The sequence below is a fragment of the Malus sylvestris genome, chromosome 17, assembly GCF_916048215.2.
Source record: "Malus sylvestris chromosome 17, drMalSylv7.2, whole genome shotgun sequence".
Classification (NCBI taxonomy): domain Eukaryota; kingdom Viridiplantae; phylum Streptophyta; class Magnoliopsida; order Rosales; family Rosaceae; genus Malus; species Malus sylvestris.
The window spans coordinates 17,110,349-17,254,527 of NC_062276.1; the positions used below are offsets into that span (position 1 = coordinate 17,110,349).

General features: G+C 37.2%; 2 protein-coding genes, 1 long non-coding RNA gene and 3 pseudogenes across 6 annotated transcripts; 1 reads left to right on the forward strand and 5 right to left on the reverse strand.

Annotated features, from left to right (window-relative positions):
- Positions 1-7,908: 7,908 nt before the first annotated feature.
- On the reverse strand, positions 7,909-13,973 carry LOC126610848 (DEAD-box ATP-dependent RNA helicase 20-like). Of its 2 annotated transcripts, none has more exons than XM_050278994.1 (14): positions 13,800-13,973; positions 13,263-13,630; positions 12,950-13,129; positions 12,668-12,826; positions 12,286-12,440; positions 11,962-12,054; positions 11,694-11,779; positions 11,380-11,615; positions 10,836-11,063; positions 9,195-9,241; positions 8,907-8,999; positions 8,544-8,784; positions 8,338-8,449; positions 7,909-8,230 (listed from the first exon to the last, which is right to left on the reverse strand). In XM_050278994.1, the coding sequence occupies exons 1-13, from the start codon at positions 13,850-13,852 to the stop codon at positions 8,367-8,369; spliced, it is 2,022 nt and encodes a 673-aa protein (XP_050134951.1). In that variant the 5' UTR covers positions 13,853-13,973; the 3' UTR covers positions 7,909-8,230; positions 8,338-8,366. The 2 variants fall into 2 exon arrangements, with proteins under 2 accessions (XP_050134951.1, XP_050134950.1); XM_050278993.1 differs by having other exon boundaries at positions 13,263-13,633.
- Positions 13,974-15,147: 1,174 nt separating this feature from the next.
- Positions 15,148-17,641, reverse strand: LOC126611857 (ervatamin-B-like). The gene is made up of 5 exons (XM_050280188.1): positions 17,589-17,641; positions 16,472-16,527; positions 15,734-16,029; positions 15,499-15,636; positions 15,148-15,384 (listed from the first exon to the last, which is right to left on the reverse strand). The coding sequence occupies exons 1-5, from the start codon at positions 17,639-17,641 to the stop codon at positions 15,148-15,150; spliced, it is 780 nt and encodes a 259-aa protein (XP_050136145.1).
- A 23,280-nt stretch (positions 17,642-40,921) lies between these two features.
- LOC126610849 (protein transport protein SFT2-like) lies at positions 40,922-43,734 on the forward strand (annotated as a pseudogene).
- An 11,314-nt stretch (positions 43,735-55,048) lies between these two features.
- On the reverse strand, positions 55,049-78,028 carry LOC126610852 (DEAD-box ATP-dependent RNA helicase 20-like; annotated as a pseudogene).
- Positions 64,538-69,167, reverse strand: LOC126611858 (DEAD-box ATP-dependent RNA helicase 20-like; annotated as a pseudogene).
- Positions 78,029-87,792: 9,764 nt separating the features above from the next.
- LOC126609758 (uncharacterized) lies at positions 87,793-91,384 on the reverse strand. Of its 3 annotated transcripts, none has more exons than XR_007618266.1 (4): positions 91,078-91,384; positions 88,403-89,277; positions 88,211-88,322; positions 87,793-88,106 (listed from the first exon to the last, which is right to left on the reverse strand). It is a non-coding gene; the product is annotated as an uncharacterized LOC126609758 (long non-coding RNA). The 3 variants fall into 3 exon arrangements; XR_007618265.1 differs by having other exon boundaries at positions 88,403-88,513; positions 91,078-91,330; XR_007618264.1 differs by having other exon boundaries at positions 88,403-91,308.
- Positions 91,385-144,179: the final 52,795 nt, after the last annotated feature.

Below are 144,179 nucleotides of genomic sequence, written 5' to 3' on the forward strand. Positions count from 1 at the left end.
AACACATTGGAGATGCAATTTCGGCTTTCTACAAAGGATCTTCTACAAATTCAAAGGCTTTTATTGTTTTCTGCCAATCAGGTACGCTTAAAAGAAAGTAAGATATTTGAAACGACCTTGAAGCATGAAAACATTCCCCATGATGCATGAACCCCTCGATGTTTATATTTTCCTTACGATATATATGTTGTATATGTTCATATATTTGTCAATATATATATATTTGTTTCATGCATCACACAATTAAATTGTTATGTGGAATTTGTGAGTCAAATTATATAAAATAAATTAGAAGCATATTTAGGGTTTCCTAAACCCTAAGGGATTTGAAAAAAAAAAAAAGGGAATTGGGCATGGTGCGGCACACCCATCACACCATCACTGTGCACGCCACCATCAGGCTTCAGCCTGAGGTCAATGTAATGGGCCTGAAGCCCTAAGTCTGTTTGCAATTTGACCCATGGCTTGCTGTTCCATCTTGGACTACACCAAGCTTCGGCTTAGGCTCCACGCAGCCAAGGCCCGTAGCCTTCATCCACCAACCCAGTCGGTTGGGCCCCTCCCCTTCGCACGCATCAGCCAGCACACATTGTTGGGCTTGGTCCAAGCGGCCTGCTCATGCACCCAACCTTTGTTGGGCTCCCCGCGACAAACCCACAGCACATTTGCGGCTGGACCCCCGTGCACCCCCTTCGACCCAAATTTGAAACCTAGCTGCCGCTGGGGGATTTTTTTTCCCACCCGTGGCTTGCAGCCATCATTCGAAGACCTTTTGGCCTTGCCTTATACTTAAGGCACCCAAAATCGTGCCCCCTTAACCCACGACACTAAGCCCAAGTTATTTTGGGGCTATATTTTCGATCCAATAATATTATTTTAATATTATTTTGCTTCTACAATCGACCTCGTATGGCCCGATTTATTGAATTAATTAAAAGTGACCTGCAGTCCATTAATCTGATAATGAATCCAAAATTATTGACCTGAAGATCACTTTTAGACATTAACGATTCAATAATTTATTTTTATTCTTTGAACCGTTGACATCCTTTCGTAGTCCCGAAGCGCTCACACTTGAGTTCCTGAAGAAACTCAAATCCACTACGCTTAAATCAGCATATTGCATTATGTGTTCTTGTAGGAACCTCTCTTTTATGAACTAAACGTTCATAAACTAAATTGAACATGTAGTTTCAAATTTAGTGCATTTGAAACCCAAAGATTTCATAAAACAATACACCCATGAAAACCTAACGTTTTTCATGAAACCATGTCTTAGAACTCGAATGTTCTAACTTTGATGCTTATGGATGATTCATTCCCATAGCACCAATCACAAATCTTGTTCCCTCCAAATTCAGTAGATTGTCGAACCGTTACAAGTTTCATTTTCCTGATTTGGACGTTTTGTAAGAGAACCCACTTTATGTGGGGTACAAGACGTGAATCTCCACTTGACTATCAAGAAGCTGAGAAACCATTGAAGCCAACAGTGGCATGGAATAACTGAAAAAGCCTCCACCATGATCTTCATTTGAAGACTTATGCTCGAAGCATAACAAACAGAAATACCTCCGAAATAAGGATTCCATGGCTCTTTGGCTCGCTTCTACGGACTGTTTAATCATGAAAAACATTGCATGAAGCACACCATGATTACGTCCATAAATGAGTACAATTCTGAAGTTTTTAAATCTGATCAAATTTGACTAGAGAATACTTCTCTCATCCTTCCATGTTTCTAACTCGTTCCTGAAGCAGCAGTGTAGAAAGCAGAAGTTTACCAAATTCTCGAATTTGATTACTACCACAAACGTGAGAGAACAGTATAGACTCAGTTCGGCTGGAGTCTACTGAATGGCTTGAACCTAGTTTGGTCAAAGCCTAACCTAATGGTGATGCACTACTTCGGCAGGAATACACTGAATTGCATTTTCTCTCATAATCCAATTTCGAGTTTGTTTTTACAACATATGGTAGAATCAGGACTTGCCAAGGTATGGCCTCATGCCCGAAGCGTGATCCTTGGCACCTAAGACTTAAAACTTCAAGAATAAGGGATAATATTCCCGAACCTCAACCCTGTAGAATCTACTTCCGTATTTATGGAATAAATCATTGGTTATGCACCTGTTCGTGCCCCTACCAATGTTGTTGAGGAGTACCATTCTAGTAGTCAATATGTGAGACTAATTTTGCTCCACCAAACATCGTTGGAAGAGCAGAATTTTAACATGGATGGCCATGTTGACCGAATCCCCTTAGTAAACCATTTACTTTGTGAACATTTTTCCATGTTCTTGGATTCAAGTTTGGTATATGTTTTACTTATGGATAATCTTATTGATATTGTCCTCGAATAATTGAATCATGTTTCTTAATACATGTGACCAATTCAATTAAACATGTGATTAGGTAAGAATGTGGGAAAGTTAGTTATCTGGATGAATGCGTACTACGCACACTAACTTTACACCTAAATCACATCTCTAACAACGACTTTAGGTCTATCCAACCTGATTAAGAGCATTAGCACGCTTCTCGTTGTCTGAATGATACTGAATTACCATTTAAGGGACCTTAAATTCTCCCTATCTTTGAGTTTTTAAGGAAATTCGAGATAACAATGATCATAAATGAACTACTGAAGAAAATAGAGTGAAATATCTTTGCACCACCTTCAAAAATGAGCCTGAAGCTTTGATTTGGAGCCAATGAGTTGTCTCCCACTTGGAAACACATCACATATGGCTGGCCTGGAGCCGGGTGATTCGAGCAGTTTACTTGCTTTGGCACGACCTTTTGGGACACTTAGGTCGAACAATGATGCTACGACGCATCTCCTTACCCGAAGTAAGGATCTTGTGCCTACAAGCACACTTTGCCAAAGTTCGCTGATTAGGGAAATTGATTTTCTAAATCATCTCTCGTAAAGATACAAAACGACTCTCTTTTCATAGTGGATTCAAGGGAATATATGTGGACTAATCCAACCAAAATGCGGACCATATAAATACTTATGGTTTTGGTTGATGAATCGACAAACTTGTCACATGTTTGTCCACACACATTGCTGCTAAACCTGCTGGCCGATTAAGGGTTCACCACCCTACTTATCCCTTAAAGTCTGGGAGACTAGATAATGCCAGAGAGTTTACATCGATGGTTTTCGATAAAGTATTGCATGTCTTTTGGGTTTATAATTGAACATCGAATTCTCATGCTCACCCTAAATAGCGTCGCCTAGCGATCATAAAGCACAATTTAAATGATTGCCCAAATTTTGGTGAAACGTACCAAGTTTTCGGTTGCTGCCTAGGGCTATGCAATCCTTGTATGCAGTTATGTTGGTCCGCCTTGAGGCCCATTTCCACCCAACCTATATGACGTTACAGTTGGTTACTGGGTATGAACCTAACGATTTTCGTATTTACGCATTTGGGTGTGCATTTCATGTGCCAAGTTGCGCCGCCACAACGTACCACCATGGGTCCTCAACGTTCATATCTGATCAAAGTTTTTTGCTTAGTTAACTCAATATTTTAGTTACTGTATAGTTATTTGTTGGAGATGTTGGTAGTGAGTTTTTTAATTGAGTATTTATCAAATATAGCTAAAAATTAACTCTTAATCTCAAAAAAAAAGTCACTTTTTATAAAAACTTTCAAATATATTCAAAATTTCACTTAAATTGACACAAATACCCTCAAATTTAACAATTAAATAAATTAACTATTTTTAGCCATTGTTGCCTCAAGCTCCGGTCCTACTTCACCTTTGCTTCTATACTCCACCACCATAACCCTATCCCCTTCAACCCCCTCATCACCGACATTGAGCGCCATCGCGGTTACCGCAAGTGGAAGCAGTAAAATCTCAATCATGCCTTCAACGCTTTTTTTCTTAACAATATCATTTTTAGTTTTAAATATAAAAATAGTTTTTAAAGTTAATCTACATGTCGTTATATGATTGTATTTGTGAGACCCACGTGGCACCACTTTATCACACTAAAAAAACAATTGACAGATTTTTCATGAAAACACTAAAATGATCACGATGGACAAATTCAAAGAAAGACTAAAATGATTCACAATAGACAAATTCAAGAACACCACTATTGATTATCATTAATTGTTAAGGACCACATTGAAGAGTTATGTCAATGTCATGAATCATGTTGGCTAAAAATGCCTTTAAAGACTTTAGGTAAGTGAAATATACTTAAAAGAAAATTGCGTTTTTATGTTTTGGATGTGACAATATGGTATGTATATACTTATTTAGTATTATGTTTTTCATTTGATTATTTATTGGTTTAACGGGTAACGGGTCGGGTCATATTACCTATTAATATTATCGGGTCGATTTCGGGTCGGGTCATTTTACCCATTTATTTTAACGGGTGTTACATGATAAGACCTGTTAAGATATCTGGTATAACACGAAAACGACACAAACACGGAAAATACAACACGAATGCCAGGTCTACTCTCGAGTAGTCATCTACAACATTTGACATACTTCTAGAGAAGATGCCGCTTCTGCCTAGAGAACATATAAGGCAAGTGAAAATGATACATTGAAGCATATGGATACAAGCACAACAAAACACTTGTCGGTTCATCCGCTACTTCTTCAAAAGCAAAAGTATCTCATACCATCAGGGTTGCAAGTACTCTAGATTTGGCAAACTTGTTTTAACCCTCAAATTCTTGAGTCAACTCGCTAAGGCGTTGTGAACTGCACGTGCCGATTTATCCTTGACGGGACCAAAGATCACTTGCCACGTGGAGCTGCTTGTGGTCCCATGTCATCAAGAACAAGCCTCGACGGCCCTTGAAGAAACCACAAGTCCGATTCAAGATTAAGTGTCCACCACCCTTGAATCAAATTTAGCTCCAAATAAAATGAGTAAATTCAGACCTTTGGAGGAAGTCTGGCAGAAAAAACCCTCCAGTGCAGTTCAAGATTAAACATGTGGAAAGCAACTTCTTCAAAAGCAAAATTATCTCATATCATCAGGGTTGCAAGTACTCTAGATTTGGCGGACTTGTTTTGACCCTCAAATTCTTTAGTCGACTTGCTAAGGCGTTGTGAACTGCACGTGTCGATTCACCACCCTTGAATCAAATCCTTAAAGATCAAGCCACCAACAGCCCTTGAAGAAATCACAAGTCCGATTCAAGATCAAGTGTCCACCACCCTTAAGTTAAATCCTTCGAGATCAAGCCTCAACGGCGTTTGAAGAATCAAAAGCTTGATTCAAGATCAAGTGTCCACCACCGTTGAATCAAATCCAATTCAAGATTAAGTCTGTGGAAAGTCCTTTGGAGGAAACCAAAAAAAAAAAAAAACACCCTCCAGCCCAATTCAAGATCAAGCATGTGGAAAGTCAACAAGCATAACAAATACATGTGTCGATTCGTCTCCAGCAAAGCTGAAGAAACTTTCAATTTTATTCAAGATCAAGCCCCAACGGCCCTTGAAGAAACTGTCAGCTTTATTCAAGATCAAGCATCGACGACCCTTGAAGAAACTTCCAACCCAATCAAAGATCAAGCCTTAACGGCCCTTTGATCGACGTCTACATTAAAGGACTTCAAAACACATCTTCTACACGTGACAAGCACATGTATACGACGCGCCTTGAAGTGGGGGCATTTGTAGACATTGAAATTTCGGTGAAATAAATGTTGACCAATAATTAAAATTTCAACGCTCACATGTCACATAAATTTTACACATAGCATATGACTCAACGAAAAATAAAAAAAAGTCGGAAAAGTCATCAAACATGACACGTGTCAACACCTTATTTCATCTGAATATTATATTCAAAATTAGGCCTTGAAAAAATCTATAAATAGAAACCAATTTCATTCATTTCCATTCACCAATTCACATATACATTTCTCTACTCCCAAATTGGAAGAGAATTCCCCAAATCCTTGAAGCTTTGAAACTCTAAAGCTTTGAAACATCCAACCTCCCAAATTCCCAAGAATCCCGAAGGATCGAGAAAGCTCTCTTCGTTCTTTGTCAAATCTTTGGAGAAATGTCCATCAAGATCAAGCCCAAAGGCCCTTGAAGATCCGTTCATCGTTCATCAAGATCAAGCCCCAAAGGCCATTTGAAGATCCGTTCATCTGTTCATCAAGATCAAGCCCAAAGGCCCTTGAAGATCCGTTAATCCTCGTTCATCCTAAGATCAAGCCCCAACGACCCTTTGGATCAACAATATCAACAAATATGCACCACTGTTCATCCTAAGATCAAGCCCCGACGGCCCTTTGGATCAATAGCCCATCCACAACTCTACACCATTAAGAATATAGAATCAGATGATCAAATTGTAAAGGAAATTGTAACCCCAAAATTAATACAAAATATATTTTGTACATGTGTTCTTGTTTCATTCATCCTAGGAAAATTCGTGTTTACAAATGAAATGATCCTACGGGATGCACAGGTAAGCTTATTATTAAGGGGATGCCTTAATTATATTTATGGTCATGAATAGTATGATATTTGACTAGAATTGTTGATTAGAATTATTGAATTGTTATGGCATGATTATATTTATGTAGTCTGCTCATCATTGCTGCACCCGGTGTTAGTGCTCACCCAGGTCCATGGCCATTCTTTCATATGTTGTTCACATCTGCACCACACGCTCGCCTTGGATCTAAGTAGGTGCCAGTTATGTCGTACAAGTTGCAATAGGCAACTCCGACATATTGTCGTACAGGTTGTAATAGGCAACTCTAACTCGTATGTGATCGCGAATAGCGCCAGTCTTCACGTGATTGTAGCATTAGAGCATATATTATGATTACACCTATGTTGTACAGGTTGCAATAGGCAACTTAAACAGTTTGTCGTACAGGTTGCATTAGGCAACTTCGACTAGTGTGTGCTAGCATAGATTGATGAGCACATGATTTGATTATGCTAAAGTCGTACAGGTTGCATTAGGCAACTCCAACTCATGTGTCTGCATAGATTGATTAGCATCTGATTTTATTATGCTACTATTGAGATATTATGATTTGGGATATTTCTAGATTTACTGTTGATTACTTATACGTAGTATGATTTTCTGGAAACTATACTGGTTTTACGAAGAGAGATTACAATGTTTTCAAAAAGGTTTTATAAAACTTTATTTTTAGGCCCACTCACCCTTGTTTTTTTTGCCCCTCCAAGTTTTAGTGGCTGAGCTATCGTGTCGATGAGGATTTCTGGCAAACTGTTGTAATGGAAATACTACCGATGGTGTAATTCCTCTATTACCCTTGATGTTCTTTACTTATGCTCTACATCACGTGTGATATGGGTTCAATCCCGCTCACCAGCTCATTCTTGTATTTAGGCACTTTTAGGTTTAAATTTATTCACATTTTCCACATCACTACACTTTATGGCTTCGTCACCTTTCAGGTGTCAGCTAGCTCAGCTCGATTCAAAGTCCTAGTAGACATTCTGGATCGAGGTATGTCAATAACAATACGAAGAACAATATTATTATATTATTGATTTTTAAGTAATTATTATATTATAAAAATATTATTTGATTTTGTTTAAATTTCATAATGGGATATTAAATGTATAAATGCGGGAGTTAATTTTCTTAAATGATTTTAGGACTTCAATCAAACTATTTAAACAAACAATGTTTCATTTTAACAATTAAGTCAACTAGAAACCGGAACTAAAATGATCCCTTTAGAAATAAGAGAAGGGTATAATAGGAAACAAAAAATCCATTCCGATTCTCCAAAAAACCAAGAATTTAAGTACCAGCTAAACATAAGAACTCCAATTCCTCCAAATTATGGAGACGAATTCTAAAATTCAAGTGAGTCCCGTCAACTTTTTGATTCTCAATGTTCGTTAGACATGGCGTATTCCAAATCAGAACTAATTCTGCATTTTGATTCGGATTACCTTTGTGCAAACGCGACATAGCAAATGAAGCAACCATTGACACCCAGTTTTGATATCAACGTCGAAATTAGTTAGTTTAGGTCTACTGAAGTATAATACATAGTCATTGGGTTTTCCAACTCTCATATCCAAACACAACCACATATTACGTAATTTACGGTCTCCAAAACAAGCCTAATCAACATCCAGAGTCATTTTAGATTGCCTTAGCCTGCAGTAGCCCCGCCCTGGCCGGCTTCTTCCATTCTCTTAAATTCTTAATCATTGCAATAACAGTTGCCTGCAAATCATTATATTTATGATATAGATCAGTGCAGATAAGTATTCTCTTCTTTATTATAAAGTTTCAAAAATAAAATCGCAAACATAATAAAACATCAAATTTACCGCTTATTGTCAATGAGACTCGTGCCCCATCATTCATCATTGTCTTCATCGTCATCTTCCTCTACTTCATCATCCTCATCGTCTTCATCGTCTTCTCGCCAGATACCATAGACTGACAAATGAAATGCATGATAATTAAGAACCCCAAATATTCACTAATTTGAAAGTTCTCTGAATTTTAAGTGCTTCAGACAGCTGATACTTACTTGGATATTCGACTCCTTCTCTGATATCATGCATTTTTGACAAAAGGCCATCAGAATTGACCATACCAAACAACATCAAATCCTTTTTGCCACTCGCCTTAACAACTATTGCTCGGTAAATCTTCTTTTCGTAAGTTGCGGGGTCAGCGGCCTCAAAAGTTAGATAAGTCATACTAACAAAAAAACACAAGGTAGAGAATTCGTATGCCTCAACCACTCTCACAAAATGCGCTTGGAGCCCCTAAAAAAGAAAGCCATGCAGAATATTATATTAAAACAAGTGCACTATTAAAGATTACTCGTAAAACAGAACATGCTAACGTAAGAAATAGAGCAGCAGCTATTACAAATTCAGATCAGAACCTTTATTTTCCTGATTTCCTCCAGGGCGTAACGTGCATGTTTTTTAGTATTGGGGTAAGGCAGATACATAGGAGAGAAATGACCATATCCAGTCTGTTTAAATAAAGGCAAGCGGAACAAAGTTAGCAACATATAAACCTTACTTTATGGTCCTATATGCAAATGCAAATGTGTAGTACACTATGTATTAGCACAGATGGTGCATGCCATTATTTAATGTTCTTATATGCAAATGCACAGTAAAGTAAGCTGCAACCAAGCAGCGCGTGCACACATATTCACATATACCATTTTGTTGTTAGCCTCCCAGCGCCACGTACGAGGTATGTAGGTTCCTGGAAGACATCAATTCATACCCATATCATAAATCCAAAAAAGAAATGAATTTCAAAAGTACTAAATCTTGATAATATGTTTCGCCATCAATCATACCCAAATAAATAAATAATCGGAAGTCGAAGATTAACAATATGTTTGCATACCCGAATCATAAACCATAAAAAAAAAAGGTGCGATATCCACACAACCCTTTTTACTTCTCCCACACCTTTTTGGTTTTCAGCCGTTGGATCGGATGAATCGAAGAAGATCAATGGATAAAAATTAACAAGGGGTGTGTGAGAAGTAAAAACGGATGTGTGGATAGCACACCCCAAAAAAAAGTACCAACCATCAATATTGGAGTACAGCAGCTAAACAAGTTTTAGGCTTAAATGAAGAATGGCGACGAGATGTGAGATCAAAGCAACAAAATTTATATAATACCCTAAGAAATCATATGAAAGCATCTAGTATACAGGGTGTTCGGAGGACAGGAGGGCAATGGGGCGGATCGGGTTTTGATGACACACATCCCCATACCCAAAACCGTTTATTTTCTCCGAACACAAAACCGTAGAATCCCTTAATGGGTTTTCATGTAACCCAACCCATCAGATAACAGATTTTTCATTGGGTAACAGTTTTCCCCATTATGGTATTTTTATATTTATTAGATACTAATTAGATAGTGGATTTTAAATAAAAATGAGATTAAATAGACTACTAATACTAATAAAATTGATATATATGCATATAACAAATATTTTTAAATATTTATTACCATGAAAATAATTATACTACTGATAATTGATAAGCATATTATTTATACTAGTAATGATATAATGCATATAATTACCAGCATGAACTTCCAAATTTTTTAGTACATGATTATTTATAACCAGTTCTCCATATAATAAATGTTTTTATTCTTTCATTAAAAAATGAAAACGGTTTCGTTTTGGGTAAGGGTTCTAGGTGGATAACACAGTAACCATAACTGAACCTGAAACTAAATAATTTACCCATCGCCTATAGAGGATGGATATGGTTACGGCGATACGACACGACAATACAGAAAATCTCTAAAAATTAAGATACAATACGCTATGGATACAGCAAATAAAAATGTATATAGCAACAAAAATATAATTTTACAACATAATTCATCATTCAAATTCAAGTACATTTAAGTTGTGTGTTAGAGAAGAAAAGTTCGAAATCTAATCATCTTTATACTGTATAAGAAGTGTGAGAGTCGTATTCATGGTTTTAAACTTTTAATTAGAGGGAAACTCTTTGTATTCAGCAACTTTCAATTATAAATGTCTCTTATTAATTTTCTCCTCCTCATTACCTTTTTTGAAAGTGTAAATGTATCCTAAATGTAGGATACGTGTATCCATCATGTCAAATTCGTGTCCATCAACCAGGGTACGTGTTGGATGAGTATCGGGCAAGTATAATATCCAATCAAGTATCAAATACAGGATAAGGGATCAAATACGGGATAAGGGACCAAACAGAAGTATCCGTGCATCATAGCCCATCGCGTGTGTATATGACAATGTGTGTACAACATTATTTACCCTAGTGTTTGTAGTTACTGACCTGGATATGTTACATCACGCCCCAGTTGTTCCAATTCAGAACTAACATACTGTCCAGCTTTCTTGAGTAAGATGGTAAGTTCCTTTGCGCATCCAGCATCAGCAGTTGTAAAGAATGTGTATGCTGTTCCTCCTGCTGCAGCACTTCCAAAACGGTCAATGTGGTAAACATAATCATCAAGGGATCCTGGAAAGTCGTAATTGATAACATATTTCACATCCTTCAGATCTGCAAATTAAGCATAAAACAGATGATTAGAAACAAGGCTTCTGGCCATTTCACAGGATAAACGCATTCAACAAAAATTTGCCAGGTTGACACACCTCAACCGACAAACCCTAGGTTACTAACAGGACATGATTTTGGAAAGGGGGATGTCGACTAGTAAATCAAATAAAGCCTTCAAATGTGATGAGATTGAAGAACGTAAATTTCTTTCTAAATAAAATTATAATAGTAATAATAGATGCAACTGTTGATGATGCACAACCAAAAAAGAGTTCATTTCAAGTCTTTCACAAACCAAGAGAAATTCTATTAATACCTAGAACACGAGCAGCTACATCTGTTGCAATCATTATAGGGATCTTGCCAGCTTGAAACTTAGAGGTAATACCGATCCTTTCAGCTTGACTTTTGTTTTCATGAAACGAGGCTGCGGGCAGGCCGGCCGTGCAAAGCTGCAGGGCGATCTGATCGTGTGATTCACGTCCTTTCTTTGTATCCATGAATATCACTACTCTGCTGCCATCCGATATACCATATAGCAGCGCGACCAACCTGAAAATTTGAAATAAATCAGAGATATATATAACCTCAAACAAACTGCACGGAGTCAACCATTAGAATGTCCCCTACTTGTTATATTTCTGATCTTCAGTAAGGACGTAAACAATTTGGTCAACCGGAGGTGTCACTTTCAGATCTGGACAAACTATTTGAACCTGTTGAACATCCAAAGATTAATATCAAACATGTATTGGGTATTGCACATGAGAAAATACGCCAAGAGTACTATTGCAATCACAAGATAGAATTAAAAGGACATTATGTGACTACCAATTTCATCCACTAACAATAATTAAAAACGAATATGTGATGGAAAAAAAATTGTAAGATATATTACTTTGCAAGAGTTGTGAAGGAATAGCTTTGCCCGTTTATCAACCTCTTCTGACCAGCCAGTACTCCAGAATGATTTTTGACAGTCTGAGCGAATCTGTATTCAACAAACCCACAGATAGCAAATGACAATTTCAACTGAACATAAACTTTGATATATAAACACGCACGCACACTCACACACGTGTGTAAGGGAATTTAAACATGCTACAGAGTTCATATGACCCCTTTAATGGAATCCAATAATGTTTTCCAGCTTTTCAAGAGATTGACATTGAAAACATAGCACTGCAGGTATGAAGAACCAATTAAGGGTAACATGTCAAACCTCAGATAATATATTTCGTATTTGAGACTCATGCGTGTCTGATAGCATCCAATCAGCACCATCCAACACAAGGTATGTGACACTTTTCAAGTTCGTACTTTTGCTCTTTAACAAAACAAGCAAGCTACTAAGTGTGTCGATTAAAATCCCACCTCCTGAGCCAAAATATTAAATGCAATCAATAAGAAGAATAACTGTGTACTCAAACAAGAAATCCCCTTAAAATCACCACCTACACAAAATTGCATGTTACCATAACCAAAGCCTATAACAGAAAAACAAGTAGCAAACGTCCGACACATGAAAATTCAGCCACAGTAGCAAAACAATAGCAATAGATAGTAAAATGTAGTTCTCCGCCACCGCCACCGCCACCGCCTACCACAAGTCTGACCAGAATTTTCATGCTTTAGCAGGTGCAAGCCCGATAAGACTTTAATGTTGTAAGCTGCAGCAAATTTAGCACCCTCCTGTTGGATTTGTTCAGCACGTTGAATTGTGGGAGTCAAAATCAATACTATTGGGCCATCTCCACCACGAGCTGAAGGAAAATTATAAAATGGAAAACTTTATTCCTGATTCATATATATATATACACCAAATATATGATTCAAAGAGCTTGGATTTGATTATCTTAAGGATAACTAACATACATAATACTCACATCGTTTTGGCTGGGAGTTTACATGGAGAATTGCAGGGATCAGATACGCTAGCATCTTCCCGGATCCTGGTTGAGCAATACCAATGAGGTCATGGTCCTCCAAATCCATTGGCCATACTTGAGCTTGAATTGGTGTAGGTCTAACAAATCCAGCTTTTGAAAATTCTTGTATAACATTTTCTGCGATGGTCACGAGAATTGAAGAATTCAATACATATATATATATATATACACATTCAGATGGAAATGTATGTTTGTTATATTGTATGACAAGGTAATTTGTTTAATACAAGAAAAAAATAAACATAGGTACGCGGAAACCCAGTGTCATCGAAGGTCCTGATGGGGTTTGGAATATCATCCCAGCCTACAACACGGATTCCCCTCCGTAGCCGATACTCCTCGACGTCTTCGGGCGTATAAGAGGTGCCATCAGTAGTAATCTCCATCTTGTGGTGGTCCTGCGTATCAGGCGTGCCGCCTTGAGCAGCAATTTTCCTCCACTGCCTCCTGGACTGCTTGACCTCGGCGGCGGTGCCTTGAGCAGTAATTTTCCTCCGCTGCCTCCTGGACTCATTGACCCCGGCGGCGGTGCCTTGAGCAGCATCGGCATCATAATGCTGTGCTAAACGTGCCGAGCGACGACAGCCTCCCGTAGCACCACCACCAACAGCATCCAACCTACTGAAACAAACAACACAAACTTAAGAAGTTTTTCAATCACCTCTCGGCCGGGTAACTGCTAAGTACTAACAAAAGTTAGCAACTTTAAATTCGTACCCACAATTCCCCATGAGAGAGAGAGAGAGAGAGAGAGAGAGAGACAGAGAGAGAGAAAGAGAGGAGTTACCTTCTTTTTGTCCCACAACGGTAAGAATTGGGGTCATCGGAGCGCTTCGCCATATTCGAGATAGCAAGTTAGGGTTACAGATTTTGGTACCAGTTACGATCCCGTTGGAAATTTTAACCAGGTAAGATTATTTTGTTGCTTTTATTTAGGTTTCTGATCGCGGCTGATCTAGTTCGATTTGGATCAAGCCCATCATTATATAGGCTTATTCCTACTTTTTGAAGGTCAGATATCATGTGGACTGGGGCCATGACCAATCCCGTAATTTTTATTTTATTTATTTATTTATTTGATTGAGTTTTTGCTAACGTATTAATTTTGATTTTGATTTCTATTTTTATTAAATCACAAATAACTAACAGGATAGACGACGTACTTGTTTGAAGGAGACAACGTGGCTTTAATTTTTGGGTTTTTTTTATTTTTTAAATGGTTGTAAATTTACATATTAAATTGGATGTGTGATTGTAATTTGGTAAGTAAATTACGAGTTTAAAGAGATATTGATAATTTAATAAAAGAATAATATAGGTACAGAGAGTAAGTTACATGCAGAGTGAAATTATATTGATGACTGATTCCATAGTATGGAAATCCGAATCATACATGAAATGATGAAAATGATGAATTCAAAATAATTAGGAGTATTGTTCAATAAGATTTTGTGTTTTAAAACGATTTGAAAACTTAGGCGATCATAATCTTCAAAGGCCGTGGAGAATATGTCAGACGTTTTATATCTGGATAAGTAAAGAAGTTGAATGTTATCTCATACGTACAACTATAGAACACTTTTATGTTTTCTTCAGTAACTACTAACATTTGTTTTCAATTTGATCCAAATTAATATGTTTTCTTCAGTAACTACTAACATTTGTTTACACACTTTGTGTGTGTAAGAACACTTTTATTAAATAATAATAATAATAATAATAAAAGGGGGAAGGAAAGTGGGAGAGAGAACATGGGTAGGAGTGCGAGGTTTTTGTTTTGTTTTTTTTTTTTTAATATTAAAGATATCTTAACATCATCTGTAGATGAGGGTTCAATAAAAAACAGTAAAATTTAAATATGTGAAATTACATTATTACTCATCATTTTGTTTTGTGATAAAAGATTAAATAGTCATTTTACCAGCTTTTGGTAGTTTAGATTATTAACGAGAAGTCGCAAAACAATTCATTAATATATATATATATATATGAAATAATAAAACTCTTGCACGTACGACTTGAGAATTAGAAGCAAACGTACGGTTCGATTCGAGCCAAGTAACATATAATTTATATCCAGCTACAGATATTCTGATTGTAAAGTTAATTTTTGAACCAAAAGAAATATATAGTGATCAAAGGTCGATAGGTGGTGGCATAGTCTTCAAGGGCAGGATCATCGGATAATACACTGCGTCAATTAACTCCTTCTCTAAATAGCCATAGCCTTCGTCCCCCCATTCTCTTCCCCAGTTGCTCATCACGATATAATACTCCTTGCCCTCAACGTCACAGCCCCAACCAACCAATACCATGGCATGTAGCTCAATCTTCCTTCTACGTCGATTATCTTCTCTGGTATAAATGGTGTCCTGTAAAACAAAAAAACACATGTCTAACTAATCAATCAATTTAAATTATTGCAGCCATAAAATATTTATCTAAAAAGTTTAAACTTTAAACTGAAGTTACGAAAATAAACTTACAGCTTTGTATTCGTGGACTGCATCTGACAAATAAGCCTCACATAGCAACGGGAATTGTTTTAACATGTGTTTTATGGATACTTCATCAGCACCCTCAAGTTCCCTGTAATCATGAACCATGAACTTGTGCAATTTATCCTTCACAAAAAAAAAAATTAAAATATTAATTTAATTTGTTGTAGTTAGAACAAAAATATAATTATAACAAAATAAAGAGATTTAAATAGAAACTCACCAACGGTCTTACTGGTGCTGGTTGGCCAAATGGCCAGTCCTCCTCAAGAGGAAGTCCGAACCTGCATGCATAGCGAAGCGCGTCCACTACGCTAATGTCGCAATCCGGATGCATCTTCCCCACGAGCACATCTTCCCTATCTTTTTTAATAACATCCATCCGGGCCTTTATAGCACGCTCATCAAAAACACCCCTCGCTATACTCTCTAACGAGAGTATAGCTGGTGCAGATCCTCCAGCACGCATAAAGTAGTGCGCTGATACGCAGCTACAAACACTGGTAGAGACACATACCGCTGAAAATAAACATAATTGCAACAATTAAACAGAGAGAAACCCAGACCTAAAACAAATACTCAATTTTTTACGCCTACTTTTGAACTTCTCATCCGAAAATTCTTCTACACAAGTATATTCCAATACAATAAAAAATATAATTACTTAGAACCCTGTGCAATTTCACTTCAAAGGGGACTCTATCATGGCCATGGCTGTCATGCAAAAAGAGGAGGAAGACACCTCTCCTATGGGGCCTATAATCAATGACATTTGTGCTTTTTTACAAGAATTTTCTACTCCAAAATTCAACCATATAGAAAGAAAAAAATGCACAAGAAAAAAAAACGAAAAAAAAAAAAAACTTATGTCTTGTATGCTTCTGAACTGGAGGAAGAATCCCCTCTTTTCTCCAGTCTATGATTTTTGCTTTTCCGTTCCTTCTCCACACTGCATCCATACAGTCTTGCCACTCTTTTGTTAGTTGAAAACGTTCCATTTTCTCCAAATACATTTTCCTGCATAAAAGAAATTAAAAATATTAATGGGTAAATGAATTTTAATCCTTGTATTAGATTAATTTTTCATTAAAACCTGGTGTAGGATTAGATATCTCATCTTAGTCGTCCATGTCATCATGATTATTATAACTCATATTTTGTTATTTTTAAACTCTTTAATGGCTCTTTTTGTTCCCATTGTGCCCTGTAATTAATTATTCTACCTTGTTGGTATGTTCGAAATTATTAGGAACTAATTTTGACTTTGATTAATTTACGCTTGATTTCTTCCATGATTATGGTGCCTGAAAAGATTTTTCATATCATCATGCCTAAATTACAAGATGAAAAAAAGTTAAGGTATCACATGTATAATACACCAAAGAAGTGTCTGTATCTAAATATTAGTACCTAGCTAAACACACATAATCATAGTATATAGTTGAACGCACCTAAATCATAGTATCTAGTTGAACACACCTAAATCATACTACCTAGTTGAACGCACCTAAATCATAGCACCTAACCGAATGCGTCTATATTATAGTACATAATCGAATGCATCTACATTATAGTGCCTAATCAAATGTGTCTAACTTATCGTACCTAATCGAGTATAGATGCAATAGATCAAACCCAACTAAAAAATCAGCAATTCATAAGCTGACAAAATGATCAAAACCCGATAATAAAATCAACCAACACAAAATAACAACAAAAACTAATAAAATAAGAAATATCACAAGCACAATGCCACAGAAAAAATTACTGAACCCATTCTCTTCGTTGCAAATCGTTGGAATCCACATACATACACAAGCCATATACCATTAAAAACCAACAGAAAGAAAATAGAGAGAGACCTACTACAAATGATGAGAAAGAGGAGAAATCGTAATTAGAAGATGTGTGTGAAGAAATCAGTCAATACATGGGTGGTTTACCAAATCCCGTTTTCAATTGCAAAAGCCTAATCTTTTTTTCTAAGAAGCCTAATCTCTAATTCCTTTGATGTTGCATCTTTAAATGCCGGATTGCTCATTTTGAATTAAAATTAATTCAGTAGAAGAGCTAGTTACCTCATTTGTATTTCGGTTTTCTTGGGCTGAGCTTTCGTTTTTCTGGGCGGCATTTTCCCTCTCTCTCTCTCCCTCTTCACTGAGAGCGCTGGTTTTAGAAAATGGGAGCTCTGGCAATAGAGTGAGAGCTGGCTTTAGAAAATGGGGAGCTCTGTCAAAAGAGAGTGGAGAGCGCTGGTTTTAGAAAATGGGAGTTCTGGCAAAAGAGTGAGAGCTGGCTTTAGAAAATGGGGAGCTCTGTCAACAGAGAGTGGGTTTAGGGTTTTATCGTTCAGACCACCTACCCTTTTGTTTCCTTTTCATATTAAAAAAATTTGAAAAAGGAAAACAAAACCATTAATGTGGGTCCTCGTCCGTACATCAACGTGAACCAATGAGGGCAGAGGCACATCCACGAAGAACAGGTCTACCTATTTGCTCGTGTCAGATTGAGATATCGATCGTCCAATTTTTTTTGGTGCAAAACATGAAGAAGCATTACAAATTTACAGTCTCTTGGACGAAGAAGTAAAAGATTAGGAATTAAATTGCGAGATTAATTTCTCAAACTAGACATTATCATGATTGATATTAAGCAATTAAAATTTGCCCAATGACACTATTGCAAGCATGAAAAAAATACAAGACCGAGTTTCATTCTGTAATCGCATAGTTCTCATACCAATATTAAAAAATATTATGCCACAAATGTTAGATGACGGAGAGTTTATAAAAAAGTCCTATTTTTTAAGGAGTTTCCTTGACAATTCTCATCGCCAAAGCAATCCTCATACTTTACATCCACCAATGGTAAATAACTAACTCATAGGCGGTAACATTAATATGTTTCATGGAAATTATTACTTGATCAATGAATTGGTTACAGAAACAAAAGAATTAACGTACATCCATGGAGTAATTCTTGTAAACATTATCCGGTCATAACTGATAATTCGCTATCGCTTCTTGTTGAAATAAATGAAGAGTAAGGCTACATACTCCATGATTTTACACAAGAGTAATACAAGATAGATCAAATTTATAAACTATATAATACGTTATCAATAGAAATAAGTACTTTAATCAAATAATAAACCAAGTATAACACCCACGATATATGATTTATAAATTAAATTTATAAATTTAATCCCCTAACATTACCCTTTGTTGTACTGGTGTGGAGATATTTAGTGAAATGCATGGATAATGACTAACAAAATATACATATTTATAGGTACGAACACAATTGTGGGAAAAAAGCTGAAAAGCATTGGCCAATGGCAAAAGGAGACACCTGCCATGGCGCCAACCCAACGACAAAAAAATTGATCAGCTTTACAGAATTTGCAGGTGGCCTGGCTAGCCTACGTGTTTCCTTGAAACTACAATTATTGTGGAAACATTTTCTTCCTCTTTGCATTTCTTTTGCTATATCTATTGGCCTTGCTTTATTTTGTTAAATTCTATAGCTAAAAAGAATATATGTAGAGAAGAAGAAAATTAGAGTGCATTGACAAAGACTCATGAGATCATTTATCCATCCTTGTCATTTATCCATTCTTACTTTCAAGTTTTTGTTAGATTATTGTTTGCATTTCGTTTTTTATACCAAAATCTTTAAGGTTTTGATCCTTCAGTTTCATTGAAAAGTATGATACTGTGATTCTTTGACACGTATTCTTATAGATTTAACTCATAAATGAATCTACCATATTGTACCTTTTTCTATCTATTGTCCAAATAAATGCATGCATGCTTCACCAATTGATCAAATAACAAATAAAAAATAAATTAAAACACCAGTTTTTTTTTTTGGAGTTTTAACGAAAAGTCCACGGTACTGTTCACTTTAAAGAAAAACCATATTTTTATACTAAAAAATCAATCCTGGTACCATTCACTTTACTCTTTATTTTGTCCTTATCGTTAAAACTCAAAATTTTCAAGATATTTTCATTAGTTTTTTTTTTTTGTAATGGATTACAAATGTACAACCAATAAATAATGGATAGTATTATTTTCGTGTTCTTTACACAAGTTTGTTAATTTTTTCATCATTATTTTTTTAATTCATTCGACTCGATAGTTAAAATTTAAGAACAATTATACCAAATAAAATAAACACGTGAGTAATACTATCCCAAATAACAAGCACTTTTACTAAAAACCCAGTTGGCCTCCCCATTGGGAAGATGCCCATGAGACGGACGCTTGGGGTCCCCTTAAATAAACGATCAATGAAGTCTGATTTTATCCATTTCCGCGTAAAGGTTTTGATTAATCTGATTCGGTGGGGTCCAAGGAAAGAATAATAAAGATACGAGGCCTCCTCGTTTCAGCGCGACGAGTCTCCCCGTTTTCAAACATCCAGCTTGCTGCAGGTAAAATACCATCAACTTTTTTCAGAATGGAAATAGCTTTTTTTTTTCTTTTTTTTTTCTGAATAACTTTTATATGACTCATAAAAGGATAAATGTTCATTTTGCAATAAAAGATATTTATGGAACTTTGCGAATAGCATTTTCTTCCATATAATATTTTTATGGAGCATTAATGAAAAAGATTTGAGCTAACTTTATTTTAAATAAAATTACTTTAAATTATTATTTAATGAAGATGACTTAAATTTTAATAAAAAAAATTAAACAATATAATAAAAAGTAATTAGTGGAAGGCTCTCTAGGACGAAACCCTAGGAGAGCACTGGCACCAGTTTGTTGGCTGTTTTCTGGCCGACGAACTCAAGCCGCTCTAACTTTAGAGGCGGTGAAGCAGAAGACAAATGGTGTGGCGGATAGTATCGCAACTAGTCGAGAAAGTGTTCAAGGGCTGTTTGTGAACTTGGACGTGGGTAACAAGGGGACTAAGCACTATGGAAGGCATGATCTCCAAATTTTCCAGGCAATTTGCTATCACGCAAGGGTGAAGCTATGGAGGCTTGGGACGGGGATGGGAATCATCGGGAAGAGAGGTGGGAGGTGGTTATGGGATTTTTCCTTTTGTCAAAGTTTTATTTTCTTTTAAATTTTATTTTTCATATTAAAATAAACTTTTAAGTCTAGCTGTATAATAATGGAATATGTGTCGAATTTCAACTAGAAGTACCATGGGTTGATGTGCTCTATATAATAATTTCTCAAAAATTTGCCTAATGTTTTTTTTTATTTAAATGACAACTGGTGGCTAGCCACAGTTATCCACCCATTCCGGGAGTTAAAAACCAACAGCGGGTTTCGAATCTAAGACCTCTAGTTTTTAATTTTAAGGAAGTCTCGTAATCTATCATTTATCATTGAACTATCAGCTCGTGGTTAATTTGCCTAATGTTATGGAGTTATGCAAATAAAAGCATGCATGCATGCTTTTGTAATGGATTGAAACTGTACAACCAATAAATAATTAGCACTTTTTCTGAAGACCCTATGTCTCACCATCGGGAAGGTACCCAAGAGATCTGTACGGACGCCTGCGGTCCCTTTTTATAAAAAAATCCATGGTCAGAATTTTATCCAATTCCGCGCAAGGTTGATTAATCTGATTCGGTTGGGACAGAGGAAAAGAAAGCTAAAAATACGAGGCCTCCTCGTTTCAGCGTTTCAGTGTTTCAGCGCGACTGCAGCATTGCAACACAGGCCTAGTCTCCCTGTTTTCAAACATCCAGCTTGCTGCATGTTAAACCATCAACTTTTTCAGAATGGAAGTAACTTTTTTTTCTTTTGTATGACTCACAAAGAATTTGGATCCTCTCGGAACTTAAGTGTTAGAAACCTAATGATTATGAAATTCGGGTTTTTAGTTTGTGTGAGGTGAGCAGGGCTAGTCTAGAAATTTTTGAGGTTCGGGACGACGCCAAAAAATGTGCTCTCACTTTATATAAGAAAATTATTTATTTTCATGCGTAAAACATTGATAAAATTATACTTAGAAAAACACTTCAAACTTAATAATTTAGAAGCACGGAAAAACTAATTTATTTTGTATCGTGAGAAGAAAAAATACAAGTAGATAGACATGAGTTTTGTTTTCCATCTGAACTTTTAAAGTGTTTTTGTATAAATCGTGAGGTGTTTTTCTTATTCACTAACCTTGTCAATATGCAACTAAAAAAATAATTATGTTTTTGAGTCTTTAATTGATATGTATAAATAATAAACGAGTACTAAATTAAACTTTTTTATGACACATCATATGTTTTGCAAATTTGGTCTAAAAATTTGGTCAACGCATTACTCTTTGTTGAATATTAGACTTGAATTGGAACAAATGTTTAAAAATAACAACCCACATAGCTACTAGCTACGAATTAAAAATAAATTAACAACCAAACAAAAATTCTTAAAAATTGAAAAAAAAAACATGCACTTAGCATTTCGAACTTAGGACGTCTCATTAATTTTAAACAACAAAAACCATTGATTCTAATTAAACTCCTTGAATATTTAGCCAGATTTTATATATTTATACTCTTCTGATGAAAATAAATTTGTAAAAATTGAAAAGTAAATAAGCACAAATGGTGTTTTGAACCCAAGACCTCCTCTTTAATTTCAAACAACAAAACCACCAATTCTAGTTCAACTTCTTTGTCATTGAACCAAATTTTATAAATTTAATTATACTCTTATGAAAACATATATAAATATACCGCCCTAATAATTTTGGTACCTCCAATTATTTTGAGCCCCAGACAATCGCCCTGCCAACACTGGGCCTGGGCCGGCCCTAGAGGTGAGTCAACGAAATGAATTAAGGGGGACAATCATATTCAATCTGAGTGGTCCAGATTGCCTAATCTTTGAGCTTTGGAAAGTAAAATCCATAAGGGATCTCTGTTCACTCATAAAAGGATTAATGTTTGTTTTGCAAGTAAATGATATTTATGAAACTTTATGATTACCATTTTCTGCCATGTTTTTTTTTTTACTATTTGAGGCCAAAATTAAAAAACAAAACTTGTTAAAATTACATTTGGATTGAGTTGAATAAAGGTGGTATACATACGTGGTAATAGTAGCATTTTTTATAGATTTTTGTTCATTTCATCCTTCTAATAAATATTGTACCCCTTCCCATAAATGAAATGAAAAAAGTGATATAGGATAAGATTACACAAACAACGTAAGTTAAACTTGGAGTCTCATGCTCCTAGCCATTAATTAAATGACGCAAATGGTAACTCCACTTTGAATTTAATATCAAATGATTCGATTAAAACGTTAAAGCACATCCGTTTAAATTTCACATGGCGACCAAAGAACATTTCTAATTAACCTTGCCTTGGATATGCATAAACAATCTCTCAATGGAATTTGAAGATTTACTGTTGTATGAAAATTGAGGGTACTCCTTATCACATTCCAGATCAGTACAGAAGTATAGTAGGTTTCCTGCATTATTTGACATTTACTAGCCTGATATTGCCTTATTAGTCAATCGGTGTTGTCAGTTCATGCATAACCTTATGGATTCTCATGTTGTAGCTGTCAAGAGAATCCTAAGATATCTCAGTTGTACTTTGGTTTATGGACTTCATTTTCAAACTGGCAAACTACAATTGCAGGCATATAGTGATGCAAACGAGGCTAGTGATCCCGATGATAGGAGATCTACCTCAGGGCACATTGTTTATTTTGGTTCTAGTCTTATTTTTTAAGCTTCCAAGAAGCAACATACAGTTTCTAAGTCCTCTACAGAGGCAGAGTACAAGGCATTTGCCATTGCTACAACATAATTAGCATGGATTAGATAGCTGCTATGTGATCTTCAGTTCCTATTTTTGTTGCCTAGTGATCTATTGTGATAACATTTCATCCATAGATCTTTCCTCCAATCCTGTCTTTCATTCCAGGGTGAAAAATGTCGAAATAGATTATCATTTTGTCCAAGAAGGAGTAGTTATCATAGGCGATCTCAATGTTCAACAAGTTTCTTCCAAGGAGTAATTTGCAAATATATTGACCAAAGATCTATCTATTTCATTTTTTAGTCAGCATTGTTCCAATCTTATGCTTGGATCCTCCAAGCATGATTGAGACGGAATGTAAGGATGTAAAGGTCCTAGATGATGACAAGTGTCAAGAGATTGGACAATAGTTTGTTAAGGCTGTTAGTAGTGTTTGGATCAAAACTTGAACTTTGGGCTCAAGGAAGGAGCTGGCCCGAAAGGAGGCCCAAAAGGAAAAATAGCCAGAACCCAGTCAAAACCCAGAAGGCAGGAAAAGGCCTTTTCTGACTTGGTGCAGCTCATGAAGACCATTTGTGTTGGAAATGTGCCCTAAAGCCAATCATATGATGATACTTTACGGACATTTCACATGTTAAACTAATCTAAGTTTAATATCAAGGGCAAAGATTATTGTTTGAGCCGTCTCATATAAATGTTATATGCTTAAACGATAAAGTCCAAGGAATATGTGATTGGGAGAATGCGATATAAAGAAGTTAGATTCATGAGACCATTCTTTCGTAGACACATCCTAAACGTTCCTGATCATAGGATTGCCAATTGGGCATTGACAGTCCGTTAAGATCAGTACGTGCTGTATCTTCTCTCAGGGAGAGTGACTAGTCTCGAGTCATTGGTGTGTGTGAAATCAAGACAAGTACGTAGGTGCTCAATAGAGAATGAGTTCACTGAACACGATCAACGAAGAGTTCTCATATTCATGTCACATGAGAACTCATGGTTGGGATAATGCAAAGTAGTCCTTTGACCTGAGGCATCGTCGTTGTCTTGTGGTTAAGTCCTTGATCTTTGATTATGTCAAATGTCATTCCATTGGAGTGTCCACGGCATCGTTGGGGTTAAGCCACTTAGCCATAGAGGCAAGTGAATGCGCAACAAGGGATCTCTAACCTTCAAACTGTTTGAGGGAGAATACTCTATGATATGATTTAGAATCTCTGGCCAGAGTATGAATGAGATTTGGGAATGCGTTCCAAATCACATTCAAGGTAATCATATAAGCACACGAATCACATTGGATAGTAGACATGAATAAATAAACTATCAAACCAAACAATGTGGTCAAGAGTATTGTATTAGAGAAAGACCGTATTGCATTTGTAATCCTAAACTGAATAGGTTCTCCACCTCTTCTGATTAGCTTGGGTAACCATGATATGCTGCTAGGTGTCACTCTTGGTTTGTGGAAGCCCTAAACGTGTATAATCACTAAAGGGAGAATTGAAAGTAAGTTTCAATTCACAATCGATTTGAAAGAGTTTGAATCGCCCACTGCCTCGCTAAAAGGAACCTAATGGATCGTACACCGTGTAAGGTGGAGATTGAAGAAACAATGGAGATGAGTAAGAATAATTAAATGGTTTAATTATTTATGGCAAGGATTAATTAATATGTTAATTAATCAAACGAATAAGTTCGTTAAAGACCTCGGGATAGTTTTGGACGTTTAGGCCCAATGGGCTTCGAACGTCAAGCCCATTGACTTAAGTTGTATGACAACTTAATTCACAAAAGCCCAAAAGCCCAAACAACACCCTAAGGCCGGCCATATGGTTAAGGGTAGTGAACTTGGACTTATTTACAAGTTTGCCACTCAAATGAATAAAGGTATAAATATGACTTTATAGCCAAAATTCTTTAAGGGTTTTGTTTTGGAGAAAATTGGAGAGAACATGTCTCTCCATTTCTCTCTAAAGAGGCCGGCCCCTTGGAGGGTGCATCTAGCAATCCCACTACTCCAAGGTCACTCATTTCTTCTCCAATCTCTCCTTAGTGAAGAGACTTAGAGGTTCTCAATTTTGGGAACTTGGAGAAACCTATTCTTCCATCCAAATCCATAGATTTAAGATGCAAGGAATGAAGGCCCTCTCTTTGGGTGATTAGCCTTTGCTTATGCAAAGAGGAATCTACAAAGGTATAAATTTCAACTCACTATGTTTTGAGTTGATTCTTGGTTCACCAATCTACTAGGCTTTGAATTTCATAGTTAATGTTTTGTTTTTAAGTGCATGCAAGCATGATTCCGCCTTTAATTGTTAATTGCATGCTTATTGATGTTGCTTAAAACAACATGTTTTCACAAAATAATCCTTCAATTTGCTTACCCACCCAAAGGCCAAGTGGTGTAGACTGATCAGTTACACAGCCCATTAGGCACTTTATGGTGGCATTACATGTAATAAAGCTGATGAGTCATCACCCGCAAGCCACATTCGGGCAAAGCTGCTGCTACAGAAGACCAAGCCGAGTTGTCTATATAAGAAGAAGGAGAAACCAGGAATAAAGACACTCAATCAAACAAACAAATGCAAGCACAAACTCTGCTCAAAGCCAGATTTGCCTTCAAAACAAAGCTGTAGTCAGCCTTCATCCCTTTCGGGACAAACCTTCATCCCTCTCGGGATAACCCTCTCTTCAACCCTTTGTAATAGCTCTGCTACCTTGTTCAACCTTGCTGTAGTATCGATTCATTTTTTGTAATCTCTCTCTCTCCCTCTAAGCTTTCAGACCTTTGACAAAACTACAAAGATAGGAACCTGCAAGACTAGCAACCTTACCCGATAAGGTTTAACCTTGCCCGACCTTCTTTGCTTTGATTTTGTCTTTTCAATATGTTGTATACTTCCAGTTATATGCAAGTTATTTCTAGCAATATGACTATTAAAAGGCTTTCTCAGTACTTGAATCCGATTTGAATATATCGTCAGTGTTCAAACCAGATCCAAGTCCTAAGCCCTCGGGCATGTAAATCTGATCAGTTAAAAGTCCTTGGCCTCAAGGCATAAAAAAGAACCTTATGTGGACTTAACTCATCCACGACAGTCCTTGATAAACGAGAAGTCCGAAGTTACTTGGGGCGCAAGTAATCAACCTACTCTCTAGTTTTCCTTCTATTATATCATGATTACCATAGAACGCTTGAGCATGGAATGGATTCTAATGGAAAGCCTCAAGGCCTACACCTAAGGCCCCACAAAGTCATCTATTTGGATTCATTCCGTTCAGCGATCTAAAGAGTCTAAGTATAAGAATAAACTCTGATGGGACGCCTCAAGGCCTACACCTAAGGCCCCACAAAGGCACCTATTTGGGTTCATTCTACTTCTTGGACTCGGGTAATCAGAAGTATAATAGTTAGAAAACTCCGGCAATCACGAGAACAAATATGATGTGTTCAAGCATCGGTTTAGTTATTGATGGGAAGCCTCAAGGCCTACACCTAAGGCCCCACAAAGCCACCTGTTATAACTAACACGGTTTCTTGGATACATACATATATGCAACTAAAGCGATATCCATTTTACATCTGCCATGCTAAAGATGGTAGTGGCACGCCTGAGCACCTAAATGTTAACCTTGATTGTGAGCCTCAAGGCCTACACCTAAGACCCCACAAAGGCACCTCTCAAAGTTAACGCTGTCTTTCTCTTTCAGCCTTGCCCGAAGAGCCTTGCCCGACGAGACTTGCCCGACAACGCCCGACAGCGAAGCAGAAGCCCGACAACAGCCCTCAACCGGCGCCAACCTCCAGAGGAGCTATGTGCTCGTCGGCCAGGAGACATCCCCGACGGAAATTCCTGACGCGAACATAGTTTTGGCATGCCCGGTGGGATCCAAACTTCTTGATCTTGCATGTCCGAAAAGAAAAGCCAGAAAACTTGGCAAAAACAATCCGAAGGAAAGTCTTCACAAATGGCAGATCAATCAGAAAACCCTTCCTCCCCATCAGGACAAGTGGTCCTAGAGAGCCCAACTGCATCTGAGAGATCCGAAGGAAAGGGAACTAATGAAGAACTACAGGCTACGATGATCCAAGTGTTGAAGAGCATGGAAAGAATCTCCTTGGAAACCAAGGGAGAAGTAAGTAGGCTCTGTACACTAACGGGGAATCTACAGAGAAGACTGGATTTGGAGTTCTCTACTCCAAAAGGGGCTCAGGGGAGTGGGATGAGCCAAGTAGTTATGAGAAATGAACCAATCATTCCTTTATTCCCACTATTAGAAGAAGAAAAAGATAGGGGAAAGAAAAAGGTAGCTCCTGAAGGGAGTCAACCGGTGATAGAGCCAGTTCTGGAGAAGGAGCTTCACAGCTTCCCAGTATTATCATTCAATAATAGGAAGCCAAGCGAGCAAGAGAGAACGAGGTACGGAATGCCAGCTACGATGGGCGAAACTAGCGGAAAGGAAAGCTCCAGTACTGCAGATAAACCCCCACCTTATCGGCCACCCCCGTTGGTGAATAAAGGTGGAGAAACTAGTTGGAGGAAGACCGAACCAAGGAGGGAAGCAAGTGCGGGCAATGACCGGAGCCCAAAAATCAAACCTGCTCTCTTCGGTCATAATGATATTCTAGCCACTCAGCAGCTGAGGGAGGAATTAGCTGAGTTGAGAAGGACAGTGGCTCAAAATGCTCAACCACGAGCTCGCCCAGTATTTAGGATTACTTATCAAAAGCCTTATCCTGAATATGTTGACGAGTTAAATCCATTTCCTCTCAACTTCAAGATGCCCGCATTCCCAATATTCACAGGTGAAGATAGCAGCGTGTCCTCCAGAGACCACATTTTCAAATTCTCCAATCATTGCGTGGCATATGAGGACAACCCAAACTACAAGTTGAGGTTGTTTGGGAATTCATTGGCAGGGTTAGCATCTCAGTGGTACTCTCTATTGCCCCCTAACTCTATCGCCAACTGGGGGCAAATGAAGATGGCTTTCCATGAACAGTTCTACATAATAGAACCAGAATTAACTATCAATGACCTAGTTGAAGTCAAACAATACGATCATGAGTCTACTGAGGACTTCATGATGAGGTTCAGGAAAACAAGGATGAGATGCCAATTTCCCGTCAACCAAGCGCAACTCATATCGATTGCTCAAAGGGCTTTGAAATTACCTTTGAGGAAAAGATTTTATGATGCACAGTTTAATGAGCTGCAAGAATTGGTAATTGCTGCCACGAAGTATGAGAGGCTGTTGCAAGAAGAGCAACAGGTGAAGCACATTTCCAAAGTTCCTCATTTTTACAAAAATAAGGATGTAATTCATCGGGTGGAAGTGGGAGAAACCAGGCCAGAGCATGAGGGTGGCCATGAGGAAGAGGACGTGGACGTGTGTGCCGCTGCGATGACCACACCTTTCAAGCCATTAACGGTAAAAGGGCTAGTCCAACCTGTCAAGGATCAGAAGGTCGTAATGAACGATGGTGGTTTTGTCCCCATGAAACCACCCAAGTACCAGAGTTATTCATTCGATATATCCAAGGCACCTGAGATCTACGAAGAACTGGTACGGGCAAGAGTAATCTTGCCCGACAATGCTAAAAAAATGCCCAAGTCGGAAGAACTCAGGGGGAAAAAGTATTGTAAGGTGCACTATACCTTCAACCATTCCATAGTTAATTGTGTCCAGTTTAGAGATTGGATACAAGATCTTATAGTGAAGGGGAAGCTGTTACTCGACTCGCCCCAAGCCAGTATGATGGTAGATACTAACCCTTTCCCTGAGGCTCCTATCAATATGATCAACCTCATGTTACCAGAGCCAGGGTCACCATTTGGTACTGCAGGGAAAGGAAAGGGCCCAGGGTGTCCCAGCACCTCTGCAAAAATAAAGTGCCATGAAGGGGATCAATGGACCAAGATCAGGTCCTAAGATTGGTATTATCAGGGGAAGGAGAAGAAAGCAAATAAGGGGGGGCAAAGAGCTGCCCAAAGTCAATTCAAAATAGTACCAAAGAGCAGAGCAAGAAGCAAATTACATAGTCATTCCAATAAGAAAAGAGTTACAAATCATCCTATTTTAAAAAATTTACATCTTCACATAGGGTGATTATTCGAGAATGATATGTTTTCATAATGGCAAATATCCTACTGGGTTCGGCCAAAACAGTATGGTTATTTACAAGTTGAGACCGGGCACGCTCTAGCTCCGAATTTGACTTCTCCACTCCCTCAATTTGATTTTCAAGGGTATCCAGAAGAGTCGCTTGTTCCGCTTTAAGAGCAACCAATTGCTCCTCCAGTTGTTGGATTTTAGAAGTAACAACTCTGACCCTTTCTTTTGTCTGCAAGCTTTCTTCCATCAACCGATCAACTTGGGCAGAGGTGCTTGATTCTTTCTCCATGAAGCATTTTGCCCGATTAGCCTGTCTGTCCGCTCTCTGGTATTGTTCCCTAAGGGCTCTCAGGTTCTTAAAGAAAGATAGAAAAGAATCATGTTGAGGTTTTGATAGCCGACCGGCTTTGAAAGACTCAGTTATGATCTTTTCAAAATCACAAAGAGCCTTGAGGCTGAATGAAGCGGTGAAATCTTTCTTTGCCCATTCCTGAAGGACTCGCTGTTGCTCTGAAGAAATGGGGGTAGCTGAAGATTGTTTTGAAGATTTCAACCGTGTCTCAAGCCGTCCAAGTGCTTCGAACAGTCTAGGCAACTTAGCGGGGCTTGGAGATGCAAAAGAAGGAGGATCCTGCACTGCAGCTTCCTCTGATGAAGGAATGCCCATTGAGGGGGCAATCTCTGCCTGCCCGATCTGCTCAATTCCAGACAAGGGAATCGCAGTACCTCCAGAAGATGAGTGAGGATGAGAGCGCTTTGATTTACGGACCAGATGGGGGGAGGGAGTTTCTCTTGGAGCTTGCTGCAGAAAGCCAAAAGACCAGGTCAAGACAATTTGAATAGTTTGAGGCAAAAGAAGATTTGGAGAAATGAAATGTACCTGACTCAGCCCTGGGGTTTCACCAGGAAGATGACTAATTCCTGGTTGGCGGGAAGATTCCTTACCACCAGCAGGAGAGTGATGAGCTGCACCTGAACCTATACCAGTGCCCTAGAGGTACCCAGAGATAGCAATAATTGTCAGTAAATAGAGCATAAGAGAGAGAACAAGAAGAGAATACTCCCATACCTGAGTTTGGTCTTGAGGAGGAGAAAGAGGTTTATCAACTGTCGGGCAAGCAAATACCCGCGAAATTGATACCTCTGAAGCTACAGGGATCTCAGGAACTATGGGTTCATTATCTGAAATCACTATTGAAGGGGGTGGTTCATATACTGTAGAAGGCTGTGGAGAACGTGAGTAAAAGTTAGTTGGGAAGCAATGTGCAGAAGTGCAATATGGAATATGTGACTCACCAAGTTACTGTCCTCGTCCACGAAGTGCAGCATAACTCCTGTGGATGGATCGAATTGAGAATAAGGGGTTGCGTCCAGAGCAGTAGAAGAGGTCATAGACCTCAGAAGAGGGCCATGACAAGGCAAGGAAGCAGATGCTCCAGCCTAAAAATATTCAGACATTAGGTCCAGAAATTGGAAAGTTATTTAAGAATTAGAAGAAAAGAAAAATCACCTCTGAAGGGTCGACCTGGAAAGGAGGTAGGCTTGTCTCTCGGGCAAATTGTGGAGAGGCTTCGGGCGAAGAAAGCTTTTCTTTTCTTGCGGCCTGAGTCAAATAATCAGATTTAGAGTTATATGAGAGCAAGAAGAGGCCTAAAGAAAAATATATAAATCATACCTCAAGTTCTCTGAGGGCAATAATTTGCAGTTCTTCGGCCTTTTTTAGCATTGCAGCTCTTAATGGTTCCTCCTTAGAAGCAAGGATTGATCTTTTAGATGCTTAGGGTCCTGTTTGCCGGTAAAGGAGACAATTAGATAAAGGGGAAAGGTAATAGTTTGATGAAGAAAAACAGAAACTCACTTGAGGATTGTTGCTTCTTTCTGCCTGCCTCAGGAACTGGAGCAGATGGGGCTGATGACTTAGGAGGAGCAGTAGTTCTTGCTCTCTTACTTTTTCTAGCAAGAGTTGGTCGGGTGGTTTTGGGTAGAGGTACTGGATCAGGATCTGAAGTCTTAGTCACAGCCGCTTTCTTTCGCTTAGACGCTTTAATAAGTACCTCGGGTGTTTCTTCAGCTCCTGAATCCCCAAAGGATTCTGAAGCATCTGCACCCTCCCCAGCTTCTCGTCTCCCAGCCTCTGCGGCAGCTCCATGAAGAATTGCCGCATTAGCAGAGTCATTCTCAGATTCAATGACCTCCGATTCAACATCCACTGGAGCTGCATAATTCAGCAAAAGTAAGGATAGAAGGATTCCAGAAAGGAAGCAAAACCAGATTAAAAGAGAAGTACCTATCAGAAGTGATCGATTCTTCTCTTGGATCATCTCCTTCCAATTCTCAAGTTCGCCCGAGCTAGGGTATGACTTAAGTGAAAGTTAGCTGAAAAGGCGATCGTGAGTTTCTTTCAAATCTCCTCCATACTTCTTAGTCCATTTGTCTTCCCACCAAGAAAAGAAGAGCGAGGTGCACTCAAAATTGAGAATGATGGACTTTCGGGCCGCTTGACTCATTACGTCAAGACTACGTCGGGCAGCTCGGAATGTCACTTTAGATGGAGTTAGTAACCGGAATGAAGTGCCACAATGGACAGAGTCGAAGAACGGGACAGGAATGGCCTATCTAAATCCTAACTGCCTGCTGCAAAAATTAGGATGGTACACTTCCAAGCCTCGGTCATATCTATTGCCTCGAACTCCCCAGGCCATGTCTCTCGATTGAATGCAACTAATAAATTTCTCCCTGCAAAAGAGGGTAGCATCCTCGCCGGGGGCATCTTGAAAGACTTGGTCAGAAAACCAAGGATATCTTCTCAAGACCGACGCACCCCATTCTAAATCTCCCATTCTAAATCTGATCGAGTCCTACAAACTCTGAAGAAATAGAAGCAGGCAAAAGTGGAATGATCTATAGGGGCAGCTTCAGCCAGGATTCGGGCAGGGGCCACTCCCTCAGGGAACTCCAGATTAGCAGCCCGAAATTCTGGAAAGTACCATTGAAGCCAAGTTTGTATGATCCATATAGGTCCATTCAAGTTGGTCTCAAATGGCTCACCTTGAGTCATCTCGAAAAGAAGATGATAAAGATGGGAAAGAAGGAATGAACCTGTAGTTATATCATCAAAGTTGTGGAGAGCTTCTACTAAGGGGATCCATTCAACCCTCACCCCTTTAGATTTGTTGGGGAAGATATGCTTGTTGAGCCAGTATAAGAGGAAATACATGTGCTCTTGATCTTTATTAACCCGAGGTGAGCCCACTCTAAAATTCTCTTTTACGAAGGGGATGAATCCTTTAAAGGAGGTCCCATAACTCTTGAAAGTTGCAGAGTTATAGTTCAAAGAGAGGAATGCAGCAGATGAACTGAAGCTTCCAGTGGAAAATGACTGAACCCAATCTTGAGTGACGTCCACTATCCTGCCCGAGGGCCTTAAACCGAAAACTTGAGCCATGTCAAGAATGGTGGGAGACATGGGGCCCATACGAAAGTCAAAGGTATTCGTGCCCGAATTCCAGAAGAGGAGGGCAGAAACAAGTAGTTCGGGCTTGGGAATAATAGAGGTCTTCGAAAGCATGATTAACTCATAAATACCATTATTGATCCATTTCCTCTTAAAAGTAGGCTCTAAATCATCAATCCATTGAGCCCAGGCAGGATCATTCATCAGAGGAAAGCCTCGACGATATGATGACCATTTGGAGGAAGAGATGCCCGACTTAGCTGAGTAGGGATTTGGGGAAAACCAGTTATCTCTAGGCATGTTGCTCTCCACCACTGATGGGACCCGAGAAATCCAGGCGGGACCCAATGATTGTACCCCATGCGCCTCAAAGAAAAGCTCGGAATGCAGACCTGCTCGAGGGCGATGCAGCCCATTGAGTAGACGACGCAGAGTGGCGATTCCTTCGCCAGATTTGTAAGAGGGTTGGGTTTGGCTAGATTCCGCAATCATTTGAGGAAGTTCGAGAAAGGAATACCAGGGAAGATGACGAGGGCGAAACCTTAGAGAAGGATTTCTTGCTGTGAATACAAGGGATCGAGGAGTTCAACCGCAAGGGGTTCGTGGGTTTTATAAAGAGCTTTTTCAATCAATATTGGCGCCTGGAATTCCAGGCTAAATATTGATTGAAGGGGGCACTGTTTGGATCAAAACTTGAACTTTGGGCTCAAGGAAGGAGCTGGCCCGAAAGGAGGCCCAAAAGGAAAAATAGCCAGAACCCAGTCAAAACCCAGAAGGCAGGAAAAGGCCTTTTCTGACTTGGTGCAGCTCATGAAGACCATTTGCTTACCTACCCAAAGGCCAAGTGGTGTAGACTGATCAGTTACACAGCCCATAAAGCACTTTATGGTGGCATTACATGTAATAAAGCTGATAAGTCATCACCCGCAAGCCACATTCGGGCAAAGCTGCTGCTACAGAAGACCAAGCCGAGTTGTCTATATAAGAAGAAGGAGAAACCAAGAATAAAGACACTCAATCAAACAAACAAATGCAAGCACAAACTCTGCCCAAAGTCAGATTTGCCTTCAAAACAAAGCTGTAGTCAGCCTTCATCCCTTTCGGGACAAACCTTCATCCCTCTCGGGATAACCCTCTCTTCAACCCTTTGTAATAGCTCTGCTACCTTGTTCAACCTTGCTGTAGTATTGATTCATTTTTTGTAATCTCTCTCTCTCCCTCTAAGCTTTCAGACCTTTGACAAAACTACAAAGATAGGAACCTGCAAGACGAGCAACCTTACCCGATAAGGTTTAACCTTGCCCGACCTTCTTTGCTTTGATTTTGTCTTTTCAATATGTTGTATACTTCCAGTTATATGCAAGTTATTTCTAGCAATATGACTATTAAAAGGCTTTCTCAGTACTTGAATCCGATTTGAATATATCGTCAGTGTTCAAACCAGATCCAAGTCCTAAGCCCTCGGGCATGTAAATCTGATCAGTTAAAAGTCCTTGGCCTCAAGGCATAAAAAAGAACCTTATGTGGACTTAACCCATCCACGACAGTCCTTGATAAACGAGAAGTCCGAAGTTACTTGGGGCGCAAGTAATCAACCTACTCTCTAGTTTTCCTTCTATTATATCATGATTACCATAGAACGCTTGAGCACGGAATTGATCCTAATGGAAAGCCTCAAGGCCTACACCTAAGGCCCCACAAAGGCATCTATTTGGATTCATTCCGTTCAGCAATCTAAAGAGTCTAAGTATAAGAATGAACTCTGATGGGAAGCCTCAAGGAGACCTAAGGCCCCACAAAGGCACCTATTTGGGTTCATTCTACTTCTTGGACTCGGGTAATCAGAAGTATAATAGTTAGAAAACTCCGGCAATCACGAGAACAAATATGATGTGTTCAAGCATCGGTTTAGTTATAGATGGGAAGCCTCAAGGCCTACACCTAAGGCCCCACAAAGCCACCTGTTATAACTAACACGGTTTCTTGGATACATACATATATGCAACTAAAGCGATATCCATTTTACATCTGCCATGCTAAAGATGGTAGTGGCACGCCTGAGCACCTAAATGTTAACCTTGATTGTGAGCCTCAAGGCCTACACCTAAGGCCCCACAAAGGCACCTCTCAAAGTTAACGCTGTCCTTTTCTTTCAGCCTTGCCAGAAGAGCCTTGCCCGACGAGACTTGCCCGACAACGCCCGACAGTGAAGTAGAAGCCCGACAGCAGCCCTCAACCGGCGCCAACCTCCAGGGGAGCTGTGTGCTCGTCGGCCAGGAGACATCCCCAACGGAAATTCCTGACGCGAACAAGTAGAGATTACTAAGTTTGATAGATAATATTTTGCTTAATATTATCAACTCGAATTGTCATAGCTGTGTATGGAATATGCGAAAAATTAAGACAGTGGAGAGGGGGGGGGGAGAGAGAGAGAGAGAGAGAGAGAAAGTGCTTAATATGGTATATAGATGTTGTATACCAAAACTGTCACATCTGAATTGGTCTTATAGGAGGAGGATTGTCTGCCCTCCAAGTTCCCGTGCCCTCCCATGCCCTCCTGATTGTGTGGTCGCGGTTAAACCACGTTAATATTTTATATTATTATTCATTTTTGTCTTATTATTTCTATAAAAAAATAATATAAAATATTAACATGGCTTAACCGTGACCACACAAAACAGGAGGGCATGGAAGGGCACCGAAACTTGGAGGGCAGACAATCCTCCTCCGGTCTTATATCCGTTTTGTCAGTTGCTGCAAGCGCCTTGGAGACACAAGACAAAATGTACAAATAAGTGACCACCATACCAAATTATCAATGCATGGATCACCAATTACCACCACGTCAATGCATGGAGTACAATGCTATTTCAAGGTCACACTTCCAATTTATTTTTTTTTCGATTTTATGTTCCCAAACATGAAATTGCCAAATTGGAGTCCACGTGATGATGGGTAAGTGGCCACCTGTCTTCCTAGACAAAGGACATTTTCGAAACTCTAGATTTGCTTCCACGTGAAGGTTCCATCTGGGCGTGTTTATGTAGAAGGAATTTACTTATTGAACAATTGAGAAACTCTGATTTCCCGCTTAAATTTTCACTTAGCTTTCGATTTCTCCTTTAAATCATTTAATTAGAAAATTAGGAACTAAAACTAATTTTTTTTGGCGATTACCCCCTTCATGTTAGTTTTTCATTCATTTCATCCAAATTTATGTTAAATGGAAACATGTACACAACATGTGAGGGTAGTTCGGTCTATTAGTTCTTTAAAATAATTAAAAATCCTAAATTTCTACAAAGTCGACCTATGCAAACCTGTGTGATTCTATAACTTTTGTATCTAAAGGTCTAGCGAAATGATGTTTTTGTCCTCAAAGAAGAGTCACGTGGTGAGCACTTGATAAGAGTTAACGTTAATTTGAGGGAAACCTATGGAAAACTAACGGTAGGGGAAAATTGGCCAAAAAAATTTGTCTAAGTACTTGAATTTCCAAATGTTGGGCTCGATTGGCCTATGCATAGGGCGCCAGGCTCGACCATCTGTCTAGTGAACGAGCTAAGCTTTGTTCATAACCACTAATTAACTTACTTACCATAGTACATTTTCTTTGAGTTTTAAGACTAACAACAATGCTTTTGTATCGTAACTAATTACTTTTTTTTACTACCTCTCTCGTTAATGTTTGTTCTCATTCGTGTGGACCGTTGGATCCTATGTACGTGAGATGAGATCCACTTTCATTACAGAGAGATGTAGGTGGTGCATGCGAATATAGTTAAACGTTAACTGAAGCACTCAATCTTTAGTGTAAATTGTGACAAACTATTGCGATCAATGTGATTAGTCTTATAATTGACAGATAATACATAAAGTGTTACATATTTCAATGGATGTATTTTTTTTTTCTTTTTATAAATATGGTAGCATTATCTTCTACACAACGAGAGAAAAAAAAACACAAAATTCATGACTCACCGGCCGGTGTTCTACTAAGGGCTGGTTTGGTATTGTTGTGCTTTGAAAAAAAACTGCTTCTGCTGTGCTGTGAGAATAAGCAGCTGTGAAATAAAGTTGTAGAGTGTTTGGTAAACTTTTTTGTAAAAATGCTTTTGAAAAAAAAAAGCAGTATTACAGTGTTTGGTAAACTTTTATGTAAAATAGATGTAAAAAAAAACCGGTTTTTCAAAGCTGGGTTTTGCAGCTTCTTGTTTTTGGCTTTTTTTCACCCAAAACTGTAAAAAAAGCTGAAGCTGAATGTTTACCAAACACAAAAAAGCTCCCAGCTTTTTTTGATACCATCTTTTTTCAGAATCACCTTAGTACCAAACCAGACATAAATCAAGTGCTTTTTTTCTTTCTTTCATTCGCTTAATTTTGACCCTCAAGAGGATGTGCTATGCTCTTAGATGCGCCTACGAGTACTTGGAGACTATATATTTATTTATTTATGAATAATATTTGGCTACTCAAAAGATGAGTAGAGTTCTTATTCAAAAAATCGTTCGTTGTCAAATCATAGAACTTCATGTTTATGATTCAAACCGTTCATATTCTAAATCACTCTATTAGGATCACCTCTACAAAAATTCAATTAAAACTAAGATCATTTAGTCATCAAACGATATAAAAAATAGATGAACAAATTTAGTAAAAATATTACGAACTGTCTATGTATTTACTACAATAGATTGACTAAACTATCTCAGTTCTAATTCAAATTTTTGCAAGATGATATGCATAAAGTGATTCATTATCTTACCGTAAGTAAAAAATTCTGCAATTCAAACACGAAATATTTTGAGTAAATGTTTTTATTCATTCTTATATCGTCAAGTATTGTTTTTTATTTATTCGCATTTGGAAAAGAGTTGGCCTGCATGCTTTCATGAAAAGGACGGTCGTGGTACTATTTCATGAGAGAAGGCTGAGGAGACTTGGGGCCAGGGCAACACCAGAGCGAAACAAAAAAAGAATGAAAAGGACGGTCATGGTGGTACTATTTCTGCGACTCTGACCCTTTTTCAGACCTGCAATTTGTCCTGTCAAAATTTGTTTTACTCCTATTGCATTTTGTTCTGGTTATTCATTGGTTGGAGAAGACGAGGCTGGGGAACAAGTGTCAGGTAGGAGTGGAGGAGACTGGGAAATACGAATAAGTTTCTAATTTTAAAGACTATAATGGACATTTAGACCATTTTTAATTTTTGGGTTAAAATTTAAATAACTTCTTTTTTCACTTATTTTTTCTAAATAAAATTTATGCAGATTATCATAATTGATTTTTATAAACATTTTAATCTAAAAATATTTAGATTCCAATACAAGTTGAAAATTCACTAAATCGACCCATTGACCAAAAGTCAATCGTCGGTCAAAGATTGACAGTAGGGTCCACAACCCTACGTAACTCAATCCAAAAGATCCGTATCTCAGATTTCCGATCCGTAACTTCAAAGATCCACATTGTGCTTCTAAAACATCATACTAAAGTTTCATTACGATCCAACGGTTGGATCTCCTCCAATTGCCAATTCAAATGGTGGTCAACGTTTTATTTTACGAAATTACAATTCCAATTTGGGAAGATCCGTACGTCAGATTCCCGATCTGTAAGTTTCTAATATCCTCAAATATTACGTACTATAATGTATTAAAATTTAATGATGATCCAACGGTCGGATCGTCGGTTGATGAAATAATCAAGTGGCGAACCATAATGGGACTAAGTTCAAACGACAGAATTTCGTCAATCGGACTTCACAAATGGAACCAAGGTATTCAAATTTAGCCTAGGAAGGTCAGGGGACCCCTCGGCCCATGTGCCGCCGCAGGTGGCGATTGGCTGCCCCGACTTGCCGGAAAATTCAACTATTTCTAAAAATTACCAAAATTCACAAAAATGAAGATTTCAAAGAGAGGAACAACTTCCATACCTACCACGAAGTCCAAAAGTGGACAGAAGATAGTCAATTTTTCCCACAAAGCCGGCGGGTGCCTAAAGCTTCCTGGCATCAATTCGTCGTCTACGGTGGTCCAATAGGGTCAAGGTTGGTTGGGATTTTCTCCTGGGATGATGGGCTACAAAGCCTAAGTGGTGGCATCAACCATTGCTTTGGCGATTGGCCAGAAAATTGAAAATGGTGGCCGGAGCATCGCGAGAACCGTCCACTTTTGTGGTCTCAAACCGCCTCATACAGTGGTTAATCAAGGTGCTTCTTAGTTGGGTTTTGTAGAGGGGAATGAGAGCTTCAAGATGGTGGTGGTGGTGTCGAAAAACTCCACCGGAGTTGGGCGGAATCGGCCTTGGAAGATGGGTGGTTGCAATGAGTATGGGTGCGTGTGAAAGGCTACGGGAAGGCTGGGAGCTTTCCCCCTTCTTTTTTTCTTTCTTTTTCCTCATTGGCTCTCATTCTCTCTCCCTCAAATCTGATTGGTCCCCTTAACCCATATGTTGATTGGTTCTCAATCCTACAAGGTGGGAGTTCAAATAATTTAACTACCTTTACATAACCAACTTCAAACGTCCATAACTATACCGTTATAATCCGAACTCGTAAACGGCTTTTGCTTATGCGTTCGTAGTGACGAGTATTACTTGAATCCACTTTAGGCCCCGACCACACCTTCACGGTTTGATTTCTGGGAACTTACACGAGAACTTCCTAGTGGGTCACCCAACATGAGATTGCTCTCGCACGAACTCGCTTAACTTCAGAGTTCCAATGGAACCCGAAGCCAGTGAGCTCCCAAAAGACCTCGTGCTAGGTAGAGATGAGAATATACATATACGGCTTACATGATCCACTCCCCTGGGCGATGTGGGATCTTACAAAGAAGCTATGAGAAAAAAGACGTGAGAAAAAGAGATGGTTTGTAAATTGTATCATATAATTAAACCGAGAGAATTCGAATCAGTGACTAAATACATAGTGGGCTACATTAAAAAATCAATAAAAATTACATGTAAAATTTTATTTTCTACCAAAAGCTACCTGGGTTATAGACCAGGGTAGCCCTTAATATGGCTCCAGGGGTGTTGATGAAGTTGATGTTGAAGTCACAGGTGCACCAGACAAACCTCATAGAGCTCCAACCACGTAGTTTGGTCTTAATAGTGCAAATGTGACTTCTACAATAATCTTCACACGTCCAAAACTGAACTCTACACCAATCACATCATCGATTTATAAATTGAGAGAAAACATATGTTCATAAGATTTGAAATTTTTTTTCGGTCAGATATACAATTTCAAAGCTTCTAATGCGCGATGGATAAGGCGCTTTCTATAGAACTAAAGATTTAAGCTACTTCGTATTACGGCGTGGTGGTATTTCTTTTCACTTGTAAGTGAGAGATTTTAGGTTTGACTTTCAGTGAAGGTAAATTTGAATCACATTATCATCACCCTCACCCTTTTAGTATAGATAATATCATTTGTTAAAAAAAAAAAAAATCTATTGCAAGCAAATTGATACAATTTCGTAATTGAGCCCGTGGTCGCCCATTTTGAAAACATCTCACTAGGCCCAAGGACGAGGAGAAGCCAAATAATTTCTTTCTCACCCAAAAAATTAAAAAATTGAAATTTAAACTAGTACCAGCGGCCAGCCTTATGTAGGGCTGGGCATTTAAAAAATTGTTTTGGTTTGGTTTTTTTATTTTATTTTATTTATGATGGTTAAATTGCATCACACCGATCATAATCGGTTTGGTAATTGGTTTTTAAAATTTCTAGAGTGTATTTAATTGAACCGATCCATATATATTTAATTTAATTTTTTAATTATAATTTATATGTGTAATAATATAAATGATTAGTTATTTGCAAGTTACCATGTTTCATCACCTGAAAACAAAACGTGATTAGTTTAAAAGTCTCTATGTAGTAATATAAATCAGTTCTCAAAACTTTTGGGCTGCTTAGCAATCACTCATATTAGTTCTACATTGGGTAGCTTTTGAGAGAAAAATTTGTTACGTATTTTCGTCTTCACACAAATCGAGAACTGACCCAAATCAACCCATCACTCTCGACTCGATTACCCGACGTGATCGATCTTAAACCTAATTTAGTTGATTTTGATTTGCAATTTTGACCCAACCAACTTAAGTTGGTTTGGTTTCCATTTTGGCTCCAAGCAGACACAAACCAACCCACGCCCACCGCTAGCCTTATGCTTCATTCCTAAGCCTCCACGGCGACAATTATCCCGGGAAACCACCAAACCGCCGTTTTTCTATCCACCGAAAACAAGTTTCGACAAGGAAACTCGAAAAAAAGAAACGTGCTTTTCCATTCCATTCTCCAATTCTAAATTCCCCGAAAGCTCAAAGTCGGTGATTTTCCAATTCCCCGGCGAAGCTTCTTCACAATGCAGAATATGGCGCAGGAATGGTTTTCGCAGACAGGCAGCGGCGTCGATGACTCGCAGAAGCCGTCGTCGTCGTCCTTGTTAGCGGATTGGAACTCCTAGGCCGCTTCACAGTCTACGGACGAGAGCTCCTCTTGGGGACTTGGATTCGATCTCGAATCTGCGGTCCGTTCTGCTAACGACACCGTTTCCGGAACTTTCAGCGTGTACGTTCGTATCTGATCATAGTTTTTTGCTTAGTTAACTCAGCATTTTAGTTACCGTGCAGTTATTTGTTGGAGATTTGGGTAGTGAGTTTTTTAATTTCTGTGTTTTTAAGTGATCTGATAATTGGGTTCTCGATTTAGTGCATATTTAGGTGAACTTGATCATGGGTTTTGGATATTTTTTGTATAAATAAGTGAATCTGATTTTGGATTAATGATTTTTGTGTATATTTTTGGTGAATTTTGTATGGGGCTGTTTATGTTTATGTTTGTGTAAATGACAAAATGTTGAGGTGAATCTGATATGGAGATTTTGGTTTTTAGGGGTTTAGGAGCTGTTGAGTCTGTAGAATAAGCTAATTTCTTGACCTGTTTCGTAAAATTTGCAATAGGGATTAGGTATGTAATGTGATGATGGGCATCTGATTTCTGTGCTTGGATCTGTGATTAGTATTTGATTGAGTGCATCATACTGGTTATGATGTTTCATATGCTGATTGAGGGTCTATGAATTTCCTTCTGCGTCCTGACTGTATGATTGGACTATAGTTAAACGAAGAGCTTCCAAGCTATATGAGTTATAGGATTAGTGGAGGGTCCTGGCCGAGGTATTTACGAAATGAGAATTAGCTCATAGCAGAGTGTATTTAAGTTAGTAGAATGCGTAAACTGAATATGTGTGTCTCAGCTTCATATGATTAGAAAAAAGCTGCGAAATGCACAATGGTTTTTTAGTAGTAGATCTGAAGTTCTTAAATTTCACAATTCACAAATAACTCTAAGCAAGACTAAAATCCAACAGTTGTTTCAATAGTTGTGTTGTTCCTTCATGATGGGCAGAAAGGTTATCCTAGTAATGTGGCATATCGACATAAATCAGAAGTTAGGGAAAGAAGAGGAGGAGTGGGGGGCGCAGGGAACGCATATTGCTTTTTCTTGTCGTTCTGTTGTTCTATGGAATGATTTTTCTGATTGCAAATATCGAAAGTGGTTATTCAGTTTTAAATAGAAATTCACTCCCTTTCTTTGCCTGAAACATATCATTCACCCAGTACCCTAGTTTTGTATAGTTTGCCTACACCCGCTGAGTGGACCAAGTTTGAGATGAAAGTTAATATTGATTTGTTTTCTGGGTTTTTATTTTATCTAAGAATTGCTGCAGTCTTTGTTTGATTTTTTCGGTTCCTGTACAGGGTTTCCAAAGCAGTGAGAGATATACCTGGGAGCCTCCAGTCTGCTACTAGTAATGTCCCTTCAGGAAAAGCTCTCATGTATTTTGGCTTGTTTCTAGCAACTGGGGTGTTCTTTGTTTTTATCGCATTTACCACGTTCCTTCCTGTCATGGTGTTGATGCCTCAGAAGTTTGCTATCTGCTTTACGCTTGGGTGTGCCTTTATTATGGCATCCTTCTTTGCACTCAAAGGTCCAAAGAATCAGCTTGCTCACATGTCTTCAAAAGAGGTAACTCGATCGCATATGTACCTATTCAGTTGTCTTTGTAACCTGTCCCACACCTAATTTACTTGTCTGATGATGTACTTTTTTTTCCCACGATATATGCAGAGACTTCCGTTTACTGTTGGATTTTTAGGCAGTATGGTGGGTACCATATATGTATCCATGGTGCTCCACAATTACATTCTCTCTGTTTTCTTCTCTGTGTTACAGGTATCTAATTCTTTTCCATCGTTACGATTTACTATTTGATTCTTTTTCCACCTGGCTGATGATTCTGCTTTTTAAATCTGTTTCGACATGTCTTACTTGCCTGGATATTTGTTTTCAAATATGATAATTAACAAAGAGTGTTAATTGTCCTATCAGACACTGAACTTGTGTGCAAATGAAAACTTTCAGGTTCTGGCACTTGCTTACTATGCTGTTTCGTACTTTCCTGGTGGATCTGCGGGTTTGAGTTCCTATCTTAAGTCTTCCGTAATGAGATGCTTTGGGTGGTGACTCTGACCTCTTTGTTGCCTTGTATATTTCTTACTTACGATTTTTGGTCAGTCTAGTATGGCCTGCGGCATATTCTTGAGTGGAAGCTATCATGTAAAAATTTCAGAGTTTAATTCTTTGTTAAACATCGATTTTAGATCAATTCGAAGAGAAAACTGCAATGCGTGTCCCGCAAGGTATAAATGAAAACCGAAACAATGTCTTGCGTGATGAAGCCTCGGAGGGAAGATTTTGTTGTATGCTGAATGGTGAAATTCTAACTGAGAAAACAGGCTCTGCTATTTATTATTTGTTTTCATGTGAGCTTCGATGTATCATAAGCGGAGTTAAGTCTGTGTCCGATTGAAGATCTTCAATTTGCTATTGTTTTGTTCGAGTGTCTTGCACATATAACTGCAGCCTGATGTTTGACATCTGAAATTTTTTAGCAAGAAATACTCTTGGCATATTCCTTTTTAGAACCTTGAAATTTTCTCAGATGTCGGTGCTAGAAAACTGGAAATGCGGCTTGTGATTGTTTAAGTGATAATGGGGCTTTTTTCCTTTGACAAGCGATATTCTAAACTACTCTAGACGGGATGCCATCATGGTGCAAATGGAACATTGCCTTGGCCAACTAATTTAACCCACATGGGCCACATCCATCAAAGGGAATGTAGAGAAGGGTTGGACTAGGCTGTGCTAGAAAACTAGGTTTGGCAATTTCTTGCAAGACCTATTAAACCGATAGGAAACTACACGAAAATAACTGGCTTCATGTTAAACTTGACGAGTCGGGTCATTATTAGGTCATCCGTTAACATGTCAAACATTATCAGGTCATCATTTAAGAACCCGATAAGATATCGTTTGTCAGATTTAGGCATTAAACACGACAATTTTTTGCATAACCTTTTAACCCGACATAAAATGACACGACCCGTAATATATTATGTGGTTATCAAGTTATCTATTAAGAACCCGTTAAAATAACGGATTTGACATGACACAAACTGTTTAGTTAACGAGTACGACACGCCAGAGTTCTTATAAAGCTACGTATCTATGACGGAGTAAGTTGTTTAGATATGTCGCGTCATCAACAAATAAAAAACACTTTCAAAACTCCTGTATATGCTTGAAAAAGATGCAAGCGTCTTGGAAACCACATTTGAGATTTGTTGAGAGGCTCCCCCTCCCGTGGACAACATGACATCGCCGTTTTTCTTTGGGTTTCAAGGTCTGTTTTTTAGGCCCGAACATAGATTAGACGAAATTTACAAACCATATAATGAGTCATTAGTCGAAAATAAGCAAGTAGTTAACACTTAAGTGATCGTCTGATCATCAACAACTACGTTATATGGTTTATAAAATAAGGTTTAAATAGATGGTCTTCCTAGCATTAACTGTACAACTATAAATCCTCGAAAGGTCATTTTCTCATCCATTTGAGTAATATCATGTGATCAAATTGCTTACGCATCTCTTATAAATTGAAATTAATAATACATAGTTTTTCTTCCAAGTCTATTCATCAGACAATGTTTTTGTACACATTAGGTTTGAAGAAATAACATAGTTACACATCATTTGGTGAACAAAATTTGATTAAAAAATCAATTTTTATAGCAGTACTTGTAATGATATGGAATTACGTGCTTACAAAAGCTAAATCATACGTGAGATTTGTCATCGTAAGAAATTTGATCCATAAATATTGTATACATAGTTTCATTGGACCATCAAATTCTAAAGATATAAAAGCTGAACGCATTCGGGCCCTCGCCACACAAATTTTGACCGTTAAGGGGTGGTTTAGGATTGCTACAAGTGGTGCTTTAGGTACAGAAACAAGTTTTATAAGCAATAATCATCTGCCTAACACCCATCGTCCCTCTTTTAATGTAATTAAAAGTTATGGTTAAAAAATGGTTTTAAAAAAAGTGTTCAAACACCCAAATCCAGGAATCAAGGAAAGATGGTGACAGAAAAATGTAACTTGGGACAAGGATTTGACCTTTGATATGGAGATTATGCAAGAAGATGCATTGTATATGTTAAAGCCTTTGTTTTTTGTATTGAAAAAAATTATTGAGAAACGAGAAGGGCCATCTTCTCCACCAAGTAAACACAAAGCTAAAAACAAAGAGGCAAAGTGTGATGGGTTTAAAGATAAAATGGTATCATCACAAATATATCAAGGCAAACACAAAAGGCTAATTAGGCCAAGTTAGTGTTCCAATGATGGGTTAATTAATTTGAGAATGTGAGGACAAAGTCCAACATGGGCGAGAGACAAACTATGCAAGGACTTATAAGAGGTTGATGCACGCTTCATAGTGCCAATTAGTTTTATATTGGAACCTCAACTTTCTTCATGGTATCAGAGCAGGTTGTCCTGTATGTGAAGCTCAACGACCACATGTGCTCGACTCACCCTAGAATTGAAAATTCACCACACATAAGAGGACGTGTGAGAACGTGAGCACAAAGTTCCACATCGGTGAGGGACCAAACTACCAATTAATTTTATGATGACACCTCAACTTTCTTCAATTAATCCGTTTCAATATTTCTTAGGAAAACTAATGAAAAGGGCTTGAAAACTTTGAGTTTTAACGATAATGAAAAAATAAAGGGTAAAGTGAATAGTACCAGGATTGACTTTTTAGTGTAAAAATATGATTTTTCGTTAAAGTGAACAGTTCGTTAAAGTTCCCATATTTCTTGGGTACCTAATCTGAGTAGGTAAAGAGGATAAATGAGGAGACAATTGGTCCATCATAAGCCGATTACTAAAGCTAGCAATGATCATAGTTGAGGTTGGATGGTAGATTAGATCGCAATTAAAAGTGACCAAACACGGTTAGATGCTTGGATTGAGTCAATTTTATCAGTGTATAAGTGCAACCTCAATTATGCACTCCAAATTCCAATTGTTTGACTGTTGAAAGCCAAAGTTTGTGAAAAACAAAGTAATTAAGGGTCTGTTTGATATTTCACTTGAATTCAATTTTTTTTATCTCAAAAATAATTTTTGAGTCTCAAGTCTAAAATTCTTATTTGGTAGGATTATTTGAAAAATATGAACTCAAAAACAACTTGAAATATAACTTATTTCATGAAAACATAAAAAGTTTGCTTTAAAAATTTTTAAAAAATAAACTTGCTCTTAGCTCCTCTTTTTTGGGAGAGATTTTTCCGTGTGACCGAAACATGAGGTGATACGGCACGTGTTACTATACAAATGATGATATATGTGTGTTAAAAGTTAATAACTTAAAAGATAAAATTTTCCACAACTTATATAAAAACACGTGGTGTACCATCCGTATTCTGGTCACAATGAACATTTTCTCCTTTTTTGGATCTGTTTTTTGATAGATTTTTCAGTGTGACCAACCGGTACATAAGTGGTACACCACGTGTCATTATACAAATGATGAGATATGTGTGTTAAAAAGTTAATAACTTAAAAAATAAAATTTCCTACCACTTATATAAAAACACGTGGTGTACCACCTATATCCCGTCACAATAAAAAATTTCTCCCTCTCATCTCTCTACATTGTCTTCTCTCACCCCTCTCTTTCGCTTTTCTCTGTTTTATCTCTTTATCTTTCTTTCTCTCTCTCCCCGATCTCTTCTCTCTCTCGAACCCCTCTCTTTGCCTCTCGCCGTTCTCTGTTTCTCCCTCTCGTTCAACCTTCTGTACTCTCTCTCTCTCTCTCTATGTTCTCTGCCTTGGGCCACTAGTAGAAATGAGGAAATTGGGTAGTTGCTGGCGGATTTTTTAAAAAATTGTTAGCACTTAAAACAATTTTGTCTCATCTCAAACAAGTTTTTGTAAGAAATATTTTTAAAATTATGAATATTATTTTGTAAGATACCAAACAAACCTTAGGATTATTTTTTTTCTTTTTGTTATTCAATGAAACTAATTTCATTACATAAACTCTAACATTATATTGGAATTGTCAAACATATAATAAAAACTACACAAACTACACTGAACAAATGTCACACAACTAAAAATCTTATATCACCAAAATTTAATTTCATCTCAAACTGAGCCCAAATACCCCAGAAAACAAAACCCCTAAAACAACCCAATCCTAAATCGTGAGAACTATCGCCACCACTTGAAGCAATGACACCAGCGCTCTCTCTACATTTGCTCAATAAAACATTACGGAGGAGGAGATATTTATAAAGAAAACATGGTCTCTGGTGATCAAATTGAGCATAATAGTGATTCCTCCAAGAACGTGGTAGCACTATTTTTAGAAAAATAAACAAGTTTAGAGAGGGTTCTTAAGGGAGAATTTAATTTGAGAAAAATAAAGACAAGCTTAGCGAGGGTTCTTAGGGAAGAATTGGATTAGACATATTACAAAAATTTCTCATCATTGAGAAGTACAAATTAAATTACTTTTTCTTTTTCCAAATGATTAGACTTATTAAGTCAGCATGATAACATATTGTATTCTAATCTTATCAATATTTTTCTCCTTTTAGACGGCTGTAGACAGTATAGATTTAATAGATGAGATCTATGGAAAATCTTTTTGATCAATCGTAGACATTATTTAATAAAAGTTAAGAACTGTACATCTATATATCTATATATAATAGCGTGCATGGTGTAATAATTTTATAAAGAAAATTCCTATTGTTTTAGACGGTCTTTAGAAATTATAGTTTGTAGAGATAGAGATTATCGAGATTGAATCTCGCATTGATAGAAGGAATGTCTTACATTGACTTACATGAAAACTACTTCACATATTGATAATTAGTTTTGTGGTGCAATTTTAACTTTCTTAAGAGATCACCTATGACAGATCTCGTTGGATCAATAATAGACTTTATTGTTATTCTGAGACTGAAAAAAATAGGGTTCTTACAAATTTTCCAAACCTGAAGACGCGTGCCAAGAGCCGATGACAAAAGGTCTAGGCCCTCTAGGGTCCACTTGTGCAATTTCAAAGAAAATTTCTCTCACTATCAATCATATGCACTGATATTCTCGATCAGCAATTCAGCACAAGGATGAAGGATGGGAAGCCAATTTATATGCATGTTCATTTTCTTGGTTTGCTAAAGGTTTGGAAAATATAGAGTGATGTTAGGTAGATTAAATTTGGAGATTAAAATTGTAAACTAAATGATGTGTCACAAATACAGATGAGCACGTCTATCAATGCTTAAATAGTAAGCCAATCATCGACTTATATTTCCTTTAGTTTACAAAATTTAGTCTCTCTAGCATTACTCGAATATAAAACTATGAGCCAATTTTTAAGAGGGATTCCGCTCCACTATTTGTAGGGCGAGATCCATAACATTTTCTTATTGTCCGAAATATGATTGTGTATTACCTACATAGCACTGTACACAGTGGAGCATAATTTTCGATATAAAGCTGATTATATATAAATGATGAGCTTATTTTTAAGAGGGATCCCGCTCCATTATTTATAGAGCGAGATCGATGTCGATAACATTTTCCTATTGTCCGAAATGTGATTGTGTATTACCCACACGTCACCGTACACAGTAGACGTAATTCACTATAAGAAGCTGGTTCTATACATGTGTGTGTACAATGCCATATGGAAAGCTTCATATATAAACAAACAATCACCTCTCTCTCCCATGTGCAGCTCTCATGCCAAACCCAGAAATGACAAAACAAATAAATAAATTGCACTCAGGGAGGTTGTAACCTACTAACATGGCACTAAAAAAACCAGAAAGCACGATGTCCATAAACTAGACGAAAAGTATAGAACACAAATATAAACTTTCATTTTTCTTCTTCTACATGTTTGCACCATGCATGCAGCAGCCAGTAGCACTATATTCCTAGATAGTGCATTATCTTAAACCAGCAGGTCAAGTCATGTGCACTTTTATATTTTTTGCCATTAACCCCGGATCCTCTTTATGAGCATCTTGACAATTCTCAAATTCTGTGCACTTTATAAAATTTTTATATCCTACAAAATAATCCTTTATTTCAACCCTAGATAGGAAGCCTTTATGATCTGCTTTTCACAAAGAAAATTTCACAATTAAAAGTGGGGTCGATGGAGGGACCATTTAGTTATTGGCTTTCTTGCCTAAAAACATTCGACGATGTCCTCCTCTCCCTTCTTTTGATGTTACTTGTTAGTGTCCCTTTTCGCCGACTTTGGCTCATATACAAATATATCTCTTTCCCTTTTTAGACGTTTTTACTACCAAATGTTTCTTTCCTAACTTTTCCTTTTCCTTTTTATCGGTAACTTGTATTCACGTCATAAATTATGTAAGTTCACACATATAGTTACTTGGTGGAGGAGAAACTATTGTGCTACAGTGGAAAGACTCACAAAAACATTTTGATTTTCTCATAGTCACTATCATGTGATTCACTAGTGTTAAGAATCGAACCCATAATGTGCCGTGTAGAATACGAGTTTAAAATTCGTCCCCAACCACTAGACCACTTTGTAGTGATTACTATTAATACATAAACGTGATATAACTAGTTTGCTTGTTATAAATATTTACTGATACTATACATTACGAGAGGTAATTAAAGCCTATGTATGATAACATATGGATTGTTTATACGATATGACAGTATCTCAGTAATGTGAGGCTTTACTTCCGGACATGAGTTTCATACCCTCAACATATATACTAATTCTATGCATGTACAAGTACCCATCAGACATGGCCTTAATGTGCACAAGATGTTCATATATGTTGCTTTTGATGAGTTAAACATAAAAGGAGAGAAACTGGAAGTTTCTCATCTTCCTACAAGTGAAGCACACATGGGGACCATAATATTATATCATGGATGATTTTCGTTTCATGTAACGTAAGGTGTACAATAACTTATAGAAAGTGAATGACAATTTACAGTTGAAATGTGGTAAGGAGATCTCTAATCAAATGAAGAGGTATTTGTTCTAAAAGTTGTCCAACCTTTGAAGGGTCTATATCAGTAAATATTTATATGGCCCATGTATGATTGGCTACAAACCATTAATATTAGTTACTGGCTGGTTTGGAATTGTTTTTAAAATGAATGAAAACACTCTTGGTGAAAATATTTTTGAAACCAATCCTTAGTATACGCAAGTGAACTTCTTACAGGAAGCACTTTGAGTGTTTTGAAACGCAAAAACATTTTTTTTTAAAAGCGCTTACAGTCATTTTAAAAGCACTTCCAAACGAGTTATGCATTCTTAAACTATAGCATTATATATTCTCATGTTTCTGTCATTTTAAAGAGAGAATTTAGTGATAAAAGTAATTTATGAAAGTCCTAACATAAGAGTTCAGCTTAACAATTTGTTGTTATGGAATTTAAATCCGAATTTACAGTTGAAAAGACTGACCCCGTTGATCAATATTCTTTAACAAGTTCAATTCTTCATCATTTTTTTTGTTAAACATGAAAATATTGCAATAAAACTTTTTGTAGCATAAATATACTGAAATCACATCTACACACAAATATTAATCTTTTTCTACGACTGGGTGGCCACTATCATAAAAAAAAAAAAAAAAAATGCACAATAACTTAGTTATATATATATGAAAAGAGAGACAAAGGAAGCATGTTACCACCACCCCATTCATCCCAAGAAATTAAACAAGGCACTAATTATAAACTCCAATGGGTGCCGTAAGCAATAATGCAACATTAGCTTTGCTTTGTGTGGGTAATTTGGGTTTGATTTGTGAATAAATACTAATTAATTACTTTAAAACTCTGAATTGATGCGACTTTGTTACTTCCAAATGAGGCCAGCATTCCTTTCTTTGTTTTCTTATAATATACTTCACATCAAAGACCCCGACAACATGACCAGATCTGCAGCTTATTAAAATAGTTAAAAAGAACTATTTTAATTTTCACATATTCCTCAATATTCCATGTGCACTTCACCATTCAACGTGCTTTTACAAAGTTACTATACATTCCCATGCTGTTTCTGCTGAATGATCTGTCCAGATCCCTGAAATTCAAGTAAATTTGCATTAACTAAATAAAAATTTGCTTTCTTTTTGTTTTATTTCTTATTTATCCAAAACCCAATTGACCTTTTCTAATCATGTTCAATATTTCCACCAAAACCCAGTTGCAGTCATTTACCACAAGTCTGCTGCAATATATGCAGGCCATGCATCTTCTATCAAAGATATGAGTTTACATATTTGATGAAGTCATTAGTTTAACAAAAAACATGGGGCTAAATTATAACTAAATAAATGAAATTTTAACAAAAATTGAGTCAATGTTTAAAATATCTACGAAATTATCGATATTTCCGTCGAAATATCCAAAAAATCAAGGATCGATATGAAAAGGGGGGGTGAAATGCAAACTTCACTCTATATCGGCAAGATAAAAAAAATCAATGAATATCGATGATTCACTATAGAAATTTTTCCTAAACCCATTGAACATTTCAAACTTTTTAATTTTTTTTTTATAGAAAATTTCGTTGAATTTGAATGGTTATATATATCCACCCGATTGCAAATTTTTATAATTTTCGTCGAAAACAACCGATATCGATATATTCATTGATATTTCCATAAATTTGCATATTTTAAACATTGAACTCACTTGACCTTCCCTAATCTTGTTTAATATTCCCTTCTTTTCTTTTGATATAACCGATATTAAGAGAGTAAAATCGAAAACAAGTGACAAGACCTCAAATACATTAGTACATGTTTTTAACCACTTGAGACTTTGTTGAAGTCTGTTGCTACTTGATGAAGTTATTAATTCCAACCAGAACGTGTTTCCTCAATTGACTAGGAACATTGTACTTATCAGCTCCTTCAATCACCACAAAATTGCTGTTTGAGCAAGCTAGCAAATTAGATATGGCTGGCTCAGCAATTGTTGCTGACCACTAAAATTAAAATTTCTGGACCACAAATTTTGGGACCTGGCTTATTTAAGAAAGATGTTGTCCTCTTGATTAACAATTCCAAATCTAAATACATCAAGTTGGTTTTGGTCACTAAGCTATCATAGTCTGAAGACTCTGAACAGTGTCATTGAATAACGGGAGATTCGTAAATATAACCAGAATACGCGCTCTTTTCATCTCACTTAAGTGTGATGAGCGAGATAAAAAGAGCGGAATACATCATTGGCTACGCTCAAGTTTTTATCTTTTAATAAGAGTCATGTGCATATTTTACTCTTTAACTGTATCAGTCCCACTAAAAGCATGTCTGTTTTTATCGAACTAATTAATACCTGAATATATGGATGAAAACAAATACCTCAAAAGAGGAAACAAAATAATATAACTGTCAGTTTGAGGGAAAGAAATGTTGGTGAACTATATGAGATTTTTTTGGCAAAAAAAAAAAAAAAACTATATGAGATTTAAATCATACATTTTTGGTAAGTACTTATGGGTTTTGAGTAGTGAAAGTTTTTGAGGATGATTTAGAAATCTAAAAACACATTTGTGATGAATGGATAGTTAATTTAATAAGAGTTTAACTTGGGCCTATCACAAATATGATTAACTCCCGATAATAAATATTTCGGGGCGGGGCATGACACATTACGCTCGGCGGGGTTGAGCACCGTCAGCCTCCGTCGCTTGATCATTTAGGTACCGTTTGCTACGCTGACGGGACGAAACGGAATGGGAAGGGACAGGACGGGACGGGATGAAACGGAACGGAATGAAGGTTCCGTGTTATGTTTGGTACGCACAGGACAGAACGAGACGATTGTTCCGTTTTGCGTTTGGTAAGCGCATGATGGAACAGAACCAAAAGATTAAATGATTAACTTAGCCTTATTCCGTCAGTTGTTTCATACATTGTTTATGCATGGGACGGGACGGGATGGGATATATTCAAACAAAGAAAATGAAAGGATTGTACAGTGTTTATGCGTGGGTAAGTACGAGTAGCTAGCTGATACCAACATATAAAAGAGAAAGGTAGATAGTTAAAAATGTAAATGGAATTGCTCTACATTACCATGCTACGGTAAATTGTTGTGTTTTGGAGAATAAAAAAAATTGTACAATTGCTGAGTGCGAGTATGAACTTAATGGCTGCAGTTCTCAACTTGATGGAGCTTACATCGACTATTCGGTGTAGACAGAAGAGAAGACTAGCAACATTGCAGTTCTGCCCGGACGCAGTCATCAAGTAAACATTGTTATGCTGTATAAACAAGTAGTTCACGCCATTAACATGAACAACTGGATCATGAGACTCCGGATCAACCTGAATCGCATCTCAACAAGCATGGAAAGAAAAACAAAATGCCACTATCAATTTCTACTCTCACAAAACAAATCAAATCCAAATTTGCAGGGGAATAATTCATCAACAAAAGACAATTTAGTTTCGTTTTCCTTCGTTTTCTCAGCAACCAATCATTTCCCCAAACAATTACAAGATAAAAAACGCAGAAATTTTGGAAATAGAGGTGTTAGGGTTCCAGATTCTTTCTCTTCAAATCAAACACAGAAAAATCCCAAATCATTTTTAAAAAAAAAAATTTACAGAGGTTTCGTCGGATCTGCAAATTCATTTTAATTAATTTCTGCAGCTTCGTCATCGCCCTCCCTGCAGCGTCGTCATCATCCTCCGTGCAGCGTTGTCATCGTCGTTGTCGGCTTGGCTATGGTGACGGCGCCGAAGAAGAAGGTGCAGCCATGGTTGGGTTCAGATGGGTTTGCTGGGATTGGGTTAGCAGTTGGGTTGCTGGGTTTGTGGTGGAGAAAGATGAGGCTTCAGGAGAGATGAGGTAGAAGAGAGGGAGGTTATGGGAGAGAAAGGGAGGTAGACAATGTAATTAATGAAAAAGAAGAGGGGTAATGTTGTCCAAAAAAATATAATTTTGTGTTTCACGGGAGAGGAACGAGTCGTTCAAGGGGAAAAGGTGGAACGAAAAAGTGACCAAAATCTGTTCCATGGGACAGCGCGTTTCACGATTTTTGGGCGCACCAAACGTAGGATGGAAAGCCTCGTCCCACTGCGTTCCGTCCCATTCCATGTAGCAAACGGTACCTTATAGAACTCACTGCTGCACGTCTTCTTGTCACCTGGGAATCGCCAACATAATCCATCTCTCTCTCCAATCCTTTACCCAGCTCAGGTGGAACAAACTAGGTACGACTTACCCTCCTACTTCCTGAAAAACGTCTCGGCCTCCTTTTAAAGTTTTTTCCAGGCATATCCCCCGTACCAAAGATGAATGGATCGAGACTAAATGGATCAGATCCCAATGACAATGTCGGCTCAACCTGTTGCACACCGTGTATCCCCTCCTCCCGAGATGAGATCACCCTGATCGTGTGAACTGCCACCAAGCCCAGTCATTGCAATTTGCGTGTTCCTTTCCTGGCAATCCCCAAGGTTATTACACTGTGTCATAAGCTCAGAACCAAACAACAGTAAAGCCTGAGATGTACTGACGACCTCCATGTCCCTCACTTGGTTGCTTTCAAACTCGATACCCCTTGGGAAACCGTCTGTGAACGGCCTTACAAATGGTAAAATTGCCCTCGACTCACCCTCCGTGTGAGCATTCATTGCAACTTCCGGCAGTGCAACTTCATTAAGGTCAGGTACCGCTACATACGAAGGTCTCGCCAACTTTTTGGAGTTGAATACCAAAATTCAGAGTCCCGCCAACTTTTTGATTCCCAACGTTCGTTAAATATTGGAGTATCAAAGCTCTGCTGTCCAAACAACGTCGAAATTAGTTAGTTTAGATCTACTGAAGTCTTAATACATAGGCATTGGGTTTTCCAACTCTCATATCCAAACACAACCACATATTACATAATATACGGTCTCCCAAACAAACCTAACTCAATCTCCACATTCATGTTAGGGTTGCCCTAGCCTGCAGTAGCCATGCCCCGGCCGGCTCCTTCCATTCTCTTAACCATTGCAATAACAGTTGCCTGCAAACCATTCAATTTATGATATATGTACATCAGTGCAGATAAGTTTTTGTTAGAATATATAGAATGAATGGTTGAGATGTCGACAAGTGTAATAAGATTACATTTTCTGTTGTATAGTTTGTTAAGATTGTGAAAGGGACTATAAATACTCCTACATGTAATATCTTTCTCATTAAGTAATATACAAAGATTCAATACAATTCTTCCCTCTCTTTTCTGTATCTTCTTCTCCAAGATATAATCTTAGTGAGATCTTCTCAGTTTATCATGATTAACATGGTATCCTTCGCCGTCTTTGCTAGCGCAACAATCGATCCGCAACAAGCTTCCGCTCATTAACTTCGTCTGCTCTTTGATCGATCTTCTTCTCTCCTTTGGGTTGTTATTTCTTCTGCGATCTTCAAGAATCAGGGTTTCTGTGGTTCTCCGACTGATCACTCTTCATTTTCTTCATCCGTTTCGTTGCTGCACACCAGGTGTTTGTTTGATTGCTCCAACCACGAATTCTCTTTTTTCTGCAAAATGGTAACTGCATCGCAACTTCAGATTTTACAGTCGCCGATTACTGCTTTAATCTCTTCTGTTTCTTCATCTGTGAATGTGAAATTGGATGAAGCAAATTACTTGAATTGGCATTTTCAAATGGAATTACTGTTAGAAGGATATGGAATTATGGGTTTTGTTAATGGTTCAAATCCCTGTCCTGTTCGGTTTTCACCGTCTGTTTCTGCAAACACTGATATAGAATCTGGTAGTTCTTCGTGTAATCTTGAAACTGATGAGTATAAAGTGTGGAAAATGCATGATAGGACTATTATGCAATTGATTACTGCTACCTTGTCTCCTATTGCTGTTTCGTGTGCCATTGGTAGTTCTTGTTCTAAAGATTTGTGGACAAGATTGAAGGAACATTTCTCGACTGTATCCAAGACTAGTGTGTTTCAGTTGAAGTCTGATTTACAGAATATCAAGAAAGGTACCAGCACTGTCTCTCAGTATCTTCAGAAAATTAAAGAATCCAGAGACTACTTATCTGCTGCAGGAGTGCATTTTGAGGATGAAGATATTGTTATTTTAGCACTCAATGGCTTACCATATGAGTATAACACTTTCAGATGTGTAATTCGAGGCCGCGAGAGTGTTATTTCACTCAAAGAGTTTAGGGCACAATTGCCTGCTGAAGAGGCTATTCTTGAGACTAATTCTACTCCACCATTCTTGTCTGCTATGTTGGTTGATGCCAGTAATAAAGGTCCATCTTTTCAGGCAAGTTCCTCTCAGGGCACCAACTATCAAGGCAACAATAATCAGGGCACTTATTATCATGGTAACATCTATTAAGGGAATACTCCTGGCAGCTATCAAGAGACTAATTCTGGGAATTATCAAGGCAATAATTCTGGTCAATCCAGTTTTGTCTTCAAGCCTTATAATCATAACAAAAACAAAGGAAAGGGCAAGATTTATCAGGGTAATAAGTATGCCTACTCTAAATCAAATTTTCCTACTCAAACTCATGTTTTGCCAGTTCCAACTCCTGGTTTTCTTGGTCAGTTTCCTATGCCTGCATATGGTGGATATCCTGGTTTTTATATTTCATGTCAGTTATGCAATCAAGATGGCCATACTGCTCCATATTGTAACAATGTACCTCGAGATAAACCCAAGTGTTTCATTTGTGGTAGATCCAATCACACTGCTCAGTATTGCTTTCAAAGAGATAAAGTCCCTCAGTTTCAATCACAGTTTCAGCAGCAATTCCCAATGCCTGTTGGTCAATCAACCTCTCAGAATCCTATACAAGCAATGAATACAGTACTTTCTTAGTCCTCACCAAGTGTTCCTGGCATGTCATCTCATCCATCTAATCCTCAAGTGTGGTTGACTGACTCGGGTGCCACTAATCATATGACATCTGAGTTTGGTAATCTTTCTTTGGCCACTCCTTATCCATCAACTGAGATGGTACACACTGCAAATGGTGAAGGTCTGAACATTTCTCACATTGGTAACACTGTAATCAGAACTCCATTGCAACCACTTAAACTCAATTCAGTTTTATATGTTCCCAAGTTATCTCAGAATCTATTATCTGTTCATAGAATCTGCTTAGATAACAATTGTTGGCTGATCTTTGATGCTTTCAATTTCTGGATTCAGGACAAGGCCACATGGAGGATGCTATACAAAGGAGTGTGCAGTAATGGTCTCTACCCAATTTCATCCTTGTCTAATGTCAATTCCTTTCAACTTCAACCCTCAGCTTTGCTTGGTTAGCTAGTTAACTCTACTATTTGGCATAGCCGACTAGGGCATCCCTCCAACCTTATTGTTTCCTTAATACTCAGAAAAGCTAATATTCCCTGTATTCATGACAATTTCCCTGTACTGTGTCAAAGCTGCTTAGAAGGCAAGTTTTGTAAACTGCCATTTCAGTCAAGTGTCAATAAAGCTCCAAATCTTTTTGATGTATTGCATAGTGATATATGGGGACCAACACCTTGTGTTTCCTTAGATGGTTTTAAATACTATGTCACTTTCATTGATGATTGTACAAGATATTGTTGGATCTTTCCATTAATGAATAAATCAGATCTGTTTGATATCTTCTGTGTCTTTCACTCTTTCATACTTACTCAGTTTTCTGCATCACTTAAAACATTGCAAAGTGATGGGGGTGGGGAATATATGAGCAATAGGTTTCAATCTTTTCTCAAAACAAAGGGTATTACACATCAAATTTCATGTTCCTACACCCCTGAACAGAATGGCTTAGCAGAATGAAAACATAGGCATCTTGTTGAAACTACAGTGACCTTGCTACAATCATCCCAATTACCATCTCAATTCTGGTCATTTGCTGTTCAAACTGCAAACTATTTGATTAATAGGATGCCATCTCCTGTGTTACAGAATCAATCTCCTTTAGAAATTCTGTTTGGTGTAGTTCCTTTGATATCTCACTTAAACATTTTTGGATGTGCATGTTTTCCTTTGCTTAAACCCTACAATAGTTCCAAATTGCAACCTAAAGCCATGAAATGTGTCTTCTTAGGTTATGCCTCCAAGTATAAGGGTTATATATGCTATGCAGTCACAAATCACAAGTTTTATATATCCAGACATGTGATGTTCAATGAGCAAGAATTTCCATATAGATCTTTATTGACAGCAGCTAAACCAAATGCTATGACCCATACACAATCTTCCATTTCTTTACCTTTGCCAGTTGTGAATTTTGACAATGAAATTGTTTCTTCAATACCAAGTATCCCTGTCTCTACAAATCCAAAGTCTCCCATACTTTCACCAATCCCTGAGTCCAATCCTCCAAATATCTCCAATGTTGCACACTCATCTTCTCACATCCCTGTGGACCTTGATTTTTGACCTGACAGTCTTTAAGTCATTTCTTCAGTACCATCCTTGAATCTACATCCAATGCAAACAAGGAGTAAGAGTGGCATTGTTAAGAAGAAGGTCATCCTCACTACTGTGGAAGATTTTGGAGGTATTGATTTGAATCTTATTGAACCATCCACTTATAAATCTGCCCTTAAGATTCCTGTTTGGATGAGTGCTATGAAGGAAGAATTAAGTGCTTTGTCTAAACAAGGCACATGGAGTTTAGTGCCTTTACCAACACATAAGAACTTGGTTGGTTGCAAATGGATTTTTAAGATAAAGAAACATGTAGATGGCTCTATAGCTAGACATAAAGCTAGACTTGTGGCACAAGGTTTTAGTCAAGAACCTGGCTTGGATTATGGAGAAACTTTCAGTCCCGTGGTGAAACCAACAACAGTGAGGCTCATTTTATCCTTAGCTGCTCAGTTTGATTGGCCTTTAAGGCAATTAGATGTAAAAAATGCTTTTTTGCATGACATTCTTCAAGAGGAAGTGTATATGGCCCAACCTCTAGGTTTTCTTGATCCACATCATCCTGAATTGGTTTGTAAACTACACAAATCATTGCATGGTCTTAAACAAGCTCCTCGAGCTTGGAATGAGCGATTTACTGCTTTCTTGCCATCTATAGGGTTCAAAGACACATACTCAGACTCCTCACTATTTGTCAAGACAGCAGGTTCTTTTATTGTGATATTGCTGTTGGAAATATGTCCTGAAAGTCAATCTTTGGAAGAAACCTTTCAGGACAAATAAATCGATGTATAGATGAATCTTATACATCAAATGGCAAAGATACTAATTAAGACTATCTCAATAAACGATATATGTCCCAAATAGTGTATCCATGGACAATGGATCGATTGAAGAAGTAATCTAATGATGTTAGACTACAGAGACCTTCTTCACATAACCAAATGTCCAAAAAGGTTCCTGGTCATTGGATTGTCGGAGGGATACTGACAATACTTAGACCGGTACATACTGTGTTTGCTTCAAATGGAATAATGGAAAGTCTCATCCCATTCGTGTTATGACACTAAGACAAGTATGTAGGTGCTCATTAAGGGAATGAGTTCACTGAACACAATCGAATGAGAGTACTTGCATGAAGGTCTACTCACATGTCAAGCAAGTAACTCTAATGGTTGGAATAATGTAAGTAGTCCTTTGACCTGAGGCATCGTCGTTGTCTTGTGGTTAAGTACTTAATCTTTGATTATGTCAAAGTCTCCCCATTCGCGGGTGTCCACGGCATAATTGGGGTTAAGCCACTTATTCATGAAGGCAAGTGTATGCGCAACAAAGAATCTCTAATCCTCGATAAGAGAGGAAGAATACTCTAAGATATGATTCGGGAATCTTCGGCCGAAGTATTGAGCGTAATAAAGGAAAGCGTTCCTATACGACTCAAAAGAATCATATAAGAAGGAATAATCACATTAGGGGTTTGACATAATATTTCCATACCCTAGTAATGTGATTGAGAGTATTGTTTTAGAGAAGGATCGAATTACATTGTAATTCCAACTGAATAGGTTCTCCGAACAAACTTCTACATTAGCTTGGGTAGCCATGATATATGGTTAGATGTCACTCATGGCTTGTGAGTTCTTCTACATGATTAAATGTAGTCGTCAAAGAAGAAGGTGAATTAAAAGTATGTTTTAATTCACTAAGTGATTGGATTAAATATAATCAATTGGATTGGTGCCAATCACCTCACTGCCTTGCTAATTAGAACCTAAAAGATTGTTCACCAATACACTATTGTAGTGAGTAACTAATGGATGATGGAAATAATTAATTGGATTAATTAAGTGTTGTGATTAATTTAGAAAGTCTAAAGAAATCATAAAAGCGATAAAGATCGTTTTGGGCTTAAAGAAACGTTCGGGTTTAATTGGGCCCATTGGGCCTAAACCCATTGGGCTTTTATTCAAGCATTGGATGACTTGAAATATATAAAAGCCCAAAGCCCAAATCCAACACAAGAGGCCGGCCACTTTAAGTGGAAAGGGAGAGATATTTAGTCAAGTGGTTGACTAGGTTTCTTTTTGTCTATATAAGGAACTTTATAGAGATATTGTTCATTAGGGTTTTTGAAGTGTTAAAAACAACAAAGAGGCAAAAGAAAAATAGCTCTCTAACACTACAAAGGCCGGCCACCTTAGGGGTGTTTTTACTAACACATCTTTCACCCTTTTGGTTATTCCTTCATCATTCTCACTACACTAGTGGGTGAGGATCTTTAGAGGTTTCCTACTTTGGAAACTTGAAGAGAACCTAGGAGCACTCATTCTAACAAAGTGGAGGAGGCAAGGAGGGAAGCTAGGCTTAAGGAGTTCAAGGAACAAAGGGCTTGGAGGTGGTCCATCCTTGGTCTCAAGTCTAGATCAAGAGGTATTAAACTAAACCTTCACTTTGTTCTTCTCTAAAATTGTTTTGATGCATTATATATAAACCTATGAACCTTGAAGGGGATTTGCATGACTATAGCTTTGATAATTTTGTTATAAATGCTTTCGCTGCTTTCGTATATTAAATTTGATTTGTATATGCATGATAGTCATTTTGAAATCCCTATATGTGAAAACTCATAATTTTCCCTTCAATTGCTCCTGTATGTAGATGATATTATCATCACAGGTAGCAGTACTGAGGTTATTCAACAAGTTATTGACTCCCTCACTTTTGAATTTGATCTCAAGGATCTTGGTGATTTGCATTACTTTCTGGGAATTCAGATTACAAAGACTTCTCAGGGATTGTTTTTATCTCAAACAAAGTACATATAGGAATTGCTGCAGAAAACTGAGATGTTTGACTCAAAGTCCTGTGATACTCCATGTCTTCCCTATAACAAGCTGCTTAAGGATGATGGACATTTATACAATAATCCAACTCTGTACAGAAGTGTGGTGGGTGCTCTTCAGTATCTCACCTTTACACGACTGATAGGAGCATATTTATGCGACTTAGTGGGCTTGTTCTTGTGCATTTATGTTGTTTTTCTTTAGTTATTTCAGTGTTTAAAGTCATTTTCGTGCCATTTCAGGTTTTAGAGACAAAGTATGCAAAGAAGTGCGAAATGGATCATTTTAGAGCAAAATGGAGCTTAGATTGGAAAGTACATGCTTGGAGCACAAGGAATGGACGAGTTTGAAGGTCAAAAGAGCTTAAGAAATGAAGAAATGAAAGTGAAGAACAAAGAATTCAGAATTGGAAACCAAAGTTTCTAAAGTTGGAAGTTTCTATTCTTAGAGGTTTCCATTTTCGAGAGTTTCTATTCGTGGCTTTGGGCTTTTCAGATGACCTATCCTTTTCCCCTAACCCTAGCCGCACCTAGGCCTCTAGAATATCTAATTTCCTTGCCTTGCAAGGCATTCTAGAAGGCCCATCTCTAACCCTAACCCTAGCCGCACCTTAGGCCTTATTCCCATTAAAAATCTGATTGTTTTAACCTAATTTCTGATGGATTTGGGCTTCTAGAAACCCTAATCTGATTTGCTAGGGTTTTTAAGTGCCTATATATACTCATTAAACCCTTTTGGCCGAGATATCACCTCCCATATACATCATTCACGTCAGAAACAAAGAGGCTCTCTTTGCCGCACCTTTCCACCACCATATTCCATATTTTCTGCCCAAAATCATCCCTAGCCGCACCACCCATCAACCCTACACCTTTCCATACCATTCCCCATCCATTCTACACCATAAATACCACCCAAAACCTGTTCTAAAGTTCTCTGCCGTAGCAAGGAGGAAGGAGAATTCTTGGATGCGCTTGCTGCCAAGTTGGAGCGTTCTAGGTGTTTTCTTTCTTTGGATTTTAATTTCTAAATTTATGTATCTTTGCTTTGCGAGTATGAGGACTAAACCCCCCCCTTGGCTAGGGGGGATTCGAAACCATGTTTATGCTTGCTATATGATTTGATTACTTCTAATTGCGTTTCATAAGTTGTGAATTCAATTTACTTATCTACAAGAATTAAAACTTATTTGTGTATGTTGGTTGAGGGTCGACACTTAATTTGCATGCATGAATTTGATGCTAGGATATAAGGAAATTTCACCTAATCGTTATGGACTTATATTCACAAGTAGTAAAGGTTGATGATCTCAATCGCGTTAAGTAAATTCTTGGCATAAGTTTCATGCAATCATAGTAACAAGTGCTTCGTCAATGCTTATGGTTTTCATAGAACTTAATGATTCTTGCTTGTATCTCTATTATGCAATCATGTAGGGGACTTGTGGGGAATGCTTTGGGTTGTCGTATGCAATCATCCAATTCAATAACGTTAGGAAAATCTGAAGGTTAATTTAAGCGGACCTAATTAACTTGGGGCGTTGAGAATTCATGGGTTATTGAAAAGCAATTGGAAATCGTTTTGAATGCAAGTATAACATGTGTGGAGATGAACCCCTTAGCTAGCTTTCTATCCATTCAATTCAATCAAATTCGTTTTAAAATCTGTTTTGATTTACAAGTTTATGTTTTGTCTTCAATTTCGTAAAAACCAAATCCCCCTTTGTTTTCAAGTGTCAAATTAGTTAGAGAGTGTGTTAGTTTGTGTTTTTAAGTGTTTTGAGTCAAGTTAAAACCTATTTTCGTCAAAATCTTGTTTAGAGTTCAAAACTGCCCAGAAAGTGGTTTTAAGGCAGTTTTGAGTGTTTTTGTGTTATTTTGAGCCTTTTGGTTTGTTTTGGTGTTTTAAGTTATAGTTTTACATTATTTGAGTCTAGTTTAGTGTTTTAAACTTTGTTTTTACATTTTTGAGTCAGTTTTCAAGTGATTTAGCAATCCCTCTTAATCCCCGGCCTAGAACGATCCCTACTTACATACTTACTACAATTGATAAAAAGAGGGTTAATTTGAGTGCTAGTTAATATCATATCAACGACTTGATATTGCATTTTCCGTGCATCAGGTGTGTCAATTCATGCAAACACCTATGGTTTCTCATTTTACTGCAGTTAAGCGTATCTTACGTTACTTAAAAGGGACAATGAAGGTTGGAATATCTTACTCTAAGGGTGATTTGAGCCTTACTGCATACAGTGATGCCGATTGGGCTGGGGTCAAATCCAATCTCCTGGAGTTCAAAGAAACAACAAACTGTCTCCAAATCATCTACAGAGGTTGAGTACAGGGCACTGTCCACAACTGCTGCAGAATTGGATTGGATTCAACAACTACTCGCATTTCTGCAGGTTCCCATATCTGTTCCTCCCAGATTGTTTTGTGACAATCTTTCAGCCATTGCCTTATCTCTCAATCCAGTGCAACATCAGCGAACAAAGCACATATAAGTGGATGTTCACTTTGTTCGAGAGAGAATTGCTAAGAAGCAGCTCCTGGTGCAGTTTGTGAATTCAAGGGAACAATATGCTGATATACTAACAAAGGGCTTAAGTGCTCCTTTGTTTCTTACACATTGTTTCAATCTCATGTTAGGTTTATCCAAACATGACATTGCGGGGGGATGTTAGAATATATAGAATGAATGGTTGAGATGTCGACAAGTGTAATAAGATTACATTTTCTGTTGTATAGTTTGTTAAGATTGTGAAAGGGACTATAAATACTCCTACATGTAATATCTTTCTCATTAAGTAATATACAAAGATTCAATACAATTCTTCCCTCTCTTTTCTGTATCTTCTTCTACAAGATATAATCTTAGTGAGATCTTCTCAGTTTATCATGATTAACAGTTTTCTCCTCCTTTATTATATAGTTTCAAAAATAAAATCGCAAACATAATAAAACATCAAATTTACCTCTTATTGTCAATGAGACTAGTGCCCCATCATTCTTTGTCGTCTTCATCGGCTTCATTGTCCTCATCGTCCTCGTCGTCCTCATCGTCTTCATCGCCTTCTCGCTAGATACTATAGACTGACAAATGAAATGCACGATAGTTAAGAACCCCAAACATCACTAATTTGAAAGTTCTCTGAATTTTAAGTGCTTCAGACAGCTAATACTTACTTGGATATTCGAATCCCTCTCTAGTGTCATGCATTTTTGACAAATGGCCATTAGAATTGACCAGACCAAACAACATCGTTTCCTTTTTGTCACTCGCCTCAACAACTATTGCTTGGTAAAGCTTCTTTTCATAAGTCGTGGGGTCAGCTGCCTCAAAAGTTAGATAAGCCATTCTAGCAAAAAAACACAAGGTAGTGAATTGGTATGCCTCCACCACTCTCACAAAATGCGCTTGGAGCACCTAAAAAAGAAAGCCATGCAGAGTATTATATTAAAACAAGTGCGCTATTAAAGATTACTCCTAAAACAGAACATGCTAACGTAAGAAATAGTGCAGCAGCCATTACAAATTCAGATCCGAACCTTTACTTTTCTGATTTCCTCCAGGGCGTAACGGGCATGTATTTCAGGCCTGGGAGAAGGCAGATACATTGGAGAGAAATGACCAGGTCCAGTCTGTTTAAATAAAGGCAAGCGGAACAAAGTTAGCAACATATAGACCTTGTTTTATGGTCTTGTATGCAAATGCACAGTTAAGTAATAAGCTGCAGCCAAGTAGCGCGCGCACACATATTCACATATACCTTTTTGTTGTTAGGCACCCAGCGCCGCAATGGAGGTATGTAGGTTCCTGGAAGACATCAGTTCATGCCATATCATAAATCCAAAAAAGAATTGAATTCCAAAAGTACTATATCTTGATAATATGTTTCGCCGTCAATCATACCCAAATAAATAAATAGTCGGAAGTCAAAGATTAACCATATGTTTGCATCACACCCGAACCATAAACCACCGAAAAAAAAAACAGTACCAACGTCAATATTTGGAGTAGAGCAGCTAAACAAGTTTTAGGCTTAAATGAAGAATGGCGGCAAGAGAAGTATAAGATCAAAGCTCCCAAAATTTATTTAGGGGTGTGCTATCCACACACCACTTTTTACTTCTCACACACCCCTTGTTAATTTCTACCCTTTGATCTTTTTCAATTCACCCGATCCAACGGCTGAAAGTAAAAAGGGGTGTGTGAGAAGTAAAAAGGGGTGTGTGGATATTACACTCCTTTATTTAATACCCCCAAGAAATCACACGAAAGCATCTAGTATACAGGGTGTCGGTAGGACAGGATGTCAATGGGGTGGATCGGGTTCTGACATGCCATCCCCATCCAAAACCGTAGAATCCCTAAACGGGTATTTGCGTAACCCAACCCATCAGAAAAAGGATTTTTCATTGGGTAACCGTTTTCCCCATTATGATATTTTTATATTTATTTATATACTAATTAGATAGTGGATTTTAAATAAAAATGAGATTAAGTAGACTCCTACTAATAATACAATTGATGTAATGCACATAACAAATATTATTTATATTACCAAGAAAATATGTATACTACTGATAATTGATAAGCTTATAATTTATACTATTAATGCATATAATTAAATTTAATAATGCATAATTATTGATAACAAGTTCTCCATATAATAAATATTTATATTCTTCTATTAAAAAATGAAAACGGTTTCATTTTGGTTGTGGGTTCTAGGCGGATACCACAGTAACCATAACTGAACCTAAAACCGAATAATTTACTCATCACGTGTGTATATGACAATGTGTGCACAACATCATTGACTCTAATTCAGAACTAACATTTTGGTTGTAGTTACTGACCTGGATATGTTACATCACGCCCCAGTTGTTCCAATTCAGAACTAACATTCTGTCCAGCTTTCTTGACTAAGATGGTAAGTTCCTTTGCGCATCCAGCATTAGCAGTTGTAAAGAATGTGTATGCTGTTCCTTCTGCTGCAGCACTTCCAAAACGGTCAATGCGGTAAACTTAATCATCAAGGGATCCTGGAAAGTCGTAATTGATAACATATTTCACATCCTTCAGATCTGCAAATTAAGCATAAAACAGATTATTAGAAACCCCCATTTCACAGGATAAATCCATTCAACAAAAATTTGCCAGGTTGACACACCTGCAACCCCCATAGTAAATAAACAAACCCTAGGTTACTAACAGGACATGATTTTGGAAAGGGGGATGTCGACTAGTAAATCAAACAAAGCCTTCAACTGTGACGAGATTGAAGAACGTAAATTTCTTTCTGGATAAAATTATAACAGTAATAATAGATGCAACTGTTGAGGAACAACAACAAAAAAAAAAAAAAAAGAGTTCCCTTCGAGTCTTTCACAAACTAAAAGAAATTCTATTGATACCTAGAACATGAGCGGCTACATCTGTTGCAATCATTATGGGGATCTTGCCAGCTTGAAACTCAGAGGCAATACCGACCCTTTCCGCTTGACTTTTGTTTTCATGAAACGAGACTGCGTGCAGACCGTCCGTGCAAAGCTGCAGAGCGATCTGATCTTGTGATTCACATCCTTTCTTCGTATCCATGAATATCACTACTCTGCTGCCATCCAATATACCATCTAGTAGCGCAACCAACCTGAAAATTTGAAATAATCAGAGATATATATAACCTCAAACAAACTGCACGGGGTCAACCATTAGAATGTCCCCTACTTGTTATATTTCTGATCCTCAGTAAGGACGTAAACAATTTGGTCCACCGGAGGCGTCACTTTCAGATCTGGAGAAATTATTTGAACCTGTTGAACATCCAAAGGTTAATATCAAACACGTATTGGGTATTGCACATGAAAAAATACGCCAAAGAGTACTATTGTAATCACAAGATAGAATTAAAAGGACATTATGTGACCACCGATTTCATCCAGTAACAACAATTAAAAACGACTATGTGATGCAAAAAAAAAAAAAAAAAAAAAGAAAGAATAGTAAGATACATTACTTTGCATGGGTTGTGAAGGAATAGTTTTGCCCGTTTATCAACATCTTCTGGCCAGCTACTACCCCAGAATGATTTTTGACAGTCTAAGCGAATCTGTATTCAACAAACCCATAGACAACAATGAGAATTTCAACTGAACATAAACTTTGGTATATAAACACACATGCACACACGTATGTACACACAGTTACACGCGTGTATGTGTGTAAGGGAATTTAAAAATGCTAAACAGTTCATCTGACTCTTTAATGGAATCCAATAATCTTTTCCAGCTTTTCAAGAGATTGACGTTAAAAAAATAGCAATGCAGGTATGAAGAACCAAGTAATGGTAATATATCAAACCTGAGATAATAGATTTCTTATTTGAGGCTCATGCGTGTCTGATAGCATCCAATCAGCACCATCCAACACAAGGTATGTGACGCTTTTCAAGTTTGTACGTTTTCTCTTTAACGAAAGAAGCAAGCCACCAAGTGTGTAGATTAAAATCCCACCTCCTGGGCCAAAATATGAATTGCAATCAATAAGTAGAATAACTGTATACTCAAAGAAGAAATCCCCTTAAAATCCACACCTACACAAAATTGCATGTTACCATAAACAATGCCTATAACAGAAAAACAAGTAGTAAAGGTCCGACGCATGAAATTTCGTCACAGTAGCACAATAATAGCAATAGATGGTAAAATGTAGTTGACCACCACCACCACCTACCACAAGTCTGACCACAATTTTCGGGCTTAAGCAGGGACAAGCCGAATAAGACTTTAAAGTTGTAAGCAGCAGCAAATTTAGCACACTCTTGATGGATTTGTTCAGCGCGTTGAGTGTTTGGAGCTAAAATCAATACTATTGGGCCATCTCCACCACGAGCTGAAGAAAATTATAAAATGGATAACTTTATTCCCGATGCATATATAACCAAATATATGATTCAAAGAGCCAGGATTCGATTATCTCAAGAATAACTAACATATATAATACTCACATCGTTTTGGCTGGGAGTTTGCATGGAGAATTGCAGGGATCAGATACGCTAGCATCTTCCCGGATCCTGGTTGGGCAATACCAATGAGGTCACAGTCCTCCAAATCCATTGGCCATACTTGAGCTTGAATTGGTGTAGGTCCGACAAATCCAGCTTTTGAAAATTCTTGTATAACATTTTCTGTGATGGTCAAATCGAACAATTCAATACATATATGTATACATTCAAAATGGAAATGTAAGTTTGTTATATTGTATAACAAGTTAATTTGTTTAATACAAGAAAAAAATATATATAGGTACCCGGAAACTGAGTGTCATCGAAAGTCCTAATGGGGTGTGGAACATCATCCCAGCCTACAACTCGAATTCCCCTCTGTAGCCTATACTCCTCGACGTTGTCGGGCGTATAAGAGGTGCCATCAGTAGTAATTTCCCTCTTGTGGTGGTCCTGCGTTTCAGACGTGCCGCCTTGAGCAGTAATTTTCCTCCACTTGCTCCTATACTCCTTGCCCTCACCGGCCGTATTTGAGGAGCCTTGAGCAGCATCAGCACCATAATGTTGTGCTAGGGTTACTGAATTGGGGTCAGTCAAGCGCTTCGCCATATTCGAGATAGTTAATCTAGGGTTACGGAATCTTGAATTTTGGTACCAATCACGATCATGGTCGAATTTTTAAGGAGCAGTTTGATACACGCAAGGCTTTTAGAGTTTTGATCAAACTGCTTTTCTACACTTTTAATTAATTTCAAGTTACACAAATTGTTATTCTAATTAATTTACTAATTAAATCCAATATATACCAAACTCCTAAAGTCTTGCAAAAGAAGATATAGTTAATTTATGTCTCATTAATTCAATATATTTAAAAAAAAACAATAAAATTTCTATAATAATAATATATAAAAGCCATTTATTATTACGGTCTAGTGTTATTCCTCTTCACTTATAAGTGAGAGGTCTTAGGTTCGATTATCGTAAAAGACTAATTTGAACCACGTTATTACTACCACATTGTGAGGCTAACCCACACCCTCTCCCTTAGTGTAGATAATATCGTTTGTTAAAAGCCGATGTTAAAAAAAAACAATCGATATTTTAAACGTAACAATGTACTCTAATTATATTACATACATGATAAATATATATGTATGCATGCCGTTATAGAATCCCTTGGTTTCCTTATTTATTCCTATTTTTACTAAGTCTTCTTTTCTCCTTTCCATGGGTGCAGCTATAGTTTTCTTCTTTGGTGTAACGTTGAAGAACGTTACTAGACTCATGAAGCCCAGGTTGAACACATTGCCCATTGCATCTTCTTCCAGCATCAGTTTTCACATACTTCCTTTTGGCAATGCTCCCTCTTGTTTTCCTTTCTTGCTTGGAGGCAGATTCTCTGCCTTCCCGTGCCCTCCTGTTTTGTGTGGTCACGGTTAAGCCACATCAACATTTTATATTATTTTTTTATAAAAATAATAAGATAAAAATGAATAGTAATATAAAATGTTGACGTGGCTTAACCGTGACCACACAAACAGGAGGGCATGGGAAGTGGGAGGGCAGAGAATATGCCTCCTTCTTGCTTTCTTGTGTAAACTTGGAAGGAAAGGGTTCCTTCTCTCCTCATTAATGAAGCGTGCGGCTCTATGTTTCAACGTGATTCTATAGATAGCTCAGCTTTGGGTTTTGCTCGTTTCGTAAGTTTCCTATTTGGTTTGTAATGAAAATGGAAAGCTTGGTATGTTCTCTCTCACACTTTTTCACGTGAAACCGTATATTATAGGCTTGGATTTTTTGTGCTCTCAAGCAGTACAAAGTCTTTCATAATCATAACCTTAGCTCCGCGTAGACTCAATCCACTTCCATAAGCATTCACACCACGATTCACTTGGCAAGGCCTAATATGTGGCTTGGGACCACTTTAACATGTGACGTGGTTGGTGTGATTTATTTTATTGACATGGCATGATCGTAAATTCACATATCTCTCGATTTCACAATTTTGCATGAATTTAAGCTTGGTACCTGATAAATGTATAAAGAGCATATGATGCAATTTTCAGCTGCGGGAATGTTTAATCATGAAGAAGATCGATAGTCCTTTCGTTCATCAATCAAACGATTGAGAGGAGATCGATAGTGTTCGTTTAACAAGTAGTGATCAAACCCAGTGGAGTGTACCTCTCAGCAATCTACCAGAAAATCTGTTATAAAACTGTAACGTACATAAGTTATGCAACCAGTAACCGCAAGAGTTCAGGCAGGGAGCAGGACCTTGGGCAATCCAGTATTTCTGGTGCAGCAAAATCAAGTCAGTGCAACCCCCATGGATATCTAACCCTTGTATAGATATCAGTATTCATGGAACTGCACTCAATGTGCCAAAGTCTTCCCGATCCCCAAAGACTCGGCCAACTTCGCTCTCCAGGCTTTGCAGACTGCCAACATTAATTTCCAAATATATCAGAAATTTGGAGGAGGAAAACATACTAACGTATATAATACTCATCACATCGTTTTGGCTGGGAGTTTACATGGACAATTGCATGCATCAGATACGCTAGCTTCTTCCCGGATCCTGGTTGAGCAATACTAATTAATGAGGTCACGGTCCTCCAAATCCATTGACCATACTTGAGCTTGAATTGGTGTAGGCCTAACAAATCCAGCTTTTGAAAATTCTTGTATAACATTTTCTGTGATGATCAAGAGAAACGAAAATTTCAGTATATATATATATATATCAATATATATCAAGAAAAGATAAAAAATAGGTAACCAAAAACCGAATGTCATCGAAAGTCCTGATTGGGGTTTGGAACATCATCACAAGTTTAAATTTTTACCCATGCATACGTGGCAGAATAACTATTAGAGGCCGAAATATGTACTCATTCGCTCTTATTCATTAATAGCAACGCCTCTTTTAGGCGCAATTACAACATCCCTCCTTACTTTTAGGTGTGGAAATCTTCATTTTTTGCCTCTATCTTTAATTAATAGATGCAAATGTTTTGGCTTTACTTGTTCTTAGTTTGTGGCGTTGCCAATATTAATTTCCAAATATATCAGAAATTTGAAGGAGGAAAAAATATTAACAAAGACTGTATGAAAGATGTGGTAATTAGTCAAGCAGTGTGGGTTTAGTTCTCAGACCTTCCATAATGCAAATTCTGCAGGATTACGCCTTCTTGAACGAACAGCAACGCATTCATCAGCCCTAGCATGTTCCAAAAGTAATTTCTATACTTAAAAATTAACATATTTTTTTGCAATTTATCAAGTAAAAGATATTTTTGTTAGCGGGGATAATGCAAATAGATGTTATTGGATTCGACGGCGGATGTGGATAATGGGATGGAGTAATCGAGGTGGCCGAGATAGGCATAGGCACGTTGGAGCTTCTTCAAGTTCAAGATGGGGTGGTGAACTGGTGGAGATCATGATGGAGGGTTAAAATTGGATTCATGTTGAGGTTGTTTAGTAAAACCTTAAGGAATCGAAAGAGAATTGGTATAGATTCCATAAACACTGTTTACTAATTAACCCGGAATGATAATCAATATAAGTACTAAATGCCCTTAGTTGAAATAAATTTTATTTTATGTATTAATTTTTTAAGTTCTATATACTAATTAATATGAAGAAAAAAATGTAAATGCCTCTATTCATTAAATATTAAACACACTTAAATTTTATTTATTTTTAGTTTTGTTTTAATTGTTTTTAAACTTCATATTAAACTGGGCAACAGTTGGGTGCGTTGAGTTAATGCAAAAGAGTAATCTTGAAATTTTAGAAAGGATAAATTATGTTCCGATCACATATAATTTTTTTTCTCATTAATTGAAACCTTATTACTTTTTTAGTTTTCCTTTGACTTTTATCAATGTCATTATTTGCATATTAAATTACTTAAATGTCATTATATGTCAATTTAAAAAAAAAAAATATCAACTTTTACCGAATATATCTTTTTATTATTTTTCATATATTTCAGTTTTTGATTTGTACCCATTTTTTAAATTTGCATCAAAATTCTTTTTAGTTTTTAATTTTTATTCATAATTTTTAATTCTATTATGTACCCATATTTTTTTTAATTTAATTTGTACCCATATTTTAATTTATTTGTTTTATGTTTTAAAATATATCTATAGTAATTTCTTAAAATATATTAATTATTACGCGGGTACATTATTTTTTAGTATAACTATATGAAGAACAGTATTACTATATTATTGATTTTTTAAGAGTATATTATTATATAATTGATTATTACGTGGGTAATTATTTTTTAGTATAACTATATATAGAATAATATTATTATATTATTGATTTTTAAGTAATTGTTATATTATAAAAATATTATTTGAATTTCTTTAAATTTCATAATGGGATATTAAATGCATAAATGCAGGAGTTCAATTTCTAAATGATTTTAGGGAAAAAAAAAATCCATTTTGATTCTCCAAAAAACCAGGAATTCAAATACTGCCTAAACATAGGAAATCCAATTCCTTCAAATTTTGGAGACGAATTCTAAAATTTGGGTTAGTCATGCCAACTTTTTTATTCTCAACATTTGATAGACATTAACTATTCCGAATCCAAATTCAATTCCACGTTTTGATTCAGATTACCTTTGTGTAAACGTGACATAGCAAACAAAGCAACCATTGACACCCAGTAGTATCAAAACTGTTGTTCAAACAACGTCGAAATTAGTTAGTTTAGGTCTACTGAAGTCTAATACATAGTCATTGGGTTCTCCTACTCTCATATCCAAACACAACCACATATTACATAATTTACGGTCTCCAAAACAAGCCTAATCAATCTCCACATTCATGTTAGGGTTGCCCTAGCCTGCAGTAGCCCCGCCCCGGCCGGCTCCTTCCATTCTCTTAACCATTGCAATAGCAGTTGCCTGCAAATCATTAAATTTATGATATATATACATCATTGCAGATAAGTTTTCTCCTTCTTTATTATAAACTTTCAAAAATAAAATCGCAAACATAATAAAACATCAAATTTACCTCTTATTGTCAATGAGACTAGTGCCCCATCATTCATTGCCGTCTTCATCGTCATCTTCATTGTCGTCTTCATCGTCATCTTCATTGTCGTCTTCATTGTCTTCATCGTCCTCATCGTCTTCTTGCCAGATACCATAGATTGACAAATGAAATGCATGATAATTAATTAAGAACCCCAGATGTCACTAATTTGAAAGTTCTCTGAATTTTAAGCGCTTCAGACAGCTGATACTTACTTGGATATTCGACTCCCTCTCTGATGTCATGCATTTTTGTCAAACGCCCATCATAATTGACCATACCAAACAACATCAAATCCTTTTTGCCACTCGCCTTAACAACTATTGCTCGGTAAAGCTTCTTTTCGTAAGTTGCGGGGTCAGCGGCCTCAAAAGTAAGATAAGTCATACTAACAAAAAAACACAAGGTAGAGAATTCGTATGCCTCCACCAATCTCACAAAATGCGCTTGGAGCCCCTAAAAAAGAAAGCCATGCAGAATATTATATTAAAACAAGTGTGCTATTAAAGATTACTCGTAAAACAGAACATGCTAACGTAAGAAATAGAGCAGCAGCTATTACAAATTCAGATTAGAACCTTTATTTTCCTGATTTCCTCCAGGGCGTAACGTGCATGTTTTTCAGTATTGGGGTAAGGTAGATACATAGGAGAGAAATGACCATATCCAATCTGTTTAAATAAAGGCAAGCGGAACAAAGTTAGCAACATATAGACCTTATTTTATGGTCCTACATGCAAATGCAAATGTGTAGTACACTTTGTATTCACACAGATGGTGCTTGCCATTATTTAATCTTCTTAAATGCAATTGCACAGTAAAGTAATAAGATGCAGCCAAGTAGAGCGCGCACACAAATTCACATATACCATTTTGTTGTTAGCCTCCGAGCGCCACGTCCGAGGTATGTAGGTTCCTGGAAGACATCAATTCATACCCATATCATAAATCCAAAAGAGAAATGAATTTCTAAAGTACTTCCAACCATCACTATTTGGAGTAGGGCAGCTAAACAAGTTTTAGGCTTAAATGAAGAATGGTGGCAAGAGAAGTGTCAGATCAAAGCAACAAAATTTATTTAATACCCTAGGAAATCACATGAAAGCATCTAGTCTACAGGGTGCGCGTAGGACAGGACGTGCGGATTGGATTTTGATGTGTTATCCTTATATTTATTTTCTCTGAACTCAAAATCATAGAATCTCTGAATGGATTTTTGCGTAACCCAATCCATAGATGACGGATTTTTCATTGGGTAACAGTTTTATCCATTATGGTATTTTTATATTTATTATATACTAATTAGATAGAGGATTTTAAATAAAAATGAGATTAAATAGACTACTACTACTAATACAATTGATATAATGCATATAGCAAAAATTATTAAATATTTATTACCAAGAAAATAATTACTGATAATTGATAAGCATATAATTTATACTAATAATGATATAATGCATATAATTACCAGCATGGACTTCCAAATTTAATAATACATGATTATTGGTAAACAGTTCTCCATATAATAAATGTTTGTATTCTTTTATTAAAAAATGAAAACGGTTTCATTTCGGGTAAGGGTTCAGGACGGATACCACATTAACCATAACTGAACCTGAATTTGAATAATTTACCCATCACGTGTGTATATGACAATGTGTGTACAACATTATTTACTCTAGTGTTTGTAATTACTGACCTGGATATGTTACATCACGCCCCAGTTGTTCCAATTCAGAACTAACATTCTGTCCAGCTTTCTTGAGTAAGATGGTAAGTCCCTTTGCGCATCCAGCATTAGCAGTTGTAAAGAATGTGTATGCTGTTCCTTTTGCTGCAGCACTTCTAAAGCAGTCAATGTGGTAAACATAATCATCAAGGGATCCCGGAAAGTCGTAATTGATAACATATTTCACATCCTTCAGATCTGCAAATTAAGCATGAAACAGATGATTAGAAACAAGGCTTCTGGCCATTTCACAGGATAAATGCATTCAACGAAAATTTGCCAGGTTGTCACACCTGCAACCCCCACAGTAAACAAACAAACCCTAGGTTACTAACAGGACATGATTTTGGAAAGGTGGATGTCGACTCTTAAATCAAATAAAGCCTTCACCTGTGACGAGATTGAAGAATGTAAATGTGTTTCTAAATAAAATTAAAATAGTAATAATAGATGCAACTTTTGAGGCACAACCGAAAAAGAGTTCCTTTCGAGTCTTTCATAAACTAAAAGAAATTCTACTGATACCTAGATCACGAGCGGCAACATCTGTTGCAATCATTATGGGGATCTTGCCAGCTTGAAACTCAGAGACAATCCGGACCCTTTCCTCTTGACTTTCGTTTTCATGAACCAAGACTGCGTGCTGACCGTCCGTGCAAAGCTGCAGGGCGATCTGATCACCTGATTCACATCCTTTCTTTGTATCCATGAATATAACTATTCTGCTGCCATCCAATATACCACCTAGCAGCTCGACCAACCTGAAAATTTGAAATAAATCAGAGTTATATATAACCTCAAACAAACTGCACAAGATCAACCATTAGAATGTCTCCTACTTGTTATATTTCTGATCTTCAGTAAGGACGGAAACAATTTGGTTGACCGGAGGTGTCACTTTCAGAATTGGAGAAACTATTTGAACCTGTTGTACATCCAAAGATTAAAATCAAACATGTATTGGGTATTGCACATGAAAAAATACGCAAAGAGTACTATTGCAATCACAAGATAGATTTAAAAGGACTTTATGTGACTACCAATTTCATCCAGTAACAACAATTAAAAACGAACATGTGATGGAAAAGAAAATAGTAAGATATATTACTTTGCATGCTTGTGAAGGAATAGTTTTGCCCGTTTATCAACCTCTTCTGGCCAGCTAGCACCCCAGAATGATTTTTGACAGTCTAAGCGGATCTGCATTCAACAAACCCATAGATAGCAATGACAATTCAACTGAACATAAACTTTGATATATAAACACACATGGACACATATGTACACACACACACACGTGTGTGTGTGTAAGGGAATCTAAAAATGCTAAAGAGTTCATCTAACCCTTTAATGGAATCCAATTATCTTTTCCATTAAGGGTAACATGTCAAACCTGATGAAGAACCAAGTAAGGGTAATATGTCAAACCTGAGATAATATATTTCGAATTTGAGGCTCATGCGTGTTTGATAGCATCCAATCAGCACCATCCAACACAAGGTATGTAACGCCTTTCAAGTTCGTACTTTTGCTCTTTAACAAAACAAGCAAGCTACTAAGTGTGTCGATTAAAATCCCACCTCCTGAGCCAAAATATTAATTGCAATCAATAAGTAGAATAACTCTGTACTCAAACAAGAAATCCCCTAAAATCATCACCTACACAAAATTGCATGTTACCATAACCAATGCCTGTAACAGAAAAAAAAATGTAGCAAAACAATAGCGATAGATAGTAAAATGTAGTTCACCGCCACCACCACCTACCACAAGTCTGACCAGAATTTTCATGCTTAAGCAGGTACAAACCGGATAAGACTTTAATGTTGTAAGCTGCAGCAAATTTTGCACCCTCCTGTTGGATTTGTTCAGCGCGTTGAGTTGTTGGAGCTAAAATCAATACTATTGGGCCATCTCCACCACGAGCTGAAGAAAAATTATAAAATGGAAAACTTTATTCCTGATGCATATATAACCAAATATATGATTCAAAGAGCTAGGATTTGATTATCTTAAGGATAACTAACATATATAATACTCACATCGTTTTGGCTGGGAGTTTACATGGAGAATTGCAGGGATCAGATACCCTAGCATCTTCCCGGATCCTAGTTGAGCAATACCAATGAGGTCACGGTCCTCCAAATCCATTGGCCATACTTGAGCTTGAATTGGTGTAGGTCGAACAAATCCAGCTTTTGAAAATTCTTGTATAACATGTTCTGTGATGATCAAGAATTGAAACATTCAATATATATATATATATATATATATATATATATATATGTATATACATTCAAATGGAAATGTATGTTTATTATATTGTATAACAAGTTACTTTGTTTAATACCAAAAAAAATAATAATAGGTACCTGGAAACCGAGCGTTATCGAAAGTCATGATGGGGTCCGGAACATCATCCCAGCCTACAACACGGATTTCCCTCCGTAGCCTATACTCCTCGACTTCGTCGGGCGTATAAGATGTGCCATCAATAGTAATTTCCCTCTTATGGTGGTCCTGCGTTTCAGGCGTGCCGCCTTGAGCAGTAATTTTCCTCTGCTGGCTCCTGTACTCCTTGCCCTCACTGGCCGTATTTGAGGAGCCTTGAGCGGCATTAGTTAATGCTGTGCTAGGGTTACTGAATTGGGGACATTGGACCGCTTCGCCATATTCTAGACAATTAATCTAGGGTTACTGAGTTTTGAATTTTGGTACCAATCACGATCACGGTCGAATTTTCAAGGAGCATTTTGATACATGTAAGGCTTTTAGAGATTTGATCAAACTGCTGTTCTACACTTTTAATTAATTTACTAATTAATGTACTAATTAAATCGAATATATACCAAACTCCTAAAATCTTGCAAAAGAAGATATTGTTAATTTATGTTCCATTAATTTAATATATTTTAAAAGAAAAAAAACAATAAAATTTCTATAATAATAATATTTTAAAAAAAAAACGTTGAATTGTGGGTGCAAAAAAGCCGATGTCTTTTTAAGGAGCAATAGGGTTTAGGGATTTTGATGCATGTAAGGCTTTTAGAGATTTGATCATGATCACGGTTGAATTTTTAAGGAGCATTTTGATACATGTAAGGCTTTTAGAGATTTGATCAAACTGCTGTTCTACACTTTTAATTAATTTACTAATTAATGTACTAATTAAATCTAATATATACCAAACTTCTAAAATTTTGCAAAAGAAGATATTGTTAATTTATGTCCCATTATTTTAATATATTCCAAAATTAAAAAAAAAAAATCAATAATAATAAAATTTAAAAAAAAACGTTGAATTGTGGGTGCAAAAAAGCCAGTCTTTATAAAACAAAAAAACCAAAGTGAGATGTCTTAGGTTCGAATCTCTTGTATGACGAATTCGATACCAAATTAGGTTAACTATTGTGTGGTTTAACCCAACTCTCCCTCTCCTTAGTGTAAAAATATCGATATACTAAAAAAAAGGGAGTTTTAACGAAAAACCCGTGGTACTGTTCACTCTAACGAAAAACCACATTTTTACACTAAAAAGTCAAACCTTGTACTATTCACTTTACCCTTTATTTTGTCTTTATCGTTAAAACTCGAAGTTTTCAGGTCATTTTCATTAGTTTTCCTAAAAAAAAAATGTAACAATATACTCCAATTTTATTACATACATGATATATATATATATATATATATATATATATATATATATATATATAATTATATATGCATGCGCATATATTTTAAAAATTAGCGCACCAGTAATTTGGTACATTATTGAAAGGGCTACTTTGTAAAGTGTTAGTGAAAGAAGTTCTGGTTTTCCTGCTCGTGTTTGAGATAGGCACATCAATCTTGGAGTGATTCCAATGCACCTTCGTTGTGAGGCTGAACACTGGTGTGATGCGAGATTTTTTCTAATTTTCTAATTTCTTAGGGTCTGATGCCAAAGGCCGAAGTGAGTCTAGGTCTCTTCTATATCCTATCTATTTTTGTTGTCCTGCATACAAACAAAGAGAGAAGCAAAGCTCCTGTTCGTGGCGGGAATTTCCATGAGGGATGCTTCCTGGCCGACGAGCACACAGCTCTCCGAGAGGTTGGCGCCGGTTGATGCTTTCTGTCGAGCTCCTGCTTTACTGGCGGGCTTGTCGAGCAAAGCCTATTGGGCAAGGCTTGTCGGGCAAGGCTGAAAGAGAAGGACAGAGTTAACTTTGAAAGGTGCCTTTGTGAGGCCTTAGGTGTAGGCCTTGAGGCTCACAATCAAGATTAACTTTTAAGTGCTCGGGCGTGCCACTGCCATCTTCAGCATGGCAGATGTAGAACGAATGTTTGAGTTTTAATTATATATATTCGAGAGACTATGTTAGTTATTGACAGGTGCCTTTGTGGGGCCTTAGGTGTAGACCTTGAGGCTTCCCATAAATAACTAACTTAGTACTCGAACACATAAGGTTCCTTTTCTTGGTTATGAGTCTTATAACCATCATACTTCTGGTTACCTAGGCCCAAAGAGCAGAATGAATCCAAATAGGTGCCTTTGTGGGGCCTTGAATAGGCCTTGAGGCTTCCCATCAGAACTCTTTCAATACTCAATGTTCTCGCCCGAGAAATAGGATGAATCCAAATAGGTGCCTTTGTGGGGCCTTGAATAGGCCTTGAGGCTTCCCATCAGAATTCATCCCATACTCGAACGTTATATGGTAATCATAATATAACAGCAATAAAACTAAGTGACAGGTCGATTACTTGCGCCTCAAGTAACTTCGGACTTCTGGTTATCAAAGCTTATTGTAGATGGGTTAAGTCCACATCAGGTTCTTTTTTATGCCTTGAGGCCAAGGACTTTTAAAGTGATCAAATCTTATATGCCTGAGGGCTTAGAACTTAGATCTGGCTTGAACTGTGAAGACATATTCAAATCGGATTCAAGTGCTGAGAAAGTCTTTTAATAGCCATATTACTAGAAATAACTTGGATACAACTTGTAGTATATAACATATTGCTACGCTAATGAATGAAAAGACAAAAACAAAGAGGGTCGGGCAAGGTTTAACCTTGTCGGGCAAAGCTGATCATCTTGCAACTTCCTATCTTTGTGGTTTATCAGGAGGTTTGAAAGCTTAGAAAAAGGGTTGGGGGTGAGTTTACAGAAAGAAATCGATACTACAGCAAGAGTTGAACAGGGTAGCAGAGCTATTACAAAGGGTTTATCCCGAAAGGGATGAAGGTTTGGGCTGACTATAGCTTCGTTTTGAAGGCAAATCTGACTTTGAGCAGAGTTTGTGCTTGTATTTGTTTGTTTGAGTGTCCTTGACTCTGATTTCTCTTTCCCCTTTTATAGACACTTTGACTTGGCCTCCTGTAGCAATAATCTTGCCCTAATGCAATTCTGAAGGATAATGACTCATCAGCTATTTACTTGTACTGCCACTATAAAGTACTTTTGGGCTGATTAGCTGGCTGGTCTATCCCACTTGGCCCTTGGGTAGGTGAGCAAGTGGTGCAAATGATCTGCACCTAGTCAGGAAATCCCTTTTCTGCTTTCTGGGCTTGGGATGAGCTTCGGGCTTTTCCTTCTCTTTTTGGGCCAACTCCCTTCTAAGCCCAAAGTTCAAGTTTTAACCCAAACAGTGCCCCATTCAATCAACATTCAGACTGGAATTCCAGGCGCCAATATTGATTGAATATCCGCATGCTTGTATACCCGCTCTTAGAACTTGTGTTTTTCTAGACACTTATGACCCTGCGTCTCTTGCTCTTCTCACGACCTTTGGGTTATCCTCTGAGGTTTCTATAAATTCATGCTTGATTCTGCTTTTTGCTCAGCCAACAAACCTCCTCCAGCCTTCGCTTCAATTAACCCTGAGTACTTTTGCCTTCTTAGTTTTCTTCCCAAGACTGAGAAATGAGTTCTTCAAGATTCAAGCGGGGTTTCCTAAAACTCCCTTTTCGTGAGAAAAAGAGTTTTCATTAGATAACCACTATCCCCAACACCCTTGGTCAGGCACCCCGCTATCTCCAACACCCTTGGTCAGGTGGTTCTCTCATGAAGACTTGCCTTCCGGCTCGTCGCCATGATAAGTCAGGCTTCACCATCATACATGGTGATGACTCTGCCTGAGGATCCTCTACCAGGCGCGTCTTGGCCGTACAACCCAATCACCTAATCGGATTCTATCCACGAAGATACCAGAAAACCAATTGAGACACCATTGCACCTGGAAGGAGTCGAACGTAGCACATCGGAATTGAATTGAATTTGTTGTAAATTTCACTAGTTGGTCGAAAATGAAATAAACATTATCTTAACAATCTCGTGTTTTTCTGTCTTCTTGAATGACTGATGAATATACACTACGCTTTAGCATCCCGAAACCTGCTTTACTTTGCATCCTCCTCAATGTAACAATCCCTAACATCCCATAATGTAGGACAATACTTTTTCAAGAATTTAACATTAAGGGGATGTTTCTGCCAATTCCCTTCGAGGTCCGCCAAGTAATATCCCTCTTTGGCCAATACTTGATTAATCATAAAAGGACCTTCCCAAGTCGGGCTCCATTTTCCAAAGCCCCTAAGCTGAGCTCCTAGAGGAAGGACTGTCTTCCACACCAAATCTCCTTCTTTGAAAGACTTTGCTTTCACCCTCTTGTTATAAGCTCGGGCAACAACCCTCTTCCCTTCCTGAATCTGGTTCAGGGCTTCAATTCGGGCTACATCTAAGTCTTCAATCCCTTGACACATGGCTTCGATGTATTCTTCGCTGTGTAACCCAAACTGATTTTGAATTCTGACAGAACTTACATTGATCTCTACGGGAAGCACTGCATCTTGCCCGAAAGTTAAAGCATAAGGAGTTGTCCCTGTTCCTGCCCTCTTGGAAGTCTTGTATGTCCACAAAGTATTCCCCAACTTCTCATGCCATTTTTCCGGACTATCTATCACCATTCTTTTGATAATGTTTACCAAAATCTTGTTGCTGGATTCTGCCTGGCCATTTGACTGCAGGTAATAAGGACTGGACTGGATCATCTTTATTTTGTATTTGCTTGCAAATTCTTCAACTTCTTTTGAAATAAAAGATGGCTTTCAACTTCTTTTGAAATAAAAGATAGCCTTCGATCCGTCACTATAGTTTCGGGCACCCCAAATCTATATAGAATCTTGGTCTCAATAAATATTTTTACTACAGCCGAGGTTATGGATTTTACAGCCGAAGCCTCTACCCATTTGGTGAAGTAATCCGTTGCTACAATGATGAAAGTGTGCCCTTTGCTAGAAGCCTGGTAAATCTGCCCGATGCAGTCCATTGCCCATCCTCTGAAGGGCCAAGGTTTGACTACTGGATTTAAAGGCACATAGGGTACATGTTGGAGAGGACCATGCCTTTGACACTCCTCATACCCTCGGGTATAGGACTTGCAATCTTTTTCCATGTCGGGCCAAAAATAACCATCCCGCCTAAGTAACCACCTCATCTTCGTTCCCACCTGATGTGTTCCACATACTCCTTCATGTACTTCGGCCATTGCTCTCATGGATTCCTCTTGGCCTAAGCATTTCAATAATAACCTATTTGGAGTTTTTCTTAGCAGGTCTTTCGCCCATAAGACATACTTAGTTGCTTGCTGTCTATTCTTCTTGCTGGCGGGTGAAGAGGGATCTTTCAAATGATGAATGATGAGCGACCTCCAATCTTCTATCTCAGATTCCTGAATCATTACATCCAGGCTGAATCCCCTTTCCAGAATAGAAGGAAGATTTCTCCTTTGAATCTCGACATCCAACCCATATCTTCTTTCCTGTATTGGCATGCTTGAGGCCAATTACGCCATCTCATTAGCTGATAAGTTGGCTCCCCTGGGAATATGACTCACCGATATCTCAGAATCCCAATAACTCAGCAATTGCGTGGCTGCCAAATAATACCCGGCCATGGTGATATGTCTGCACTTGAACTCCCCATTTAGTTGGTTTATTACCAATTCTGAATCACCAAACACCTCAACTTCCATTGCTCCTAGATCCATCAAGATTTCCAAACCAATTATTAAGGCTTCATACTCTGCCCGATTGTTGGTATTCCCTTGATAATCCAAGATGAATGAGTAGTAATGATAAATCCCTTGAGGGTTGATAATTACAATCCCAGCTCCTGAAGCCTTCTGAGTATAGGAACCATCGAAATACAGCTTCCAAGGAGTAATCCACAAACCAGCCACTCTTCTTATCTCCTGCTGGATCCACTCCTCTTTGCCTGAGATCCCTTTGCCTGGCGGGATCCAAACATTAGTAACTTCCAGGGTTCCTGGTATATTGATTATCTCATCTCGATATTCTTGATGCTCCGCCAAGAAGTCAGCAATTGCTTGGCCCTTCACTGCTATTTGGGGGACATACTGAAAGCTGAATTCTGATAATGCTAGAATCCACTTCCCAATCCTTCCTGTTAACATTGGTTTTGACAACATGTATTTTATCACGTCTGTCTTGGCGATGATGTGTACGTGACAAGGCAACATGTAATGCCTCAGCTTATTGGCAGTAAAATACAGAGCTAAGCACAATCTCTCTACTGGGGAATACCTTGTTTCTACCTCGGTCAGAATTCTACTGAGGTAGTACACGACCTGCTCTTTCCCGCCTTCATTATTTTGAGCTAGCAAACTCCCAATTGATTTATCTGAAGCGGAGATATATAACTTTAAGGGTTTTCCCCTTTGAGGTGGTACCAACATTGGCGGAGAAGTTAAATAAGCTTTGATACTATCGAAAGCCTCTTGGTGCAGTGGTCCCCACTTGAAATTCTCCTTATCCTTCAATCTTAATAAAGGAGTCAGCGGCTGGATCTTGCCTGCTAGATTGGCAATGAATCTTCGTAAGAAATTAATTTTGCCCAGTAGCCTCTGGAGTTGCACTTTGTTGGTGGGTGAAGGTGACTCCATTATTGCCCGTGTTTTGTTCTTGTCCACTTCTACCCCTCTTTGATGAACCAGGAATCCCAAGAAATTGCCCGCTCTTACTCCAAACGCACACTTCTTTGGATTCATCTTCAATTTGTGGTTCCTCATTCTTGTCAATGCCTACTTGAGGTCTATCAGGTGCTGCTCTTCTATCTTGGATTTCACCACGATGTCATCAATATACACCTCCATATTATGGCCAATCAGATCATGAAAGATGGCATTCATCGCCCTTTGGTAGGTTGCACCAGCATTCTTGAGCCCGAAGAGCATGACCAGATATTCATATGCCCCCACATGCCCAAGGCACCTAAAAGCTGTTTAATGTATATCCTCCGGAGCCATCTTTATCTGATTATACCCGGCATTTCCATCCATAAAAGATAAGACTTTATGTTTTGCTACTGCATCTATGGAAAGATCTGCCATAGGCATGGGATACTCGTCTTTAGGTGTAGCGCCATTAATATTTCTGTAATCAACACAACATCGTACTGCTTTTGTTACGGCTTTTAAAATGGGTGCAATGTTGGCTAACCACTCCACATATTTGGCTGGCCTGATAAATCCGGCTTTTACGAGCCTCTCAATCTCTTCTTTGACCTTCTCCTCTATCTCTTTCGACATCCTTCGTGGTGTTTGCTTAACCGACTTATATCCTTTCTTGATGGGCATTATGTGTTCCACCAAGGTTGCATCTAAGCCCGGCATCTCAGTGTAATGCCAAGCAAAACAATCCCTGAATTCTTGCAAGAGACGGATAATTTGTGCCCGATCCTCACTCTCCAACAAACCACTGATTTGTATTGGTCTTGGATCCTCATTTGTTCCTAGCTCAATAACTTCCAAAGGATCCTGGACCTCTGGTGGTGGCTTATCAGGTTCTGCACACAAAAATTTGACTAGCTCCGGGCTCTCGGGCAAGTCGTCTGGCTCGTCTAGGTCATATATGCACTCGGCCATTTGAATGGCCCTTTCTAATCCTTCTTGACAAGGTTCCTCCTTGTTTTCATCCTGGCTGGTTGAAGCTCCTACCTGCCATCCCTGCTCTTCTCTGTCTAAGAGCTCATTTTCTTGTCTTTTTTCTTTCCCATACACCAACAGTTGTTTAATCAGGGATCTGACTACCATTACTTGATCCTTCCTTTTTTTTTCTGTCATTGATGGTGTAGGGGTGTTGGGACAATACAAGGTCTATCCCACTTCTTTCTAGTAATGAGCATTCCTTGTTTTAGAAGCTTTTGGGCCGTCACCTTCGTAGGGCGGCTGTTCTCATCTGCTCCCGAACATTGCAAGATTCCTACGTTGGGATTGTAGAAACTTGCTTCTACTACATTGGCTGTGGGAAGAAATGGCCGTGATTCGGCCTCTACCATCTCCCAAAAGCCTGGCCCTTATGCGCTTGCCTCATGATACACAGCCACCTGTTGATGTAGGGTGGAGGGTATAGCAAGACTTTGATGGATCCAATCTCTTCCAAGTAAGGCTTCATAGGTGGAGGTGCAGTCCACCACAAAGAACGCCAGCATGATCTATTTAGACCCCAGATCTACTTCTAAAGGCAATATCCTAAGAGTTTTAGTGATAGCGCTCGAGAAACTAGAAACTGTGAGGTTTGTAGGAATAAGATCATCTGTGCCTCTCCCCAACTTTTTCATCTTTTTGGTTGGTAGTACATTAACAACTGCCCCTCCATCAATCAAAATCTTTTTGAAGGGCACCCCCTCCAAATGGGCTGTCACATATATGGGCTTCAGATGATTGACAAGTGAAGTGTTCGGGCGACTGAACACCATCTTGTCTGTATAGATCCTTAAAGGACCATCTTTGGATGTTTCAGATGATGCAGCTTTTCCCGACTCTCCTTCTTCCGCTATCTTCACATTAACATGAGCCATCATTGGCTCAGTTGTTACATAATCTCCTTCCATGGCGGCGGGCTGATTTGGTTGGGCAACAAACATGGCAGATAGCACATACGCCATGTTTATATGAAAGTTGCTAGGCTCTGGCAGTTCTTCTTTTTTGCTCCCAATCTGGTTGATAGCACATATCTGCATGCATGGTGTCAGGTGTTTTTCCCTTATTCTTAAAGTTTGAGGCCTGGGGAGCGAGGTTATAACTCTTTTGGGCTCATTTTCCTCCCTTAGATGGGCCTTGGCTCTGTTGATCTTGATGAGGTGGCTTCTGGTAGCACTTACCACGCCTAGAATAGCGATTCGGGCGTCGATTTTCGTTATGATGTGCTGCAGGCACAGTGGTCGCACCAGTAGGTCGACCTTGATGATTTTTCATCAATAGTTGATTATACTTTCAATAAGAAGTAAAACAAAGATCAAATTCGAAAACTTAGTGAACTTCTGAGCCCTATATTGTTGTTGCAGGACAATATTGGTTGCAGAGAAGGTCGAATAAGTCTTCTATAGGAGATTTTCTTCTATCATGTCATCGTTACAGAACTTGAAAAAAAACTTCAGAATTGTATTCATTCACAGACTTGAAGTCTTGGAAGTGCAAATGTTGCCAGTCGTGTATTGCTTCATGCAAGAAGATGTCTATTTAGTGATCGAAACGATCGGCCAAAATGACCTAAAGAGCTCGTGGATCTTCCTTAGCAAGATACTCAGTTTGTAGTGCATCATAGATTTGTCTTCAGATGAAGATCATGGTAGTGGCTTTCTCAGCTTCGCCAATTAGGTTATCCATCTCAGCTTCAATGGCTAGTCGCAAATTCTTTACGGTGAGGTGGAGCTTCACATCATGGACCCACTTGAGGTAGTTTATTCCAGATACCTTTAAAGACTTGAAGTCGAGTTTGTTCAAATTTGACATGTCCCTGCACAAAATAAATGGACGAGAATGTGGTTAGTGTAATAGAGGAAATTAATCCATTTACATAGGAGTAGAACATTCGGGCTCTAATAGACATATATTGGTTCAAATTTACATAAAGCTTTGGGTTTTCATGGGTGATGTTTTAAGAAAACTTCAGGGTTTTCAAAAGGCATATTTCGAAAACTTCGAGTTTTGAAAGATTTAAGAACTTCAAGTTCATAGGTTCCTGCGCAAACATAAATATATATATATATATATATATATATATATGTAGGCCTGTAAACGGGTCGGGTTTATTGGGTTCGGGTCGGGTTGAACCCGACCCGTTAATTTAACGGGTCACCCAAACCCGACCCGTTAAGCTAACGGGTCACCCGTTTCACCCGTTTCATGTTTTTTTTTTTTTTTTTTTTTTTTTTTTTTTTCACATTTCCTCCAAATCAATTACAACCTATGTGACAAAAAAGAGAGAGAAAGAGAGGAGAGAGAGAGAGGAGACGAGTGCTAAAGAAGCGTGTTTTGGTGGAAGAGATGGGAAACAAGAATGTGATGGACGGTTTGGTTTGGCTCCTCATTTTGTGCAATTAAATCAAAAGCATTAATCCGGCTACCGTCCAGTGATATTTATTTTCGAAAGTAGAAAGTTTTTAAATTTGATTCTCGTTTATTGCAAGTTTGATATCGAATTACAACTAACTCATTGTTTGATATAACTCAATGTAATTTACGTTTTACACATCAATTAATTTGTAACGTATACTAAAGTTTTGTATATAAGTAAATACGAAATCACATCAAGCAATACGTAAACTTTGTTCTTCATCACATGTATCACTTTGTTCCAAACAAAAGTTTTTCAATTAGCTCTCTTTCGTCTTATTGCATTGCATCCTCTACTGCTTTTTTGCCAACCTTCTTGTATTGCATCCTCTGCTGCTTTTTTGCCTTCAACATTCACCTTTATGTATTACATGCAGATTAAGTAGAAAAATATCTCTCAGCTAGTATTACATGCAGATTAAGTAGAAAAATATCTTTAAAAGAACAAGTTAAAATACATACCATGTTTAATCAAGACTAATATTACTGGAGCATTGTCCCGAGTTTTCATTAAGGCTCATGTCAAAAATTTCTTCAGTAAGTTCTTCCAAGTCAGCACCTTCTTTCGCTAAAGCTAAACATAAAAAGAAAAAAGGAAAAACAATTATAACCTATTATATAAGCAAAAAAAAAACAAAGAAATATGAAATTTACCTTCTTTGCCAAAAAGCCAATCTCTAGTACATAGCAAGGCTTGAACAGTTTCAGGCAACAAAGAACTTCGATATTGATCAAGCACCCTACCACTAATACTAAATGCTGATTCTGAGGCAACGATTGAGATAGGAATTGTTAACACATCAGAAGCCATACGAGAAAGTACGGGATAACGAAATTGCTCCAGTTTCCACCATGAAAGAATATCCAACTCTTGTTTTCTATCGAGTCTCTTTTCTTCAAGATATAAATTTAATTCATTTTTTTCAACTAAAGTTGACCCATCTTGAGGATTAAAAAACCATGACAAATGAGTTCCTAAGGATTATGATACTGAGGGAAAGAGAAAGTTTGGTTTCTTTGGTAGGGGTTTGAATCCATGTATCCGTATAATGGCATCATTATTCACCAACTCTATACACACAAAGACGAAAAGGAATCCTCCAAAAAGTGTTTAAACAACACCAAAAGCACTTGTTAAATCTGTTGACATAAAAGGAACGAGAAAATGCTTAGAATTTAAATTCCTAAAAGTCTAAAATATAGCAGAAAAATGAACCAACAAGCACCAAACGGTAATTGCATTCAAACTAATGTTCTATAACTAACAAGCACTAAATTCAAATTTATGAACTTTTAATTCCAAATTTCCAAACCGTGCCTTAAATTCAAACTGGAAAGAAAGGAAAAAAAAAGCACAAAGGATTCGTTCGGTGTCTAGGATTAAATATTTCACTATATTCAATATATTTTGAAGGCAGATACTGAAAAATTGTGTCCAACCAAAAAGTAGAAGAAAGATCCAATCCCCCCAAATGATAGGACGAGGAGGGTCAAGTTCCCTTCATGTCTAATCTTCCACTTCTAATCCCCTAAAAATGAAAAAGCATGCACCATTACCTTCAATATACCTTGAATTTTATGACTTATCCATTCCAATTCAATCCTAGACACCAAACAATCCCAAAAGGTCTTACAACTTGGAACATAGAGCTATGTTAAAGACTTTCATAAACTAAACGAATCATGCACATAACTGCTGCTAGAAATACAGTAAAACATGCACTTGATTTCCTCAAGTTTCAGTATACTAAAACAAAAGAGCCTCGTTCATGTATGGATTGGCTTTGAAAACTTAGTCATACAGAAATACTCATACTATCCAATACTGATACAAACATGCAAAAAGTAACTAAAAATGCAAAAAGTAAGCTCCTATGAAAGATCTAATGTATCAAATGAGTCAAGAGTCTGACAAATCTGAAATCCACTAGTCATAACTGTCATATGTAGAAAATTGGAATATAAGCAGAATAACTACTTCCCCAATAGCTTATAGTCAACTTACTGCTTAGAATTTGTGTCTCATAACTTCCACATTTAGGAAGTGGAATATGAGCAGAATAACTACTTTCCCACTAGCTTATAGTCAAATTACCACGAAGAATTTATAAAAGCACTCCGACCCACCTTTACTTCCAACCCCATCTCTTCTCCACTTTTTGTAACCTTCAAAAGCTGGATACATAAAAAGGGGAAAACTCCGGAACAACTTGATCTTGTGAAATAAATATAAGCCACATATTCTCAAATCTAGAGAATAGGGTCACTGTTATACATCCATAATCATACATGATTGGGATGGTGATCAGAGTAACACAAAAAAAAAAAGAACGGAAGACTCACTCCTAGAGAGAGTATGTTTATTCCAAGGGTTAGACAACATGAACCTAGAACACTGCAGATGGTGATTTTAGCCACTACACATAATAAAACCTAGTATGTCGTGGCATTGGTGCTTATGCACCTCGTAAATCTCTCACCTATAACAAATATCATAACGTCTAGGATATCAAACACTATCCTAGAGATGTCATTAAGACACCTCCTACAACCATCTGATGACATACGGGTGATATCACCCATATCACTATATGGTATATATGATACATACCAAAAAACCAATAATTATGAGTATCAACCATTGCAGCGGCATTTATGTGTGTTATACACTATGGTTTAGCATTATTAGATATGCATCCACAATTCACATCTGTATATTTCCAAAGTTCTTCAGGTATGCATTATAGACTTTAACTAGTTCAAAGAAGGTGATTTATAAGATTGTTGAGGCTTGATGGAAATGAATGGAGGTCTACCAGGACTGTTACATGAAGATATCTTTTTAATAGAGAGTAAGCGTTCAACTTTTATGTCATGTTAGATCAACCACAAATGGGAAAGTCATACCCACAAATTGGACCTAGTAAATAAGAAGATGCATACCAAAGATTATAGAAATTCCAGATTTAGAGAGAGACAGCATACAAAGTAAAAAGCTTGCATTCAGATTAATGGGTTTTTCTAAGACAATACAAATCAGAAGATTCGAATCAAAATTCGTAAAAAGTCCAAATTTTGATTTCTGGGTTTTCAATCTCCACTCAAAATTAAAAAAACCCCAGAGTTGAATCTCTTCCTACCAACCCAAACAGATTCCAAGAAATCAACATAAGGGTCTAAATCAATACTCTGTACACTAAATCAATACTCTGTACAAAACCCATGAACAAAACGCAAAACCCATTATCCAAAACACAACCAAAAATCTAATTTGCAGAAACGAAAAGTAATCGAAATGAAAGAAGAGGTGGAAGGAAATCGGAGCTTACCAGAGAGAGTGGTGGAGTTCAGTAAAGTTTTTGAGAAAAGAAAATGAGGGAGATAACCGGAGCTAGAAGGAAGGAGCACAGGCTGCACAGCAATCTCAGTCTCAGAGAGCAATGGCGTGTGAGGGCAGCAAGAGAGGTGAGGAACGTGAGGGCTGACGGCTGAGGTCCTGAGGTTTTGAATTAGGGCTATTGAAATTACACAAAAATCCTTACTAACGGGTCTTAACGGGTGGTTAACGGGTTTCGCGGGTTCACCCAAACTGACCCGTTATGTAACGGGTGATTAACGGGTTGACCCGTTAACTACCCGACCCGTTAACCACCCACCCGAATACTAATTTTAACGGGTCGGGTCGGGTTAACGGGTCGGGTCGGGTTAACGGGTTGGGTTAAAAATGCCAGACCTATATATATATATATATATATATATATATGCAATAGATATATGCAAATAGGTCATTGGGGCCTATGATTAAAATTATTTGGACTTCGGGCCAAAATTAAAGTTTGGGTGAAAAAATTATAAAACTCATAAGGCCTAAAAAAATAGGCAATTGAAGCTCGGTGGCCCAAATGATGGACCAAAGTTGACGTGGGGTCCATGCCCAAATCTAGGCTGGTCAGAATGTGGGTTAAGGCATAAAAGGCAGTAGGCCTTCTAGGCTTTGCTGAAAGCAGGCCTAAACTGGGGCAGACGACATGAGGTCACGGGGCTGATCTTATGCTTCACATCTTCGTAGCACACGGGAACAGAGAGATGCGATCCAGTGCATCGCAACACATGGGAGCACCATAGTCACACGAGGCTGTGATTGTGTGCTTCGTGGTGTAGGGGACACCGTAATCCAAGTGGGCTGGTCGCACGGGCCAAGTCAGCAACGTTTGGCTGCTGCAGGTGAGCTTAGGAAAAAAAAGCTCTTTTACTTGTGTTGTTGGGCCGAGGTCAAGAATAGGCCCTAAGGGCCATGGGTGTCCAAAGACATCCCAACCAATGATGGGTGTGGTCGCCGGAGAAGAAGATCGGGGCCGCCGCTTCTGGCGGCCATGTTTTGTGATGGGGACCTCGGTGCAAGTTCATGGTTCGATTTTGAACCTCGAAAGTGTGGCGGAGAAGAAGTATTCTTGACGTTCACACCCAAAAAACCCTAGATTCAAAATCGGGGATTTCGAAATCCAGCCGTGTTTAACGATGACTGCAAGTCATCGTGACAGTGACCAGGTTGGCATCGGGTTTTGGTTCTCAGGCCTGGAGCGTCTGCCGTTGCTCGCTGGGTTCCCAACGAAACCCTAATTTAATTTTTAATTTTTTTTAATTCTAGATTATAATTCAATTCGGTTCATGCATATTCACAATATAATTCAATTCATGAATATATATTCAATGTAATTCATGGCAATATCAATTCATATAATTCAACAATTATGAATATAATGCATACACAATTTATATAGAATCTAAAATTTGTAAAACGTAAAGTTGGATCATGCATTATGGTGAATGTTCATGCTATCAAGGCTGCAAAAATATCGAGATAAAAATCGTTGTTTGGGAAGAACCTAGATTACGTGATGAATATTGTGAACGGGTTTGTAAAGATTCTTTCTTCAGATTTCCTTCTTCAAAGCTTTTATCACGTTCAACGCAAGAGAAATAAATTGAATCAATAAAAGTATATGAATCAATTAAAAAAAATCAAAATTTAATCAAATAATAATTGAAACATAATACTCCCCTAATTGAAGACGAATAATTTCCACATTAGATTCCTTAGCGCATCGGAGGAGTGTGGTGATAACGTGTTGTGGTTTATTTAATCTGACAAGGGAGAGAGAGTGAAGAGATGTGTTGTAGTGAGGGTGTTAAGGATGTGTTGTTTCTCATACGTAGTGCCTTTATTTATAGTAATAAGGGAGGAGAAAAATCCTTGTCCTCCAAGGAAATACAGTCCTAATAGGGAGAGAATAACTAGTAATCAAATCTAATATAGGATTTACATAATCACGTTTTAATATAATCCCTTAATTCTAGCATTACTTCTAATATATTTGGTCGATTGGTTTTAACCGGAAATTAAACCTAAGCCCATTACTCATGGCAATACCGTATAAGGCATAGTGATATTTGTCGTACTTCTCATTTCATTTTTCATATACTCTCTTTGTATTGGATGGTATGTACGTACCATAACTGGTTACTGTCTCCTCTAACAAGCAATAAACATGTAAAGAAGATCGAATGCTCTGTGGATAAGAGTGAAGTTTAGAACTTAGTTGATTTGACTTTCCTTGAGCAAAAATGTATTAATTATGATTTATTTATCACACCAAGCTCAATCTAGGATTAGAACAATGATAAGATGTTTTTGAAGATTAGAAGAAGAGGAACACTCAAGTTATATAACTGAAAAAAAGTTCATGTATTTGCATTTGACATCTACATTTCTCGCTTCCTGACTAGTGTTGTTGGCTTAGTTAAGTCTGGGCTTGGGCATCAGTGAACTAATCATGGGAGCATTAGCATCTATCCAAAGTTTGAGTGATCATCATTGCACCATGGGTTAGGGTGCTGGAGTATAAAAAGACAACTAAACTCTCAACTCATTTTGCCTCTTATCCCCACAACTTTTGAGAACCCCAACTGCATAAATCTTTTTTCTTTGGGAAGTTGTTTATGCATCTGTCATCTAGATGGCTAAAGATCTATCTAGGCAATGATTAATTTTAAATCTTCTCAATTTGTAGATGTTCGATTGGGGAGATTTCGCTATAAAACTAAGAACAAGTAGAGGTCAAAACATTTGCACATATTAGTTTAAAATAGGGGAGAATAATGAGGATTTATGTACCTAATAGTTAGGAGTGACGGATATTAGATTTGCACCTAAAAGTAGAGTTGCTATTAGTAAATAGGGGCAAATAGATATTTATTTTCGCCCTTAACACATTTTCTGCCACGTAAGCTATCTGGCTTGGAAAACATATTAGGTGCGGATGATTATAGAATTATGGGTGATTAGTTATTCCCCTCCTTTAGTATATTTAATTTTTTATAACCTGGTGTTGATTTGTTCGCCCAAATAAAATTTAAATTAATAAAACGTTAATACTATTTATAATTGATTTTAATAACCAGATTTAGATTCTTAATTTTAATAACCAAATTTAGATTCATATTTTTAAAGGTAAATGCATTATTATTGAAGTTTAACATTATACGTAAAGCAAATGTATCAAACTTGTCTCATGGAACAAAACAAAGAAGTTTCAACAAAGAGTACATATACAATATAAAAGTATCAAACTTGTCCCAAGTTAATAAAAACTTATTCAGGTACCACAAATAGTACAAAACCAAAAACACTAACGCTAATATATTGGAACCCTCTCATGTGTAGACATGACATGCTACAAAAAATCTGTTTCAATGAGCATTTTATAAACTCTTCGAGATGGTGAGGCATGGGGTGGAACAACAATGGTTGGTATTGCTAGGGATGATAAAATTGTGCTGGTGGTGGATATGAATACAGTGGAAAGTGTTGGTAAAGTATATTCTGATGAGAAGACATAGTATGCTGGGGAGGTGATTGGGCTTTAAGTTAGTTTCGTGGCCCAAATGGGTTTTCTCCATAAAGGCCCATTGTTTAAGTTGTATGACAACTAAAAATAAAGGGGTGTGCTATCCACACATTCCTTTTTACTTCCCACACACCCTTTGTTAATTTATGTCCGTTGATCTTCTTCATTTCATCCGATCCGATGACCGAAAATTAGAAGAGTATGTGAGAAGTAAAAAGGGGTGTGTGGATATAACACCCTACAACAAAATGGGCAATTATAGCTTTTCTTCATTGGTTTTTTTTTTTTTTTTTTATTGAGAGGAAGTTTGGAGGCACAAACTCTCCCATTCTCTCTCTATAGCCCACCATCTAGAGGAGAATAGCTAGTAATCTTTTTTTTCTTTTCTAAATCATCCATCATCTCTTCACACCTTATCCTTGGTATGGAGACTTAGATTGCAACCTTATGAACTTTGGAGTTCCTTTCCTCAAATCTTCAAGGAGCAAAGGAAAAGAAAACAAGCAAACAAGCAAACATCCAAGGAGAGAAGATGATAAACGAGTTTGGGATGAACTTGAACGCCCTCCACTTGGGTGATAACCTTGTAAACACAAGGATGAGCTTCAAGGGTATAAAAGCTCAATCTCTCCTCTCTTTAATTTGTAAATAGTCTTGGTTCACCAACACTAGGCTTGAATTTCATTGAATAAGATAACTCTGCCTCTGGGTCACTTTAACTCGAAGTGGAGACAGAGAGGGGACAACTAGTGATCAACCGCGATGACATCTATGAAAAAAAACAATAATTTATACAATTTTCACATATTTCCTAAGAATTTCACAAATTCCCTACAATTTTCACATATGTCTACAATTTTTACAAATTTTCGTATTTTCCTACAAATTTCTAAAGTTTCCTACAAATTCAAAATTTTCACATATTTCTACAATTTTTACAAATTTTCCTACAAATTTCACATATTTCTACAATTTTTACAAATTTCCGTATTTTCCTTCAAATTTTACAAACTTCCTACAAATTTCACATATTTCTATAATTTTTACATATCTCTGCAACTTTTACAAATTTTCCTATTTTCCTACAATTTTCACAAATTTTCTATAGTTTTCACATATTTCTACAATTTTTACAAATTTTCCTATTTTCCTACAAATTTCACATATTTCTACAATTTTCACATATTTCCTACAATTTAAACATATTTCTAAAAATTTTACAAATTTCCCTATTATCCTACAAATTTAAAAAATATCCTACAGTTTCACATATTTCTACACATTTTCACATACTTCGTACAAATTTCACATATTTCTACAATTTTTACAAATTTTCCTACCAAATTTCACAAATCCTAAAATTTCACAAATTCTAAAGTATCACAAATCCAAAAATTTCCAATCCAAAAATTTACCTTTGATTTTGGTGGTGGTGACTCATAGGAGGACGGAGAGAGATAGGCGATAAAGAGAGCACAAAGAGAGAGAGCAAAGAGTTCAAGTTCAGCACTGCGAGGAGGAAGAAGAAGAAGGCTTTCCAATATTATAACATATTAGACCATTGCCTGATGAAATGATCCGTCATGCAGAGTTTTAAAAATTATGACACATGTAGCCAAACTCTAAAATTTTCTCGGGTAAACTAATACATTTCGTCCAACAAAGGTCAACTAAACATGTCAGCCAGTTTAATTTTACACATAAAAATTGGAGGGAAATTACATTTCCCTACGAAATTGGGGAATATTTTAGCAGGCAAATCCTTTAATTTGGGGAGAAATTTGATTTTTTGGGAAAAGAAGTGGGAAATTTTTTCATGTTTGCCTTACTTCATGTACCTATTTCATCAGCCAAACATCAAAAATTTATATCTTTTCCTTACTTTTTTGTTTAATTTAAAACGGTGAAAGATCATTGAATTTAATGATCAAGTCCCTTTAATTTATGTTTTACTCTCTATTAGCGTCCTTAAAAAAAATCATCAAAATTGTAGCTAAAATAACCGTTAAAACGTGAGTTTTTTTTGTTTCTAATCATCGAAGGATTTTGTCCTGTTACCAAATCCCCGAAAGTTTGTTTTTGGTGATTTTTGGTATATGTGATCTCGGAGCATATACAAACAAGTTTGACGGTTGGATCGTTCAAATTAGTGTCGTAAACTGCGTATCCCGACAAAACAATAAATTCAACAAACAAATAAAGTGTAACGACCCGTCCCTAAAAATTATAGTTTTTATAATTTTAATAAGTGAATTTACGAAAATACCCTTTGAGGCAAATTGACTTTTGTTGACCACCTATTTGTGACACACAAAATCTGTTTTCTTGGTGTATACTCATAGTACTCATCGCTACGGATGCGTGGGTGCAAGCATAATCAAATTTGGAGCTATAACGAAGAAGTTATTAACGTATAAAGTCGAGGACAAAATGGTAAATTAATTATTTTGTGGAAGGCTCCAGATTTTTGGAGCAAAAATCTGGTGATGCCACATGTGTGGCCAGGATGGAAAACAAAGAAGAGAAAGGAGAGGAGGGGTAGGTCACGACCCAATCAGAAAGGAGAGCAAGGATGGGAAAGGAGGGAACCTAAATTCTCTACGATACGTTAATAGGTCAACATATGCATCGACAATCCGACCGTTGGATCGTCACGAAACTTTAATACATTATAGTACGTAATATTTGAGGAATGTTGGAACTTACAGATTGGGAATCCGACGTACAAATCTTCTTGAATTGGATTTGTAAGTTCATAAAATAAAACGTCAGCCACCATTTGGTTTTGGCAATTGGCGAAGATCTAACCATTGGATTGTTTCGGAACTTTAGGATGTTATTCTAGAAGCATAATGTGGAACTTTGGAAGTACCGGATCAGTAATCTGTGATGCGGATCTTTCGGATCAAATTACATAGGGATGTGTTTTATATAAATTATGTATTCTATCGATAAGATTTCTGAGACATGATTTGATAATTGTTCTAGGCAGCGATCGTTCGTGACACCTCAATGTGTGTACTAGGGAGTTGTAGCTTGGAATCTAGGTGAGTGGGCTTTTGTTTTCTATATATATGTATATATGCTTTACGATTCCCAAAAACTGTTTTTAAATGAATTTACGATTTAAATGCCATGTCAAGAATGCATTATATTTTAGTATTTGCATTAGAATAGTTTTGCATACTACTGAATGATGTTGCAGAGGCCCATGTAAGTTTCAGGTGAGTATATTATAGTAATGGTGGTTGCATTGTGTATGGTTATACGTAGATGCATTTAGAGCTTATTATCCTGCACCCCAGTGTTAGTGCTCCCGCCCATGGCCAGGGCACAGTCCTTCACGTGATGTTCACCTTCCGCACCACACGCTCACCTTGGATCCAAGTTTGGTGCATAACCCTGTCGTACAAACCACAATAGATGGTTCCGACTCGTAGACGACTCGCGATTATTCGCACAACCTTCACATGTAGCACTTAAGCGTACTTATATACACCTAGCCCTTTCGTACATACCACATTAGTTGGTTTCGACTCATGTGTAGGAAATTGGTTTATGAGCTATAAATTCAGCCATATAGGTCACGTTAGGTGACTCTAGCTGACATATCATTTTACATTGAGTCATTTCACCTGCTTAGATATATATTATTGAGATACTCGACATGGTATATACTTGGTTTTCACTACTCTCGAGCATAATTTCTATATACGTACGTATTGTTATTGTCTGGGAAATTATATGAGTTTTATAGTGAGGGGTTATTATGTTTAGAAAAAGAAATGTGTTTTCAAAAGCTTTGTTTTTGCCCACTCACATTTTCTGTTTTGCACCCCTTCAGGTTTTAGCAACTGAAAGTTCGTATCAATAAAGATCCTTGACGAATCTCAGAATAGGTGGCTAACTTCTGCGAGTATGATCTTTACCTAAATTATTGTACTTTACTTATGCTCTGACTTCGTGTGTGAAATGGGTTCATTCTTGCTCACAGCACACTCTTGTCTTTAGGCACTCTTAAGTTTAAATTTATTCATATTTTCCACATCACTATATTTTATGGTTTCATCACCTTCCAGGTGTCGGCCACCACAGCTCTATTCGGAGTCCTAGCAGACATTTCGGGTCGAGGTGTGTCAGTTTGGTATCAAAGCCAGTCCCTGGCCGGAAATGTGCCAACGATAATGTCGGGCCCCTAAGAGGGATGGATTGTAACATCTCACATCGCCCAGGGGAGTGGATCCTGTAAGCCTTATATGTATATTCCCATCTCTACCTAGCACGATGCATTTTGGGAGCTCATTGGCTTTAGGTTCCATTGGAACTCCGAAGTTAAGCGCGTTCGCGCGAGAGCAATCCCATTATAGGTGACCCATTGGGAAGTTCTCGTGTGAGTTCCCAGAAACAAAACCGTGAGGGCGTGGTCGGGGCCAAAGTGAACAATATCGTGCTACGGTGGAGTCGAGCCCGGGATGTGGTGGTAACGCAAGATTTTGTAGTAACCATTAGTGTAAATATTTTGACTTGATGATCAGGTTCGTTCATTGTATACTTTTAGGGTTGACGCGTATTGTTGTAAAAGTTATCAAAGTCAGAGTTAAAGTAACTATTAAATCGTGTTTTTCGTTTCTAACCGTCGAAGGATTCACTACAAGAAAACATGGCTTTTGTGACGACCGACATTCGTCACATAAATATGAAAAATCATCACATTTGACCATATGTGACAAAATTTCAGCATCATAATTAGTGTCACCTATACAACGTCACCAATAGTTTAAGTGACGAATATTGGAGTCGCCACATATTTTCCTTTTACATGACGCTTCTTCCGTCACTTATTATTCTAATATGTGATGAAATTAGCATAACAAAATAAAAAATTCAGTGACTTATGTTTTTGGTCTCATATTAGACTTATAAGTGATGCTTTTTGGGTCACCCAATATGATCCCAGAATTATATAATTACACTAAGTGATGTTGAAATCATCACATATTCTTTTGATGGGTGAAGTGGCTTATGTCACATATGTTATAATCAAATAATTATTTAGGAATAATATTTGAGGAATTCATTACTTATTTGTGTTTCCTAATCTAGAATAGCAACTCATAACAATTATAAGGTAATACTTCCTATTTTCATTAATCAACAATTAAACCACATAAGTTTCAATATGTTCAATAACTGTACATCCAACAAAATAACATAAACATCCCAAAATCAATCTAACTCATGGTGACCTATCTTAATAATAGCAATTTGTGAATAAGGGTACCAATGCCTATACATAGACTGTTTAAGGTACTAACAAAAGAAAAGTCTAAGACATATTTAGGTGCTAACAAAAAGGTCTACCATGTGCATACTTAACTAATAACAAAAGAAATCATTCTTCTTCCAAGTCATGTTCTTCCAGTTCATGATAAACATTTTCATTAGATGAGTTATTACCATCAGATTCCTTGTTGCTGGTCTGCCCTTGACTAGCAGCAAAAAAAGCTTTAATTTTTTATGCCAAGGTTTCATCATCATTTTGTAAATCCAATCGAGCTCTTGTTCATTTTCTTGTTGCAATTTGAGGAAACCATCTGATAGAATCTTGATCTAATCTCTCATATCAGTTACCTCAGAACTTCAAGCCATAGAAGAAATGCAACTAAAGGTATCCATACGAGGGAAAAGACCTACACCATTAACATATTTTCCCTTCCTTCCAAGGTTTTCAGCCATGATTCCAAATTCATCTTCCAATGGTACTTGTATGGAATCAAATATAGTACCCTCATGCGTTTCTTGGATTAGCTTCTCCATAACTTCATCTTTCTTTTTCTTCATGTTATCCTTTCATATTAAAATACAAACAAATAAGTTTCTTTTGTTTCAAACAAATCAACCATAATATGCTTAAGAAAACATCACTTAAATACTTGGATGTGATCCAGAACTGATGTAGAAGCAAACCATTGGGTATAAACTGTCTTTACATATGATTTTGTAGTTTATGCTTCAATGTGTTTTATATAGGATTAGGCAACATACAACGTATAACCTTTAAAGTAGTTTCTATTTAAATGTATGTTAGGTATATCTTTTCAGCTTCTAGCTAGTTATATTAAGTTTTTTTTTTTTTTTTTCAATCTGTGAATGACTTACACATTTGTCCCGGGCAACATCATTTATCCACTGACCGTTCTTGTCTTTATGGAGAGCCCCCCAATTGTCAATCACAGATAATGGATTTCCTTTCTGCTCAATAATGCAGAAACATACATTAGAATATGTAAATTCCATAATGAGTATAATAAGTAATTTAATTTCATTACCATCTAGGCCTTCCTAGCATGTTGGATAAATGGCCTTGCCCCTTCTTTGTGGTGATACTTTTGTTTTTTCCTATTATCAGCATTTTGCTTTGAAAGCTCCTACATTACACGTTTGGTACATGACATGCAAAAGAAGATTTAGTTAGCTATACATGTGTACAATTTGGAAAGTTATAATGTGGTAGAAACTAACACACAAATTAAACCCTATAAATTATGCAATTGTAGTATGAGTAAGTAGGGATCATTCTATTCCGGTGATTAGAAGGGATACTAATCAACACAAATTAAACTTATAAAACTGAAAACTAAGTTAAACTAACAACAAAACAGTGAGGGGAGAGATTTTGGATGAATTTAATTAAAACAAAAGTAAATGTCAACAAGTAAATTAAGTTGTGAATGAAATATGGGTGAGAGGATAGCTAAAGGATTATTCTCCACACATGAAACATATGCATACAAATCGATTTATAGTTATTCTTCCTATAAACCATGAATGACAATGTCCCAAATTAACTGTGAATAGTACTAATTAACTCTTAGATTTTCTTAAGTTCATTAAATTGGACTTAGCTACGCAACCAAATTATTCTTCTCAAGTTCCCTAACTATGAAAAGCATGATAGAGATACATCTCAAAGATCATTAAGTTCTGTGAAAATCATAAGCATTGACAAAGTATTTGTAACTGTGAAAAGCATGATACTCCTGCCAAGAATTTACTTAACTTAATCATGACTAATGACTTTTACTACTTACAAATATAAGTTCATAACGATTAGGTGAAATTCCCTTATATTCTAGCATCAAATCCCTGCATGCAAACTAAGTGTGCATCCTTAATAAACATACAAGAATAAGTTATCTATAAAGCAGATATGTAAATCACATTCATGTTTTATGAAACAATAACTGGTTATAATCAATTTATATAAAACATATGATCATGGCTTTGAATTCATCTCTAGCTAAAAAGAAACTTAGCTACACATGTTCATCATAACTAAAAAATAATCTAAAATAAACATTGAAACTTAAAATAAAGATAGAAATAACTCTTAAAATTCTAGCAACTTCAATGGATGAATGGTAGGCATGACACACTGCTCCCCTCTCTAATTTGCGGCAATAATGTATATATAGGGTAAAGGCACAGCTGAATCCCAGAAGGAAAAGGATTAGGTTGTTCGAATTATTTTAGGACTCCTGGAATCAGATAGGAAGTGTTGGAATGTGATAAGGATTCCTCCTTGCAGCTGGAGATAAGATAAGGTAAGATTGGATAAGATAGGATAAGATGAGGTTGGATAAGATAAGGTTCCTTTCCAACTAGAATTCCTCTTTCTTGTGTAATTCCTTGTCTTCCAAGTCTCAACTTTAATATCACTAGATTTGAGCACATATCTAGCACCATTTAAACACCAAAAACATCAGCCCATATGCTATCCAAGCCTGCTGTCCAATCCAAGTCCAAAACTGCTCCAAATTGCTCCATTTTGCCATTTATTGTCATCTTTACCAATTGGACCTACAATAATACGAAAATAACATAAATTACCAAAATAAATGGAAATTAACAAAGAAAATGCAAAGAAATAAGATAACAAAATCGCATAAATATGCTCCTATCAAGTTCCAAGCTCTCAAACTTGTCATATATAATGTCATGTATTTCAGTTGTACATATTCATTCACCTTAAAGGGCTATCTCATATCACCTTCTATATTCTCTCGGTCAACACTGTTAGAAACAGCACAAGCTAAGGAGAGAAAAACATATAAACACCAAGCTTAAGGAAATTGAATGGAAGATACTCCTTCTTCTACCAAGGGCATTAGGCTAAAACAATTAGTCAGATGAGTATATGATAACCATTTTCAAACTTTAAATTTTGACTCTAAATTACCTAAGTGTCAAGAAGTAACAATCAACAAACTTCAGATTTTAACTCAAAATTATCTAAATGTAAAGAAGTAACAATCAATTTAACCACAAGGTGAAATTCATTAATGCATGTTAGGATATTTTTATTTCAAATCTGGCTATCAAAACAGACGTTATATTACCATTGCCATATTCCTAATTCTAACCTAATTAAATAGGTGTTTGAGCAAATTTGACAATTACAAGTAAAAAAGTGTGTGGTTCTATAGCCAAGTAAGCTAAGATACATAAATCCTATCCTAACATAATATAAATGTTCTAGACAAACAACATGAGATCTTAATCACACTCAAAGAAACAAAATTCATTTAAAACAAATAGTTGAAACACTAATCGGTGGCTTGCAAAATGACACTAAGCAGATGAGTTCCATAAGAACAAATCAGATAAATAAAGCCACCAACTACAAGACAGGAAAAATCTCAATAAATAAAGGGAAAATATGAAACAAAAAGTAACAAAGCCAAGATGCAGAAATTTTAGCCATAAATACTGAACTTAAAGAACGAACACAAAAAATGTATATGCGTTTCACTTTGTAAGGATTAACCAGCCTACAACTAAAGTGAAAATGAAGAAGCACATAAGGTAAGAGCTAGAATGCAAGAGTTATAACTAGAAACACTGTGATCGAAGAACACAACAAGTCACCATTTCACATTGGAAAATTAAGCAAATGACAACCAAAATGAAAATGAAGCATAAAAGGTTAGAGGTTCTGACTATAAAAACTGAATTTGTAGAACACGACAAGAAGTCTTCATGTTAAAAGAATTCGTTTCTAAATTGGATTTATACTAGAAAATATTGTATAGAATACATACCAAAAAGAGTGTAGTAGTGTAAACATTATCACACAACCAATCCCAATGACTCTTTGGTCTCCCATTCCATATCATATCATTTGGAAGCTTAGCTTGTCCTCTCATAGGTATTCCACATGACAAGTAGTGCAGATACAAGCATGGATGTTTCTCTTCCTTCTAGTTTATGTTCTGAAATTTTGAAGGAAAAGTTTTCAACTTTTTTTACATAGAAGTGTCTGTAACAATCTAATTGTCAAAACTAATGCTTTGACATTTCCCATGCGAAAAAATTCCTCATTAACTCCCAATATAATATCAATTGAAAAATTAAAAGAAAACAAAAATAAAAAACCTCATAAAGAAAAACGCGTGGAGGCAAGAAAATTGGAAACTATGAGGTTAGTGTATATTAGACAATTTGTAACATATGGTTTCAGTTTTGTTTGTATAAATAGCTAACTAATTAAAAATACGCGTATTTGTGTGATAACTTAACAAAGAAAGTAAAATCGTGCTAGGATTTCTTTGGTCGATGAAAATTAAGATGCATACTCCTACATGATGAAAAAGCTATTTTCAATCATATGGCTTTATGGGCATCCGGGCCTTTATGCAAAGAGATGCGGAAACACCGTGTGAACCTATTCTTGTGCACAACGGCGGAGCCACTAACAAGGTTAGGGTGGACTTTAGCATAGGAAGAGTTTTAGTTTTTTAAAGTTAAAAATACTGATAATTTAGATTATTTTATTATTTTTAATTGTTAAAGCCCACTCAGTAAGTAAAAGTTCTGAACAAAAGGACTACTTTTAAAAAAAGTAAGAGTTAATAAATATTAAATAAATTATTTACTTTAATCAATATCAAAATTTATTATTATTAAATTTCAAATTATACACGCACACTGACACACACGTTCCATTAAGTCATTTTATTTGATTGGTTTCTAGGGTCCTAGGGAGTAGTATAGTGATTAGATTAGGTAAGGACTGGTGGAGTCAACTGTATTTTAGACTGGAACTATTTGTGTACCATTATAATTTTCAGAGCGGTAGATAAAAGTGAGGGTTGACAGTACATGTGTGGAAGGAGTCATTTCTCGTTACAATATCTGTGTCCACGAAGCTGTATGTTTATGTTTTTATACTGAGTATATTTTATACATGTGTTTCTATATAAGTAAGAAGTCAAACAATACTCTTCAAATTAACTAGTATGCATCGAAGTTATTCTACATAGAATACTGCGATTAAGAACTCAATTAATTAACGATAAGAAAAAGGTTAATGGGAAGGAAATTGATTTTTTATTTTTTATTTTTTTTTGCTTGGAAAATTCATAGTGCCTATACTCCTTTTTAGAGTAACGTGTGATTGATCATGACATTTCCATGTGTGCAACTCATGACATTTACACTCAGACTGTAAGGGCAAATTTAGCAATAGATGCGTATAGTGGGAATGGCACTGCTGTCTTTTATGCTTCACCAGCCACCGCACATGATATATTTTCACTTTGGAGGAAATCCCAATAAACTTCATTCCCCACTAGCACTAGGTTAGGGTTTCTCATCTCTCTCATGTCAACGTTCCTCTATTTTTCAATACAAAAAGAGAATCTTGGAGCTGCTGGCCTTGGTTTTTCTTGGTGGCTTTTTCTCACTATCCAACCATACCCTCTCTCTCTCTCTCTCTCTCTCGGCTTGTTGCTTTCACCATTATATATGAGCTCACCATCTTTTCTTTATGAAGTTCAATTCCACACCGTTCAATTCCACACCACCACCACCCTTTGCTGAAAATTATAGCACAAGTTATAAGTAGTACTTGTCCTTGGCAATCACTTTCAATTTAATTGTTTGCCGTATGTGGTTTTTTTTTTTTTTTTTTTTTTTTTTTTTAAATTTTGGAAACTGATCAAAATATTAACTAGAGAAAGCCACACAGGGCAGAAAGCCAACAAGGGCAAACAAATAGATCAACCAACTAGGAGAGAGACAGGGGGTACAAACAGACATACAAGACCTTGGAGTCAACCCAATCTCACAACATCAAAAGACTAGTTCGGCGGGCAAGGAAGGCCGTCATTGTTGAGAATGCCCACAAGCAAAGATGGGGGTCTTTCGAACCAAACGATATTGCACACCTCCGCAGCAGAATGAGACGCCACATAGTCCGCGGCATGGAAGGAATTCCTCAATGCACATATGCGGGATAAAATGGAGAATGCCTCCCAGCTGCAATCATCAATCTGGCAATTGAGGCAAGACACCACCTCTAACGAGTCAGATTCAATGATAATATCAGAGAAACCCTGCTGCAAGGCCAACAAACATCCCTCGAGGACTCCCGAGGCTTCCACCGAACACACACTTAGGGCCCAAACCTCCCTACGATTGATCGCAATGCAACAACCCTCTGAGTTTCTTACCACAATACCTGCAAATCCACCGGTCCGACCACCCACAAAGCCCACCATCCACGATGTGTCAACATTAATCTTTAGCTTATTCACGAGTGTATGAATCCAATTAGATGGCAAATGTGGAGGCCTTTTGTAAGGTAAGAGAGGAGGGGCCAACCTGGAGCGGGCAGCCAAGAAGGAGGTAATTGCAACCCCTATTGCATGGATAGTTTGAGAAGGGGATGGGGTTATGTTGTTAAACACCCCATTGCAGCGAGCCTTCTAAATGTTCCAGCATGTAAAAGCAATTATGGACAGAGATTTCATCCGTTCCTCCACGGAGCCAAGATCCAAACCCAAAAAACCCTTAAGCCAGGCCTGCAGAGATGTTATGGATCCCCAATCTCATGGGAATTACACAACGGGCATAATGGCGAAGGGGCACACCATCTAACAAATACACCTAGTCTTTTAGCAAGCCCCTTCCTAAGGGCCTTCCACATAAAATTTCAAATTTTAGGGGGGGGGGGAGCTCCATACTCCATATACATTTCCACACCCTTGATTCAATAACATTAGCTACCAATAGATGATAAGACCAAGCTTTAGCATTACGATCATGCAACCACCTATAGCCGGACTTGACCAAGAACCTACCTCTACGATTAGCATCATACACGAACCTGCCATACCTCGTGGGGTCACCAATAGGTGTATCTAGAATGGCTGCATGCTTCTCCGGATAAAGTAGCTCAATAATAGGATTCAAATGCCATGATGGGTGTTCTTGATCAATAATTGAAGAAACAGAAAGTGTGCCATCTGCCGAAGTCCCCAATAAATGAGTGGGGTGCCCCGTTAGTAAGGTAGGAATCCATCTATCCACCCACACCCTAGTTTGTGCCCCACCCATAATTTGCTAATAAGAACCTTGGAACAACAAGTCCCAGCTTACAAGGATACTCGACCAGGCCCACGAAGCCCTCCCCCCACTCTTGGCCTCCCCAAAAGGCCCATTAGTAATTCAGCAATGCCACATTGTTTAACTTCATTTTTTGTCATCGTTACTTGATTGTATAGGACTAGCATCACCACTACTGCAGTTAGTGCATGCTTCTTTGCATGAAAATATGTGGATAAAAGGAAGAAAGGGATTGAGAGAGTTCTTTACTGCAGAATTTGGTCATTTACTTTTCTTCAAAGTGCTAGTCAAGACTTCACACTACTAAAAAATATAAGCATTGTGCACAAAAAGTTATTTGTGCCCTATGAGGTCAAGGGACACCAACATATGTGCCTATAGACTAATAGTAACAATGTAGCAACTAAACTATTATATGTGCCCTTTATGTGCGTGCCCTTTGATTGGAGGGCACGATATGGCTATTGGTGCTCAAAGAGTTGAGCACAAATAAGAGTTTTTTTTGTGCCCTGTTCTGACCCTGTTTTAACACTTGTGTTAAATGACATTTCAAATTCATGTTAGCACAACTTTTGTAATTGTGCCTTATCAATTATATATATATATATATATATTTAAAAAAAAAATAACAACATCATAACACCTTACAACCTATAACAAACATTTGAAAACACCAGATCAGAATGGGAAAATATTGCTCATAGTTTATCTTCTTAATGGATCAAACTCAACCAAATAATCAACATTATAAATTAAAGAAAAAAAAACAAGGCAATGATTTCAAACGTACATTCTTCCTTTCAACCATTCATCTTTCGGTGGGGACGTCTATGCTCCACGTGCCATCCCCAGCAATACCACGCACAGCTCCACGTGAGCGATTACGACCGTTGCCTACAACTACACCAAGGGTTTTAGAATTCGTTTTGGGTCCAAAACAAAATCATTTTCAGCAATTTAAAAGCCTAAAAAAAACTACGAAGGTAAAGATTCAAAATATACCTTCCTCAGGGTGTTAGGTACTCAAGCCCGAGGGAAGAGCCCAACCTAAAAGACTAGTCCAATAAGTAAGAGGACCCCAATTACTTAAGTACCACTACACCATTTCTGGTGTAGTCGATGTGGGACTATAACATCACACCACCCTTAGAAAGACTCGATGCCCATGGTGGCCCTTACTCTGGTGGTTTTTAATCTTAACGGTGATGCATCTTTTGGTCGTCACGTTAAGGTAGCCATTTTCCAGGTCGCCTCTTCCATAGCGTCAGGACCCAACGCTCACGACGACCCTTACTCTAGTGGCTTTCACTCTTAACGGTGGCGCACCCTTTGGTCGTCCTGTTAAGGTAGCCCTTTCCAGGTCGCCCCTTCCGTAGCGTTGGGAACCTAGGTACTTAAGCCCAAGGGAATAGCCCAACCCAAAAGACTAGTCCAATAGGTGGGAGGACCCCAAAGACTTAAGTACCACTACACCATTTCTGGTGTAGCCAATGTGGAATCATAGCATCACACTACTCTTCGGAAGACCTAACGCCCACAACGGCCCTTACTCTGGAATGTTATGATCCCACATCGGCTACACTAGAAATGGTGTAGTGATACTTAAGTCCTTAGGGTCCTCCCACATATTGGACTAGTATTTTGGGTTGGGCTTTTCCCTTGGGCTTAAGTACCTAACATTGGTATCAAAGCCTAGGTTCCTGACACTGCGGAGAAGGTGACCTGGAAAAGGCTACCTTAATGGAACGATCAAAGGGTGCGCCGCTGTTAAGAGTGAAAGCCATCAGAGTAAGGGTTCTCGTGGGCATCGGGTCCTGATGTTGTGGAAGAGGCGACCTAAAAAGGGCTACTTTAACGGGACGACCAAAGGGTGTGCCGCCATTAAAAGTGAAAGCCACCAGAGTAAGGGTCGTCGTGGGTGTCGGGTTTTCCGAAGGGTAGTGTGATGTTATGATCCCATATCGGCTACACCAGAAATGGTGTAATGATACTTAAGTCCTTGGGGTCCTCCCACCTATTGGACTAGTCTTTTGGGTTACACTCTTCCCTTGGGCTTGAGTGCCTAACATAAGGTCATTAGGCGGTCAATGATAGCCTAAAATCAGCCTGAAACTCGCAGGCCTCATAAAAAATCTGGGGAATTTCTCTTGAGTTGAAACTGCATCTAACCTTAAACAAATCAGGCATGCAGTGCACAAAAACGTCTCTAAACAACTTAAAGAACCTAACTAAAGTGTTTTCAAGACTCACATATACTAGATTCGACGGAAAATCTTGCCAGGAGTTAGGCCGCGATTGAGCTCGTCACTTCACCGCATCGGTTTTGGTTTCTAAAAAGCAAAGAGTAATGAGAGTCTGTGGTGACGAGAGGAAGAAAGCTGGTGGTTGCCTTGCCGGAGAACAGCAGTTCCCCCACCGTCATTCCTTATGTGCTTCTCTATGTGTTAAGGAATAAGTCGAGAGGGAAAGAGAGGAGAGAAAGTGGTAGTGTGGTGTTTGGGTAGTGGCAAGGTTCGCCGGAATGGCGAATGAGGTGGAGATGGTGCTACGGTTTTCTGTGCAGTGAGCACAGAGATAGTGAGGGAGATGACAGAGAATGAAAAAAGTGAAGAAGTAGAAAGAGTTAGTGAGAGAGGGGTTGCGTGAAGGAGAAACGGAAGAGTGATGTAGTGAAGAAAAGAGTGAGTGCACGGGGAAGTATGGAGACCCACGTGGGGGGCCCCACGGGACATCAAAAACCCATAAAAAATTAGTAAAATCATGGGAGCATTTTTGCTACCCACATAAAACTCTGGTGTATACGACACCACGCCTATCGGAGTGCCAAGCCAAGTATCTCATCTTTTTACTCATCTTTTAACTATAGTTACTTTTTCGTTAAATATTCCTTCTTCAGTTTAAAAAAACAATTTAAAACTTTAAAAATAAACAAAAATAAAAAAGAATAAAAATTCCAACAACAAAAAGCCTCATCTTCTTGTCGACACCTACTTTCCAGTCTCTACAATCAGCACCATCTCTTCTTCTTGCCACCAGTCAAAACTTCTGTTTTCTTTGTGCCCTCTCTTCTTCCCTTCTCCTACCTCTCTCGTCTCTCTCTCTTTCTCATTTTCTCCCCTTGTTATTTGGTATTTGTCTATTTTTCTGGAGAAAATGTTTGGGCAAATTTCTTGGTGGTCAGAGGTATATTTAAGGTTGTTTGCTGGATTTTGGTAATTGATGGTATTGGATTTGGAAATTTTAGGTCTTGTTGGATTTGGGTAAGTGAAGAAAAGAGTGCGTTCAAATTTTAGTAGGCACAATTACATGACACAAACTAATGTGCTTATTTGTTAAATGGCACATTTGAGATATTTTGGTGCTCAATGGAACTTAAAAAGCACAAATATGTCTTTGTGCTCAATGAAAATGCAAAGGGCACATATCAATTGTTCTTAGCCCATTTTTCTTGTAGTGTCAGAGAAAATGGATGTTAAAAACAAGGCCCTAGAAAGAATCACTACGTTAGAGTAAAAAAAAATTGGTTATAATAGAAGAAATTTTATGCATCCTTTTTAGTTGTGTTATAAGAGATGAACTTTCAAGCACTCGTTGCATGAAATAGGTGTTTCATATTTGTTGCATTATGTGAGGAACACATGACCATAGATATGAGACATCTATTATGCAACAGGTGCAAAAAACTTTTTCTCCTGCTATTTGTCATGATGAGTTCACATATTAAGTTCAAGGGAACTTAAAGAATTAAAACGTTTTTTTATTATTATTATAATAAAACATATGTTCACATTGCAATCTCTCGTTGATTTATTACTATGGACGTAAATCAAATATAATAGCCGCACTTAAGGCAATAACAATTGTTAATTGACATGACCTTCATAATAAATTGGGTAAATCGTCAAAATGGTCCCTGAGATTTACATAACTAATCACTTTAGTTCCTGAGATTCCAAATCGATAAAAGTGGTCCCTGAGATTGTCCACCATACATCATTTTGGCATTTCCGTTAAAAACTCTGTTAAGTGTCTCGGAGCTCTTGGCCGGAAGTTTGGGCAATTTTCAAAGCTTCGTAACTCAATCATTTCTTAACAAATTTCGACCCATAATATATCAAAATGAAGATAAGAAAGTGTAGAATAATATTATACCTATTTCAAAGCCCAATGGTTGTTGGAGATGGCCGGAAAATAGCCTCAAAGTTGACTGGTCTGAGTGAAAACTTGAATACTCGCTGGAAACTAGGTAAACTTTAAATGTTCATAATCTCTTCAATACTCAATGAAATCTAGTTATGCAAAAATGAAAATCATACGTCTTGACGAGACGAAGAGAATGGTACCTTTTTCGATGGCTAACTCGCCGTGGTTTGGCCGGAACAAGGCTCAAAAGTGGCTAACTCGAGACCATGACAACCACTTTTGAGCCATTTTCCGACCAAAACACGGCGAGTTAGTAGAAAATAGGTACCATTCTCTTTGTATCGTCGAGAAGTATGATTTTCATTTTTGAATTACTTGATTTCGTTGCGTATTGAAGAAGTTATGAACATTTAAAGTTTACCCAGTTTCCGATGAGTTTTCAAGTTTTCACTTGGACCAGTCAACTTTGAGGCTATTTTCCGCCAATCTCCAGCAATCATTAGGCTTCGAAATAGGTATAATCTTATTCTACATTTTTCTATCTTTATTTTGATATATTATGAGTCGAATTTGGTTAAGAAACGATTAAGTTACGAAACTTTGAAAATTACCTAAACTTCCGGCCAAGAGCTCCGGGACACTTAATGGAATGACCAAAATGATGGATGGTGGACAATCTCAGGGACCACTTTTATCGATTTGGAATCTCAGGGACCAAAGTGATGAGTATGCAAATCTCAGGGACCATTTTGACGATTTACCCTAATAAATTTCATATCTTGATATCTATAATTATTCACGCATTCATAAGAAAGACATAACAAAAATTTAAGATCCAATCCCTCTTTTTTATCTTTAGCATTTAGTGAAGGGAAAACTATGAGATTCATGTATGGGATTTCTAAATGACTATCATGCATATCCAATACAATTTTGATATACGAAAGCAGCGGAAGCATTTATAACATATTATCAAAGCTATAGTCATGCAAATCCCCTTCAATGTTCATAGGTTTATATATAATGCATCAAATAAAATTTTAGAGAAAAAGAACAAAGTGAAGGTTTAGTCTTATACCTCTTGATCTAGACTTGAGACCAAGGATGGACCACCTCCAAGCCCTTTGTTCCTTGAACTCCTTGAGCCTAGCTTCCTTCCTTGCCTCCTCCACTTTGTTACAATGAGTGCTCCTAGGTTCTCTTCAAGTTCCCAAAGTAGGAAACCTCTAAAGATCCTCACCCACTAGTGTAGTGAGAAGGATGAAGGAATAACCAAAAGGGTGAAAGATTGTTAGCTAAATCACCCTCTTTGGTGGCGTGCCTTTGTAGTGATTTTTAGAGAGATATTCTTTTGCCTCTTTGTTGTTTTTAACCACACAAAAACCCTAATGAACAATATCTTATAAAGTTCCTTATATAGACAAAAGAAAACTTAGTCAACACTTGACTAAATATCTCACCTTTTCCACCTTAAAGTGGCCGGCCTCTTTGTTGTTTGTTTGGGCTTTGGGCTTTTATTATTTCAAGTCATCCAATGCTTGAATAAAAGCCCAATGGGTTTAGGCCCAATGGGCCCAATTAAACCCGAACGTTTCTTAAGCCCAAAACGATCTTTATCGCTTTTATGATTTCTTTAGACTTTCTAAATTAATCACAACAATTAATTAATCCAATTAATTATTTCCATCATCCATTAGTTACTCACTACAATAGTGTATTGGTGAACAATCTTTTAGGTTCTAATTAGTAAGGCAGTGAGGTGATTGGCACCAATCCAATTTAATTCAATCACTTAGTGAATTGAAACTTCATTTCAATTCACCTTTCTTCTTTGATGACTACATTTAATCATCTAGAAGAACTCACAAGCTATGAGTGACATCTAACCATATGTCATAGCTACCCAAGCTAATGTAGAAGTTTATTCGGAGAACCTATTCAGTTGGAATTACAATGTAATTCGATCCTTCTCTAATACAATACTCTCAATCACATCATTAGGGTATGGATATATTATGTCAAACCCCTAATGTGATTATTCCTTCTTATATGATTCAATTGAGTCGTATAGGAACGCTTTCCTTTATTACGCTCGATACTTCGGCCGAAGATTCCCGAATCATATCTTAGAGTATTCTTCCTCTCTTATCGAGGATTAGAGATTCCTTGTTGGCATACACTTGCCTTCATGACTAAGTGGCTTAACCCCAATTATGCCGTGGACACCCTTGAATGGGGAGACTTTGACATAATCAAAGATTAAGTACTTAACCACAAGACAACGACGATGCCTCAGGTCTAAAGATTACTTATATCTTTCCAACCATTAGAGTTACTTGCTTGACATGTGAGTAGACCTCCATGCAAGTACTCTCGTTCGATTGTGTTCAGTGAACTCATTCCCCTAATGAGCACCTACATACTTGTCTTAGTGTCACAACACGAATGGGATGAGACTTTCCATCCTTCCAATTGAAGCAGACACAGTATGTACCGGTCTACGCATTGTCAGTATCCCTCCGACAATCCAACCAGGAACCTTTTTGGACATTTGGTTATGTGAAGAAGGTCTCTGTAGTCTAACATCATTAGATTACTTCTTCAATCGATCCACTGTCCATGGATACACTATTTAGGACATATATCGTTTATTGAGATAGTCCTAATTCGTGTCTTTGCCATTTGATGTATAAGAATCATCCATACATCAATTCATTTGTCCTGAAAGGTTTCTTCCAAAGATTGACTTTCAGGGCATATTTCCAACATTTAGAAATCCCTGCCTTCTCAAAATAAAGGGGGAAAAGAATGCTGCAGCCTGTGAGTCTGTTTCCATATCAATATAAGCGATCTTCTGGGGATCACCAAAATTCTCTCCCCTTTATCTTTTTTAGTCCCATACAGACACCATTAAAACCACCACCTTCTTTTCTTTTACCAAAGCTACCTTCTCTCCTCGCCCTCTCTTTTTTCCCTTTCCCTCCAGATTCCCCCTCTCAAAGAAAGGATCCGGATCCGGATACTTTTAACGAGGATTCTATAATTCTCACATTCTATTCGTTCATCATAAGTTAGAAATTATAAAATTTTATTTTATTTTAAATTAAACACAAACAGTACTTAACGAAAACTAGTTGCACGATATACAATAAACTGGTATGATGTGAGGATCTTAAGATTCTGACAAAACCATGAAAAATCAACACAGGTGTTGCGTTCTGAGGGAGGTGGATTGTCTTCCCTCCCATTTCCATACTCTTCTCATCTCCTCTTGTTTGTGTAGTCACGGTTAAGTCACATCAACATTTTATATTGATTTTTTTATAAAAAAAATAAAACAAAAAGTAATATGAATATAAAATATTGACATAGTTTTAGCGTGACCACACAAAACAGAAAAGAATAACAAAAGTATGAAAATGGGAAGACAAACAATCCATCTCCCTTCTTGAGTCGTGATTATTTGATTGAAATGTAGGAGGAGGCGAAGGCAAATGACAGCTGATCCCATTGGGATCTGTGATAAACGAGGAGCTTACACACGTGTAAATGCGCGACAGGACTGGAACATGCTGGCCCAGCCCACCACGTGCGGTGAAAATGCCTTTTTTAAGGTCAATGTAGACTTAATTGCGTTGCCTCCTTCCAATTTCCAAATCCGACATTCAATTATTCTGTAGCATGATTGGATTCCAGTGGTTTTGGTGGGTTGTGCAAATAAGGGTGTTTTTTTTTTTTTTTTTTTTTTTTTTTTTTTTGAAACGAATAATATTATCTATATTAAAGGTAAGAGGTTGAGTTTAGCCTCACGATAAACTAGCAATACGTGGTTCAAATTCGTCTTTTGCTATAATTAAATCTAAGGTCTCTCACTTACAAGTGAAAAGAAATATCACTAGACCGTAGTACTAAGTAACGTGTAACAATCAAGTTAAATCATTAAATTATAACATAAGTAAACATAGTGTTTTTTTCAATGGACAATGCTAAGGAGACTAATTTTTTTAGACCAAATTTGCAAATTATATGATTTGTTACTATTAAAAAATAAGTAGGTTAATCAATACTTAAGTAATAATTTAATCATCAAAATCCACGTTATTTGGTTTACAAAATTTAGTTTATAAATTTGATATCCCTAACATTACCTCTTTTCAATTCAATCATGACCGTTAATTTTTCGTACAACTAAATAGTCTAGATAATCGAAAGAAATTTGTAGTTACTTTGCCAAATTTACTTAGCTTATTTTTTCCTAAGCAAAAGAGCAGATGTGACATCAATTTGGCAAGAAAAACATAGGTCCACCAAAGTCTTGTAAAATATGGCAATTAACTTGATAGTCTGATGAGTGAAGGTACAAATAGTATTGACTATTTGTAATTTTAGCAGGGGAATTGTAGCACATTGGTTAAAAAACATTCACTCATATGCACTCAAGATCTTCAGATGAGTTCGATTTGTAAGCATATAACCTAATACAACATAATCTAATATCACAGTGGTGGACATGCAACATGAAGAGAGCCAGTGTAGTACTAACCTGTAAAGGAAGACATGGTGTTAGGGATGAAGCAAGGGATTTGCCAAATCACTTTGATATTGTTCTGGCGTCCTATCATGGTAAACAATATATGTCTTACTATATAAGGTTTCCTAATTAGTTGCATAGCATTAAGACTCCTAATCTTGTCATATTGAGATTACGATATAACTTGATCGCTAAGTAACTTGAATACCAAATCACTTGATGTCCAAGTAAATTAATTTATACCCATTGATACTTACAATGAATCTTACACGATTCCCCCTTCTGTCACTATTGGTTGTATCTAAAAAACAATGATAACTTTAGAGATTGTTTTTTTTTTTTTTCATTTTCTAATTTTTGAAATATCGGAACCAAACTGCTACTTATCCTAAACCATCAATACAAATGACCCATAAAAATATAATATGCAGCAAAGAAAAAGTACCTTCGATTTGCAAGCACTTCTGTCTGCAGATCTTTCTGTTCTCATCTTGGGTACAATCTTCCCACTTTATAAGTTCATAAGCCATTTTCATTTTTCACCACATTGTGCTGCATTAACCAAACAATTACCGGCTAAGAAATGTAATCGACAGAAACCATGCAACTAACACTGTTTAAATAATTCATGCAGAAAAGAACAAATATACAGACCTAGCCTCCAGCAATTACAACACGCCAATCAAAGAGTCATATCCCAAATTATTGAGAACCATTAGAAAAATAATACATATTAATATCTCTTGGGGACAAGTGTTGCATTGAGCATAGAGTGGTCTAATTTTTGTGACCCCATCATGCTCCCTTATATATGGACATTGGAAAGCTTAGAGATCAAGCCATTTGTGGAATATGCTTGGATCCTAACCAAAATTTGGTAAGAGCCACAAGTAAATCGATCGATCAAAATCTTGCTAATTATTTTATTTCAAATTAATTACGCCAGTGACTTATGCATGGTTGGCAAGTGACATGTCCATGCAAAGGCTTGCCCACAATTGCGCGCTAGTGCTTGCATGAATAATACTGATGGCAACAACTCGTCGTTTTTATTAGAAGATCGGTTCATCCATATGCTGTCGTATTTTGTTGGAAAAATATGACAATAAGATTCAAATTAATAATGGATTTCCTTTGGTGATTTGAAATAAACTAAGTAATTAATTGAGTGGTTACAGGTGATTAATTGATTGAGATCGATTCTCTTAGCTAGACTTGAGTTCTTAGTTTATTTTTTGGGTATGGCCTCCTTCTTATCTTTTATGCATCTGTTGTTGTGCTTACGTCCCGAACAATATATAACATTAACCCTAACTCCGCAAATATCAACAAATCATCAACATCAGAACTCCCGATCATGGCAACAGTTCAACTAGTAATTTTTATTTAATCTATAAAAGTGATGTCAAGAATATTTTCATGATTTGGTAAGAATTGTGTGCAATGTGAACGATTTTCAACGTCAAAAAAGACTTTTATATGAAAAGAAAGAAAGTGGAATGTTTAATATGGTTTTTTTGTCGAAGTTTAAAAGCATGCAAGAATAATCTCATCACTCGTCACATTCACTACTACATTTAACAATTTTTGTGACGAAAGATAATTCGTCGTGTAAGGACAAATTCCGTTGCACAAATGTTTAAGTGCCACACATTTCGTCGCCCAGTGTTTGTCGCACAAGGATCGTGAAAAAGGACATTGCTCGACGAATATTCAAATTTTGTTGCGCAAAGAGGAAACACTTCTTCACCTTAAAAAATTTAGGGGAACCAAATTACTTTGTCGCAAAAAAAAATAATGCTACATAAGCCTTTCGTCGCAAGGCAACAAATGGGATGTAAGCACTTTGTTCGGTAAGACTTCCCGCGATGAATATTTTTCATCCAATAAACATTAAAGCAACAAAAATGGATTAATTTAACTTAAGTAAATTGTTAAAATATTTTCGTTATAATTATTGCGCGACAAAAAAGGTGTGTTGCATTATGTTTTGTGCGATGAAGGTTTCATCGCACAAGGTTTAATTAATTTTTTATTAACTTTTTTGTCTTGGTTACATTTTTTTTGGGTTACATATTTTGTTTAAATGTTTAAAATAATAATTAAATAGTGGAAAATGTATTTATATAATCAAAGAGAAATGTATGTACAACTCGGAAGTCTTGAACTAATAAAAAACTAAGAAAAAAAATGAAGCGATAATCTATTTGTTCATCATATAAGGTGGGCTACGGGTTGGGCTGGGAGTCGGGGTGCTGGACAAAATGCTGGTTGGGTTGCTGGACAGGCTCGATGGTTGATGTGCCTGGGGCTGCTGTGGGTGAAGGGGCTCAGAGGTCTGCAGGTCTTAGGGCTACTGTGGGTGGAGGGGCCAACAACGATAAGCATGAGCTTACTCCTCAAGTTTTCCACTTCATGCATCAATGTAGTGACTTGGCCTTGTGGCTGCACCTATGATGAGGTCTCAGGGTGCGCTGACGAGCATGCCCCATCTCCCTACAAAACTTCCCCGACCTTCATCCAAGGGTCTGATCCAAGGTCTCAGATAGGATATAAAACCCTGCATCCTCGGGTGGATCAATGAACTTGATTGTAGTGTCCGAGGGAAGCTGGGCAACAAACTCCTGAAGCACAACCTGGCTCCTCTCCACCATCGTTGCTTATGACAATAAGACAAAAGTGATTAATAATAATTAATATTAAATTAAATTTTGTAATATTTAGAAGCGTAAGATACTAATTTAAAATTAAGTTTTACTTACGTTCAGGTGCTCAACAAGCTCATCCTCTGGGCGAACGTAAACATCCTTAAAACGTCTATCTCGAGGAATTCTAAACCCACCTAAAACCCAAAAAAAAAAAAAAAAAAAAAGATAAAAACAATGTTAGTGCAGAAAAGAAATTCAATATGCTTAGAAATTACCAATATTAAAAACTTTATTACAAGTCATCGCGCCTTCATCCTATAGGAGAAGGGACTCAAACTAGAATGGGGGAGAATAATCTTCTTGTCCTGTTTCATCTTGTTCGCCTTCGTCTTCTTCTGTTAACAATAAATGAACGTATTAGTATAATATTTCAAGAAAATGAAACAAAAAGTAACCAAAATTAGTAATAATTGAAAATTAAAAAAAAAGTAATAAATATTGAAGTACCAGATAGGCCAGCTCCTGAAAATGGTCCCAGATAGACCTGGCATTTTAAACATGACCCGTTAATATTAGTATTTGGGTGGATGCTTAACGGGTCGGGTCGCTAACGGGTCACTTTGGGTCAACCTATTGACCCGTTAGCACCCATTAGTTAAGGATGTTTTAGTAATTTCAATAAAGTCTTAATAACAAATAATAAACTCTATGCAAAAAAATAAAATAATAATAATTGTTAACAGGTGTTAATGGGTGACCCGTTAGCTTAACGGGTTAGGTTTGGGTGACCCGTTAACTTAACGGATCGGATTGAGCCCGACCCAAACCCGATAAACCCGACCCGTTTACAGATCTAGGCCTAGACCAACGCCAAGTCAACAGTCTGGTCCTCCATCCAATTGGCAACTTTCCTCAATAGCGGCCTCCAGATCATCAAATAACTCAAAATGTTTATGGAGGTCGCTCTTCCACTGCTTGTACTAGTCGGAGAACAGCATGTTCAGGTAGTTGTCCATCGACTCGTGTATGTTGTCAAAATTGTAGTTTGTCTACAATTAGCAAATATTAAATTAAAATAATTAACAAATATTAAATTAAAAATAATGTTAAATATGGAAATTATTTTTTAATATAAATATATTTTTATATAAAAATGAATAAAACAATGTTAGGTACATGCCGACAAAAAGTTGTGGACATTGGCCTTCGTCTATGCCGGGATCTCGTGCCACGATTTCCACAGCATAAGGCAATTGGTCCGAATGTGTCTCTCGTGTTGTGGACCAATGTACCCAATGTACTATGCTACTTTGGCGTAGGTGCAACCCGATGTTAGAATTAATGTAGAAAAATAGAGAATAATCCGAATAATGACTTTGAGGTACGACTTGAATCGTTTCCTTAAAGTGTTATTTGCCTCCACTCAAATGAGTTTGCTATAGGGTTCTTGGCAAGTCACTTCCAGGATACAACAAAGTATGGAATATTCGATTAACAAAACCGAATTATATTCCCTTAGAAATAACTAAAAAGAAATTGTATGAATGTGATGGAGAGACAAGAGAGAGCAAAGAAATTGTGTAGATAACAAATTTCTGAAATTAATGAAATCTCTTCTACTAATGTTACCCATATATATAGAAAGAATTGCACCCGTTAGACACATCCTTTGATTTGAGTATGTCTTTTCACCATGGGATACAACACATTACAACAGTATGTCCAATGGACATATCTGATACAAAACACCAATTACCCAAAGGTCACATATGTTGTAAAACATTCAACAACCATTGGGTATCTCTATTAGCAAAAGCTGCAATGCTTTTCAAAAAGATATAATTGTTGGGTCAATGACCCAACTTCCCGTCAAACATCCTCGTTTATAATATATATATATATATATATATATATATATATATATATATTATAAATATTCAACAATCCTTCCCTATTTAAAAAAAAACATATAGAAAATGATATTACAACTCTCTCTTTATAATTATCACAAGCATATCGATATAATCATGCATACAATAAAGGTGTCTTTCAAATTAAACCTTTAATTAGTGTAAGTGATTCAAAGTTATAACGAATGCGATGGTGACCTAAGTTTAAACCACTTATTCTTATGTTAAAACCGGAATCACTACACACATGATTATGTCTTATTTCCTTAAAGAAATTTCTGAACTAATTAAGCACTATTATGGCATTGTGCTTCATCCTGGTTTCATAAACATTTACAAGAGAAAACCCAACTCTTGGTAGAAGCGGCACCACTTCTTATGTTTATATAGGTGAGGTTCATTCCCATGTCCCTGCTACTACAGGCATAACTACAAATAACCTCATTAAGAGATAAAACTCATCCTCCTAAACGTAGCAGTCTTGCACTGATCATCCTGGAATGAGCTATATATTAATTTTCAGTGCTTTCACAACTACTTAACAATAACTTGTTATTACCCATTAAACTTTTAAACTAGTGATGTTCTAGACAAAGTCGGGTTACCATTATTGGTGGCTAATTTTCAGTAAAGGGTTTTAGCTCCATTCCACTAGATGTACTAACTACCAAAGCTCTTGAAAGTGCTTTCGTTAACGGATCCGCCAAGTTATTACTTGATTTAACATAAATAATATTAATAACTCCATCAATTATTAATTGCTTGACATATTCATGTCTCAAGCTAATATGCTAGATTTTCCATTGTATACCTTATTGTATGCTCTAGACAAAGTAGCCTCACTATGACAATATAAAGAAATGGATGGCATTGGTTGTGGCCACAACTCTATTTCCAATAACAAATTTCTAATCCATTCCGCTTCTTTACCTGCTGCTGCTAATGCTATAAATTCAGATTCCATAGTTGAATGTGCTATACATGTTTGCTTCTTCGAAGCCCAAGAAATTGCTCCTTCGGCAATTGTAAAAATCCACCCGGATGTAGACTTATTATCATTAGCACTTGTTATCCAACTTGCATCTGAATATCCTTCAAGTACTGCTGGAAACTCATAGTAAGTTAAACTCAGATTAATAGTTCTTTTAAGATAACCAAAAATTCTATTTATTGCTTTCCAATGAGCAGTACACAGATGACTAGTGTATTTAGAAAGTTTACTTACTGCAAATGCGATATTTGGCCTGGTACAATGCATGTCATACATTAAACTTCTGATTACACTAGCATACTTAAGCTGTGCAACGGACCTACCAGAATTATTAAGCAAAGTTTCACTAGGGTCATAAGGGGTAGTTGCTGCTTTTATTTGTAGATGCTTAAACTTAAGAAACAATTTTTCTATATAATGTGACTGACACAAAGCGTAACCCCTACTATGCTTCTTTACTTTAATTCCCAATATAGTATCTACTTCATTCAAATCCTTCATCTTGAATTTTGAATTTAGATACTCTTTAGTTTCAGATACACCTTTGATGTTTGTACAAAAAATTAGCAAGTCGTCGACATATAAACATATAACAACACCATAATCATTTGTGAATTTAGAGTATATGCATTTATCAGCACTATTATGTCTAAATCCATATGATAAAATGACAAAATCAAACTTTTCATGCCATTGTTTTGGTGTTTGCTTCAATTCATATAACGACTTTACTAATTTACAGACCTTCTTTTCATTCCTAGGGAGAACAAACCCTTCCGGTTGTTCCATATAGACTTCTTCATCCAAATCACCATTTAAAAATGCAGTTTTCACATCCATTTGATGCACATGCAAATTATATAAAGATGCCAATGCAAACAATATTCTAATTGATGTTAGCCTAGCTACTAGTGCATATGTATCGGAATAGTCTATTCCTTTTTTCTGCTTAAAACCCTTGGCAACCAGCCTGGCTTTAAATGTCTGAATAAACCTGTCTGTATTGTATTTTCTTCTAAATACCCACTTACAACCTATTGCTTTTGATCCTTGGGGCAAGTCTACTAAAACCCATGTCTGATTAGATATTAATTATTTAAATTCATCATCTATAGCCTATTTCCAAAAAGCTGCATCTCTTAAAGTCATTGCTTCGCTTAGACTTTTAGGATCATCCTCAACATTCAACAATATGGGTATTTTCTTAAGAACCTTTGTTCTATTTCCTTCAACTAAAAATACAATAGATTGAGATGAAATAAAATCAGGGCCTAGAGTCTTTTCTTTTCTTACTCTTTGGCTTTTCTTTGGTTCATTAACAGTTTCAGACTGTTTTCTTTTCTCACCTTGAGAATGACTACTAGCCGGATTAGAGAAAAGTGTTTGATCATTCTCTTTTCCAGACATTGAGTAGTCGTTATAGAATTTATTTTCTATAAATTCGACATCTCTAGATTCAACTATTGTATTTGAGTCTAAATTAAGCAACCTATTTGCCTTTGAATTTTCTGCATATCCTACAAATATGCTTTTAATTTCTCTTGGACCCAACTTGGATCTTTTAGGATTGAGTGCCTTATAAAAAGCTACACAACCCCATACTCTCAAATATGACAAATTTGGTTTTCTTCCTTTCCAAATTTCATATGGTGACACATGTGTCTTCGTAGATGTAATTCTATTGTGTATATGACATGCAATAAACAATGCTTCACCCCATAAATATTTTGGAGTATTAGCATTAATCATCCTAGAATTAATCATTTCAGTGAGTGTCCTATTTTTTCTTTCTGCCAAACCATTTTGTTGTGGTGTATAGGGTGCAGTTCTTTGATGTATAATACCATGCTCTTCACAAAAAATATCAAATTCATGTGAAAAATATTCACCACCTCTATCACTACGAAGGCATTTAATTTTCCTTCCTTTTTGGTTTTCAACTTCAGCTTTATAGCGCTTAAAACACTCAAAAGCTTCATCTTTATTACACAATAAATAAACATAAGTGAACTTAGAACAATCATCTATAAATGTGATAAAATATCGTTTTCCTCCTCTTGTTAAAACACCATTGAATTCACATATGTCAGAATGTATTAAGTCTAATAAATTTGTATTTCTTTCGGCGGTTGGAAAAGGTTTCTTAGTCATTTTTGCTTGAATACATGTTTCACATTTATCATTATAATCATCATTGCAAGCAATTAAACCAAGTGTGCACATGTATTTTAAAGATCTAAAATTTATATGTGCTAAACGTAAATACCATAAATGAGAGGAAGATTCAACAATATAAGCAGAAGAATTCACTTTATTGTTAATACTTAGTTTGAACATCCCATCACAAGAATAGCCCTTCCCAACAAACATCCAATTTTTCGACATTATTAACTTGTTGGACTCTAGAACAGTCTTTATACCGTTCTTACATAATAAATTTGCAGACACAAGATTCTTTCTAATTTCTGGAACATGCAGTACATTAAGCATCGTCAATTTCTTCCCAGAAGTAAATTGAAGTTCAACGGTTCCTTTTCCTAGAACTTTGGCGGAATTATGATTCCCCATTAAAACTTCTTGATTGTCCGTTAATGCTTTATATGTCTTGAATTGTGCCTTGTCATTGCACACATGTATAGTAGCCTCTGAGTCGAGCCACCAATCAGAGGATTTTATTGCTGCTGCCATATTCAGTTCGGTAATCATACCAATATGCATCATTGATACCATTGCAACAATGCTATCAATTCCAGAGTTTTCTACCATATTTGCGCTATTGGACTTATTGGCATATTCCTCACTTGCTTCTTGTGTCTACAATCACGAATGTAATGACCTTTCTTTCCACAATGGTAACATATACCATTTGCATTCTTTTGATTGTTGTTGGAATTGGTCTTCTTAAACTTCCCTTTGTCAATTTTGACTTTGAAGTTCTTGCTATACTTGTTTCCTTCGACAATGTGAACTTTAGAGAAATCTTGATTTGCAAAATTCTTATCACGATTTCGAGTTTCCTCTTCAATTTGAATACCTTTTTGCAAATTATCCAAACTAATATCTTCCACCATGTGTAGAAGTTTCTTTCTGTAGTTATTCCATGTTTGGGGTAATTTTGCCATAATAGCCCCAACTATCATAGGATCCGGAATAACTATTTTAAGTTCACGAAGCTTTGAGACCAAGACTAATAATTCATGAACTTGGTCTAGGATGGGTTTGCTATCAAACATAGTGAATTCATAATATTTGAACATAAAAATTTATCATTACCTCTTTTTTTCGTTGTGTACTTGTGTTCAAGTGCTTCCCAAATTTCCTTTGGAGATTGAATGTGTGCATACAGGTCATATAAACGATCAAACAATGTGCCCAAGATGTGTCATCGACATACCAATTCATCTTCTTCACGCTTCTTTCGATCGACAACTATATTGTCCGAGTCTTTGTCACTTGGTTCACAAATAGGCTCCAATTTCGGGTCCAACACATATATGACATTTAGAACAGTAAGCATGAAACGCATCTTGTCCTTCCATCGGGTGAAATTTGATCCATCAAATTTGTCTAACTTGTAGACATCTTGGTTGATAATCTTCAAAGCCATGTTATTAGATTTGTTATCCACGACGAAAATAACACTTTAAGATTGTTAGAATTAATGTAGAAAAATAGAGAATAATCTGAATAATGACTTTGAGGTACGACTTGAATCGTTTTCTTAAAGTGTTATTTGCCCCCACTCGAATGAGTTTGCTATAGGGTTCTTGGCAAGTCACTTCTAGGATATAACAAAGTATGGAATACTCGATTAGAAAAACCGAATTATATTCCCTTAGAAATAACTAGAAAGAAATTGTATGAATGTGATGGAGAGACAAGAGAGAGCAAAGAAATTGTGTAGATAAAAAATTTCTAAAATTAATGAAATCTCTTCTACTAATGTTACCCATATATATAGAGAGAATTGCACCCGTTAGACACATCCTTTGATTTGAGTATGTCTTTTTACCATAGGATACAACATATTACAACAGTATGTCCAATGGACGTATCTGATACAAAACACCAATTACCCAAAGGTCACATATGTTGTAAAACATTCAGCAACCATTGGGTATCTCTATTAGCAAAAGCTGCAATGCTTTTCAAAAAGATATAATTGTTGGGTCAATGACCCAACTTCCCGTCAAACATCCTCATATATATATATATATAAAATATTATTATATATAATATATTATTATATATTATTATATATATATTTTTTTAAATATTCAACACCCGATGCCGCTCGTCTTATCCAATCATGATACATCCGTTGGTCATCCGGGTGACTTGCCCTGTCTTTAGTTGTCGGCAAGGTCCCCGGTGTTTTTCTTAGTTGCAAAAAAATTGAAAATGTCAAACATACACTAAAAATTCTACCGAAATTTCGGTAGAACCTCCCCTATAATGATAACATTTCCCGAAACTTGCAAACAGTAAAAAACTATATACAATATCCAACAAACATTCAAAACAGTTTAATAATGCACTTTGGCACCAAACACAGAATTGCAGCATGTAACAATTTGGATTTAACACACGATATGCATAACAATTGCAACAATTTATTTTTAACGACTATTAAATAAATTAACATTACTAAGCAAATTAATTGAATGTTGTTATTTTACCTTATTTTACCTGAGTGGGTGCTATCGACATCGGATGTGGATGCCGATGTCTGTCAAGGATGCAGGCGCACTGGTGAGTACGACGTGAGCTAGGCGGAAGTGCCACTGAAGACGTCGATGATGCTAGCTCTTGTGTCACATCATGTATTCCCAAAGCAACCACTAAAGGCTCCATTGTAGCACTCCTTGCATTATGAAGTGTGGAGGAGGTGCAGGGGATCCATTGCTCATAGCCCTGTGGCTAGAAATAAGACGAGGCATCTACAAAAAGTTAAATAAAATTAATATTTAAATTATAAAATAGATCACAATATCCCAACAATTACCCTAAGTTTGAAATTAATAAATTCTCTTAAAATAACTAATTCATCTACACTTATATTTTCATATAAAAATGTAACTAAATTTACAAATTACTCCCGAAATGACTAATAACATACTTTTTACAAACGTAATTAAAACTAATCCCCTAGAACCCTAACCAAATCCAGCCCCTAAAAACTAACCCTAACCTTAATCTAATAAGAGATCTTTTGATATAGGCGCCTCAGTTTTGAATTTACTAGATCAAACATCCATGCCTTTTAGTGATTTGATTAAACTTTTTGTGTCATAATTTTGGTGTAATATTATCATAATTAATCATTTTCTTTACCAAAATTACATGACATGCCACTACCTATCTTTGCTAGAATCTGACGCCAAAAAAATATGCACATCATATTGAAACAAATTATATTAGCACCCCACATTAAAATTTAATATTAAATGACTTATTTAATCCATTGTGCAATTCAATTTTGACCTTATTAGGTTTAAAAAATAAAAATAAAAAATATCTAAATACACCCCAAATCACTTTTAACATATTATTTATCTTCTTCAACTATGAAAACAACTCCCACCCTCCATTGTTGAAAAAAAACCTAACCAATGAAACTACAAACATGTTGATTGAGAAAAATTATTTTTATGAAATCAATGTTTTGGAGGCTTCACATGAGGTAAGACTTCATATTTTTTTATTGTTTTAGTGATTTTGACAACATCGATAATTATTTAATCCTGCTTTTGCTGTGTTATTTAAACTTTTATGTTCGCATTCATCTTTTAGGGATTACAGAGATTACATGAAGGATTAAACACCTAAAATTACCACCAAATATTAAAAACATACGACATGGGTTTTTATGGTGGAATTGAAAACAAACCCACATATGCTTACCTTTTGTCAAACTCCAGTTGGCATTTTTTGTCCAAATTAAAAGCTTTATTGATTAAAGCATAAGACTAACAGAGCATAAGACTATGCCTCCCTTTACCAATTAAAGTATAAGACTAGTATTGATATTCAGTTGTATGGTTCTTAGCAAATAATTGAGGTGTATGATTCTTAGTAAATAAATGAGGATTTGATACGAATTTTTGGTGTATTTAAACAAGATAACATACAAGGCAATACCTCTATAAGGGACACTGAGGCTACAACAACGAGTGTTGTCGATTACACAAACGCATTTAAAACTGATGAGGTAACTATTTTTAGTATATTATTAAATCCATACAAATGGTTAGACTTTATTTCTTGTGGTCCTTCAATTATTGAATGTGCATCTGTGAATTTCATGGAAACTCTTGCATTCTTTTTATGCAACATAATGCATAAGGTTCATAATAGGGAATAGCATATGGGTTGGAATCTTAGCATGTCTACAAACATTTTGTTAGTGGCAAATGACAATGATCTTGTATGTACAGGTGTTCAAAAGTAAAAATGATTTGCTTGATTGGACTCGCGCACGAGGAAAAAAGAATAATATGGTTATTGTCATCAAAAGGTCTGATGCAGGAGTGGCTGACCGAAGGAGGACGAGAGCTCGAATAACATTTTCTTGTGAGAGACATGGTGAGTATCGATCCATATTGAGTAAGTCTGAAATTAATGATCAAAATTTTGATGCAAATAATAATAAGAAGAAAAAACCGAGGAATACTAGTACTACAAAATGCGAATGTCCATTTATGTTGAAATGAGTCAACATTGGAGAAAGAGATGAATGGAAATTGCAGGTTGAGTGTGGGGTGCATAACCATACATATTCACAGTATCCTGAAGGGCATTCTTTTGTTGGATGATTAACTAAATAACCGAATGAACTTTTAGTTGACATGTCTACAAGTTTAATAAGACCCTAAGTTATTTTGAACACCATTTAGAAAAAAGATCCACTTAACGTAACAATGATGAGGACAATATACAACACAAGAGACTATCATTGGACAAAACAAAGAGCAGAAATGCAACAGTTGTTAGGTAAGTTGGCTGAGTACAACTATATTGAGCATCATTGAAGTACTAGTGTTGATAATGTTATTAGTAACTTGTTTTCGACTCACCCGATTAATGTTGATATCTTACATTGTTTCCCACATTTACTTATCATGGATTGCACATATAAGACTAATAGGCATCGTTTTCCACCTCTAGAGAATTTTTAATTTGTTCATTAGGGTTAACTTTTAATTAGGGGTTATTTTTAGGGCCAAAATATGTTAACATTAATTTTTAGGGATTAGTTTGTTAAGTTTGTACATGCCTTAAAAATTATGACACACGCCGACCTGGGAAGGTCGAAGCATGTTGGCCATCACCGTGAGGTGACGTAACCATAAGGGTAAGTGATATAAAAAGTAAATAAATTTAAAACTAATTAGAACTAATTATACTAAATAGTGAAAAAGTGCGCATTCGTAGGATGAACCCACTACAATTATTCAGAGTGTAATAGACAGTGAGACTACAGAAGAGTAGTCGAAGTAACTAAAGTACACTTATTACACAACAATGATAAGTTTGTACGTCTAAAGAGAAGGGAATGTCAGAACTGCCGAGATTCCTCGAGTGCCACAAAGAGTATAACTATCTAGGTCCTGGAGTGGGTCAGCAAAACAATGCTTATACGAAATCCTTTATTTTCGAATATACTAACCCCTCGCTGTAAAACAAGTATAGTTTCCTTAAAACATACTACGTAGGTATGTAAACAATAAATCAACAACATTATAATACTATTATAACCAGAAATATGCCAAGTCATGATGTATGAAATGCCACAATAATATAATCATGTGATAATCAAGTGTAGCTAAGTGCTCATCCATCTAGGCTGACACACGAGTTCGACCAAATAATTTCTTACACAAACAGGATTGCGTGTAATCAATATGCTCTAGTACCACGATCACGTGAAGGCTGGTGCAAAAGCACAGTCACATACAAGTCGGATTGCCTAACGCAATATACCCGACAGGACTGGCACCTAACTTGGATCCAAGGAGAGCAAATGGTACAATGTGAACATACACGTGAAGATCTGGCCCTGGCCCTGAGGCGAGTACCAGCACAAGTGCAGCAAGATGAACATGTACAAATATATATATATATATATATATATATGAATGTCATGACAGTAATAACCCAACCATATAACAGCATTTATCAAAATTATATCACAACAACGATACTTGGCAATATAAGCGTAAAAGTGAAATAAATACACATTTAAGGAAACCATAATTATGTATAGGTATAAAAACAAACTGCTCATTCACAAGTACGTTGCTGGATCGTAGCCCCCCGAGCCTAGCTTGGCATCGAACGTCCTCAGGATACGTTTTCCCTATATGTGAAATAACTAAAATAGAATTAATTAAAGCACATATACGGAAACCTAAATAAAACCCCCATAGTTTGCTCCAACCTAGGGTTTAAATATACCATCGTGACCTACTCGACGTCACAAACATCCCCAAATTTTTAAAATAATTTTTGGATGGCTCACGCGCAGGCCAGTTCCGTCAGTTAGCCTGACGCTGTCAGGAATATTCCGTTAAAGCTAACAGAAGTTAACGGCGTTACCTGACGCCGTCAGGAATATTTCGTCTCCTTCTCCGGTTGTCCTCGTCGTCGCCGTCTGCAACTTGATTTTTCCCCTATTTTTTGGAAAATTTTCAAACTAACTATTTTTTTTTTGTTTCTCAACCATTTTTGACATACTTTATATGGATTTGAAGCTAGTGAAGTGTAGAATCGTGTTATACCTGTTTGGAGTCCAAAAGGTGGACGGAGGTCGTCGGAAAACACCTCAAAATTTCCGGCCAAAAGTGAAGTCCTTGAAACTCGGTCATTTCACGTCGACCTTCTTCCAAAACAAGCCTATGACCCTTAGAATTTCTTGTAGAAGCCTTCCTAAGCTTCAAAACATCCCAACTCGTTCAAAAACAAGTCAAACTCAGTTTGCCCTAGTTCGGACCTTCCGAGTTAACGAGTCAAAATGCGTCTAAACCAGGTTTCAAGAACATGGTTGTGATCGTGAAGATGAGAAGATTACAATGGTGTGGTTTTTGGGTTTGATCTATGAGCTTTGAAGCTCGTTTGAGGGTTTTGTAGAGAAAGAGAGTATATAGGAGAGAGAGAAATAGAAAAGGAAGAGAGAAAGAGTGTGTGTGTCCCTTTTCTCTTTTTTTTATTGGAGGACAGAAATGAGGGAATGGATGTGATTGGTGGAGTTCACGGGATGGCCTAAATAGAAGGCTAGGGATAGAGTTTAGATTTTGTACAGAAAAGGGTATCGAAAATCTATTTGAAATAGTATTTTCACACCGATAAAAATTTACGTATACTCGTAACAACGTGTAAAATTTACATGCGATAGTGAGACATACAATAAAAGCGATATGAATACATCCACGTCACTTTCCAATAAGGGCATAATAGTCAATACACTTACTCGGGGAGAAATTACATAGGAAAATTAGGGATGAGTCGTCATAATCTACCCCCTTATAAAAATTTCATCCCTGAAATTTCAATACTAACTACAAATCAAAGCCATAAAACAGACGTGGATACATATCTCGCATACGTTATTCCGTCTCCCAAGTAGCTTCCTCAACCAAGTGGTTCCTCCACAAAACTTTCACCATCTGCACGGTATTATTCCTAAGAACCTTATCTTTCCAATCAAGGATAGTCACTGGAACCTCAACACGTGTGACGGATCAGAGACGTACCTCTGCAGCATCTATACGTGAAACACATTGTGCACTCTCGCCAACTCTGGTGGCAAATCGAGTCAATAAGCAACTTCACTAACTCGTTCAACGATCTGGTACAGTCTGATGTACCTAGGGCTAAGTTTCCCTTTCTTGTCAAATTGCACAATGCCTTTCCACGGTGATAATTTCAAGAATACCCAATCACCAACCTTATAAACTCTGTCGATAGAATGTCTGTCGGCGATACTCTTCTGCTGATCCTGGGCCACTTTCAGGTTAACCTTTATTACCTGAATGTTCTGTGTCGTTTCATCCCCGATCTCCATGCCCGCCCACCAAAACCTATTCACTGACCTTAGACCACAAAGTGGAGTACGACATGGTTTCCCATACAATGCTTCAAATGGTGCCATACCAATACTAGAATGGAAGTTGTTGTTATACGCGAACTCTATCAACGATAAACGCTTGTGCCAAGAGTCACCAAACTATAAAACTGACGATCTTAACATATCTTCCAATGTCTGGATAGTTCTCTTTGACTGCCCATCAGTTTGAGGATGATAGGCAGTGCTGTAGAGTAATCTCAATCCCAAAGCTTCCTGAAAAACTACCCAGAACTTCGAAGTAAATCGGGGATCCCGGTCAGAACTAATACTAATTGGAACCTCGTGGTACCTAACCACTTCAGAGATGAACTATTTAGCCAACTGACTTAACGAGTAATTCTCACGAACGGGTATGAAGTGCGCTGACTTGACAAGCCAATCAACTATCACCCAAATACCATCGTAACCATTTTACGTACGAGGTAATTTGTACATGAAATCCATTGTAATATCTTCCCATTTCCACTAAGGTATCGAGAGTGGTTGTAGCAATCCAAATGGCTTTTTCCTTTCTGCCTTAACTTGCTGGCAGATTACACAACAACTAACATACTCTGCAATTTCTCTTTTCATACCTGGCCAATTATAGAAGTGTCGGATGGTATGATACATCTTGGTACTCCCTGGATGCATCGCATAAGCAGAAATATGCACTTCATCTAATATGTCTCTCTTTAGTTCCTCAATATTTGGTACATACATTCGCTCACCTTGCATAAGCATGCCATCAGGGTCTCTAATCCCCATAAGCATGCCATCAAGGTCTCTAATCCAGAGGTCTTTCTTTTTCCCGTCTGACACTGCCTGTATCAATTCCTAAGATTTTGTATCATTCCTCTGGGCTTTGAGAACACGATCTAACAAAACCGGTCTGACCTGAAAACTGGCAATTAGGGCCCCCCGTCGACCCGCTTTCAATGTTACTCTAGTGGATCTTAGGTCAGTTAAAAGAGGAATGCGACTCGTATAAAGAGCATTAAGTTGGCCATAAGACTTCTTACTAAGAGCATCAGCTACCGAATTGGCACGACCTGATGATACTCAATGATGCATTCATAATCATTGAGCAACCCTACACACCTCCGTTGCTAGAGATTGAGATCTGGCTAAGTGAAGATATACTTAAGGCTCTTATGATCAGTGAAGATCTTACATTTTTCCTCCATAAAGATAGTGCCTCTAAAATTTCAAAGTAAAGATGATCGCTGCCAACTCGAGATCATGAGTATGATAGTTCATCTCATGAGGCTTTAACTACTGCGATGCATAAGCAATCACTTTATCGTGCTGCATTAACACATAACCAAGACCATTCAGAGACACATCACTGTAGATCTCGAAGTTTCCACCATTATCGGGAAGTGCTAAAATAGATGCATGAGTGAGAAGATACTTCAATTGCTGGAAACTTTGTTCACACTTATTACTCCACACAAAAGGAACATCTTTTCTAGTCAATTTCGTCAAAGGTAGTGCTTTGGTTGAAAAGTTTTTCACGAAGCATTAATAATAGCCAGCAAGACCAAGAAAACTTCGAACTTTCGTAACCGTCTGAGGTTGTTCCCAATTTTCCACGGCTGCTACCTTCTGAAAATCCACAAGCACACCCTGAGCTGATACCACATGCCCTAAAAATGACACTTGATCAACCAAAACTGACATTTGCTAAACTTAGCATACAATCGATTTGCCCTCAGCATCTTTAGAACCAAACGCAGATGCTTGGCATGATCAATTTCATTCTTCAAATACACCAAAATGTCATCTATGAAAACAATGACAAACCTGTCGAGGTATGGATGAAATACTCGATTCATCATGTTCATGAAAGCTGCTGGTGCATTAGTCAATCCAAATAGCATCACAAGAAACTCGTAATGACCATATCGAGTTCTGAAAGTTGTCTTCGGAACGTCGTTGCTTCTGATCTTCAATTGGTAGTAATCAGATCTTAGGTTAATCTTCGAGAACACATAAGCACCTTTAAGCTGGTCAAAGAGATCATCAATACAAGGTAACGGATAACAGTTTTTAATCGTCACCCGATTCAACTACCTATAGTCAATGCATAACCGCAAAATTCCATCTTTATTCCTTACGAACAAAATTGGAGCTCCCCACGGGGAAGTGCTTGGCTGAATGAAACCTTTATCAACCAACTCTTGCAACTAAGTTTTAAGTTCCTTTAACTCTACAAAAGCTATATGGTAAGGTGTAAGGGAAATAGGATTATTACCTAGAAGTAGATCGATGGTGAACTCCACTTCATAATCTGGGGGTAAGCCAGGTAATTCCTCGGGAAAAACTCGGGAAAGTGTCTAACTACTCCGACTTTTTCCACAGATGCATTAGTTTCTTCTGTTAGCACAACATGAGCTAACTAACTTTGACAACCCTTACTCAACAGTCGCCTCGCCCTCATGGTAGTGATAACTCCATGCTTTAGACCACCACGTTCACCAACAAACGTGACAGTAAGCAGGCTCGGTTGGTGAAAAGTAACAACCTTTGCATAACAATCCAACTTGGCACGATTGTAGTGTAACCAATCTATGCCTAAGATAACGTCAAAATCAATGATATCCAAAGGGACTAGATTAGCTAACATGACTACATCTTCGACAAGGATGGGACATCCTTGATATTCCCAACTAACATAACAGATTTCACACCTAGGCATCGAGAATTCCAACTCATAGCCGAGTGAAGTAGGGTGTGGTTGAGTCGTTTGAGCAAACTTATGGGAAATAACTGAATGTGTAGCACCAGAATCAATTCAAACTTTAGCAAAATGGCCTAGAACATTTAACATACCCATGATCAAGTCCAGATTAGCCTGAGCATTCTGTAAGGTGATGTTGTTGACTCTTCCCTGAACTTGTTGCCTGCCTCCACGGCCCTTATTTGTTTGAGACTAATTACCTCGACCCTGATGGGGTAGATTTGCATGTCTGCATGAACCTCCACTGCTAGATGCTACGTCTAGATTCTGATATTGTCTTCTAGTATACATATGTGCTCCACCACCCTGATACGACGTATAGTCTCCCTAAAACTGTGGATAACCTCCCTGAGTCTGCTGATAGCCTCCCTAAATCTACTGATAGCCTCCCTGATAATAGGGAACCTCATGTGTGTACTGGTATGGTCCTCCTTGATACTGGGCTACGTCCTATTGATAGTGGAAAGCTTCACTATGGCCTATCTATTGACGATTACCAGGTGCTGGAAACTATTGTAGGGGGACCGCATGTGGTAGATTAGCAGGCTGATTCTTCTGATTTTGAGGACAATTATAGGCCATATGCCCTGCCTATCCGCAAGTGAAACATCTTCTACTTCCTCTCTTACACCTGTCACAATGATGGGTGTTACACCTGCGACAAAACTGAACACCTGAACTGTTGGAGTTTCTTTGATTCTGAAAACGAGAACCACCAGTGGATCTGCCTCATCTCTGAGGTGTACCAAAGTTAGAACCCTCGCTTGACGACCCAGAGCTGTTTTCACTCCTTTTAAAATTCTGAGCCTTTTTCGGGGCAAGTGATGATGGTCCTCTGTTACTGTACCTCTGGGCATTCCTACCAAAATCTCATCCTTATCGTCAGGAGCATTCTCTGAATCTTCAACCTGAAGCAAGACCTCAAAGAATTCCTGATACGTAGCACAGGGAGTAATGGTTACCATATAACGCCATTTCTTGTAAGTTTCTCTCTTAAACAGACAAAGCATCTCCCGAGGATTAGTAACAATCTCGGGGCAATAACGAGATAAGTCTGTGAACTTTCGATGATACTTAGTAGCTGACATTTTACCCTGCCTCAGATCTGAAAACTCATCATTCTTATGATCCAAATACTCTAGAAGAACAAATTTGGTCTGAAATATCCACTTGAAAACATCCCAATTCATAGCATCCTCATCAGATAATGATTTCTTCTCCTGATCCTACCAAGATTCTGCTCCCAAACAAAAGAACCAGGTCACTGTCTCGACCCATCTCTCTAGGGGAAGATTACCATGCCTATGCATAACTCGAAAGGTCTTCTCAACATGATCGAACCATATCTCTGATTTCTCTGATCCCTCATTACCAAAGAAATCATTAATCCTTAGACGAGATACAATATCCAGAGTATTCCTTGGGGCAGGACGGAGTGAAGACTGAATAGCATCGGTAATAGCCTTACCAAACTATCCAAAGTTCGAAAAATTATTTTCAGCTGAAGTATGTAGCTCTCTACGAGGTGGCATGGTTTTGATATAAGAAGACAAAAGTTAAAACACACTAGGAAGTGTAGGACTGTCTAAACCTATGCTCTGATACCAAGCTGGCCATCACCGTGAGGTGAGGTAACCATAAGGGTAAGTGATGTAAAAAGTAAATAAATTTAAAACTAATTAGAACTAATTATACTAGTGCGCAAGCATGGGATGAACCCACTACAATTATTCAGAGCGTAATAGACAATGAGACTACAGGATAGTAGTCAAAGTAACTAAAGTACACTTATTACACAACAGTGATAAGTTTGTACGTCTAAACATAAAAGAATGTCAGAACTGCCGAGATTCCTCGAGTGCCACAAAAGAGTACAACTATCTAGGTCCTGGAGGGGCGAAAAACAAAGTTGAGTGGGTTAACAAAACAATGCTTATACGAAATCCTTTATGTTCGAATATACTAAACCCTCATTGTAAAACAATATAGTTTCCTTAAAACATACTACGTAGGTATGTAAACAATAAATCAACAGCATTATAATAGTATTATAACCAGAAATATGCCAAGTCATGATGTATTAAATGCCACAATAATATAATCATGTGATAATCAAGTGTAGCTAAGTGCTCATCCATCTAGGCTAACACACGAGTTCGAACAGATAATTTCTGACACGAACAAGACTGGTGTAATCAATATGCTCTAGTACCATGATCACGTGAAGGCTGGTGCAGAAGCACAATCACATACAAGTCGGATTGCCTAATGCAATCTACCCGAAACGACTGGCACCTAACTTGGATCCAAAGAGAGCGAACGGTACGATGTGAACATACACGTGAAGGACTGGCCCTGGCCCTAGGGCGAGTACTAACACTAGTGCAGCAAGATGAGCATGTACAAATATATATAAATGTCATGACAGTAATAACCCAACCATATAGCAACATTTATCACAATTATATCACAACAACGATACTTGGCAATATAAGCATAAAAGTGAAGTAAATACACATTTATGGAAACCATAATTATGTATAGGTATAAAAACAAACTGTCCACTCACAAGTACGTTGCTGGGTCATAGCCCCCGAGCCTAGCTTGGCCTTGAACGTCCTTGGGATACGTTTCCCCTATATGTGAAATAACTTAAATAGAATTAATTAAAGCACATATACGGAAACCTAAATAAAACCCCCATAGTTTGCTCCAACCTAGGGTTTAAATATACCATCGTGACCTACTTGACGTCACGAACATCCCCAAATTTTTAAAATAATTTTTGGATGGCTTACTCGCCCCCACACGCCGTCAAAGGCACTGCCAAACGGGCCTCCACGAGCAGGCCAGTTTCGTTAGTTAGCCTAACGCCATCAGGAATATTCCGTTAAATGCTAACAAAAGTTAACGGCGTTACCTAACACCGTCAGGAATATTCCGTCAACTCTGACGGAATATTCCATCTTCTTCTCCGGTTGTCCTTGCCGTCACCGTCGTCCGCCATCGTCTGCAACTTGATTTTTCGCTGGTTTTTTGGAAAATTTTCAAACTCACTATTATCTTTCATTTCTCAACCATTTTTGACGTACTTTATATGGATTTGAAGCTAGTAAAGTGTAGAATCGCGCTATAAATGTTTAGTGTCCAAAAGGTGGACGAAGGTTGTTGAAAAACACCTTGAAAGTTCCAGCCAAAAGTGAACTCCTTGAAACTCAGTCGTTTCATGTCGACCTTCTTCCAAAACAAGCTTAGGGCCCTTAGAATGTCATGTAGAAGCCTTCCCAAGCTTTAAAACATCCTAACTCATTCGAAAACAAGTCGAACTCAGTTTGCCCGAGTTCGGACCTTCCAAGTTAACGAGTCAAAACTCGTCTAAACCAGGTTTCAAAAACATGGTTGTGATCATGAAGATGACAGGAGTATAATGGTGTGGCTTTTGGGTTCAATCTGTGAGCTTTGAAGCTCGTTTGAGGGTTTTGCAGAGAAAGAGAGTATACGGGAGAGAGAGAGAGTGTGTGTCCCTTTTCTCTTTTTTTGATTGGAGGACAGAAATGAGGGAATGGATGGGATTGGTGGAGTGCACAGGATGGCATAAATAGAAGGCTAGGGATAGAGTTTAGATTTTGTACAGAAAAGGGTATTGAAAATCTATCCAAAAAAGTGTTTTCACACTGATAAAAATTTACGTATACTCGTAACAACGTGTACAATTTAAATGCGATAGCGAGATATACAATAAAAACGATATGAATACATCCACGTCACTTGCCAATAAGGCACGGGTCGTCACAAATTAACCCTAACCTAATTGTACAAATGTAAATAAAACTAAAAATATTAATGTAAAAATTTAAAAATTTAAAATTAACCCTAATCACTAATCTAATCCGTGCCCTACCCTTAACCTAATCCCCTTAATTACATTCCCCTAATTTGGAACCCTAACCTAATCTAATTACCTTAAATTTGACGCTAATCACAGTAAACCCTAAGTAATTTAAAATGAATTTTAAAAAATAATTACAAATGTAAATTATACCTGTATATATATGGAGGACGGCAGCTCTGTGTCAAGGGAGAGAGGGATGGCAGGGTTGTTGGGTTTGAGAGAGAGGGAGAGTTGCACGAGAGAAAAAAGAAAGTGAGGGGAGATGAGAAGGTTTTTTTTATTCACACCCCATAATTTGTTGAAAACACCCCATAATTAAATTTTCTCCCTACAATTCCAACTTTACCCTTCGTTTTGTTGAATTCACCCCACTTCCCAAATACAACAAAATCTAACACAGCCACCCACCCACCATCAACACCCTTCTCCCGTAAACACATCCTAAACATTCTTGATCATAGGATTGCCAATTGGGCATTGACAGTGCGTTAAGATCAGTACGTGCTGTGTCTTCTCTCAGGGAGAGTGAATAGTCTCGAGTTATTGGTGTGTGTGACATCAAGACAAGTACGTAGGTGCTCAATAGAGAATGAGTTCACTGAACACGATCAATGAAGAGTTCTCATATTCATGTCACATGAGAACTCATGGTTGGGATAATGCAAAGTAGTCATTTGACCTGAGGCATCATAGTTGTCTTGTGGTTAGGTACTTGATCTTTGATTATGTCAAAGTCACCCCATCCGCGGGTGTCTACCGCATCATCGGGGTTAAGCCACTTAGTCATGGAGGCAAGTGAATGCGCAACAAGGGATCTCTAACCTTCAAACCGTTTGGGGGAGAATACTCTATGATATGATTAAGAATCTCTGGCCAGAGTATGAATGAGATTTAGGAAGTAGTTCCAAATCACATTCAAGGTAATCATATAAGCACACGAATCACATTGGATAGTAGACATGAATAAACTATCAAACCAAACAATGTGGTCAAGAGTATTGTATTAGAGAAAGACCGTATTGCATTTGTAATCCTAAACTGAATAGGTTCTCCACCTCTTCTGATTAGCTTGGGTAACCATGATATGCTGCTAGGTGTCACTCATGGTTTGTGGAAACCCTGAACGTGTATAATCACTAAAGGGAGAATTGAAAGTAAGTTTCAATTCACAATCGATTTGAAATGGTTTTAATTGCCCACTGCCTCGCTAAAAGGAACTTAATGGATCGTACACCGTGTAAGGTGGAGATTGAAGAAACAATGGAGATGAGTAAGAATAATTAAATGGTTTAATTATTTATGGCAAAGATTAATTAATATGTTAATTAATCAAACAAATAAGTTCGTTAAAGACCTCGGGATAGTTTTGGACCCTAAGGCCCAATGGGCTTCGAACGTCAAGCCCATTGACTTAAGTTGTATGACAACTTAATGAATAATGATTCACAAAGGCCCAATTAGCCCAAAAATACCCCAAGGCCGGCCATTTAGAGATGGAGTGAGTTTTGGACTTATTTACAAGTTTGCCACTCCAATGAATTAAGGTATAAATATGACTTTATAGCCAAAATTCATTTAGGGTTTCTTTTGGAGAAAATTGGAGAGAACATGTCTCTCCCTTTCTCTCTAAAGAGGTCGGCCTCCTTTGGAGGGTGTAGCTAGCAATCCTACTACTCCAAGGTCACTCATTTCTTCTCTAATCTAACCTTGGTGAAGAGACTTAGAGGTTCTCAATTTTGGGAACTTGGAAAACCATTTCATCCATCCAAATCCATAGATCTAAGATGCAAGGAATGAAGGCCATCTCTTTGGGTGATTAGCCTTTGCTTATGCAAAGAGGAATCTACAAAGGTATAATTTCTCATAAAGACTTTGATTTGAGTTGAGTCTTGGTTCACCAATCTACTAGGCTTTGAATTTCATGGGTAATGTTTTGTTTTTGAGTGCATGCAAGCATGATTCCGCCTTTTAATTGTTAATTGCATGCTATAGATGTTATTCAAATGAACATGTTTTCACAAAATCATCCTTCACGTTCCCCTCAATCCTATGTCAAATGCCAAACAAAAGCATAACTATGAAAGAAACAAAATTAAGATTGAATGGGGTCATCGGCGAAGTTATGGGGTGGGTAGCTGTGGGATTTTATTGTTTGTGGGTGGGAGGTGAGGTGGAATCAACAAAACGAAGGGTAAAGTTGGAATTGTAAGAAGAAATTTTGAACGTGGGGTGTTTTCAACAAATTGTGAGGTTTAAATAAAAACAACCTTGTCTGAAATAATTAAAACGAACACTTTTGCACGACGAACGTTTCATCTCGTGAACAACTAAGCATCGTAAGGTCTTAGTCACACAACGCATTAATTCATTGCGCAAATTTTTTGAATTTTCGTGAAAATTTAAATTTTCATTAAATATTAAATGGCTCGTCAAATATTACGGACTGCGCGATGAAACAGGGATATTAGTAGCACTAAGTGTATTTGAGTGATGAATTATTGGTATTTATCGCGCAAATGCCTGAAATTAAAAAAAAATCAAATTTTTGGGCTAACCCCACATAAAATTAAAACACTTGCGTAACGAAGTACAGGAACTCGTCGTGGAAACATTTTAAATAAATAAATAAAATTGAATTTATTTGATTAAAATTATTTTATGATCAATACAATTGCATTTAATATAAATATATGATCAACAAATTAGAATAAATATCCTTTCATATTATTTAGAAAGCAATTCACATTTAAATTACATTAATATTAATTCGCCTCTAAACTGTAATAACTTTCACTATCATCGATGTCATCATTTTCAGTGTCTCATTCATCCTCATCCATAGGTACTTCATTGTTGTCATTCACTCCCTCTGGTGGATTGTATTAGGGAAGATCACCGAGGTCAATTAAAATTGACTGAATTGCTCTATTCCATAAAATAGTTTTCGCGATGAAATAAAAATCGGCGCGTAAAGAAGATTTTTGTCGCCTAAAATGATACACGATGAATACTTCGTTGCCAATAGTTCGCCGTGCAAGGCTCATAAAGAAAAGTATTGCGTGACGAAAAGAAAAACAATCGTCACGCAAAATAGTTTGCACAATGAAAATAGAATTCATCACATTAAGTTCAAAGGGACGAAGCAGACAAGATTACTATCATGCAATGTTTCCACACCAATTTCTATCAAAGATTCTAGACGTCAGTCAGCAACGTTGATGTCGTCGTCAGCACTAAGAATACAGTATGGTATAGCATATACATTCTTATGAGCAATCCTCTGAACAACTTTCCAGCCTCTTCAAGCCTTAGGGTCATCTACATAAAAAAACCTATTTTGCCATACTTGCCAAAATGTAAGGGTCATTAGCAAAACAAGTTATGTTAATGTTCACAGATAGTAAGCCATGGTCTATTTTAACACTTTCTTTCCTATGTAGATTTATCAAACCATTAACACTTAAACAGTATCACTTGGCAACAGTCTTTGTAAAGAACTTGTATAACACTTGATAGTTTGCCATAAAACTCGATGTCTGTACTTTCACCACCACCCAAGACATGGACACCACTGTTTTACGTACATACCTTGTCATCACGCTTAGACCCCAAAAACTTGACGCCATTAACATGACAACCTGAGAACAATTTAGTCCGAATATAACTCTTTAGTGTAAACGGGTGCATTGGATGCTTTCAATTGATTCACCTGACACTATACAACAACATAACTTGTTAGAAGTATTGGTGTAGTTAGTACAATATGTTCAATGTAAACGCATAAAATGTACATATTCGAGAAACCACCGAGGAAACAATTCATGGTGCTTCTTTGTATATAAATTACAGGGATATTCTCGCTTCTTCATATCTTCATACTCATCCAAGTATGCCATTATCTCATCACAATTGTTGAGTATGAACCAATGCACAACCTCCATGTCTTTTTTGGAAAATAACTTGCCTCGTACGGTTCACCAAAGCATTGTGTGACTTGGGCAAAAATAGAAAGTTTCTCCTTTCTCACACCTCCATCATTATTGCAATGAGGACGATTGAAAGTTGTCTAAATATCTTTTAGATACATTCCACAAAATGTAAGGGACTCGTACGCAACCAAAGCCTCTATAATAAACCATTCGGGCTTTACCTTGTTTCGTATACTCTTTTTTAGGTCTTCAAGAAGCCTGTAAAAATAAAATATTATCGTACAAATGAGATAAAATCGTTGTATGACGATGAATAAACAATTTAAGAATGAGTTTATACCTTTCTATTAGGTACATCTATCAATAGTTTACTGGTCCAGCAAGCTATGCCTCATTAGGTAAGTGAACAATAACATGGATCATACTTGCGAAAAAATCTGGAGGAAATATATGTTCGAACTTGCACATGACCTGGACAATGTCATGACGCAACTGATTAAAGTCTAACTTTTGTAATTGAAATTAATTACGAAAAAAATTCAGATAACAATATGATTAGCTTGACCACATCAACGGGCAGCAGGTATCGAATACCAACCAGAAGTAGGGGTTGTAGAATCACATGGTAATCATGACTGGAAAGTTTACCCTCGTCAATGTTCACGCAATGCCCAATATTTGAAGCATACCCATATGAAAACTTGATAGAAGATAGAAACTTCAAAAACTTTCTTTTGTCTTTCGGTTTAAGTGAAAAAACGCAAAGAACCTTCTTGTTATGTCGCCGTCTCTATCCATCCATAAACCGGGCCATATGCCCATTTTCTCCAAGTCGAGTCGAGTTTTGACCGTGTCGTTAGTCTTCCCCTCAATATCTAGAATTGTGCCTACCAATGTGTCGAAGACAATTTTCTCAACATGCATAACATCGAGGTTGTGTCTGAGTTTTAACTTAGACTAGTACGGGAGCTCAAAAAATATAGACTTGTATGTCCAGTTTAGATGTATTGTTGGTTGAGGCCTAGTTATAGTTTTCTCGAACGGAGCAAAATCCAAACGGTTAAGTTGTTCCAAAATTTGATCACCAGACCATTCCCTGGGTCTTAGGCGAAGCTCTGTTTTGCCATCGAACTGTTTGTCCTTCTCACGCCACTCGTGGTCCCATGGCAACCATCTCCGACGACCAAGATAGCAAACTTTTCTAACGTGCCAACCAGATGTTTTTCTATCCTTGCAAACTTGGCATGCCATATAACCTTTAGACCATCTTCAATCCTGGCCTATAACCTAAGTTTCCACTTCTATTCACCCCCCCAATAAAACCCAACCCAACCCAAGTTAAAAATGTGGCCTAAAACCTAAAACTCAAATGAAGGCCAAATACCAGCCCGTTTTTAGGCCAAAAACTTGTGTGGGCCCTACCAATGAGAGTGAAAATTGAGCTGTGAAGCCTAAATGCCCAAACCGACTTGCCCAACGCGCTAGGCCGAATCCCAGCGAGACCCTACCCACATGGGCTTGTCTCCTAAATGTCAAGCCAATTTTGTAACCTAATGGCTACTTTTGGTAATCCAACGACCATATTTAAATAAGCCGTTGGTTGATCCAACGGCCTAAATTCAAACTTTTTTTTTAGTTTTATATTTATATATTTATTGAATCCAATGGCTAAAATAATTAAAAATAATTATTAATACCTATGTATTTTTTCAAACATCCACACAAAACTCACTATTCTCCAACAATTCTTCCAATTTTTCTTTCAACCATTTCTTCCCATTTCCAAATTTTCAAGATGGAAAAAGAGCATATTAGAGGTCGTAATTGGACATGTGAGGAAGATGTTGCTTTACGATAGGAGCATGTTTATGCGACTTAGTTAGCTTGTTTTCTTGCATTTATGTTGTTAGTTCATAGTTATTTTAGTATTTTAAGCTATTTTTGTGTGTTTGTAGGTCCAAAGGGCTAAAGAAGCAAGAAAGTGCAATTTGGAACATTTTAGAGCAATTTTGGGCTTGGAATGGATAACACATGCCTGAAGCAAGGTGGATGGATGAATTTGAAGTTTAAAATAGGCTAGGAATGTGCTGAAGAGATGAAGGAAATAAATTCAAAATAAGGAAGACAAGGAAGCTCAGCAAGAAAGAAGGAATGTTAACCAAGTTACCTTATTTTGTCCTAATCCTTTTCTAATCCTTTACCACCAAGGTTTTAGCTTCAAAA

Bases quoted from the DNA above. Each gene is read 5' to 3' on its own strand.
- LOC126610848 (XM_050278993.1), bottom strand. From the start codon at position 13,852: ATGGCGAAGCGCTCCGATGACCCCAATTCTTACCGTTGTGGGACAAAA. The intron at 12,055-12,285 runs GTTTGACATGTT...TGTTGAATACAG, and splicing joins TACGAAATATATTATCTGAG to ATTCGCTCAGACTGTCAAAA. The intron at 11,780-11,961 runs GTAATATATCTT...GATGTTCAACAG, and splicing joins TCCTTCACAACTCTTGCAAA to GTTCAAATAGTTTGTCCAGA.
- LOC126611857 (XM_050280188.1), bottom strand. From the start codon at position 17,641: ATGCCGCCCAGAAAAACGAAAGCTCAGCCCAAGAAAACCGAAATACAA. The intron at 15,637-15,733 runs GTGAGTTTCTAT...TTTTTTGTGAAG, and splicing joins CAGCACCAGTAAGACCGTTG to GATAAATTGCACAAGTTCAT. The intron at 15,385-15,498 runs GTAAGTTTATTT...TTTGTTTTACAG, and splicing joins CAGTCCACGAATACAAAGCT to GACACCATTTATACCAGAGA.